The sequence below is a fragment of the Pelodiscus sinensis genome, chromosome 17, assembly GCF_052426305.1.
Source record: "Pelodiscus sinensis isolate ZL-2025 chromosome 17, ASM5242630v1, whole genome shotgun sequence".
NCBI classification, from domain to species: Eukaryota; Metazoa; Chordata; order Testudines; family Trionychidae; genus Pelodiscus; species Pelodiscus sinensis.
Genome location: NC_143068.1, coordinates 13,480,045 through 13,601,940, shown reverse-complemented (window position 1 = coordinate 13,601,940; position 121,896 = coordinate 13,480,045). Strand labels below are relative to the sequence as shown.

The window sequence follows — 121,896 nt, the reverse complement described above, 5'->3', positions numbered from 1 at the left end:
GAAAACCTCAGTATGCAAAGGTGACGCCAAACCTGTTGAACCAGACACCCCCCCATGGAGAGGGACAAAGGAAGGGGGAAGGCTGCCCTGGTTGGGGGGCAGGGCTGGAAGAGTGTGAGTTAGTTGCTATCTGGGAGCATGGAGGAGACAGCCTAGGGAAAGGGGCTGGAGTTTAGGGGCCCAGTCTCCCCCGCATCTCAAGGGGGCCTGAGGCATCCTAGCCCAGCTCTGTGACCAGATTACATCTGTGCTGTGCTGTGCTGTATCCTGGAGAGGCAGTAAACTTCCTTTATTCCACCAGCTGGTGCAGTCTATTTGTGCCATTTTGGGGTGCAGGAGACAGGGGACCCCCAATGCGCTGTCATACCATGTTAGTCTGTTTGAACAAAAAGAACAAGGGGTCCTCTAGCCACCTTAAAGACTAACCAATTTATTTGGGAATAAACTTTTGTGGGCTGGAATCCACTTTGTCAATTGTATTTGATGAAGTGGGTTCCAGCCCATTAAATCTTATGACCAAAAATTTTTGTTATTTATTAACTAGGAGAAACAAGGTGGGTAATGAAATATTTTTTATTGGACCAGCCTGGGTTGGTGGAAGAGACAAGCTTCTGAGCAACTGAGAACTTTTCTTCAGGTCACAGAACTCTGTGTAGCTCCAAACCTTGTTTCTTCCACCAACCGGTTGGGCCAATACAAGCCATTACTTCACCTGCCTTGTCTCTCTAATACCCTAGCACCACTACAGCTACAACAGTACTGCAAAAAAATGATTAACTATGACAGTTTTATTATTAAGGAAAGAAAAAAATACTAAGAATGGTTACTTCAGCATGCTTCTTGTGAGTTTTTAATAATATACATATCACACCACTGAGAGTGGGCACACCTCTGCTGAGGTTGCTTTTCTATAGCTAAAACAAAAGTGTATTTCCAAAATTAGTAGAGTCCTGTATTAGTGGATTGCAGATACAACAGCATTCATAGATGGGTAAAGGGATTTTGTTTAAGGGCAAGTGAGTCCTTTTTGGTTTATAGTGGATATCCTAAACAGTTTATGAATGAGGAAAGGTGAGTGATTTTAATTAAGTCCTATGGAACTAAAGAAAGTATTTAAATTCAGTTACTTGAAGCCATTCCATGAACTGTCTTGAGAAAGGCAGATTAATTAATATTAAGAATCATAATATTAAAATTAAATCCACTTTACTCTCTGTTTCTCTTATGTCTCCTTGTTAGCGATACAACCTAAATCTTGTTGGTGTTAAAGAGAAGCTATTGCTGTCTTAAATTACCATACTATTTCAATAGCCTATTAAAATCATTACAACAAGAAAAACCTAACCCTAGCTCCTGGACAAGTCCTTTGGCAAACTTTTTCAGCCCTCATGTTTGATGACATCATTATGCTACAGAAGTACAGGCAGTCCCCGGGTTACGTACAAGATAGGGACTGTAGGTTTGTTCTTATGTTGAATTTGTATGCAAGTCGGAACAGGTACATATTGTAGGGGAAACTCTAGCCAAACATTTCTCCAGAGCTCAGTTTTATTCTCCCACACCTCACTTCCCTCAGTCCTTTATTCTCAAGATGAGGTGTCTGCTGAGAAAAGCCGCTTCGCGTCTCCCTGGTCTGCTGGGGGGAAGCAGCTAGTGCGGGGTTGCCTCACCCCGTTTGTAAGTAGGGATCCGATGCAAGTCGGATCCATGTAACCCGGGGACTGCCTGTAGTGCTATATTGAAGGCTGCTTCTTTTTGAGGCAATAAAGGGGCTACTTTGCTTTATTGCTGCTGTTTGCTTAATTGAAGGAGGCTGAAGTGGGTGTGTAGCGACATTCCTGATATTGAAGTGGAGATGAAAGAAGTGTGCTACTTTTTTAATTCAAAGAGATTTATATTCTTCTTTCATAATTCCATTGGACAATCAAGATAACTTTTTTAAGTCTTGGCTGGATTTAAATATTAGTTGCTTTCACCCTTTCATTGGATGAAGATGTTCATAGATAGTCCAGGTACAATCATGAATATTCACTTTGTTAATGTAAATGCAACAAGAATTGTAACTGTGTTGTGGAGGGAAATCTCAGAACATCTTTTAAGTTTAGAGTTTTAATTCTTATATTCATTACATTTTCTGAAATACTCTTTGGTTTAATTAGGCTTTCACTAGAGTTGAAGTCCTGACCCCTTATGTCATCTACAAAAATAATTTATTAGCTTTCACAATAGTCTCTTCAAACGTGCATAATTTTCAAAGAGAGTCTTTTACACCTATATGCAGACAATGCCTTAGACACTATGGGTACATCTAGACTACAAGCCTCTTTCGACAGAGGCTTTTTAGAAAGTATTTTTTGAAAAAGCTTCTTTCAAAAAAGAGCGTTTAGACTGCACTAAGCAGATTGAAAAATCGATCCGCTTTTTCGAGAGAGAGCGTCCAGACTGCCTGTACGCTCTGTCGAAAAAAGGGCACCTGGAAGCATTTCTGCCAGGACATGAGGGTAGCCTTTATTTCCGGGTCCTGCAGCATGCTCTTTGCAGAGACGCGTGCTTTAAGGGATCCTCCTGAACAGCCATTCCTCTGCTCCTGCAGCTGGATTGACTACCTCCTAGAGGGACAGCAAAGCTTCTGCAGTGCTTGCTTGGAGTGCCCTGCTTTGTGGGACACCATAGCATTTGGTTTCCTGGTTGGTTTTTGTGCTTTCAATCATTTTTTTGCCATGGAGCTGGAGCTGCCCCTGGGCAGGCGATGGCCCCACACTGTGATGCTGGAAGTTCTGCTGCATCTTCATGAGACCATCATCATGTTCATGGCACAGCTGGATTCAGAGCCCAGCTTTGAGCCCTTCACTCAAACTGCAGCCCCACTGTCCTTACCACCTAACTTATTCCTGGAGAGGGGAGTTTGAAGGCTGGACACCAGTTCAGACTGGTGGGACCATCTTGTTAGGGAGCAGGGGGACGACAAGGCTTGGCTCTGAAACTGCCATATGCGGAAGTGCATGTTCCAGGAGCTGTGTGCCTGGCTCACCCCTGCCCTACAATGTCAGGACACCCACTTGCGACCTGCCATCCCCCTGGAGAAGTGTGTCGCTATTGCTCTATGGAAGCTGGCCACCCCCGACAGCTACCGCTCGGAACACCAGTTTGGTGTGGGGAGGTCTACTGTTGGGGCCGTCTTGATGGAGGTAAGTCACTCTCTAGGGACAGTCCATAGTGGGGGAGGTGGATAAGGGGGACAGTCAGGACCGGGCAGAGGGGAATGGGGTGGGAGTGGTAGAAGCCCTCCTGGCCTCTCACTGCTGTGGTGGGGGGGTGGGGAAGGAGGGTTGCCTGAGGGGGTGCTCTTGGGATCGGGGAGGGGTGAGGGAGCACCTCTCATCAGCTCAGGCAACTCCTCTAATTTCCTGTTATATGTGTTTCTATTTGTCCCTTTCTGCAGGTGGTGACGGCCATCAATTCGGAGCTGCGTCAAGGACTGTCCGCTTTGGAGACCTGGATACCATTGTGGCTGGATTTGCAGGGCTAGGATTTCTGATCTGCGGTGGAGCACTCAATGGGACTCACATCCTGATCCGCGCACTTCCCCATTGTGCAGCGCAGTATATTAACAGAAACGGCTACTTTTCCATGGTGCTGCAGGCCCTGGTTGGTCACCGGGGACAATTCACAGACGTTTGTGTCAGGTGGTCAGGCCAGGCACACAATGCCTGCATCTTCCAGAACTCATACCTGTACCGCAGGCTGGGACATTCTTTCCAGAGCAAAACTTTGCAGTCGGGAATGTGCAGATGCCTATGTCCATCGTGGCCGATGTGGAGTACCCCCTTATGCCCTGGCTCACGAAGCTGTTCACTGGGCACCTGGATTCGAGCAGGGAACTTTTTAACTCCCACCTGAATCAGACTCGCTTCCAGGTAAAGTGCGCCTTTGGCCATCTGAAGGGCAGGTTTAGATGCCTGCTCACTCGGCTGGACATGGGTGAACGCAACATCCCCAAAGTGATTGCTGCCTGTTGTGTGCTGCACAACCTGGGGGAGAGGAAAGGGGAGGCCTTCCTCCCTGTGTGGGGGACATGGGCTGATGTGGAGGGGAGGCTGTTTGAGCAGCCCTGGACAGCTGCCATCCTCCAAGCCCACCAATTGGGATTGTGTATTTGGGAAGCCTTGACGGAGAGATTCTCCCAAGGAGCCCGATGAGTTTCCGAAGGGCCTTCCAAATGTGGGTGTGCCCCATGCCCCCAGTGTCTTCCCCCCAAAACCTATCTCTGCCCCCCGTTGTACACATTCACACAGAGAACAGAGATAGGTGTGCTTGACAAAATGCTTACAGTTTATTGCACTGTTGTATGTTACAAAACCTATATCACTGTTTTCTAAAGAAAAATAAACTTTTTGTTAACAATGTAAAGTGCTTCCCTTAGGGTATGTCTACACTGCTACCCTAGTTCGAACTAGGGTGGCTAATGTAGGCATTCGAACTTGCAAATGAAGCCCGGAATTTAAATATCCTGGGCTTTATTTGCATGTTCCCTGGTGCCACCATTTTTAAATGCCCCCTAGTTCAAAGTACCTACCCGCAGCTACATGCAGCACAGACTAGGTAGTTTGAATTAAAACTCCTAATTCAAACTACCGTTACTCCTCCTGCAATGATTCTAGCTTCTACTAGACTAGCAAAAAGACTCCTCACTTACTTACACCCACCAGCCCAACTCAGTTCACTCAACTATGGCAGGGGGGAGGCTTGTTCCTCTGAGACCTCTTACAATGAGGGTGTCTCTCCTGCAAACACTGGTGTCATATTTTACAGTTTCCACATTTAGGGCTGGCATGATTTGTGACCCCCACAACATCCCCAAATTAGTTACAATACACCACATTCCATTCCAACACTGATCATCCATCAGCCCTGGCTGAATTGGATTTACATAGCCACACCTTGTATTCCCTCCCCCTCCTGGCATGAGCTGTATTTACATATCAAGTCAACAGTTAACAGTTAATTATCTTGCAGAGCTAAACAATTGGAGTGAGCACACTCACCCACAGGGCAGCTGTCTCCTTTTAGCTGGCTGATAGCAAGCAGTAGTTTAGCCCCTGCTTATAAATGCTCCACTGCTTCCCGTCCATCCCTACAGTGGTACCCCAGAAATACTGGTGCCCTAGGCAACTGCTTACTCTGCCTATGGCTAAGGACTGCCCTGCTCCTCCAACCAGAACTCCAAGAGGGCTTTGATCTCAGGCGCAGACTAGGAGGGTGCCTGGCATTTGGTGCCCTTGGCTTGGTGCGGGGATGTGTCCCTGGAAGGGCCAGGAGGGCTTTGGGGAACTTGTCCTTGGGACATGGCTCTGAGTGTGCCTTCCAGCAAGAGCCGAGAAGTCAGGATCCTGGTTGGAGCTGGCTTGCTGCCACAATGCTACTCCTGGGCGCCTGTGCCTTTAAAAGATGGCTACAGGCAGGAACAATGGCGGTGAAAGGTCTGGCAGGGGTGTCCACCAGGGCTTCTTCCTGGAAGCATTTAAAAAAAAAAAAAAAAAAAAAAAAAAAAAAACCTTTTCCACACCCACACATACCTTTTTTTGACAGATCTCTGTTGAAAATAGCATTATTCCTCATAAAATGAGGTTTACTGCCATCAACAAAACTGCTGAGTTTTTTCGATTTACTGTCGACAGAACGCGGCAGCAGTCTAGACACAGGTAAATATTTTTTGAAAAAAGGCTACTTTTTTCGAAAAATCCCTGTAGTCTAGACACACCCTATGGGCAACCTCTCTTTCCTGCAAGGCACTGAGTGCCCTTGAAACTAGCCAGTAGCAGCCTGGCACTGCACTCCACTTTTCTGTAGATATTGTGTTGTTCTCCAGCTTCTCAGATTTTGTACTTCTGAAAAGAAATCTCCAGTTGTCATGGTTGTGAAGAAAACCGCAGAAATGTGACCTTAACTGAAAATGTGGAGACCAGCTAGTTGAGTTTGTAGGAGCCTGGAACCACGGGGTGGGGCAAACTGTCCCATTCTTCCAGGGAAGTTGTTACTCAGAGGCCTAGTGATGATTTCAGTGTCAACATTGTTAATTATTTTATTGCAGCAGTAAGAAAGATGATATCAGAGACCTGCACAACGCTGAAACAATTTGTGTAGCGGGGTGCTGAGAACCATTGAACCAAACTCTAAGTCCTGTATCTGATGGGAACCACTTCAAACCAGATGAAGTAGCACCTCTAATTCCCTCACCCAGGGGGTCTCATTTTACTACAACAGGTGGGTAGTGCTGAAGAGATACCACTATTTATCCATCCCCTCCCGCCCAGCCCAGGAAGTCAGCTTGTGGTTCTCCTCAAGCATAACCCAGGTGGAGCCCAGCAGAGCAGACAGCGGCATGGTCCTATATTGAACGGTACCACCTCCCTTGAGCCGAGCCTCGGGTTGCCACGGGCATGGCCACAGTTTGCTTTGGGGGCAGAGCTCTCCCCACCCTCCTCAGTCTGAGCCCCCCCCCCCCCCCCAAGCCACACGCTTTGGTGAGAAGTGAGGGGACAGGCTCACGCCGCGGGGCGCCCTACAACGCAGCCCTGCAGCCTCCAGGGAAAGGGGGTGAGGGAGGAGGGTGCCCCCAAATCGCGCGCCCGCCACCCACACGCTCCTACACCGTCTGCGCGGACCGGACTCGCAAGGTGCCCCCCACCCCTAGGGGGGCGGGTCTGCCTGCAGCTCCAGTAGCGACTTGCAAGGCGGCGGACAGCTCCCCCCAGCCGGCCTGGGGAGCCTCTGCATCGCCCGCCCGGGCCCTGCAGTGGAAGGGAGGGGGCGGCATGTGGCCGCCCCGGCCGCTCCCCCAGCCGGCTTTATAAGCTGGGAGGCAGCGCCGCCGCGGATCACATCAGCGGGAGTTCCCGGGACCGCCTGCCCCGCTGGCCATGGGGTGCCTCGCTGCGCTGCTGCTCCTGGCGGTAGGTGTGGGGGTCGCCGCGCTTGCGAGGGGGACAGGGCGCCTCGTGGAGGTTGGGCAGGGGGAGGTCGGGAACCGCGCACTGGAGGAGGCTGGAGCTTTGCACAGGCAAGGGATGCGGGAGCGGGGGAGATGATGAGCCGGTGTTAGGGGAAAACCCTTTGGAAATACCCATCTTTGCTCTTGAAACTGTTCTCCGGTCAACCCACCGGCTTCGCTGAGGCACCGATCTCAAAGAGGGGGGCTTGGCAACATTTGTGTTTTTACAACCATTTCATATTTTTAAGCGTTTGGGTTTTTAATCAGTTTCAGTTTTCTTTGTTGTGAGAAGTTAGGGAGCGGCCAGACACTAGTTATTTAATGACAACAGTTAAGAGTCAAAAAGTTATGGTTTTATAACCATTACAACGCGGGTGGTCAACAGAATATATCAACACATGCCAAGTAAAAACTATATCTTTCAATTCAATCCTAGAATGTTCTCCAACCAAATTTTTCTTACTTTGCTTATCTGTAAATATCAACCATCATGGAAGGAAATGTGTCAGTTTGTGTATGTTCTGTGACATCAACATTTGCCAAAAAAATCTAATCCTTCCAAGCCCACAAATAGGTTCTTGCATGCAAAATGTAACCAAACAAGATGGGGATACTCCCACAAGGTAAAACTATGGAAATGACACTTAAAAAGACCAGATACCATTCTCAGTCCCCAGTTCTAGAAAGACTTACACACCTGCTTTTCTTAGCTTTTTTAAGCATAATACTAGTCCCATTAAGTGCAGTGGAACTAGTGACACACATGAAGTTAAACATGTGTGAAAGGTTCTGCAGAACCTTATTTAAACACAAGAGCATACCAGAGAACCCACAGAATTGCAAAGTCAATTGATTATTTAATAAAAACATGTATATTTCACACCTGTTCATTTATGAACTACTAGAATTAATACAAAACCAGTATAAAGTGAAAAGACCTTGTTTACATAGATGTGCTCTTTTATGGCTACAGGCAGTCCCCGGGTTACGTACAAGATAGGGACTGTAGGTTTGTTCTTAAGTTGAATCTGTATGTAAGTTGGAACTGGCGTCCAGATTCAGCCGCTGCTGAAACTGACCGCCAGTTCTGACTTACATACAGATTCAACTTAAGAACCCCAAGCTTCCCCAAGTCAGCTGCTGCTGAAACTGATCAGCGCTGATTCCAGGAAGCCTGGGGCAGAGCAACTCTGCCTCCAGCTTCCTGTAGTCAGCGCTGGTCAGTTTCAGCAGCGGCTGACTTGGGGACGCCTGGGGCAGAGCAGCTGGGGTGCTGCCGGGTTCATTCAGTAGCGCCAAGGAGCGGTGCTGCGGGACCAACCCGCAGCACCCCAGCTGCTCTGCTCCAGGGTCCAAAACAAAAGCCTGGTCTGCTGGGGGGGCACACTAGCCGCGCCCCCCCCAGCAGACCAGGGACATGGGGAGCAGAGCCGCAGCGGCAGCGGGGTGCCGCGCCTCTGAGACTTTGCTCTGGCAAAGTCTCAGAGGCCCGGGACCCCCCCGCGGCTGCGGCTTGAGTCCCGGTGCCTGTGGTCTGCTGGGGACAGTCCCCAGCAGACCACAGGCACCGGGACTCAAGCGGCAGCAGCGGCGGTTCCCTGCGCTTCTGAGGCTTTGCTCTGGCAAAGCCTCAGAAGCGCGGGAACCCGCCCGGTGCCTCTGGTCTGCTGGAGACGGTCTCCAGCAGACCAGGGGCACCGGAGCAGCTTACGAACGGGGCTTTCTCGCCCCGGAGCTCGCAGGTAGCAATCCGCTACCTCGACCTCCAGGGCGAGAAAGCCCCGTTCGTAAGTGCGGATCCGACGTAAGTGCGGATCCGACGTAAGTCGGGGACTGCCTGTATAAAGTTTCCTCTTCTCTTAACTACAATTTCCTCTTCTCCTAACTTAAAAGCAAGGTCAGGGTTTGGTTGTTCCAGGACAACTGGAAGTCCTGGCAGAAGGACAGTTTTCCATAAAATGCAAAGGGAGGGGCTGCTGTTTGGAGGGATATCAGTTTCCATTGGGGGCAGAGAGACTGCAGGGAAGAGCTATGCTGCAGTGCAGAGTGTTCACTGGCAGCAACTATACCACCAGGAAAGTGACCAGCAGGATTGGGGCTCTCCTATCTTGCCTGCTAGCACACAAAGTAGCTCCCCTGACCCCAAACCTTTCCCCCCTTTAGCACAGTGCCAGAGGTGGAGAAAAAAGGCCCCTGGCAGTGGGGGGACAGCTGGGGGAGAAAAAAGCCCCCCTCTCCTGAGCCCCTCCTCACCCTCCAGACCTCACTCTCATACCCGCCTGACCCAGGCTCCTCCATCCGCTCTATATCCTGAAAGCCCTTCCCTCAGTCCTGCACTCCCTCCCCCACACCACCACCCTTCTGCTTTGAAGGATCCGGGCAATGCAGAGTAAGTCTGCTATGCTCGTACTCCTAAAAAACCACGCACAATTACCATGATTATATGTGCATATTTCATAGACTAAGGCCAGAAGGCACTACTGTGATGATCACATAGCCTGTAGAATTTACCCCAGAAACTGGATTAGAGCATGTCTTTAAGAAAGAAAATTGCATTTTAAAGATTTTAAGAGTTTGGATTCACTATTTCTCCTGGTAAGCCATTCGTTCCAACCCTTAATTAGCTTCACTGTTACAAATTGTCATATTTCAAGATTAAATTCGTCTGATATCAATTTCCAGACATTGGTTCTTGTTACCTCTTTATCGGCAATGCTGAAAAAGTCCTTAGCCCCCTGGGGTTATGTATATTACGGAGAAGATTGACCCTCCAAAGGTCGATCTTCTAGCATTTGAATTAGCGGGTCTAGTGAAGACCCGCTAATTCTAATTGAGAGTGTGTCCCCGTTGGCACCGGTAGACATGTTCATCATGAGGAGTAAGGGAAGTTGACGAGAGCATTTGCTCCTGTCAACCTCCTGTTGTGTAGATGGCCCGAAAACACAATTTAAGATACATTGACTCCTTAAGTCAACTTTCTCCTTCAGTGTATACCAAATCCCTGAGATCTCTTGTGCCTGTGTCAATGCCTCTGTCACTTTTCAACCTTCTCTTCAGTAAGCTGAATAAATTAAGCTCCTTAAACCTCATAGTGTAACACTCCTTTGTTTTTGAGCCCCTAGTCATTTTTCTAGCCTTCTTTGTTGCTCTCTCCAGTATTTCCATATCTTTCTTGAAATAGGAACATCACAACTGGACACAATATTTTTGTTTGCCAGAAGTAGATTTAAAAAAAAATAATTTAAATGGATAATATCAGTGTTTATTTTCAGACTCTTTTGTTTTTATCTGTAAATTTGCAGAGCTGCAGGAATTTATGAAAGTGTTAGACATGGTGTGAAGGTCACAGAGTTATTTACCTGTAGATGTTGAGATTCAGAAAGTTAAAGCTTTAGGGATGGTAATATTAACACAATCTGTGTCAGTATCACATATCAAAATATACAATATAAATAACCTTAAAGGAAATTCTAAGATCACAAACACCATTTTTTGTACGTTGCCTAATAGTAGTTTTCAGTCATTGATTGATCAAAATATCTTGGTAAGTTTGGGTATGTCTACACTACAGAGTTAGTTCGAACTAACTTAGTTCGAATTAGTTAATTCGAACTAACCTAATTCGAACTAACGCGTCTAGAACTAAAAACTAGTTCGAATTAGTGTTTTGCTAATTCGAACTAGCATGTCCACATTAAGTGGACCCTGAACAGGGCTTAAGGATGGCTGGAAGCAGTGCCGGCAGGGCATCAGAGGAGGACTTAGAGCGTGGAGATGCTGTCTCAGGCTAGCCGAGGGCTGTGCTTAAAGGGACCCGACCCCCACCCTGGACAGACAGTTCTCAGGGGTGCCCCGCTTGAAAACCAGTCCTGGCTTGGAGTGCCCGGAGTGCCCACACTGGGCACATCACAGCACTCGGCCATCATCCCGGCTGCACTTGCTGCAGGCTGCCATCTGGGGAGAGGGGGCAATTGGGGGGCTGCAGGAGAGCTTCCACCCCCAGAAGCCCGCAGAGCCAGCCCAGTCCTCCCCATCGGGGGCTCGTGCCCCATTCCTCCCTCACCTCCTTCCACTTACTCTTCCCTAGCCCCTCTTCTTGATGTACAAAATAAAGATAACGTGTCTTCCAAAATGGAATCTGTCTTTATTGAACAAAACTGGGGGAGACTGGGAAAAGAGAGGCTAGGAGAGGGGAGGGCAACTAAAATGATCAGGGGTTGGGAACAGGTCCCATATGAAGAGAGGCTAAAGAGACTGGGACTTTTCAGCTTAGAAAAGAGGAGATGGAGGGTGGACAGGATAGAGGTCTCTAAAAGCAGGAGTTGGGTGGAGAGGGTGCATACAGAAAAGTTCTTCATTAGTTCCCATAAAGAAGGACTAGAGGACACCAAAGGAAAGGAATGGGTAGCAGGCTTCAAACTAGTAACAGAAAGTTGTTCTTCACAAAGCAAAGAGTCAACCTGTGGAACTCCTTGCTGCAGGAGGCTGTGAAGGCTAGAACTAGAACAGAGTTGAAAGGGAAGTGAGATCAAGTCATGGAGGTTGGGTCCATGGAGTGGTATTAGCCAGGGGGTAGGAGTGGTGTCCCTATGCAAGGTTTGTGGAAGGCTGGAGAGGGATGGCACAAGACAAATGGCTTGGTTACTGTCTTCGGTCCATCCCCTCCAGGGTTCTTAGGGTTGGCCGCTGTCGGCAGACAGGCAACTGGGCTAGATGGACCTTTTGGTCTGACCCAGGACGGCCATTGTAAGCTCAGGGTCGTGGGGTCTCAGTGGACCCCCTTGCATTTTCATGCATACCTGCTCCTGGGTGGCCAGGCTGGAAGCTCTCCTGCCCTAGCTGGCCACTTTCCTGTGCCTAGTGGCCAGCTAGGGCCAGCTAGGGCCACCCAAAATATAGTTGGGTTTATCAATCATCTTATCAAAAAAGAAAACAAGTTGGTTTGACAGCACCCATTTTCTGTAGCATTAAATATATATTTAGCTTCTAATTCTTTGATAGTCCCTATATCCGTGGTCCCCAACACGGTGCCTGCGGGGGCATTTCAATGCGCCCGCCAGGTGCTCGGGGCTGGCCTGGCCCCGGGCACATGGCGCACGGGCGCTTGCGGGGGGAGTGCCCTTGGCGGGTGGAGCGCCGGGCGTGTGGCACTCGGCGGGAGGGGGCGGAGGGGAGCGCCGGCCCCGGGCACGCGGCGGGGGGGAGCACCGGCCCCGGGCACGCGGCGGGGGGGAGCGCTGGCCCCGGGCACGCGGCGGGGGGGAGCGCCGGGCGTGTGGCACTCGGCGGGAGGGGGCGGAGGGGAGCGCCGGCCCCGGGCCCCGGGGGGGGCACCGGCCCCGGGCCGGCGGGGGGGAGCGCTGGCCCCGGGCCCCGGGGGGGAACGCCGCGGGGGGGAGCGCTGGCCCCGGGTGCACGGCGGGGGGGAGCGCTGGCCCCGGGCACGCGGCGGGGGGGAGCGCTGGCCCCGGGCGCGCAACACTCGGCGGGGGGGGGAGGAGCGCCGGCACCGGGCGCGCGGCTCTCGGCGGGAGGGCTGGCCCCGGGCGCGCAGCCCTTGGAGGGGGCCCTGCCCCCGGGCGCGTAGCTATGGGGGGGTCCGGCCCACGGGTGCGTGGCTGGGGGGGGGCCGCCCCTGGGCGTGTGGCTAGGGGGGGGCCGCCCCCGGGCGCGCAAGTGTCCCCGCCCTCTGGTGCCCGGCGGGCAAAAGGCCACGCCCCCTGGCGCCCGACAACCTCAAAAGGTTGGGGACCACTGCCCTATATTAACCAATTCATTATTTTGCCACGCTATGTCGTCAGGCTAGTCGGTCTACAGTTCTCTGGGTTATCCTTTCTACCCTTCCTAAAAATTGGAATTATGTTTGCAGTTGTCCAATGTGCTAGAATTTCCCCAGCTTTCGAAGTTTTGTTAAAAATTATTAGGAGTGCTTTAGAGAGCTCTACATTACATTTAAAACTTTTGGCTGATGACACATCAACATAAGAACATAAGAACGGCCATAGTGGGTCCGACCAAAGGTCCAACTAGCCCAGTATCCTGTCTGCTGACAGTGGGCAATACCAGATTCCCCAGATGGAGCAATCACAACAGATAATCCTCAAGTGATCTGCCCCCTGTCACCCAGCTCCAAAGAAACAGAGGCTAGGGACACCATTCCTCCCCATCCTGGCTAATAGCCATTGATGGACCTAACCTCTGTGAATCTATCTAGCTCTTTTTTGAACCCTGTTAAAGTTCTAGCCTTGTTAGCCGACGGTTAGGGCAATGTGTGTGTGTGTGTGTGTGTGTGTGTGTGTGTTTGAGAAAAGGTTTAACGTTCGTGTTTTTACTGCTAGGACCGGGGTTCCATCGCAGAGGGTAGCCAGCAGGCCAACAGACGCCCCGTTATATAGGAAGAGCTTATTACACTTTAGATTTTAGCTGCTAGAACACAAAGTTTTTTCACAGCGGTCAGCCTGGGGAAGGCTGAAAAGTGCCCCAATGGATCTGTCACCTGGGAGTGACACAGATCCAAATGCCCAAGCTTTTTTTATGTTTGTTCCTTTATGACTGGCTGAAGTTTTTTTAAATTGTGCTTGGTTTTATTACAGCAACTGAAGGAGTCAGGTTAAAGCTTAAACAGTTACAGGTTTATTAAAAGACTTATAAAAGCATATGGTTACAATGGCTATTGCTCTATTTTTTAAATGCTAGCAAATATATATATATATAGGTTTTAAAAATGATTACAGGAAAAAGGTAAAGATAGAAAATAGAAATAATGGTACCAAGTGACAGCTTAATCTTTAAAGAGCTCTAACACTATGTGTATATATATACTTAAACAAAGGACCACATCCGGGTACAATTTTTACCCCCTTCTGTGCCTCTCGACTCCAGCGTGTCAGGCCAGGGCCGGTCTCAATTCCTAGGAAAGATGAATACGAGGTGGGCGTTCCCTTGGAACCTTGGGAGATTAAACACCTAACCTGACCAGCAGATAGATGGTAGATTGACACTTAAAGCAAGTGTGCTGCTGGACTTATCTTTATACCCCTGGGGGCCCATATTTTTTTTTTTATTTTAAGAGGCCAAATTTTACTGGTTCATTTTGTGGTGCCAGTTTTTACAAGCAGGTTACAAGTTAATTTACACTTGTAAGAGAGGAAGATAGCTAAATTAGGACTGCCGGATGTTCTTGTTGGGCAGGAGATTCCTTTCCCCACAGACAGTTGTGTGTTCGTATCAATATGGGTTAAGTCAAGGGCACGATATACAGCCTTTTAGTTTGACCACCCTTTTATCTCTGCTTACTGTTGGTTATGGTTACTGAGCCAGCATATCTAAACCTTTTGCTCCAAGGTTTTTAAAGAATATGCTGTTTTCCTGCTCTTATGTGCCCTGCATGGTTTTAAGCAGACAAAGATGAATGTAAAATGGGGGTTTACGTCTGGCTACATTCCACCCCCTGATACGACACACCACGTTCCAGGATACAAGATGGTGGTGATACCAGCACCTCTTGCCCACCTTGGGGGAATAATCTAGAAGTGCCCGATGGCCGGAATAGAAGGTTTAGGATTTAGGAATTGGCTAGGGATTTTTTTTTAGTGCTGTATATCGAATGTGCACAGAAAAGATAGCTGCATTAACTAGACATTGCACAATACATAGGGTTATGCAGAAAATGATTATAAAAATTACAGTGGTTAGAGCAGTGGTTATAACAGAGTGTAGAAAAGGAGTTAGGGAAAATTTCAGCTGTTGGGCTAACCAATTTAGGCATGAGATATTTACATTTTTAGTTACAGCATGTTTTACCCCATACAGTTTGTTGCCACTTCCCTTGCCTCCCCCCAAAGTTATTTTGAGGATTGCGGTGGTTGCTGTTATAGAACCACACCGGTTTTTATTTGAAGATGTTGCTTTTGTTTTACTAGTTGTTTTGGGCTGAGAGGGACAAACTTGATTTTTAGTTTAGTAGAGGAGTTAAGTAAGTTGTTTTGGTACAGCAGTAGCAGTTGGGATGAGGAAGAAGACCATGGCGAGTTAGAGTACCATGTTTTGCTTTAGCTTAGGTTTTTTTTTATAGTTTAGTTTATAACCAGCAACAGCGATTGCAAGCGCTATAACAGCAAGCGGTATATATACAAAAAGTTTATGGTGGTTTTTTAGATTTACACCAGCGTTGGGAGGTATTTATTTTACTGGAGCACTGTTTAGGGCCATTGCCTTAGTTTTCAAAACATAAGGTTTGCCGGTCTTGGGTACAATCCAAGCCTTAGTAATGGTTATTGGTGTTAGCCCAACGTCTGCAGTGGTTTAGACTCCTTTTCCCTTGTAGGAGTGCAGTACGTGGGTTTGCGTTTTTAGACTGGGGTGTTTGATTACCAAAGTGTTTTTAGGTGCATATTTAAAATTTTTGAGTGGTACAGTGGGGCTAGGAAAGGTTCTCCCTGTAGGGAAGAAATCTTTTACTGATCGGACTGCCCGTAGGGGTTTGCCGATTGTTTAATTTTTGCACCACAGTATTTAATCTGTTTTTTTTATTTGCCATTTGTGGGCCTTTGGGTTCTTATGGATTTTTTTACTTCCCCACTTTCATGGGTAGGCACGGGGGAGATGGGAACTTACCACCATAAGGGCTGGGTGGTTAAAGCTATCTTATTTTTTAATACTGGCCTTTTAATTCTTTAATTTAGTTTTATTAATTAACAATTTAATTAGTCTTTGGTTCAAAAATCTGGTTAGATCTAGTGAAGTGGACACAGAGCTGGACAGATTTTTCAAACTATCCAGGATTAATCGGTTAGCTTGGCTGGTGTCTAGGCCTTTACAGGCACTGGATATTACTGCATCTACCAGCCTGGATTCTATACAATTTTTGGGCTATGGCATAAGTGTTGCTGACAGAGTTTCCAGGTTTAAACTAATCTGTGATTGTATCTGCTAAGCCCCATCGTTGCCTAATTAGGCACTTGCCAATTTGATTAGCCAGTCTAGCACACAGCTGGTCTATGCCAGTGTGGAACATCACCAAGGTAAGGACCAGTGACAATTGTCCTGGTTCTGGGACAGGGGTCTGTTCAGGGCATGATGCACAATTGGGAGGCTTTATTTTGTCCTTAAGGACCCGGTTGATGATATTTAAATGAGGGCAAGTTAGCAATGGCCATTGTTTAACAGATGACAGCCATGCCTCAGGGGTTACCTTTGTCTGGGCTTTAAGTGGTAAGCCCCAGTGGGAGTTAGTAGGTTCAACTTCAGTGGCTTAATGTTAGTGTTTAGCTTCTTTCCCACAATATTCCATACAAACTTTAACTTAGAGGACTGTGTATTCTTTGTCCTCGTAGTGTTCATGTTGTTACAATAAACAAAATAATTTTGTGTGAATGAGGGGCGGCCCAAGGCCGTGTATTTCCCATTGCTATTAGCGTGTATTTTTTCTATGTATGTAACTTGAAGGAGCTTACGTTTACTAGAGTTACTGTTTTTTTTATAGGATCAAGCATGGTTCACAGATATTGAATTGTTAACCCATGCAATTCTATAATTTTTGAGGCCTTTTAAGGCATCAGGCACCAATGAGTAGCAGGTTAAGTAGCTGTTATTGATGTTTTACTTGCCCGTGTTGTTTCTTATAGATTTTTTTATGATCTCTGGCGCTTTAGAGCTATTAAAGCAAAACTAATCCGGTGGGAGAGAGGGCTGGTTCCTCACTTCTAGTTTTTTTGTTTACGTGATGCACTCCTTGCTTCTTTCCAGTTTCTTTTTTATTTACCTGTGGAGACATTGTTAACATTCTCCTAGCCTAGACAATTACTAAACTATCATCCCTTCACTAAAGTTTAAAGTTGCCAATTGATTGGGCCCAATTATTAATTTTGTTGGCTTAAATTCATGCTTCTGCTTTCCTTAAAGTATTCTTTCATTAAAACAATATCTTACACACAACAATATTTGCAATTCATATTACAATTAAGACACACAAGACAAACTTGGACAGAACACAAACTTATTGTGTTATGACACAAAACCATGGTGTTTGTTGTTGTTGTTTGCTGTTTCTTCAGCTGGCACCAGCACTGTCTAATGATCTGAAAGACAAGAAAACATCTCTACCCCCATTGGGGTGGTCTATTATAACTTAAAATACTGCCTAAGGTTTGTTAGGGGAACTGGTTACAGCTAGTTCCTTAACACTTTTATGGGCGAGTGAGCTACAACTTTCCTAGAACAAGGGCGCTTTATTGGTACGTGTGACCTTCCACTTCCTTGCATTACCTTAGAGTTGCTAGCCCTCCCTAACAGTGGTATGCCTTAGTTTCCCTCTTGTACCACAGATCAGGCTTAATGTGTGAGGCTATAATGCTTTTTTTTAGCACAAGGTGTTGGTTGGCCAGTTACTGTTCCAGCAAGCAAAAAGCTTTTATTTTCCTGAAAAGAATTCTATGTACAATGTTACAGGCTTACTTATGAGGGACAGTTGGTTTCACACTTCTTCAGAACAGAAAGGCAGTCTGCACTCATTTACAACCTTGGATCTGAGAGCAAGCTAAAAGTGTTATTAACTTAGCCTTGAACATAGACATAGTGAAGTTTTAGAGTTTGGATTTTTAAAACAATAACTTGGTTTCTTAGAGAGCAAATTTAACCTTAAAAGTTGAATGCCCAACACAAGCACTAACCAATTTGTGCTTTGTCTGTTTGCAATTTTAAGCAAGAGGACATAATCCAAAACAAAATAAAACTAGTTTATTTGAAACCTACAAAATAAAGTTACAATATATAGAGCTTATTCTTTTATGCAGTTATACAATTAAGTTTTAGTAGAATCCTTAATTTTTCTTTGGGCTATTCCCGGTGGCAACTCCTTTCCCTCCGATATGGGCTTAATAATTGGGAGAGGAGTGTGAAGTGTTATGGCTTGAGCTTGGGTTAGCTCCTCTGTTTTTTTTAGTGCTGTGTAGGCTGCCAGAAGCACTTTTTATAAAGCGTGTAATTTAACTGTGACCTCTGCCATAACTTCGAGCCAAACTGTATGGGGCGGCGGGGTACAGTTTCTCCTTCTTGCCATAAGGCATAGGACATCCCTGTGTTTCCCACAGTAAGGTACAAATGAAATGGGACCCATTAGGGTAAATCGAACCTATAGACTGATAAGTGCGTATCTTGTTATCAGCTGTTTTAGAGCTTCCTTGTGGATGGGGGCTCATTCCCATCGAGCATGCTTTCTGAGCAAATTATACGGGGAGTAGGTACAAATTAAAATTTCCCGTTTTTCCAAATCTTTAATTAGTTCACAGACCGGAGCCATAGCTTCGGCTGGAATGCTGTACTGTTTTATCTTGGTTACAGTGGAAGGCGGGAGAGTGGGGGTTTGAGCCAGCAAAGTTTTAAAGCCAGCTCCAAAAGCTCATTTTTTTTCCCATTAATTTCTTTCTTGTTTCCTTCTCTAGCCTCAGGAGGAGCCGTTCCTGTAGGTGCTCCATGTCCTTATTTAAGGTTCGCACCCGGGTATCCAGGTTCTGGCATTGCTCCCAGAGTTTGTATTTCTTTCTCTGAACTCTGATAAGCTCTGTTTCTAACTTCCAGTAGCTAGTACAGGCTACTTGCCACACACCCTTTAACAGCCAGATGCAAGCGCCTTTTCCTAACATCTCTTTATCCCATTTAGGATTGCCCCATCCCTCTTGGGCAAACTCCTTCTCTATACAGCTAAAATTCATGTCAAGCATGACAGGCTTCATGCTGCTGTATGTGAACCAATAGCACAATCCTGCTGACTACGCCAATTCTGTCAGCCGACGGTCAGGGCAGTGTGTGTGTGTGTGTGTTTTTGAGAAAAGGTTTAACGTCCGTGTCTTTACTGCTAGGACCGGGGTCCCATCGCAGAGGGTAGCCAGCAGGCCAACAGACGCTATATAGGAAGAGCTTATTACACTTTAGATTTTAGCTGCTAGAACACAAAGTTTCTTCGCAGCGGGCAGCCTGGGGAAGGCTGAAAAGTGCCCCAACGGATCTGTCACCTGGGAGTGACACAGATCCAAACGCCCAAGCTTTTTTTATGTTTGTTCCTTTATGACCGGCTGAAGTTTTTTTAAATTGTGCTTGGTTCTATTACAGCAACTGAAGGAGTCAGGTTAAAGCTTAAACAGTTACAGGTTTATTAAAAGACTTATAAAAGCATATGGTTACAATGGCTATTGCTCTGTTTTTTAAATGCTAGCAAATATATATATATAGGTTTTAGAAATGATTACAGGAAAAAGGTAAAGATAGAAAATAGAAATAATGGTACCAAGTGACAGCTTAATCTTTAAAGAGCTCTAACACTATGTATATATATACTTACACAAAGGACCACATTCAGGTACAATTTTTACCCCCTTCTGTGCCTCTCGACTCCAGCGTGTCAGGCCAGGGCCGGTCTCTCAATTCCTAGGAAAGACGAATACGAGGTGGGCGTTCCCTTGGAACCTTGGGAGATTAAACACCTAACCCGACCAGCAGATAGATGGTAGATTGACACTTAAAGCAAGTGTGCTGCTGGACTTATCTTTATACCCCTGGGGGCCCGTATTCTCTTTTTTATTTTAAGAGGCCAAATTTTACTGGTTCGTTTTGTGGTGCCAGTTTTTACAAGCAGGTTACAAGTTAATTTACACTTGTAAGAGAGGAAGATAGCTAAATTAGGACTGCTGGATGTTCTTGTTGGGCAGGAGATTCCTTTCCCCGCGGACAGTTGTGTGTTCGTATCAATATGGGTTAAGTCAAGGGCACGATGTACAGCCTTTTAGTTTGACCACCCTTTTATCTCTGCTTACTGTTGGTTATGGTTACTGAGCCAGCATATCTAAACCTTTTGCTCCAAGGTTTTTAAAGAATATGCTGTTTTCCTGCTCTTATGTGCCCTGCATGGTTTTAAGCAGACAAAGATGAATGTAAAATGGGGGTTTACGTCTGGCTACAGGCCTTCACCAAGTCCTCTGGCAAGGAGTTCCACATGTTGACTGTGCGCTGAGTGAAGAAAAACTTCCTTTTGTTTGTTTTAAACCTTCTGCCTATTAATTTCATTTGGTGACCCCTAGTTCTTATATTGTGGAAATAAAAAAATAAATAACTTTTCCTTGTTCACTTTTTCCATACCAGTCATGATTTTATAAATCTCTATCATATTTCCCCTTAGTCTCCTCCTCTTTAAGCTGAAAAGTCCAAGTCTTTTTAATCTCTCTTCATATAGGACCCGTTCCAAACTCCTAATAATTTTTGTTGCCCTTTTCGGTAACCGGGTTTGGTTCTTTAAAGGATTTGAAACCACAGACAGAGGAATACCTCTTTTTAGGGTCAAACAAAGATTTTTTTATTTTTTCTATTTACTTTATAATTAATTTTCCATTTAAATCAATTCACTATTTTTTATTCTATTAAGACAATATAATATACAAAGAAAAAGTAGAAAAACAGTACTGTTAAAAAACAAACAAGAAATAACTTCTCCTACGGATATACCCTCCTAATTTACCTTTAAACAATTTATGGAGTTAACAAATATATAATACTCACGTTAAGAAAGATAGAAGCATTGCTTAGATTCAGGAGATATTCTTTTCTTTATGTTTTTCCTTTCTTTGGATTTTTCGTTGCAACTTACGACCTGTTTTGTTCCCCTTTCAGAGCTTATTTGTTCCCCTTTCGGAGCTTATGTGCGGCAGCGAGATTCAGCGACGGGGAGGGAGCCCTGGTTGATCAGACCTAGCTTTTTGGATTCACAACCCGTCCACTCTTGTTCTGTTTCAGCCAACCTTATATACTCTGTTTCGGTATTTTGGTAGTCCTCCACTCGCCTGACAATTGCTGACGTTAGATTTTTGTTGTCTCATTCTGCCCTTACAAAAACTTTCGTCTGCTCCATTTGGGGTAATCAGCACTTTGTTGCACACTGCTGTCTGAGTTACTTACTTCCCTAAAAACAGGGTTATTGTTGGTCATCCAATCAAATTTTGTTTTTATTTTTATCTCCTGTATCTCACAATGCTGCCTTTCCTTTACACTTACAATTAAACTGGTGCTCATTTGACATATTCTGGATAGGCCTCAATACCTTCCTTTCACAGCCCTTTTCTGAACCTTTTCCAATGCCAATGTATCTTTTTTGAGACGAGGCAACCACATTTGTACGCAGTATGCAAGATGTGGGCATACCATGGTTTTACATAGAGGCAATAAGATATTTTTCGTTTTATTCTCTATTCCATTTTTAATGATTCCTAACATTCTATTTGCTTTTTTGACTGCCGCCGCACACTAAGTGGATTTTTTCAGAGAACTATCCACAATGACTGCAAGATCTCTCTCTTGAGTAGTTGGAGCCAAATTAGTCCCCATCATATTGAAATGTATATCTAATTAATTATTTGGATGTCAAGTGTAGGTGTAGCTGTGTAGGTCACAGGATATGAGAGACAAGATGTGTGAGGTAATATCTTTTAATGGACTGATTTCTTTTGTTGAGTTGGTCCAATAAAAATATTCTGTCACCCAATTTGTGTATCTAATGTGTGTGTCAAATTATTTATTATGACAATTGCATGTTAATCATGCGGCACTGTTATACTGTCTTGTCAATTTTGATGCTAGTTATGGGCCTGTTCCTGCTGCTCTTTCAACCAGTGGTGAAATTCCTATTCATTTCAGTGCCTAACATACACATTTGTTCAATCACTTTCTGGTAAATGCGGGCCCATAATACATAGCAACATTTACTGTTTTCTTCTGGGTTCAATAATTATGCTTCTGTGTAAGGCTGGTGAAACTTACTTAAATGACTGCAAGAGAGGGGAAGGGGGGGAATTCCTGAAGAATGAGAGCATTTGGAAAACTATCTTAGACTTGTCCCTGATAACACAGAACAACAGGTTTACCTTATGTCGAATTTGTCATGCCCCAGTTAATATCAATAACATTGCATTGCTCTATCACTCTACTGATGGGATAAATAATCTCTTGGTTAAATAACTGTGCATTATCCCAAAGGAAAACAAGAAATGGTTATTTCCACTCTAGAGCCCAGAAGTGACAAATACAGTTTCTAGCTTTTCAAGTACTTTCCTTCAACAAACAGAAATTCTACCTAATTGTCTTGATAGGAGTTTAATTTCCTCAACCCAAGTTCTCCCTGTGAGCTAGAGCATTAGTTAAAAACAGTCTTACAAGTATGAGATAATCCATTCTCGCTCATGCAAATTCCTGTTATTTTAAATTTTGCATTTAATAATACATTACCAATTTTGCATATATGCTGTCTCTTCAGATACATGCATCAGCACTGCAAAGAAGGGAGAGACCCCAGCGGGTGTTAGTTTTGTTTATAATAGCTCTTAATGTGTCTGTCTCTGCATTAAGTCTTCAAATATATAAAAGGATTAGAGCTGCCAATTAACTGCATTTAACTCATGCGATTAACTAAAAAAAATAACTACCACAATTTTTTAAAAAAATGTGGTTAATCACACTGTTCAACAATAGAATGCAAATTCAAATTTATTAAATATTTTTTATTTATTTTTACATTTTCAAATCTATTGATTTGTTACAATACAGAATACAAGGCATAGAGTGCTCACTTTGTATTATTTTCTGTTACAAATATTTGCACTATAAAATGAGAAAATAAATAGTATTTTTCAGTTAATCTAACACAAGTATTGTAGTGCAATCTCTTAATCATGGAACTGGAATTTACAAATGTAGAATTATGTCCAAAAAATCTTGCATTCAAAATAAAACAATGTAAAACTTTAGAGTCTACAGTCCACTTAGTCCTCCTTGTTCAGACAATTGCTCAAACAGGTTTGGGTACATGCCACTTATGCTAAACATTTGTATGCCTCTTCAGGCTTTGGTCATCATTCCAGAGGACATGCTTCCATGCTAATGATACGCTTTAAAAAAATAATACATTAATTAAATTTGTGACTTATTTCCTTTGTGGAGAGCTGTATGTCTCCTGTTCTGTTTTACCTGTATTCTGTCATATGTTACATGACATAGCAGTCTTGGATGATGACCAAGATACATTCTTTGTATTTAAAAAAACAACAACAAAACCCATTTTCACAGCAGAGTTAATAAATGAAAAGAAGGTACCAATGTGGGATTTCTAAAAATAGCTACAGCACTCAACCCAAGGCTTAAGAATCTGAAGTGCTTTCTAAAATCTGAGAGGGATGAGGTGTGGAGCATGCTGTTCGAAGTCTTAAAAGAGCAACACCCCAGCATGGAAACTACAGAGCCCAAACACCAAAAAAGAAAATCACTCCGATGATGAAAATGGACATGAGTCAGTCTGCTCAGCTTTAGATCATTATCAATTAGAACGTGTTATCAGCATGGACACATGCCTTGGAATGATAGTTGAAGCCCCATCCTATGGGCTGTATTTTTCAACCAGTTAATAAACAGCACTTGCAAGTAATAATGCATGTCACAATATAGCCTTGGCAGACACCTAAAATTAATACATGCAGCTCTAGAATGTATACATACAGAATCAATCCTATTCTCCCTAGGGGAAGACCAGATAACTTGATAACATGCCATAAAAGGGATAATAATATTGTTCTTTAAACCCAGATACAGCTGACACGCAGTTCACACTTTTGTTTGTTATTTAAGGAAATGGGTAAAGTCCTTGGAATGACCTGATTAATATCAGTCACAATAAAGTTGTTTTTTGTACTGACTGTGCCCTTTACAATAAATGACATTGATTTGATCTTCCATGGAAAAGCTTGTTTTGTGTTTGCAGCTAAGTAGTTCTGCATAATATCCTTTCATAATTTTACATAATATAGAGACAGAAAACGCTCAAAAGGCTGGACTTTCTTTTCTGGTCATAAAGTGCGCTAGTGATCTTAAAGACTAGTTGACTATCCGATAAGCAACTGCTTATCAGATAATCAGTCGACTAGTCAATTTCCTGCTCTCTCCCCTTGCTGCCTCTATCAGATAGAGGCAGCAAAGGAGGGGAAAGGGGGTACTTGAAAGCAGGAGTGCAGCACAGCTGAGCCCAGGATCAGCTGTGCAGCACAGTGTGTGTGGAGTCTGGGGTCAGCTGGGTAGTCCCCAGCTGCCTTGGAGTTTCAAAGGGGTCGCGCCGCATAGCTGATCCCAGGACCAGCTGTGCGGTGCTCCATGTGTAGAGCCTGGGGTCATCTGGGGATTCCCCAGCTGATCCTGGGTTCCACAGAAATGCGTCACTGGAGCCTAGGATCAGCTGGGAAGTCCCCAGCTGACCCCGGCTCCAGTGTGGCATTTCAAAGCGGCAACTCACCATGGAGCCCAGGGTCAGCAGGGGACTCTGAGTGCATTTCAAAGCTAGCACCCGCATGCAGCCCGGCATCAATGGGACTTCCTGCTGGCACTGGGCTGCATGCAGAGTTCCGCATTCCTCCTTTGAAATGTACAAGAGCCCCAATAGTTAACATCCTTAAACTGCACTCACAACATTTGATCCACAATTACACTGCAGTTGCAAATCAAGTAGTTTAGCAGATTTGACTCCCTCTGCAAATAGTTTTGCAGACAGAAAGTTAAAAATTTCAGTTTTGTAGGTATAGATTACATCTGGTAAATGGAGCCTAAGTCTCAGCTTTGAAAATGTAAGCCCACTTGTAAGTTCAAAAAGCTCAAAATAGAAAATCTTTTTATCCTGCTACAGCTGTGAAACATGTTTTGTAGAACTTCTTTCCTTTAATTTGAAAAGGAGCCCAATGGAGTTAGATAACAAATTCCATGGATGTTGGGCTCTTGATTCCATTGAAAATCTCGACTGGCCTGTTTTTTCTCCCAATGCTACTGACATTAATAGAAAGAGAGCAAAAAGTCATAAAAGTCAATGAGCTTACTCTTAAAGCAGAAAATAATTGACCACTTACTTGCAAAAGAGTATCCTGTTGTGTGGTAATTATCCTTCTATGTTAAGTACCAATAATATGGTGGGTCTGTATACCAGGACATTAGTATAGCCTAGTATTTATGATACTAGAAACTTTGAGTAAGTTCTGGAGCGATAAAGACACCTATTCCATTGTAAATCCATCTCGGTTTTAAATTTTACAATTTGGGAAGTGCCTGAGCAGAACTCTTCTGAGAGTCAGGTATCTTTTGGTTCCTTTTTTTGGGGGGGGGAGGGAAGAAGGGTTCTGAAAAGACAATGTACTTTCTGTTGGGTAAGTACAATATTAAATAAGTCACTCTGAGATCTTATAGTAAGTCACCCCCCCAATTAATGTTATTTTGTTTTATAAGATTACTGTTGCCAGCAACTCCTCTCATGAACAGAACAGTGTCAGTCTAAAAAAGACAACCCATCAGACAAGCGGCAAGGTTTGTTAATCTACTAATTTCCTTAATAAAAAATAAATTTAAAATTGGAGTGATACGTATTTTTTTAGAATTTTCATTGGCTAGTCTTGGCTTGCAAGAAATCACCATAATGTGAAAATACAGACAAAAATTAGTTACTTTATTTAAAGATCAGGGCGCACACTTCAATGAATCGTTTATGCGTGAGAAGTCAAAGGGAAGAGTGGCCTATTTGCAAAAGAATTTCCATCATGTACCTTCACCCTTTGTATCTAAGGTTATGTCTAGACTACAGGCTTCTTTCGGAAGAGGCTTTTTTCGGAAGAAATCTTCTGAAAAAACGTCTTCCGAAAGAGAGCATCCACGCTGCAAAAGTACATCGAAAAAGCGATCTGTTTTTTTGAAAGAGAGCATCCAGACTGAATGGACGGTCTCTCACATATAAGCAGTGATTGCTGTGGACGGCACGACCACCACGGCACCTGTGTTTTTTCCTCTTTCCTCTTCTTCCGAAAGAACTCCCTCTTCCCCGTCCACACACGCCTTTCGCAAAAAGGTTTCTTTCTCATAGAATGAATATTGCCAGTGCCAGAAAAACCCCTCTGTTCTTTCGATTTTCTTGTGGAAGAATGCAATTGCAGTGTGGATGTTCCTCAAGTTTTGTTGGCAAAACAGATGTTTTGCCGACAAAACTCTGTAGTGTAGACATACCCTTAGAGTCAGATTTATTCTTATGTCTGCACCTGCTACTATATGTGTTTGTGGTAAAAGTCTCCCTATTGGAAGAAGTATTAGACAATAGATAGGTATAACATTTGATCAGTCATTTTCTTCCCTTTTGTCTATTGAACCCCACTTAGGACTGGGAATCAGGAAATTCCAAGTTCTAATCCCAATTATGTTGAACTTTCATGATATTAGGGTTATACTTAGACCTCTTACATTATAAAGAAGTTTAATCATGGAAGCAAAATCTGAAGTTCACAATTTATTGGGAGAGTTACCTCCCACTTTTGTGACCTGAATATGTTGTTATACCAACAGGGGCTGGATCTTTATCAGTCAGACAGTCTTCGTCCTCTAAGGCGCACAAAAAGGAGATGGGTTATAACCACCATTGAACTTGAAGAGGAGGACAAAGGACCATTCCCCAAACTTGCTGGAGAGGTAAAACAAAAGCTTTTAGCAAGGACATTCCTCCTTTCCCATATAGAATACTTTATTAAATGTGGAGACATCACAGAGTGGAGCCACCAATATAATGGGGTAGAGAGGCTGCCACTCTTCCACTGTGGAACAAGATGGATCCTCATTTGAGTGACTGGTACCTTCCTGACATACCACATCAGACAGAAATATAAGAATTGCCATAGCAGGTTGGACTAGTGGTCCATCTAGGCCAGTATTCCTTCCCTGACAGTGATCAGCCCCAGTAGCTCCAGAGGAAGGGAAGAAACCCTGTAGTGGGCAACTCAGGAAAAAACATCCATAGGAATTGTTTCTTCCTATGAACTAGTGTTCAGTACATTAGAGTTTATATGGAGGAGAAAGTCCAATAGAAAACAAAAGTTTTTTTTCTTTGTACCTTATTTAATTAACCTTTTTGTCTTTTTTAAAAAAATATTTCTAATTGATGCCAGTACTTTGTTTCTCACTCCATAGCTACTTAGTCTGCTTAACCTCTTAAAGAGATTTCGTCAAAGGCTTTTTGAAAATTGCTGATTTTGAGCAGACACTAGATTTTTGGTAACATCTCACACCCTTTGTTCTTAAGTTCCTTCAGAACTCTTAGGTCCAGATTATCTGCACTTGGGAAGTTGTTGCTCTTTATTTTAGCAGTTTGTCCATGCGCTTAATACATTAGGATCTAATCCAACTGGCTTTCAATTAATTTCAATAGAATGTGGCTCAAACTCTTAATTATAGTGGCTCTATCACTATTATGAAGCTCTCACGCTTCAGGTAAAAATGGCTTTATATAAAAAATTGGTTCACAATTTGAATTAACTGCAGATTGAACCTCTCTAGTCTGGAACTCTCTGATCTGGCAACATCTGTGGTCCGACATGATTTTAGTTAGCTAGGTGCCCATTTATCATAAGTGTGGCCATATTTTCTGTGGTCCCATAAAGTTTGTTTAAGCCATTAGTCCTGGCTCTCTGTGTTCTGTGCTGTTATTTAGCTCTAATTTACCCCTAAATGTCTTTGAAGAGCCCAGTAAACAGTGAAAGTATTGGTAATGCTGCTAAACAATACTGATCTCTCATGGTCCGGCAAACTCTGGTTCAAGTGCCAGACTAGAGAGGTTCAACCTATAGTTGCTAAAAACATCCTATGGCATTTAATCTCTGTGTATGTGTCTACCCAGCAAAGTTATTTCAGAATAACAGCCGTTATTCTGAAATAACTATGTGAGCGTTTACACAGCAATTCCGTTATTTTGAAATAATTTCGAAAGAACAGATGGTTTATTCTGACTTCTGTAAATTTCATTCTATGAAGAATAATGCCTATTCTGAAATAGCTATTTCGAAATAAGGCATGTGTAGACGCTCCACTTCTGCTATTTCAAAATAGCCCCTCACCAGGACAATTCTAAGTTTATTCTTCCTGGGGCTCTAAATCAAGATAGCACGTCTACACTAGAGAAGCCTGCCTCAGACTGATTTAGAGGCTTCTCTGCAGTGTAGACATGCTATTTTGAAATAAACTGTTTCAGAATAACTATTCTGGAATAGCTTATTCCAAAATAACTGTGCAGCATAGACATAGCCCAAGAGTGTAGAGTAATATAACCATGACTACAGCAATGTACCAAATCAATATGTTCTGATTTTTTGACAATGTCTCTTTAAAAGCTTCTAATCCTGGTGTCGAAACTTAATCCTATGATAATTAGCTTTTCTCTAATGTTCCATTTCTTTTGTAGCTGTTCAACAATATGGCATTTAATATATCCTTAATATATTCAATCAGTGGAGCTGGTGTGGATGAGGCTCCAGAGTTTGGGTTGTTTTCTATAAAAGATGATGCCGATGGACATGTGTACGTACATCGTACCATTGACAGAGAGAAAACCCCTTCTTTTAAGGTAATTAGAGTTTAGAGGTACATTTAAACATATGGGAACATTAAGTTACACTCTTATCATTAAATGTTTCATGTGAAGATGAAAATGTAATAGTAAATTCAAGTTTGTATTTGCTTTTTCCTTTCTTGCTTTACTCTTATAAGTCAAGAAATGCCAATGGTCTCCATAAAATTGCTTAGATTAGACACTGATCAATGTCATTGTCAAGCATAGCACAAAGGCTAGATGTCCTGCAAACCCAAATTTTACACTTTGCATAGTTAAAGTGACAGTGCTATGAAGCAGCACAAGTCCTTCTTAGGAAGTGTGGCTGAACCATACCCTGAAGTCAAAGGTTCATGTTGTACACCTCTTGATAAATTGCAACTTTGGCAGCAAAGCATGAGTTTTAAAACAAAAAATTATTAGGCTATAATGCAGTGCTACTGTGTGATTACTGTTTCTGGGAGCAAATTTTTGCTGATATATAAAGGGGGTATTGATATTGGTCATCAGAAAACTCTTTTTCCTCTGATAGGCAAATGTCAGAGTTCAGTAGTTAGGTTCCAAAACCAAAGGGTGGCCTCTGTACCCAGGGTGGCTAGGCATTGTGAACCACCCTCCAGATTTAGAGTTGGGCCCTCTTCCACCACATGCATTAGTGGCTGGAATGCTGCCCCACAAGCACAGTGTGGAGAGGAAACCAGGCCAAGCTGGGGCCAGAAAAAAGCCTGCTGAACCTGGTTCACAATCTGCATCAAGTGGCCAAGAAGGCAGGTGCAACAATGGTCTCCTGAAATTACATGTTATGTTAGATTCTCCCACTGATGCTTTCTCTCTGTAAGAATGTAGTGTTAAGTTCCCTGGCAGTGCTGATTGTTTGTGCATGGTGAAAGACCAGTAATACTCTTGTCCTGGAGTGGGTGAGCTGCCTACAATAGCAAAGTACATTGAGAGAGAAGCTATAGCTTCAGGCCCCCAGCAAGTCTACTGTTTTCTCTTGATGCCCTGCATCAGTAACAAAAGGTAAAAGCTAAAGTAGATGAAATATAAAATCAGAGCTCAAGTTATTGTTAACTTGGCTTTCCAATTCTTTTATTATAGCCTTATATCACAGTAACCAGCACAGTCTAGCCTTTAAAAGGGAGCATTAGAAATTATTGATATTATTATTAGGGCAAATAAATTATTAATTTTTAATTTCTCTGTAGAAATCTGCAGTAGACTGTTTCCTTAAATTTATTCCATGATTAGTAAAAAAAAAAAAAAGTGTTCTCTGTGGATTAATTGCAAATACTGCATACTCATAATTCTTTGCAGAATTCTGCCCTTTTGCATTGACCAAATGAATCTGAGTGTATAGTTTTTGGTCCCTGCCTGGATGAATATGCAAATACTTCCAGAAAGGAAAACTTCAGTACATGAATTTAAAACCTGAATATCTATAAATGGGATTTTGAAGTTCACTCTATGCCAGCCTTTCTGATTGTAAAGCTCATTTATTCCAGGGAAGGGAGTATAACTAAAGCAAATATTTTTGGTCTAGTGATATTTGCATAGTGTCTCCTTTTATTGTGAGTGTCCATTGTATAGTCAGGGACAACATGGAATCTCATTAAACTAAAGTTATGGGCAATATTTTCACAAACACGGAAGTGATTTAGAAGACTGTCCCTTTTAAAAGCAGTTGTTAAGTCACAGTCTCATTGAAATTCATTGGAACATAGGTGCTTTTAAAAAATACTACCTTTGTCCCTGCTGTTCAAGCTGATATTTGCACACATCTAGAAGTTGTCCATCTGTGGTGTTTGCATGCACATGATTATGTACAAATGCAACAGTTGCATGCCCAGAAGTATGATCCATACAGCTAAAGCCCAGGGCTGAAAACGTGACCCATAAAATAATGTTGTACCCAATTTTGTCTTTGATTGTTTTAAACTGCTGGATTATTTTGTGCAGCTGAATTTCCATTTTATTTATGTACAATGAAGGGTTAACTAGCAATGCTCCTAGCCACAATACTGGTGTGCACCTTACTCCCCCTTGTGCAGCCAGCTGCTGAGGGGCTTCTGACAGATGGTACTGCCAGCTATCTCATCAGCAGGTGCTACTTTCCCCTTCAGCTTTACTCTAGCTGCTGAGAGCCAGATCTACCAGTAGGGGGCAGAGGCAGAGCTATAAGCTTAGTTATCCAGTACATTCAGTTAATTGGCAACCCCCATTTAGTGCCAGATAACAAAGCTTTCACTATATTTATTTTTACAAAAAAGTCTAGAACTTTTACCATATACTAACTTTGCCAAGTGAAGCAACTCATTGTTAATGATGCAAACGAAAAAAAAAGGTTGCTAAGTATGTTTGTAACTGAAATTAGCTTTGTCATCAAGAAATTTCCTGTGCAGTTCTGATGACTAACTTTGTTTTTGTATTGATATCCATTTCTCAGATATGTTTTGATGTTGTGCATAGAGCGACTGGGGAGATAGTGGACAGATCTTTAATTTTCATCATTAAGATTAAAGACATTAATGATAACTCACCCAAGTTTCCCAAGGACGAATTTAACATTACAATAAAGGAAAGCCACAATCAGAGTAAGTGCCTCTAAAGAAGCAATTTTTACTGGCTTGTGGGTTTTTTCTCCCCTGTAGTTTTAAACATAGGTTTAGAGAGTGAAGGAACAATTTTCCAGTCCCGCTGGAATCCTAAGTAATATACAGACAAGTCCCAATTCTATAAGCACCTAATAACAGGTGCTTACAGATTATCCTAAGTAGCCCCAGTGTCCATGAAACGTGCTTTTGTTTTTAGGTCTGGGCCCTATAGCAATTCCTTTGCTACTATCATTTCTGACTGCGGTGTTGCAATTGGATTTAAGTCTTAGCTAAAGGAAGAATTGGACTGAAACCAATTTCTTATAAAGAATACAGCAAAAGGGAAGGCAGTCTGGAGAGTCATTATTATTGCACAGTTTAAATGATGTTGCAAAGCTTGAGGCTTAAAGTGAATTATTTTCCTAGATCAAAAAGTGTCTTCCTGTTTATGTGAGAAGATAGAATGCCAAAGTTTTTGTCTACATCACATTTAAATACACTGTGGCAGCATGTTATACATAAACACCAAATATCTTTAACAAAAGCTCCTGAGTCCTTTGGTCTGGTACTTTTTTTATCAGTCAAGACTTCTACAAAATTGTAGCAAAATAAAGGGGTTGGAAGTAGACAGGGCCAGCTCCAAACTGGAAATAAAAAAAACCAGCTTAATATTCTACTCCTGATGATGTAAATGGCAACACTGCTATTGATTTTAGTGGGAACTGTTTCCCAGAGGTGCTGAGAATGTCGCAGAATTGGACCCTTTCATCACAGATAGGCACATAGAAGCTTCCATAATGGGTCAGACCAGGGTCCTTTTTACCAAGTATCCTGTCACTGACAGCAGCCTGTACCAGAGCTTTAGGGGAAACGAAGAGAGCAGGATAATTATGGAGTGATCCATCCTGTCTTTCATTCTTGGCAGTGGATATTCAGAAATTTAAGGTCACCCTGAGCCTGGGCTTGCATCCTTGACCATCTTGCCAAATAGCCATTGACGGACTTATCCCCCTTGAACTCACATTGTTCTTTTTGAACCATGTTGTACTGTTGGCTAATGCAATATCCAATTGCAATGAGTTCCACTGATTAGTTGTGCATTATGTGAAGAGGCATTTCCTTTTGTTTGTATTAAATCTGCTGCCTATAACTTCATCACATGATCTCTGTTTTTTGTGTTGTCTGAAAGGATAAACAACACTTCTCTGTTCACTCCTTCCGCACCATTTCTGATTTTGTAGATCTCTTTCAGCATGCCTTAGTCATGCCTTTCCAAAGCTAAACAGTCCTAATATTTGTAGTCTTTCCTCGAATGGAAGCCATATTTGAACTGTTTCCAGTTCCACTAATGAATCAGATGATCAGCAATAAATTGGGTGTGCTTGGAAAGAACAGTGATGTGAACACACAGTGTGAGGCTGGCTGGCAGCACTGCTGGGTTAGAAACCAGTGAATTACTTAGTAGAGAAATACAGAAATGCAATCAATTATCTTTGTAGATTAAGTCTTTCCTACAAATTTGTGTCCATAAATGAGCTAATTATAGCAACAGGAGAGGAGGCCGGAGCTGCTAAGCAATAGTCACGTAAGTGGCAAACCTCAGTGCAAATGTGGAGGAAAATATGTGTAGGCACAGAGAGGAGTCTAGTGGCCATGCAGAAAGGCGGGGGGTTGTGGGTAATTAGGGTGGAGGGGTAATAAAGAGGGATAAAGGTAATCAGGCCCAAGTACATCCATATCAGATGTGAGCTTTTGTAATAAATACTTCAATTCTTCATCCTAGATGAGCCAGTTTTCCAAGTGACAGCCCTCGACAAAGATGAAGAAAACACGGCTAATTCTCGGGTGACCTATTCCCTTCTTACACAGACACCCAATCTCAAAGAGCCCAGATTCAACATTGATCCTACCAGTGGTCTGATAATGGTTTCAGGATGCTTGGAATATAAGGTGAAGTACAAAATATGTTGTGATCTATACTTGCCATGCGTCCATTGATGTTCATATAGGAATCTGTGGGACAGGTGGAGGCTCACAAGTATAGTTTAAAGGATGAACAGTCTAGCAATGACCAGACCCTTTTCCCTAACCTACATTTTAGAAGTTAATTAACTTGTTTTTCAGACTGCCAGATCTTTTAAACTTCTGATCAAAGCCAGAGACCATGGGACCCCACAAATGTCATCCACTGCAACAGTTAACATTGCCATTGAGGATACAAACAACCACCTGCCTGCATTTACCAAGGAAAATGTAAGGAGAAAGTGCAGCTACTTTACTGAACCATCCTAAGCCAAAGAAATTTCAATCCTGCCAGGTGCTGAGTCCAAATTAAGAGCATTTGGCACCTTGCAAAATCAAACTCACGTGTGTATGGATGTGAATTATTAACACATTAGCATTAAGTGATGGATACTCAGCTGAACATGCGCTCACAGTGTGACACTGTGGCCAAAAAACGAATGCCATCCTGGGAGGCTTGAATGGGAATAGTTAGAGTAGAGAGATTATTTTACCTCTGTTTGGCAGTGTGTAACTGCAGGTGGAATACCGTGTCTAGTTCTAGTGCCCACAAATCAAGAAGGATATTGATAGATTGGAGAGGGTTCAGGGAAGAGCTATGGGAATGATTAAAATCTTGGAAAACCTGCCATTAGTGATAGACTCAAGGAACTCAAGCTATTTAGCTTATCAAAGAGATGGTTAAGGGGTGACCCGATTACATTCTAGAAGTACCTGTCTGCGGAACACTTATATAATAATGGGCTCTTCAGTAGAGCAAAGAAAGGGATAATAACAAGGCTGGAAGTTAAAGCTAGACATGTGCCAAGTGGAAATAGAGTGCAAATGTTTATTGGTGAGAGTAACTAAACTGTTGGAACAATTCATTCCATTACTGACAATTTTTAAATCAAGACAGGATGTTTTTCTAAAATATCAGTTCAAGGGATTATTTTGGGCTTGTTTGATAGGAAGGTAGGGGTAGGGTCCAGAGAAACCTAGACAAATTGGAGGGTTGGGCCAAAAGAAATCTCATGAGGTTCAACAGGGGCAAATGCAGCGTCCTATACTTGGGACAAAAGAATCCCAAACACTGTTACAGGCTGGGGACCTACTGGCAAAGCAGCAGTTTGGCAGTAAAGGACCTAAGGATTACAGTGGATGAGAAGCTGGATATGTGTCAATAGTGTGCCCTTGTAGCCAAGAAGGCTAATGGCATATTAGGCTGCATTAGGAGGAGCATTTTCAGCAGACCTAGAGAAGTGATTATTCCCCTTTATTTGGCACTGGTGAGGCCATATCTGGAGTATTACATCCATTTCTGGGGGCCCCCACTACAGAAAGGATGTGAATGCATTGGAGAGGGTCCAGTGGAGGGCAACCAAAATGATTAGGGGGTTGGAGCACATGGCCTATGAGAAAAAGCTGAGGGACTTGGGTTTATTTAGTCTGCAGAAGAGAAGAGTGAGGGAGGATTTGATAACAGCTTTTAACTACCTGAAGGGAGGTTCCAAAGAGGATGGAGAGAGGGTGTTCTCAGTAGTGCCAGATAGCAAGATGAGGAGCAATAGTTTCAGGTTGCAGTGGGGTAGGTGTAGGTTGGATATTAGGAAAAACTTTTTCACTAGCAGGATGGTGAAGCACTGGAGTGGGTTACCTAGGGAGGTGGTAGAATCTCCACCCCTAGAGGTTTTTAAGTCCTGGCTTGACAAAACCGTAGCTGGTGTGATTTAGTTAGGGTTGGTTCTGCTTTTGGGCAGGTGGTTGGACTTGATGACTTCCTGAGGTGTCTTCTAGCCATAGGATTCTGTGACCCTAGGGGCCACATGTTCCAGAAATTCACCATATTGTCCGAGTTCACTTATGAGAGCTTCACTCAGCTATCTCAGCTCTTGAGGAAAGAATAGAAAGGATGTGTGTGAGTGCCTCAGGAGAAATTAAGATAGTACAAAATACAGTTGACCTCAGAGCTGGCTTTTTTAGCTGCTCATCTTTGGATCAAAAGATTTCTTTTTTTTTCCTGTTCATCTTATCACCTACTTCAGAAGCCTAATTCTGCAGTTATTCCACACAAAGAGTTTCCATTATTCTCAGGGAGGATTCTATGTAGCTGGCTGCAGAAAAAAGATTACAAATAATTTCACATTTACCTTGCAGGGTACCTTAATCATTTGCCCAAATTATTACTAGATTTTGATATAAATTGTCCCAGGATTAGTCTCCAAAAGCCTGGACATTTATCAGAAGAGGAAAAAGAGACATCCGTGAAGATATTTTCCTCAAGTATTAAACAAATTGTAATGTAGGAGACAATGTTTCTGGCTTTGGAATTGTTGAATGTTAGTAGAAATCTCTTAAATGCAGACTGGAAGACATTTGACAGTGAATTCCCATGTATTGATATTGGTTCCCCTAAAAGTTTTAGTGCCATTTCTGTAAGCTGGTGCTATGAAAACAGCAATTGCACATTGCAGAAAAGTTAACTCACTGCCGTGACACTCTCTTTTGACTGGATTGCAGACTCAGATCCACAACAATGCTGTATGTATTGTTATACTTGAGTCCTTACCTTTTCATTAAATGCTTTCGCTGCTGTATCTGAGGCTGGGAGAGAGAGAAATCCTACCCCATCCAAAAACTAAGGAGGTCCAGAACTCTCCTGCTGATTCAGGCTTCCTGACCTTTAAGGGACCAGAATTTCTGCTTGAGGAAGGAGCCATGACTTTAGTCTGAGCTGAAAGTAATTACAGCCACCCAATTTCTAAACAGCATGCTATTTCCATTTCCTCTCTGCTGCCACCTTCTTTGTCTGGTTTTGGGGAAAGAGCTCTGAAGAGCGTATGAGTCGGCTGAGGATTTTAGGGGTATAGTCCATTTGTGTAAGAAAAAGTAAAACAAGTTTTGTAACTTGCCTATTCTAATGAATGAAGATGGGGTGCTTAACTGTTTAAAACCCACACATATGCTGTCAAGGTGCACACCAGCAGAAAAGGGCCTTACAGTGGAGCATTGGCCACAAAGTGCACAAAACAACGTTTGACTAAGACATAGCCATGGAAGATCTCCGCCCATGGAATTCACTCATTCATTTGCTAGAGTTGGAAAGCTACAGGATACAGAGCAAAATGCACCTGTTCCAGTAGGCTACTGGGTGAAGTTTGGACTTTATGGGTATAAACATGCTAGTTAAATTCTATGGCTCTCTGTAGCTATTGTGATTTCTTCTCTCCATATGTGTATCAGTGTTTGTATTTCTTTGTAGTTTCAAATGGTATGAAAAGCACTGTGAGATACATGGGTGTGGAAAAGCTTCCCCAGGCTCTGGCAATGGATGGTGCTTTACCTAAGTTCTAGGATAGAAGTGCTAGAATCCATCACCCTTAGTTACATTGCATAGGACATTGTTTCTTGCGTAGTTTCATTAATGTCAATGAGTCAGTTTGCAGAGTAAAGTGCTACTTTGTATGAGCACATAGCATAAGAATTAAGGGTCAGCAAATGAAATTAACAAACAGAAGGTTTCAAACAAACACAAGGAAGTATTTCTTCACTCAGCGCACAGTCAACCTGTGGAACTTCTTTCCAGAGGCTGTTGTGAAGACAGGACTTTAACAGGAGTTCAAAGAAGCATTAGATACATTCATGGAGGATAGGTCCATAAGTACTTATGAGCCAGAATGAGTGTCCCTAGCCTTTGTTTGTCAGAGGCTGGAAATGGGTTACAGGAGAGGGATCACTTGATGATTTCCTGTTCTGTTCACTCCCTCTGGGGCATATGGCATTGTCCACTGTTGGAAGACAGGATACTAGATTAGATAGACCTTTGGTCTGACCCAGTATGGCCATTCTTATGTTCTTATGAGTAAGGGAGGCATCATTGAGCCCTAAACAAAAATTAAAAGTTACCAGCAGACGATACAGCAGATGAATCTAATAGACATAACTATTGTGGTGATATTTTCACTGGACAGAATTATATCCCCATCCAGATTTTCAGAGATTATTCAACCTCAGGCCACATCCACAGAGCCTCTGCAATCCTGAGGACGGGGGTCCTGGAGGAAGCTGTAGGAGAGGCCCTTGTGTGTCTACACTGGAGCTACCCTGCCAAAGCGGAGGACCCTAAAGCTAGGCCAGAGGAAGTGGGCCATGTGAAGTGGATCTTCAGGTTTTGGAAGGGTGATGGGAACCTGGATTGATGGACACTGATGAGGCCATCTTTTTTTTTTTTTTTTTTTCAGTATCAGCTACAAATTTCAGAAGGCAAAGTAGGGCCAGGTGTGTTAAGGCTCCCGGTGGAAGATGAAGATTCTCCAAACACACCTGGTTGGAGAGCAAAGTACAAAATCGAGGAAGGCAATGAAAAGAAACAGTTCATCATTGAGACCGACCCTGAGACAAATGAGGGCATTTTAAGCATCATTAAGGTAGTGTTTCTGAAGCTGTAGATTTGATACAGTATGGCATTTCATAGCATGGACAGATTGATTGCAATGTTAGTAGTTGGCATGGCTGTAATTTGGGGTCAGTTACAGCTCTGAGTTACAAAGAGATGATCTTTCCATAGGAAAAGTCATAATTGCTAATGGAAACTTTTTTTTTTTTTTGGCATTTGTAGCCTCTGGACTTTGAAGAAGTCTCAGAGAAGAGACTTGTTATTTCTGTTGAAAATGAAGAGCCTTTCTCTTTATGCCATAATGGGAAGCCGACGAATTCTCTGTTAGCCCCCATCACTGCATCAGTGGGTATGGAAGTCCTAGATATAAATGATGCTCCGGAATTTCACCTTCCACTGCTTTTTCTTGCAAATGAAGAAGGCGTGAAACCTGGAACGAAGCTTGGAGAATATATGGCTGTAGATCTAGATGCGGTGCCAAATAAGATAAAGTGAGTGGAGATACTGTAAACTCTGAGCTGGGGAAATTGTTAAGAAACACAAAGGAAAGAGCTTTTAACTTTAATAAAAAACCCTCTTAGCACAACTATTGTAAACTATTCTAATATTGGAGTACTAGAGTGGCTGGATGCAGCAACCCTCCAGACATAGATAGGAAATATTTAGTTCTGCTTCTGAAATAGTAAAAGCAATTATGCCAATCATACAGTACTTGCTTGGTCCAAATTCCTCACAGGTGAACTGGAATAGAGATTGTTATCTTTTGACCCTTAACAGTGTTTTTGTACTGTGGGCAAGGGATATTAGTTAGCACTAGTATGGGGAAGCTTGCATTGCCACTAGCTACATTGTAAATGTTTTGGCAGATGAAGAGAATTCAGTCCCTAGTGATGCTGTCTTATCACTTCTCATCAATGAGAAACAGTAAACAAACAAACAAGTGAATTCCCAGAGTGGAAATATCCGGGGCTTAAAACGGAACCAGGAGATGTAATAGAACTGGAATTGGAGTGCCTGAGATATTTAAATCATTGTTTAACCATGGATTTTTATGTCTTGTTTTATTAAGATACAAAATAGTTTATGATCCGGCAGGTTGGATGAATATTGATGAGAACACTGGTATTCTTACTGCCAGGAAAGAACTTGATCGGGAGTCCCCCTATGTGAACAACAGTATTTATCCTGTTATTGTTCATGCTATAGATAATGGTAAGTTTCTGGTCAGAGATAGCAAATGAGACTGCGTCTGAGTATGTGCTTTGAGTGTTAAGCCAGGTCTACACAAGACCCGGCAGCTTGGCTTAACGTACGCAACTCCCGTGACATAGAATACGTAGCTGTAGTTGGCTTTCCTTAAACCGATCTTGGTGGTGTCCCCATATGGGAGACCAAAGGGAGCAAACACTCCCATCGGCTTCCCTTACTCCTGGAAAGAGCAGGAGTACTGGACGCTGGCAGAGGTGCCCTCTGAGTTCAATTTAGCGAGTCTTTCCCAACACTGTCTTGCCCTAAAATGATCTCCACCCTGTCCCCTAATCAATGCCTCAAATGAGTGCGTGGGAAAACAGGCAGGCCAGCCTTGCAGTCACCTAAAGTCCACCAATTCTGATCTGTAGAGGACGCACGGTGTGTGTGTGTGTGTGTGTGTGTGTGTGTGTGTGACATGCCTCCTCCGTGAAAGAGGCCTACTTCCAGCCTTACTTAGCAGACAAGGGCGCTGTCTGATCTCAGATGATCGCAGCTGTGCTGGTAGCTTGCAGAGGGAGAGGTGGGGCATTACAGGTCCCAACCGGCATCTCTGACTTCACCCACACACTAATTAGCAGTGGTACAGACAATGGAGGGCAGGGTAAGGCCGTGCTACAATCCCTCATTGACAGATGGGAACATAAGGACCGAGACTGACTTGTCCAAGGTGTCACAGGAGCATTATGGCAGAGCAGGGACTTGAACCCTGGTGTAGCACTGTGTCGTCCACCTTTCTTCTGTAGGTTCTGTGTGCGCATACCTGAGATAGAAACCTGGGGGGCTGAGAGAGAGAGGATTATGTTCTCGTCCCAATTCACCTTGCTGTGCACCCTGTGGAAATACACCTAAATCCTTGGTATCTCAGCTAAGCCATCGGCATCATGGGATGATAGTATCTGTCTAGCTGACAATAGTATCAAGAGTTACATAACATAAGAACGGCCGTACTGGGTCAGACCAAAGGTCCATCTAGCCCAGTATCCTGTCTACCGACCGTGGCCAGCACCAGGTGCCCCAGAGAGGGTGGACCGAAGACAATGATCAAGCAATTTGTCTCCTGCCATCCCTCTCCAGCCTCTGACAAACAGAGGCCAAGGACACCATTTTATCCCCTGGCTAATAGCCTTTTATGGATCTAACCTCCATGAATTTATCCAGCTTCTCTTTAAACTCTATTATAGTCCTAGCCTTCACAGCCTCCTCCAGCAAGGAGTTCCACAGATTGACAACACACTGTGTGAAGAAGAACTTCCTTTTATTAGTTTTAAACCTGCTACCCATTAATTTCATTTAGTGTCCTCTAGTTCTTCTATTATGGGAACTAATAAATAACTTTTCTTTATTAGCCCTCTCCACACCACTCATGATTTTATAGACCTCTATCATATCCCCCCTCAGTCTCCTCTTTTCTAAACTGAAAAGTCCCAGTCTCTTTAGCCTCTTCTCATATGGGACCCGTTCCAAACCCCTAATCATTTTAGTTGCCCTTTTCTGAACCCTTTCCAAGGCCAAAATATCTTTTTTGAGGTGAGGAGACCACATCTGTACACAGTATTCAAGATGTGGGCGTACCATAGTTTTATACAGGGGCAGTAAGATATTCTGGGTCTTATTTTCTATCCCTTTCCTAATCATTCCTAGCATCCTATTTGCCTTTTTGACTGCCGCTGCACTCTGTGTGGAAGTTTTCAGAGAACTGTCCACGATAACTCCAAGATCTCTTTCCTGATTTGTCGTAGCCAAATTAGCCCCCATCATACTGTATGTATAGTTAGGGTTATTTTTCCCAATGTGCATTACTTTACACTTATCCACATTAAATTTCATTTGCCATTTTGTTGCCCAATCACTCAGTTTGGTGAGATCTTCTTGGAGTCCCTCACAGTCTGCTTCTGTTTTGACTATCCTAAACAGTTTGGTATCATCTGCAAACTTTACTACCTCACTGCTTACCCCTTTCTCCAGATCATTTATGAATAAGTTGAAAAGGATTGGTCCCATGACTGACCCTTGGGGTACACCACTAGTTACCCCTCTCCAATCTGAAAATTTACCATTTATTCCTACCCTTTGTTTCCTGTCTTTTAACCAGTTCTCAATCCAAGAAAGGACCTTCCCTCTTATCCCGTGGCCATGTAATTTACACAAGAGCCTTTGGTGAGGGACCTTGTCAAAGGCTTTCTGAAAATCCAAGTATACTATATCTACTGGATCCCCCTTGTCCGCATGTTTGTTAACCCCTTCAAAGAACTCTAATAGATTAGTAAAACAGGATTTCCCTTTACAGAAGCCATGTTGACTTTTGTCCAACAAATTATGTTCTTCTACATGCTTCACAATTTTATTCTACATGCTTCACAAGTTAATTATTACCGGCTAATTGTTTATTCCCTGTAAAGCACTTAAATATTCTCAGGTAAAAAACACACTATGAAATGATTTGACTATCAATCTGATTGGAGACTCAGTCTGGATAATCCTAATGTCCTTACATCTTGCTAATGTATTTAATTATTTAGGAGCTAATAAGAAACACACTGGGCATGACAGTCATGTCAGACTGTTTCCTCTTGTGAATATCTTGGCCAGGCTCTGTTGTTTCCACCTAGGTGTTCCGCCACAGACCGGCACTGGCACCATTCAGCTTTACTTGTCTGACATCAATGACCATGTGCCAACATTAGTTACACCTTCCTTGGAAGTTTGTGACAAAGAGAAATGGAATCCCCTCATCATAAAGGCGGAAGATGATGACTCCCATCCGTATGCTGGTCCTTTTACATTTAAACTCGCTGATGACTCAAAAAGTATAAAGCAAAACTGGAGATTAGGAAAGAGTTTTGGTAAGTTCTCCCTCCCACACACCCTGTGAAACTCCTGCTCACTTTGGCATCCCATCACTGTTTGACACAAGCACAGTCATGTTTACCGTCTGTTATATAATTATCACTTCAATGGCTTAAGTTCTGCATTCTCACTTTGGAATAGATTCAAAATCAATCCACGCTCATGACAATGGAGTAGCGTTATACTGGAGTAAACGTGAATCAGACTCTACTTAGATGTCTTTTAATACAATTGTCCATGATTACAGACTCAGTAGGATTTTGTATCATTCTGCTTTGAGGCCTCTAAAGTAATCTGACATGGGGCAAGAAACTGTTTTCTTTTCTGATCATTGGCACAATTACTGTGGAACTGAAGGCACTATCCATATTGTAAAGTGATAGATCTCTTATTTTATTGGAAACATGTATCAGCTATAACAGGGCTGGCCTGAGGGAAAATGGCTCCCTGGGGGAACTTGTGTTTTGGCACCCCTTGAGTTTAAGTATGCAGTAGTGAAAATTTCAGAAATAAAGCTGTAATCTTTAAGTTTTTATAATTGACTGAAAAAAATTGATATAACAATTGATTCAGTTTGTTAAACTATAAGTCATAAAACATCATAGCTAAGTGTCAAACTAAACCAAAACTAATGAATAACAACAGATACCAAATGTTCATCAAAATGCTAAGATTCAGAAGGCAGCACTGTGAGCCTTTGCTGCTGCAAACTGTGACATTGCTTGTGATGGGGTGAGATTGTGAGCCAGAGTATTCTCCATAGCTGGGGGGTGGAATTGGAGTCTCAGGAGATTAAGGGACAAGGCATGTCCTGGGGGCTCATGAAAGAAGCTGCTAAGTCCTTTGCTCCCCTTGTCTCTGCCCCTTGCAAAGGGAATTGTCATGATCAATTCTTCTTGGCCAATCACTTCCTTTAAGAGCTATGTGGGGAATGGATTATTTTAGATTAAATATTTACCGTAAAATATGAGGCTCAGAAGGAAGGCTGCTGGTTTTGAATGGCATCAGATTGTGAAATGAAACGGTGGGTAAAAATATCTGAATGGGTCACTGCCTTCAGCGGGGCAATTCCTCCACAGTTGGAACTGCTCTGCAGGAGCCCTAGCAGCTCCCTTGCTGCAGTTGCACTTCCCCTTTTGTGCCTGGTGCTTGGCTTGCAGCTCAAGGTGAGCTCCATGCTGTCACATGGGAGCCGCATCTTGCCTGAGTAGTCCTCTGGCCACTTTTGACTCACCAAGGTTGCCATTTCAGATTGTGGGGGCGATGAGGAGGCAATTCTAACTGATGCCAGAGGATACTTAAGCACCTGAAATCTTTTTTTTTTTTTTTTTTTTTTTTGCAACTAACTTAGAAATTAGCTATTGATGGCACAGTGTGCGCGCACACACACTCATCCCGAAATATTTCCATCAGTAATAATTCAATTATTTACTGCGAAGGAAAGCAAAAAAAATGCTGCTCGAGAGCTTGTTAGAGTCAAAATTCAGTGATATAAACTTCTGAACTGGGCTTGTTACAAAAGGATGAGTAAATGAATAGTTAAATCAACAGACCATGTCTGTCTGGTTTTAGGATATTTATTTGGTATCTCTTGACCTGTAATAACACTTAGTGGTTTTTTGCTGTAGTCATGGACAGATTGATTGCAATGTTAGTAGTTGGAACTGCTGTAATTTGGGATCAGTTACTGCTCTGAGTTACAAAGAGATGACTCACAAGGGGAGTGAGGTAATATCTTTTATTGGACCAAATATTGTTGGTGAAAGAGAAAAACCTTTTGGAACTCCACAGAGATCTTTTCCAGGTCTGTGGAGTGAAAAAGGGCCGATCTCTTCTATCAACCAAAGTTGGTCCAAAGCCAAAAAAGATTTTTCCTCACCCACCTTGTCTGTCTGTTCTTCTGTAAATATGATTCAGCAAGCCAGGCAGATACCACCTGCTGTGACCCCCATTTCCCACTCTGTTGGGGGAGCACCCGGGGAGCTGATCTCAGTAACACTCATTTTTCTCATGTCCCCCCCCGACTTACCTCATATTGGGGCTCAGCAGTATTCCCCCTCAGACCAAGTGAGTGCAGCTTCTGAGCCAGAGGAACAGGGAGAACAAGGCCTTGAACTGCTGATGGGGGAGCACAATATAAAGGTTCCCCTCCAACAACTCAAGTGTCATATACCCTCCCTCCCAGCTGGTAGCTCAGCTCTTCCCCTTGTCCTCAGTTCCCTTTGGGAAAGCAGCTGTTCCTTCCTTCCGTACCTAGCCTCTCCCTGCAGAGCAGCAGCAGCAGCAGCAGCAGCAGCAGCAGCAGATCACCCCTCCTCCTCAGTATTGCAAGCTATTTGGTGCACATGCAGTTGTTTACCTCTCCTGTCTTGGCCCCAGGCTGCCTCCAGCAAGCAGGAGAGGAAGGGGGAGAGAGCTGGGCAGGCAGAGGTTGGCAGAAAACTAGGGATGGGTTAATGTAACCCAGTGCAGTGCATGTCTCCCTCCCCCCATGTGTCACTTCTCTGCAGGGGAGGGATGGGATAGAAACAGGGGTTAGCCTGGTGCTGTGATTTTCGCAGAGCTAAATGTGTGCACAGTGCACCAGTCCTGCCAGCAGAGCCAGGGGAAAGCCCTTTCCTGGACAAGTGGGGGCGTTTAGGGTGGGGAGAAGAAGAAAAGGGAGAGGTGGACATAGACCTGCACTACACTAACACATACCCACATAGCAGGGCTGCTCTAAACCCGTCAGCCAGAACAGAGAGGGAAGTTGCACACACACACAGTCCTTCAATCTCCACCACAATCCTCTTCCAGCATAGCCTGCTCCAGCCATTCCCCACATGGCTTCTGCAGAACGCCCTCTGTCTCAAGGAGAATGGGGAACCTCCCCCGCACCCTTTCCTGCTGCTGCTCCCACCAGACCAGAGGAGTTACTCGAGACAAGTGAGTGAGTGTCTCTGCCCTTCCAGACCCTGGCTGAGCTGCTGTGTTTCCTCCCTGCTTAGGTAGCTGGCCCCAGAGCAGGTCAGGTGAGACTTCATATGCTTCCCCATCAGCACATCGCCCTAAGCGGCAGTCCTCATCGCCCGTATCAAGGGCTGGCTATAGGCAGGCACTACACCACTGGCCCAAGTTATCTGGGTAGCAGCATGTGCAAATGAAACCCCAAATTGTGAACCCCATCGCGCTGACATTCTGTCCCTTTGTGCTTCCAATCAATTTTCCCACTCTGTGTGTAGACTTCAGAAAGGCTCACAATGTGAAAAAGCCACTTCCCCCATGACCCTGTGCTTTCAGGCAGCTTGTGGCTTTATCCATGAGGCTCAAGAATTCTTACCTTTCTTCTTTTAGGTGACTCAGTTGAACTTTTAATGTTGAGAAGCCTCCCACATGGCAAGTACAAGGTGCCTCTCCTAATTCTGGACAGGCAGGGATTGTCAAGAAAGCAGAATTTGTTTGTGAGGCTCTGCCGTTGCCATGATGGAAACGTATGTGAAGAACCGAATTTCACGTCATTGAATCTTGGAGGTGGCGCCATTGCTGTGATGTTGGCAGCTTTCTTGTTACTTCTTGGTAAGATACCTGCTAAAATTTACCCCTCGCCCATCACTTGACTATAAGATCTCATGGGAGCTGCTGCCTATTAATATGTGTCCTATTGTACTTGCCTTTAACAAGTTGCAGTAAAATGGCCATTTGAGTCTCCTAGTATGTCTGAGTGCAGCAGAGGTGGAACTAAATAACTGCCCTTTTGTGTCACCACCATTCAGTGGTCTTAAGCAGATGATGTATAGCCTTAGTACATTGTGGAGCCACCTTCGTCTTGCAGTGGGAACCACAACTGTGCTCATGCAACGACCAGTGCAATCTTCATCTCCATCAACCAAGGGAACAGTCTGTTTGGTTGTTTGGCAAAATGCCATCATGTGCCGTTCAATGGCAGATGTCATCCAGTGTTGACAAACGAAGAGTAATGAGCACTGGAAGGGAATCATTTAAGCAACAGGTACACATGGATGCCCCCCCTGTAAATTAGCTGTAGTGACTCAGAGAAAAGTCTGAGTTTTATTGGTGGACAGCTCAATTGAAACCTGTGCTCAGCGTATAGTCGTGATCAAGAAAGCTAACAGATGATTGGGCTGTCTGAAGAGCGGGTTAGAAAGTCACACTGTCCATGCTCATATGGCATCATACCTTGAGCTAGGATGCTCTCTTGTGGAATTGTGTGTTTGTCTCAGAAGTACAATGAAAATAGAAAGGGTCCAGAGATGAGCAGTAGAAATGAACGGTCCCAGAAATTCTTCCAACTAAAGAGAGTGAAAAGCTCAGGGTGGCATATTTTAGAGAGGAGAAGAGATAAAGGCGGCATGTGAAATGTGGATTCTTTCTCAGATTAGAAAGAGGGAGCATCTAATGAAGTTGAAAGGCAGGACACTTGAAATAGATAAAAGGGAATTCTCTCTTTTATAGCATATTGTTAACCTGTGGAATTCACTGCCACAGACATCTTAGAGGCCAAGAGATCTGTAGGAAAATAGAATGTTAGATAAAATATAGACATCTGAACAGACAATGATAAAATTCATCTTTGTTGGATGAAGTTAAAATGTTTAAGGATAAAACTGTTTGGGAATAGATATGCAGAGTTGTGGTAGCCCTGTTGTAATAGAGCCCAAGATATTAGAGAGACATGGTGGAGGGGTAATATCTCTTTTTCAACCAACTTCTGTTAGTGAGGGAGCTGAACTGTTGTGCTTATACCACAGAGCTTGAGGTCTGGGAAGCCTATTGAGTGTCACAGCTAAATGCAAGGTGGAATATATTGCTTAGCTTAAGAAGTTAACACTGATTTCAAGGGATCATTCAAGGGGCAGTGGCTTGTTAACACCCCTCCAATACTGAGGTAGGGATGGGAAGGGAAGGAAGAGGTAAGAAGCTGGGGGGAGGAAGGTTTTGATTGTTTTAATAAACCATAAATCCAGTGTCTCTGTTCAATCCATGAACTTTAAAGTCTAGAAAAGTTATGTTTGTGTTTTTATGGTGCTGTGTAGGTTTCCTATGAGGATGGGGACTGATAGGTTCTATATATAGCATGATCACTTTGTGACAAGTGTTCACCCACAGGTTACAGAGTGTTTGTCTTATTTTCCTGTGCAAATTCATTTGGGTATGTCTACACTTGCAGCCTATTTCGGAATAGGGCTGCAAAAGTAGGCATTTGGAATTGCAAATCAAGCCCGGGATTTAAATACCCCGTGCTTAATTTGCATCTTCCCGGCCGGGTGCCATTTTTTGAAATTTACAAGCCCGGAATAACGGCCCACGTCTTCACGCAGCAGTGAAACAGGCGTTCGAAATAAAGCCCTATTTCGAACTACCCATTAAACCTCATTGCAGAAAGAATAACAGGAAGTTCGAAATAGGGCTTTATTTCAAACGCCCGTTTCATTGCCACGTGTAGACGCGGGCCGTTATTCCGGGCTTGTTAAGTGTGGGGCTTTAGTGTCCCAGTACATGAGAGGCATGGGGGAAGGGGACAGAGACAGGTTGCATGGGCGACAGGTGGAACTCTAGTGGGCTACAGGCTATGGGTTGCCCACTAGTGGTCATGCGGTCCACTGAGATAAAGGAAGGCTAATCACCTGGCCTGCTCATTAGTCCTGGTTGCTCATCACTGATGGAGTAGGCTAGACAGAAATTTCCCATAGGGCCAGGTTAACCTCACTGTTGCCTCTTGTGGGGTTTCTTGCACCTTCCTTTGAAACCAGTTTCTGGAGCTGGCTATTGTCCGTGACAGGAAATTGAGCTAGCTGGACCCCATGTCTAACCCAGCCTGATGTTTGAAAGTTACAGAATAAAAGGTGACACAGGGAGGAAGGAATGATCTGAATTCTGGATCTCTACATTCACGGAGCTCAGAGAGGTGCCGAAGGGGTTGTTTTAAAAGGCTATGAAGTGGCAGTTCTGGTCATTCTTTTCACTTTTCAGTGTCTGTCTGTCTTCTGCTGCGGTGTTCATGCGGGTCTCAAACCAGGAAAAAACAGTCCTATCTCCCTTCTGAAGAAGGCAACCAGACTTTAATCAAGTACAATGAAGAGAGTGGAAACGTTTTGTCTCAGGTGAGCAATAGCGAACGTATCCACCTACCTATTGTGAGCATCTTGCCAGCTTGATACCTGTCTGTCTAGATTATCAACCATCTGGTCTTTTCACATATTTGGGGTTGAGCAGAATACTCCTCCTTTTCTCAGCTAACTGTGGCAGAAGAATGACCTATTGTATGGTATTGGGTTATTCAGGTTATGGGGACTAACTCTGCCAATTTCTGGGTAATCTTCTTCCTGGACACCTCATCCTGTCGGAGTGTATTAACAAGGTGAGCATGGTGCTTTGCTGAGGAAAGAGCTGAGTGGCTTCTCTGTCTCTGCTTGCCATGTGATACCAGCCTGTTTGTGAGAACTGGGAAATCACAGCCAACATGACGAAGGGTCGGGGTTGCAAAATACTGGTTGGTATCCAACAATGATTAATAGTTCTTTGTTCTGTACATTTAGTGAATGCATGTCTTCATCTCTGCCCTCCATAGGTTACAGCAGATGATTTGGATTATGCTACCCAGATCTTTGTGTATCCAGAAGTTAAAAAAGAAAAACAAATGTCTGAGGTAACCACCTGTTTGTTTATATAATCTTGTAAATGGAGGAGTCCCTTTTTAATGCCCAGCTGTCTGGAACGGCTTGTAACTGAGACCCCCATCTCAGGACTGAATGTTGGAAAACTGGGCTGACAACCCAGGATGGTGGTTTGTTCTATATTTAGATTTCACCAAACTGGTAACCAAGGTGAGCTCCTGGGTCACTATATCCATCTTACCATGGAGTCACAGAGCATTCCCTTAGACTCTCCAGCCTATCTTATCATCTGGACAGACTAGAGTTTGCAATGAAAGGTCACAAATAAAAAATCAGACCCCATCAGGTTGCTCCGAGTCCCAAGCAATCAGTTACTTGCCCCAGAGCCATTGGTATGCCAGATCTCACACCAAACATAACACTGGAAGCCTATTCTATAGTAAACTAACTACACTGCCAATTTCCCAAAAGTCTTCTCAGGATTCCCAGATTATCTCTGGCGATCTCTGCTTTGCATGTGGTACACTTCTCTCAGAATCAAAACAGCCCTGTGATAAAGAATCTTTCCTTGTATCCATCTTTTATAGCTTCATCTAACAAAAAATAGACAATGTCTCTACCCATGTGGACTTTTCTTTTGACAGTGAGTGAGGAATGAATTTTGAGTCCTTGACCGCCAGTCATCACATTTGATGGCCACTTGCTTTGAAATTAGCACTTTTCTAGTAAAGTCCATCATTAGGGGTATGTCTAGACTACAGGGTTTTGTCAACAAAAGTGGACTTTTGTCGACAAAACTATACCTGCGTCTACACTACCGCCGAGTTCTGTCGACATAACGACAACAGAACTCGGCAGTTTTGTCGACGGCAGTAAACCTCATTCTACAAGGAATAACACCTTTTGTTGACAGAGTTCTGTCAACAGAAGGCGTTATTGCATCTACACTGTTCTTTGCGTCTACACTCTCATGTCGACAAAGCAAGCCACTTTGTCGACAGAACTGGATGTAGTCTAGACGCTCTTTGTCGACAGAAGCTTTGTCAACAGTATCTGTCGGCAAAGCCTCTGTCGACAAAAGCCTGTAGTCTAGACGTACCCTAGGATTCCAGAAGGTTTATTTGATGGGTTATTTAGTTACTGGGGTGTTTGCAGTGTAAATGTTTGCTATTACATTATAACAGGACACAGACAAGTAAAAAAAATGGCTAAGTAAAAAAATCCCATTTCCATGATGCTTAAACACCAGATACAGTTTTATACATTTCACAATTGCTTTGGTCAATTGACCTGGGGCTTTGGTATGACCTGGCACCTGGTCTGCTAATGTTACTGAAGTGTCTAACATGCAGCCTATGACATCAACCACAGCGAAAAGAATAACTTAATACAGCCCTATTTGGAAATAAAAACCTTATAACTGAAATGAGATTGTGCTGCCATTCAAAACACTGTGTTTAGTCACTTATTTCCAGAGGCTGACATTTCTCAGGATTAGTCTCCATCCAGAACAAAATTCCCCTACCCCTTCACCCTCCAAGATTATTAACTCTTGTGTTTGTCATTGCAGGATGTAAAGGGAATGGTATCATCTCCTTTCCTTACATCCAGTCAAGGCTATAACCAAGTTCTGTGGGTAAGTAAACTCTACAAACTGTCATATTTACTATGTGTGTTTGGGATAGGATGGGGTGGGAAAGGGAGGGCAGATTAACCAGAGTGGGTTTGATTAAACCCTAATAACTTTCCTGGAATCATGCAACAGTTCCCTGTTTTTATTTTGTAAAGGATGTTGGTAGAGAGGTCCAGTCCATATCAGTAAGGGACGACCATAATTCCCAGGTAAGTAGAATGCTCACTAATAAGCTCCACAAACTATCTGGGTCTGGGTTACAGGTTAGAGAAATGCAAAGCATAATCCCTTAATTTTCATAGCATAACCCTGAGTCTGTAAACCTCATTTCATACACAAGGGTCTCTGAGACTAAGGAGTAAATATTGGCAGGGTCAGGTCTTGCATTTGGTGTCTTTAAAAGGAATCCAGTGAATTATTATGATTCACCATGTTCACGATGGTCATCCCTAGGGGCCAAGCAACACGGGGCCCCCATTGTGCTAGGTGCTGTACAAACGTGGAAAGCAGAAGGTCCCTGCCCAGGGAGCTTGCAGTCTAAATAGACAAGACACGTAGAGGAGAAATGGCTGTAACAGAGTGAGTGCTGAGGAATTTATTCAGACCAGAATGACACTTGTAAAATCTTGGTGGAGGGGCTTCGGTCTGACTGGGGTCCAATGCTGTGTGTCTCTTTCAGAAGGCCCAGTATTACAGACACATGAAGACCCTGCAAAGAAGACCCCTTGCTGTGTTTGTAGAAACAGTGGGTGAAATGTTGAATCAGGTAAGGAATGGCAGGTTTGGAACTCCCTGGTATTGTCAGTGGCTCCCTGCTGGGCTTCCATGGGAACTTTCCAGTTTGGCTGCTGCCCATAGGAGACACTGCCGGACTATCATTGTTGCCAGCTCTGAATGGTGTGGCTTCATCTTCGGTCTGAAGGGGCTAGGGCAGCCCACAAATTGGAATGTCCGTGGAAGCCAGGCCACCAACTGTTTGAGCCCTGTATCATTCTTGAGTTCTGTAGAATGGGAAAAGGGGCTAGGATGGGTGGAAAGGGCATTTAATGTGCAGCAAATTTCGAACCCCTCATAAGAGCAAGGTACAGAAGCTGGGGGAGCCTGAGGAGAGGCCACTTACAGCAATCTCTGGGCCTTTGCTGAAGCGGTCGTGTCTCCAGCACTTGGGGTACGTCTAAACTACATGGCTCTGTTGACGGAGCCATGTAGATTTGTTTGTTCGGCAAAGGGAAATGAAGCCGCGATTTAAATAATCACAGCTTCATTTAAATTTAAATGGCTGCCCCGCTCTGCCGATCAGCTGTTTGTCAGCAGATCAGGGCAGTCTGGACGCTCCCCTGCCGACATGAAAGCCCTTTATCGACCTCCCCGGTAAACCTCATCCAACGAGGCATAACAGGGAGGTCGATAAAGGGCTTTCAGGTCGGCGCGAGAGCGTCCAGACTAGCGCGCTGAGGCGACAAACAGCTGATCAGCTGTTTGACAGCTCAGCATGGCAGCCATTTAAATTTAAATGAAGCCGCGATTATTTAAATCGCGGCTTCATTTCCCTTTGCCAATCAGCCTAATCTATGTGGCTCCATCGATGGAGCCATATAGTTTAGACACACCTTTGGTGTGTCACCCACAAGTTACTGGGACACTTGCGTGTGTGTCACACCCACACCTTTTCCTTTCTAGACAGGCGCTGGGCTCTGTGGTGCTTCCCATTGCAGGTGCATGGGTGAAGTCCAGTATGTTACTCTTTCTGTTCTGTGCTGGCTGGGAACTTGTACTTTTTCATGGCTTCTTCTGACAGCTTCTCTGTGCTATTCTACTGCAGTACAGCTCCCAATTCCAGCGCCCTCTTTGGCATAGCTGATGGGCTGGGCTGCCTCCTGTGCATTAAGGAGGTTGTGTGCTGGGTGGGAATGACTAGCAGTGCTTACAGTATCATCCTGGGATGTCTTGCTAACCTGCTACTTATTACAAATCCCACTGAGTCATAAACAGATGTTATAATTGGAGTCTCCATACAGATTTTGCTTTCTCATTTGTTCTCTCTCCCTTCCTCAGGGGCTCTATCGCCTCCGTGACCAGGAGGAGAACATAACCACTTACCAGCCTCACATATACACGGAGGAGGGAAAGCTAGAGAGAAGCAGCTCTGTTGGATCCCTGCTGACAGCTGACCATGAACTGCCTGAGGATTTCTTGGACACTCTGGGACCAAAGTTTGCTGCTTTGGATGAAATCTGCCGGAAATCATTTCAGTCCAAGCCACTGTCATAGGAACAATGGAACTGTGGGGACATTCCCACCGGCTTGGAAGGGACTCGACCCAAGCACACACATCTGCTGACTTTTGGTGGCTGTCTCCTACAGGAAATGTCCCCCAAGTTGTGTGTATGGCTGAATGATACACTGTCAACAGCCAGGCAGTGGTTTGGATCGGTGTTTAAACTTCTTTCTGGGTCTTCCCCTTTGGGTTCTCTGCTTGGATTCACAGGCCCTTAGATGTCGGCACAGGGCTCTTTCTTTTATAACAATTACTCCCAGCTGTCTCTGAGCTAAAGAGACTGAAGTGCAGACCCAGTCTGGTCAGGTCCCAGGCATCAGGAAAAGCATCTCTGGCCTCCTGCCGTCAGCTGTTTTTCCCCGTGCTGATTAAAAGCTCAGCACTTTCCTTTATAGTTTCCCTTTGGCCAATTTTCTTTCCCCACTCGCTCTGAAACTTACCCAACAAAGATTGTCATTTCCATTAGCCAGCTGTAGTGGCCCCCTTTCTGCCTGCCCCCATGTGATGCAGAAAGACACTGTTATTGTTGCTGGTACTGAACATCATGGCTTCCTCTTCTGTGTGAAAGGGTGAGCACAGCCCATGAACTGGAATGTCAGAAGAAACAGGTCACCAGTTGTTTGAGCCCTGCATCTTTCCTGAGTTTTATAAGTATCTGTTCTCATCCCTCACACATCTAGAGGTTGGAATCATCTGGAAGTAGGAAGCTGTTTTAAAATCCAACAGATGGTGCTTAAAGCCCATGTAGGATTGTAGAAGAGGATGAAAAGCCACCATCCCGATGATATTCACAGTAGAGCTGCTGGGAGTTTAGATCACGGAGCAAGCACAGATTGTGGTAAATGCTAAGGTTTTTTTTTAATTAATTAGCCATTGAAGGCTGTTTCCTGCTACTCCTGAATCTGTGTGGCTGATCTTCTGTATGCAGCTTGTTTTCCACCCGTGGATGCTGGCTCACACCCATTTTATGTGGGCAAAGCCTGTGTTTGTACATTCAAAATAGGTATGTGCTCACTTCAGTGAGTGCAGACATGTTGCAAAAGCAAGTGTCTAGAATCCGGAGGTGGGCCCAAAGTTTCTCCTTGTTTGGCTAGGAAAGAGCAGAAGTTTTGCGGTGGGCTCAGGATGTGGTGTGGGTTGCTTTGGCAGAGCAAAGGAAATAGATGAAAAGTGCCCATAAGGTTTCCATCTAGAGCAACTTCCTGGCTGCACTGTTCCAGGGACATTCTAAGTTCTTTGCTGGGGCAGACACATGCTGCTGAAATGGGCATCTTGGTGCATGCAATAAATAATTTTAAAAACAACACTAGTGGCCTATTTTAGTTTAAAAACAGCAAAGATATCTGTGTCCCTTTCCATTTCTCATAAGGAGTCCTGAAATTTAAATCTGCTCGTGATGGATGCACTTGCTTTGAGCTGCATCTTGAAAGTCTGGAACCACTGGAGAAAGATGATGTCTCAAGTCTGGTTCGGCATTGACTCTGCTTCTGTATTTGGTTTTCAAATGTGCATATGAGGAAAATACTCTCTCATATAAATACGATGTTGAAAACAGTAACAAAACTGTAGAACATTTTCTGCCAATAGGGGATATTAGTTTCTTAAGCTCAGCCAAAAGATGATCAATGACAGACTTCTAACCCTCCTTTCCAGTTTATAATTTCAGGTGTTCTCAACCAATTTCACTGTTTTCCTTAGTATTCAATATCGATGTTCAGAGAGTGGTATTATCTAAGAGGTTATGATATAGCTGGAGAGTGTTTTCTGACCTTGTGAAAAGTCCATTTAGGTGTGCAATTATATTGATTTTAGTGCACTGGTCCAACATAGTTTGTTATTCCAGGAAGTCATGAAAAGTACACAACCACCCCGTTAGATGGTTTTCCAAACATCTTTCCCAGAACTACAACTTCCTTATCATGGATTCAACTTGGATGTGCACATTGAAAACTCTTATGTTGAGGCCCTGACAAGATCAATATAGGTCATTGTCCCATGAGAAAAATATGTGCTAAGTAAAGTAGGAGCCAGTCGTAATTTTCCATACATGAAGCTAGTGGAAAAGATGGGGGCTGAAAAAAAACAAAATTCTGTTTTAAGCTCAAACAAGTACACAAGGATATTACCCCACGAGAGCCATCTAACTTCAATAGGGGTCAACAGATAAGTGTGTACACTCCCCATTTTCTCACAAAGTCTGGGAAATATTCTGGAATTTGATGGCTGTGATTTTATGAAACTCACGTCCTTCAGCTCCTGGGTTTTACCTCAAGGACTTGTCTATGGACACGGCAATGAATCCAAGAGACATTTGATGCAACCTTTTTTGTTTGAGCTACAAATCTGGAATACTTCCTTATCATTGATGTGGCCCTGTCAGTGCAAATGCCTAGGCAATGAGACCTATTTATTTCTCTTTTCTTGGAAATATACATTAGTCAGATTGAAGCAGTCTTCCCCAGTTGTGCATTTTTTAAATGACTGGCAAAACAAGAAGTCTTTTTCAGCCATTCACATAACGTACAAACACTAGAGAAATTGATTAGCAATATTTGTTGATTCATCCAGTAGTATTGGATAAAATGGACTATTTTTCATTCTGTGTACAATTGTGGGCTCTACGTTACTTGACATGTCATTAATTCTTTGCAACAACATATTATTGGATAGAGGCTCTATGTAAGAATGTTTAAATATCAGTTAATTTACTAGTCGAATAGTTGATTAGAGTCCCCCGCTAACCCCGGGTTCTGGGGAAATGCCACACGGAACCCACAGTCAGTTGGGGAGTCCCCTGCTGACCCCGGGATCCATGTTACACTGCCAATTTGAAATGCCACACAGAGCCTGGGGTCAGCGGAGGACTCCCCATCTGATCCTGGGCTCCACGCAGGATTTCAGAGGAACCCGGGATCAGCTGACCACAGGTTCTGCGCAGCATTTCCTCAGAACCCGGAGTCAGCTGGGGACTCCCCAGCTGATCTCAGGTTCTGTGGAAATGCTGCATGAAGCCTGGGATCAGTTGCTGACTCAGAGCTCCATGTGGCGCAGCCCCTTTGAACGCCATCCCAGTGTTTCAAAGTGGCAGCACCACACAGCTGTGCAGCGCTGCCTTTTTGAAGTACCCCCTTTTCCCCCCCTTTGCTGCCTCTATCTGATAGAGGCAGTGGGGGGTGGGGAATCAACTAGTCTACTTTACATCCTTAGAACTGTGTCAATCCTTTTTGCAGGCTTGTCTCTGAACATGCAATGAACTACATCTTTTATACATGGACCAATCAAGCTTTCTTCTATGGTATGGAGTTTTGATGCTTTTGCTATGCAGTAGCTCACTCAGTACGACATTTCAAGTGCATTTTCATTATCAGTACTTGCTTTGTATATAAAACTGGTAATGTCACTTTTCCACTTGGCAAATATTCACTTGAAAAAATCAACAAGCATGTTGAGTTGTGCAGAGTGCATTCTTTCTCAAGTAGGGAAGGTTTGAAGCTGCTGTTTACTAGAACAGCTCCACAAATTATGCACTGTGGTTTTGGACATTCTTGATCACCATTGCACATACGCCCATATTTTATATAATTGGCAACATATTTTCTTTTCTTCACAAGTGACCTTCCAAGACCATCATGATTATTACATTTAGATTTTCCACACTTTGGACTTGACAAAACACTAGCTTATGTGGAACATTCATTTTCTTATGTCTTTACCCTCTCCGTTTTCAGCCACTGTTGTCCATGATCAGGACAACAGTTCAAATAAAAATAACACACCAAGAAAATTAACAAACAAATTAGTAAATGAGAAGATTCACTCTCATCCCACAGGAACAAAAGAGCATGTCACAGAGAATGGCTTAGTATTGACTAAGGGACATTACTGCCTGCTACAGTGGTTACAATGACCTTGGTTCCTGTTTGGCATGCAAACACTTTCTTCCATCAGTAGAGATTCGTTTCTGAGAACCCCCCACAACATTTTGTGAACCTGCAAGGGTTCATGAGCCCAAGTCTGGGAACCACTGGTTTAGAAGATCACAAAGGTCCTTTCTGGCCTTGAAATATTTGACTGTCTATGAGGCAGTATACTACTACAATTACAAATAATTTTACAGAAGCCTTTGCAGCATCTTCAAAAAATAATTTGAAAAATGTGAAGCATGCCTGCCACGTGGTATCAAATTTACCATATTAATGTGTAGAACCCTGCAAATCTATATATCTACTTTATATTAATGGACCATGTTTGTAGATCATGGATAGATGCAGATCCAAATTTTATATCTAGATTGCTGCAAAGATGTGGGTATCTGCTTTATATCCATGGATGGCTGCAGATACATATTTTGTGTCCACACAGACTCTAGTAATGTGCTTTTACTGTACTGTGCTGTCACAGGTGTGCCGCCACTGTTTGGCGGTCCATGCCGTTACACATTTGCAAATGTCCTGTTGTTAGTATTAGGTGCCTCACTAAAGCTGCAGCTTGCTTCATGCTAAGGACCATGGACAGCAACAGTGGGCATGAAAGCTCACTTTCTCCAAAACACCTGTTTCCAGAAAGAGAAATGACATGGTAATTGTGATGGAGAAGTAACACAATAGGCTTCCTCGTGCATCACTGACAAAACTCTTGATACCAATGGTGATGGTAAAGCTAGAAAGGATCCTGGAAATTGCCTCAGGGTACACTGAAAGTAACTGTGCAGTGTACACACACACACACACACACACACACACACACACACACACACACACACACACACATGCATGCACACTGTAGCAGGACAATGGACTTATGATATTGATGTTTATGAATGAGGAGACGGAGGATGTCTGAAGAAGCTACTCTACAACCACTAGCAAATCATCATGTGTAGCAGGAGATGGGACCAGCCATAATCTCATTTCTCTGTTGTGTTCTTTCTTCATGAGAAAAGCAAAATGCTCCCCAGAAGTAGAATGGTAGGTCTCTATTATTGAGGGCTGTATAACAGAGACCCACTATTCCAGGCATTCACTATTGTATCTCCTATGCCAACTTACCTATGCCATAAAATAATACCATCCACTCCAACCCATCCAAGGAGCACAAAGCCCTTTGAGGATGCTAAATTAATGCAACCTTCCAACATGACTGTGAACTATGGAAGTAACATCCTTCTTGCAGAGAATGGAAACTAAGGCCAAAAAACACTGACACCCAGTATTTCTGATCCTGCATTCTCATTTCAAAGTTTACTCAACCTATCGATCCCTGTGCTCAGCTGCCATTAAACCAATGAGTCAAAGCTGGAAACCTTCACTCCAGTTTGTCTAAAGCACTTTTGCTGAAGGGTGAGGAGCTGTTTTTCTACATGCCTAGGCTATTTCTATTTGCTAACAATAAATCATTACTCTGATAAATTGCCTTTAACTGATCATTGCAGCTGGGAGCTTAGATAAAGCCCCCCTTTTTTTAGCAAGCCCACAGCAAAGTAGCAACACCTACAAGGACTGTTGTATTACAAACTGTCCCCATGGGAGTGAGATGTGAATTGGGTTGCCCTTCTCCATTTAGGGTCCTGAAAAGTAAAACAAAATTTAAAAAACCGCAAACACCCTCTCCACACGCACAATAAAAGCTTGTCACTCTTCACAGGTACTTTTGTCATATATCACACACATACTGACTTGATGGACATGCATGGAGGAGGGAGGTGTGTCAAATCCAGAGTCTACAACACCAAAAGCAGAAGGCAAAGCCCTTGAGCTGAAAGAAGGGGCCCACCATTACAGGCATTCACCATTGTATCTACTATGCCAACCTTTGCCTACTCTATAAAATAATAGCACCCACTCCAACCCATCCAAAGCTTAAAGCCCTTCATACACACTAAATTAACCTTCCAACAGGACTGTGAACTATGGAAGTAACATCCTTATTACAGAGAATGGAAACTAAGGCAAAAAACAGATACTTTCTCGGTCACGGTCACCGAAAATCCCTTGCTCAAAGCCAGAAAACTTGGCTGCCCTGGCCCTCAGTCCTGGATTTTAAACACAAGCCCTTGCTTTCCCATTTCAGTGCCTAGAGTAGGGGCCTCTGATGCTGCCTTCTAGGATCACGCTTTTTATCTGTACTTATATGGGCTGCAGCACTATGCAACCATTATTGAACTTACCGTGCAACACGCCCATGAGCTAGAGCAGTGCTGATATCCCCATGCTACAGGCAGGATGCTAAGGCACAAGAGTGAATGGTTTGCCCCCAGACATGGGTGGAGTCTGTGGCAGAATGGAGAATAGAGAGTTGAGCTCAGAGCTCTCAGCTGGTACCTGCACCACAAGGCCGTCCTTCCTCTCACACCCATCAGTCGTGCAGTTACGTGTGCAAAATGCCTGGTTACAGTTCTCATCCATGTTCACCTTTTCACACCTAAATGCATGCGGCTGGCCACACTGTTTCCTGCCTTGCGCACATAATTGTAGTAATTATACATCCAATTTAATTGCATAATTGGTTACTTAGTTATTGGAACATCTGTCTGTGTGTTTCAAAGCCTCTTGCTAGTGGCTTCAAAGTGTGCATCCAAGGACCTTAAATCCTATTATAAATATTTCCGGGAAAGCAAATGAGCACCAGCACCCCGGATCTGGAAGCACAGACCAGTGAAGTGCCTTGACCAGATTCACAAGTGAGACACTGGTAAAGCTAAGAAGAGAACCCAAGCAGTGGGATTCCCAGTTCACTGCTCTAACCCCTAGACAACACTCCCTCCCTTGTCAATCAGTGTGTGGATTTTGACTGAACTGGCATTTGCTCTCAAAAGGGTGTTTAAATTATTCCATTAATCTCCTACTAGTCTAAAAACTCAAAACATCTGCTCAAGGCATGAGTAGCTTTTTAGCATCGTTTGGCAGCAGGGGAGCCCAAGCTGATGAGGTCTGTCCTCTCTACTAGATTACTACAATCAAAAAGGATTATTTGGATGCTTTAAAGCGACATTATGATTAATAGCTAGTGAGAAAGAAGCATAAATCAGGAATATCTCACCCAGATTACACATTTGCATCCATCATACTTTTACAGGCATAACTGCAGGAAGCCAGTCAATAAATGGCTCTTAATCATGGGAGACCAAGTAAGACTCTAGAGACATGCAGGCTTGTGGGTGGCTGGAAGCAGCAAGTTTTCTTGTGTCACTTGCCCATGTCCTACTGGAAAGATGTCCCCCTTCAGTCCCTGTGACACTTGGCTAGTACCATCAGTTGCTGTTATAATACCTATAACAATAATACAGGATCATTGTTCAGCCTTCCAAACTCTGGGTGTAATCTGTTTTTTGCGGTTTTTTTTTAGTGTCAAGCTTCCAATCAAGACCACCCATAGGTCTAAATTTCAAGCGCTGGTCTTCTCATTCCCCATTAAAAGTTAGGGCTCCAAAGGAAAGCTGCTCTCCTTTAACTGTGTCTGAAATATTTTTTGGACAAGCTACTGTAGAAGCTGTAGAAACCATTTTCATATTTAGCTAGAAGCCATCTTGTATATCAGAAACCATTTCAGCTTCTCTCTCAAGCACGTAGACCAGAGTGAACTTTCTGTCATCCCGTGAGAAGAGGCCTACAGGAAGGGCTATTGGTATGTGTTAATTGGGCTGGTTGGGACAGAAGATGTACTCCCTCGTACCTGTCCACCATCTTGTTGATAAGGCTTTGTTTTTCCAAATTTAATTGAAGAGTCCTGTAATTGGATGCCCTGACGTCAGACTGTTTGGCTAAGGGTATAAAGATACCAGGATTGATTGTATTAAGCAGCTTTACTGGGCCCAACTTTGCTGGGACCACGTTTGGCTCACTATGCTTTACTAATAATCAATAAAGCAATCAGTTGTTAGCCGCCTAAACAGAGAGGAGCATGTTTTTGCTTCGACACTACTTACACACAAAAACCTCCCTTTTGTAAAAAGCCCAAAGACATTTTTTTTGCACATTTAAACCAAAACTATTCGGCTGGACTCTTTTTTCAGACTTCTTTGAATGTGTTGCAACAAGTGGGCTAGTGTGTATGTGCTGTATGGCCTTGTTCAATAGAACCAGAACTGCTCCATTATGTGTTAGGCACATAAAATTCGCACACACTGGGTGCATATTTTGCCTGTTTAACTCCCAGTCTGGTGCCCAGAGCAATGGATTAATCCCCAACAGGTTCCTAGCAGACGATTTAGACTGTGAGAAACACTAACAAGAACAGGTTTCAGGGATAGCTGTGCTTGTTAGCCTGTTTCAGCAAAAACAAGAAGTCTGGTGAGACCATAAAGACTAACAATTTTATTATGGCTTAAGCTTTCATGAGTTGCAATTCACTTGATCAGATGCATGCATCTAATGCCATAATGAAGCTTATGACATAATACAATTGTTAGTTGATAAGATGCCACCGTAATCCTTACCGTTTTTACTCACAAGAACAGTTGCTTCAGAGAGCTAAGCAGATGATAACATACTAGAGGGTTGTGGTGGCATATGCACTCCCCATCACCAGGGTGATTATATTCTGGAGTGAGGATGCCACGTCCTCGGCCACGAGGCAACTGACCGTCTCTACAGTCCATGAAACTTTCCTTGTCTCATGGTAACCCCAAGTCTATAAGTGGCCTTGCTTGCAGGGCAGTGTGGCCCAATGGCCAGAGTCAGTATACACCTCCTTGATCCAGGACAGTGTGGCCTACTAGCCAGGGTCAGTAAATAGCCCTCAGTTCAGGGCAGCTGGGCCTACTAGCCAGAGACAGTATGGTTGGGGCTAATGCCCTGGTATGGTAACCTGGACCCATGCTGCTCTACTGGGTCCCAACCCAGGGCCCTGTGAGTAGCAGACTGGTCTGCCACTCCCTCAGCAGAGAATCCAGCTGAAACATGCTGAGTATATCTGGGTAGAAGAGGCTGCACCTGCACCCTTCCTGGGTTACTTCCTACTGCTTTGGTTGGACCAACGTCCCACATGGTAGCTGGGTCTTCCATTTCTCTGGCAACAACTTCTCCCTGGAACTCCGCGGTGGTTGCGTTGCGGCCTTCTCCTGGTCTTCGGTTCCCACCGTCGGGGTTACTGGCTGCAGCAACTCAGGAGCTCCAGCTGGAAGTCCTTCTTCTTCACTGGACAGCCCAGACTGAGCTGCTCTGCTGTCTTTTATACTGCCCCATCATTTGGAACATGCCTGGGAGAGGGGGCGGGACTTCCTCCGCCCACGGGGTCTTAGCCCCACCTGCTTCAGTGTGGGGTATGCTCTCCCCGTCACAAGGGTTCAGAAGGGAATACCTGCAATATGGCAGCAATGAGAACTAGTCCCCAGAACTTGTGTGTTCCGGAAACTCCAATCCATATACAGGAATGTGGAGCTGTGTTATGCAACTGACCCCAGAAATAAGTAGCTGCCAGGACTGCAAAGGGACCCTAGCAGAGCAGAGTTGAGCTCAGCTGTCTCAGGCAGGCATCCTAACCATGAGGCCATTGCCTAATGGGAAGCAGTGTGACAGGTACAAATACACGAAGAGCAAGTGGCATGTGCTGCTCAGTGAGAGGAAATGGTAGAGATGAGGCCTGATGCTGTAGAATCATAGAACACTAGAACGGAAAGGCATTGACTGCTTAGCCTGCAATTGTATTCTGATTGTGATGCTGGCAAATAAGGGTGTGCAGCCCATATACAAGTCACTGATGAAACATCACTTTGTGGTGTATTTTTTGCCTGATCTTTTTCTTCCCCTTTACTTTATGCATTTCGACAACGATTAGTGTCTGACCAAAGCTGGAAATGCCTGGGTGAGGCTGTACAAGCTGACAGTCTCAGTCCAATCTCTAGTGCTCCCAGTTCAAAATGACCCTCCAATGTGCTCTGGATGGTCATGGACCAGCTCGGAGAGAAAGCACAGCTGGGAACTCATCCATATGTAAACAGACCATTTGTAAATGACCTGCTTGGTCGCTTTGCCTGGGTCTTATTACCAGCTGCAGAGATATTTCATCCCTCCCTGTAGTAGGGATCTCTCCTCCTGCAGAAGAGGGCAGTGGAGCTGAATTAAGTCATGAGGATGCAGTTTGGATGGGATGGGAGAGGACTTCTTGCCCCCAAACTGCTGTGGAACTTCTCACTTCTCTAGACTGAACCTGCTCATTGAAACTTAACCTGCTGACCTTGATCTCAGTAATACAGGGGGTTCTTTCTCCTTGTACCAAAGCAGGCTGCTCCAAAATGCCTGTTGTCATTGTTTAAACCACCGGCCCCTCCCTGCACTGCACTCAGGGGCTGGGGCATTTCTCAGGCAACTGGAAGCACTTGACAAAAATACCCCAGTGACGTATCACCCACTTTGTTAGAGTTTATGGCTTAACTCTTGGTGGTCTCCGCAGGACTCTGTGCTACCCTCTCATGTTCACGTGGCACCGTTCATCATGAAGCTCTGTTTATGTGTTTGACATAACATATCAGGATCAGCTCAGCCTTACAGAAATGCAGCCACTGCTGGCTTGCAACATACTGTTATGAGCTGAAACCGGGGTATGAGTTGAGCTAAATTCCAAGTTAGATTGGTAGGTGAGAACTCACCCTTCAATTAACAACATGAGCCCTACCTAAGACAAAAGATGATGGCAGGTTTTTTTTGGCAACCTATTCCTTTGGAGTGTGTGTGGGGGTGTGTCTGTAAGAGAGAGGGAGGGAGGGAGGAGCTGAGAGAGAGACAGACAGCCTGAAGGAGCAGCTGAAAGCCTGGTAGCTGACGCTGGAAGAAACATGGAAAGAGGTTTTTGGGTAAGAGATGGAGGCTGCTTTTGGTGCCGTAAAAAGTAGCTGTTTCCTGCCTGCCATTTGAGTCCCTCTGTGCTCAGGACTTGGTAACTTCTTTGTATATAAAATACCAGACTCCATCAATTTCTGCTTTTAACTGGAACCATCTACTGGACTCTGAATTTTTTGCTAGCCACTCAGATTAAAATATGGTAATAATATCTACACTTCATTTCAGTGACACTACATGTATATTTAGACGGGGGTTGGGGGGGAGATTTTGACAGGAGGATAGGCAGGATATATTGGCTTGTTGAAGGATTTGGCTAGGACACTAATAACCACAAGTAGTCAGGGGTTCAGTTTCATGGATCATCTGAGGCAGCATCCCCAGCTGGGCAGAGTCTCTCAACTCTGTGACACGTCAAAAATTCCCAGCAGCACCTAAAGAATGATTCTGGTCTGTATTGTCTCTTATGCCAACCACATCCTGCTGCATCTGAGGCTTCAGCTACACTGCCATTTTTTTCGGAAGATATGCAAATCGTGCTTCCATTTGCATATCTTCTTCCGATTCTTTTTGTGGAAGAGGTTTTTCTGATATTTGGCCCTGTGCAGATGGGGCCAAATGTCTGAAAAAAACCCTCTTTCAAAAGACTCTGTGAACCTGGATTTATGAGGAATAAGGGGTCTTTCGAAAGAGTGTTTTTTTCTGACATTGGTCCCCGTCTACATGGGGCCAAATATTGGAAAAACCTCTTCCAGAAAAAGAATCAGAAGAAGATATGCAAATGCAAACATGATTTGCATATCTTCTTCCGAAAAAAAATGGCAATGTAGCTGTAGCCTGAGTGTTTTTCAGTAGTGCAACCTGACATCTATTACACGTTTGTTCTTGCTCTCCTTCTCTCCAGGGCTGTGTCCAGACTCCATGCCTCCGTCGACGGAGGCATGTAGATTAGCCAGCTCGGAAGAGGGAAATGAAGCCGCGATTAAAATAATCGCGGCTTCATTTAAATTTAAATGGCTGCCCCGATCTGCCGATCAGCTGTTTGTCGGCAGATCGGGAGAGTCTGGACGCGATGCCCCGACAAAGAAGCCTTTCTTCATCGACACAGGTAAGCCTCGTGAAACCAGGTTTACCTGTGTCGATGAAGAAAGGCTTCTTTGTCGGGGCATCGCGTCCAGACTCTCCCGATCTGCCGACAAACAGCTGATCGGCAGATCGGGGCAGCCATTTAAATTTAAATGAAGCCGCGATTATTTTAATCGCGGCTTCATTTCCCTCTTCCGAGCTGGCTAATCTACATGCCTCCGTCGACGGAGGCATGGAGTCTGGACACAGCCCAGGAGTAGACTGTCCAGTGATATGGGATAATGGGATATGGGATGATCTGGTGCCAACCAGATATTTTGAAAATATTATAAAACTGGCACCTGTAGGAGAAAGAAAGAGCCTGAAGCATGGGCCTGGTGCTTGAACCAAAGTAAGTAAGAGTTATACTGTGAGTAATAGACAGGCCTTGTCAAAAGTAGATGTTTTCCTGCAAGTCAGTGTCTCTCAGCACTAGAACTGCTAACATGGAGGGAAGCACATGAAGTATGTAAATACACGCCACCAGGACAGTACAGGGACATCCTGCTAAGTCCGTGATAAAATAGAAAACAATAGAAAATAATAGAAAACACCAAGAAACAAATAGAAAACAAAAAGAGTGAAAGCATAGCAATGGGCAGTGACTGCTTTGGAGGAAAGTACAAAGGGAGGTACCAAACGTGTCATTAAAGACGTAAGCTGGGTATCACAGATTGTTCATTTCTGTCTATAAATATTGGAGTACCTCGACTTAATTCTTTGGCCGGCCTAGCAGGTGATAATAAAATCCATACTATCGATTGAGCCACGTTCATTGTCCTGGGTACAACTACAAAGGGGCTCGGAGGCCATCTGGCTACCGACAACTATTAATGTACTTCGACTTGACAATAAACCTGACTCAGGTGCCTTTGTATCTTATCTAAGTCTGTGGTCTTTCGGGGTGAGAAGTCTATTATGCTAGCTACCTGCACAGAGCTGGCATGATATACTGAGGGAGCATATGAAAACCTACGCAGCCAAGCGTTTATCATCACTGATGGAGCAGGAGACCTGTCAGGATGCCACACCAATGAATCCTGAATTTACTGTATCACTGTCCTGTACTACTACAGCACCATTTCTTTATGGACAATCAGGGGAAATACAGCAAAAATGTTGGAATCAGAAATTCATAACCACAGGGGTAAAATACATTGGTTGTTCATAAATGTTGAACATGATAACAGATTATTAATAATTTACTAAGATTTCCTTTGTTCAACATTCTCAAAAGTAAGGAAAGAAAATTATTTTGGGGATGTGATTAGAAAAATCTTGAACAGCACTGAGAAATATGAAATATTATGGATTCTGACTGAGGCTTTTGCAATATAAAGCAATCAAGTAACTAACCAGAAGATGGCATCAGTAAACCAGATATGGAAGAATATTCCCTGTTGCTCAATTCAAAACAAACCTCTTAAGGAATTCTTTTGGGCAAGAGAGGTTGCCTGGCAGGGAATGAGGGGTTGTTTCTTCTCTCACCTGCATCATTTGAGAAAAGGGCTCATTCATAGATTTTCAGGCCAGAAGGGATCATTGTGCTCATCTAGTTTGACCTCCTGGATATTACAAGCCGAAATTACTTCCCTAAAATAATTTCTATTTGAACTATAGCAAGTCTTTTAGGAAAAAACATCCAACACTGATATAAAACTTTCCAGTGATAGAGAATCCGTCACAATCTCTTGGTCAATTGTTCCAGTGATTAACGAACCTCACTGAGAAAAACATATAACAAATGGGTGATGTGGAGAAGAAGGAAGGTGAGAAGCCCATTGTGTTTTTTTGAATATTTAGGTTACAGTTTGTCCGTTACACAAAAATGTTGTTGATGATCCAGCCTGTTCACATATTTCTTTTAAGTGGTAAGTTATAAGGACCGATAAAAATGTCTCTATTTTCCTTTGAGGCAGATGTGCTCTGATTGGTGGATTAAATTATCTTTGGGTACATCTAGACTGCACTCTAAAATCAAAATAATGTTATTTCAAAATGTGCTATTTCAAAATTTGGCGCATCTACACGGCATCAAATTTCAAAATGAAGCACTGTTTTGAGACTTCCCTTATTCCTCATGGAATGAGGTTTACAGGAATGCCGAAATAGCATGTCTGTTATTTCAAAAATTATTTTGAAATAGCGGACACGTTCCCTGGATGCGGGGTAGCTATTTCGGGATACCTCTGGTATCCCGAAATAGCCTTGCATCTAGACATACCCTTTGGTACTTCAAGAAATTTATGTTTCAAAAGGGCAGTGCTTATGGGAGAACAAGCAAATTGCTATTTGTGGGTAGAAAACTTTGCTTGCAATTGCACTGGAGTATGCAAATGTCCACATGTGGTGTTCATATGCAGTTTAAATTCCAGAGACTGGTACTCTATAAATACCACAGAGCAACAGGAAAGATAAATGATGCTCAGTACAATACCATAACTGCTGGTACAAAGGTGCAACCTATAAATATTCAAGTAGAGGATGACTTTTTCCCTTCACCTTGTGTGTTTAAATTTGCAGTTGACAGCAGTAAGTAGCCACATGATGGAGCAACACTGTAGTGTGTGCTCTAAATTAGTCTGGACTTTGCCAAATCAGAATCTTATGCATGCACAAACTAAGGCTCCACACATGAGCGAACAAATGGGGAAATGGAATTAAACAAACATCCCTCCAGGATCAGGGTTCAAATCCCAGTTAGGTGGTGAGTGAAAATGAACTTGGTGGTTTCCTCTGCGCCTCAGTTTTCCCACTCGTTTGCAATTTGCCACACTTCAGCATCATTGACAGACTGCTTCCGAAAGGCTAAGAGCTGGATTAGCCGGTTTGCTGTGGGTCAGGATTGAGATGCCGGGCCTGCGCTGCAGGGGGAGTTTTGCACACGCCTGGCTTAGCATCCCTCACATTTCTAAGCACTGGATTCAGTCCAAGGCGGTAAGAAAGGGAACAAAGCTGGGGATTGGAAAGGATCTACATGCTAAACTGTAGGAGCAGGGAGGAATTAAACAAATATCTGATTCTCCAAACTCGGCATGAATTAAATATTGGGGAGAAATCCTGCTGTCTTCTCTGCAGCGGGGAAAGGCACTGGATGCAGCAAGACTGGTGCTCGGGAAGGAGGATTCAAGGAGCCAGCTCAGGGGTCCACCCCTGCTTCACAGCACAGCACAGGTCTCCATGGGAACTCCTTCCACAGGGATTGGAAGAGAAACTGCAGAGCCCAGTGGAGTGTGTTTGTATGGGTGGGAGGTGGGGAGCAGCCCTCAGGCTACTTTGCCGCTGCTCTATGGTATGAGGGAAGAGGCCTGATACTCATGGAACCCCCACCTGGATTTTGTCAACTAAGGTGGCCACCTTTCAGGTTCAAAGCCCCAGGAGCTCTGAAATGATCCCAAGCCCCCTACACCCAGACAGCTGGCAGTGTGGACTGAGCCCCCTCAGATTCCCTGGGACAGCTACCTCCTAAAAGGGACAACCCTGGTAAAACCTGGACAGGGGGCAACTCAACTGCAGTTATAACTGTCATGGCTGCCAGAGCCCTCTGACATCATCTCCCAGCAAGCTTGGCATCAGTGCTGGGGACCGAATGGACTAGAAATTTCTGCTGAGGCCAACAGGGAGGCTGCTGCATGGGGTGCTCTGGACAAGCAGTTTGCTGTGACTCGCAATGAGCCAGGTTGGCTCAGCCCCTGGGGGCAAGGGAACAGCCTGGCTCAGAGACAAGGGCTATGTCTAGACGGGCAAGTTTTTCCGCACAAGCAGATGCTTTTGTGAAAAAACTTGCCAGCTGTCTACACTGGCCGCTTGAATTTCCGCAAGAACATTGACTTCCTACTGTCTGAAATCAGTGCTTCTTGCGGAAATACTATGCTGCTCCCATTCGGTCAAAAGTCCTTTTGCACAAAAGCTTTTGCACAAAAGGGCCAGTGTAGACAGCTCAGATTTGTTTTGCGCAAAAAAGCCCTGGTCGCAAAAATGGCGATCGGGGCTTTCTTGCGCAAAACCGCGTCTAGATTGGCACAGACGCTTTTCTGCAAAAAGTGCTTTTGCGGAAAAGCGTCCGTGCCAATCTAGATGCTCTTTTCTGCAAATGCTTTTAACGGAAAACGTTTCCGTTAAAAGCATTTGTGGAAAATCATGCCAGTCTAAACGCAGCCAAGGAGACTGTATAGCTCTGAGCTGTGAGGAGCTGAGCAGCTCAAGGCATCTCTGGTTGACTCCCCCGGCCCTTTGTGCAAAGGGGGAGTCTTTGCATTGCTGTGGGGTCCAGTTACATGGGTCAGGCAGCTGCAGCTCCAGCCCAGCAGAGACCCATGTCAAATTGGCAGGGAACTGACCCTGTGCCAGCTATTGAGAGCCAGAGCAGGAAGCCAGGAGAGGACACTGCCCCACCCAGGGGTGGAGACCCAGTAAATGGACCTTTTGTGTTTAGGCAGCTCACAGCACTGTGGCTCTTGTCTCCACTGTTCCGTCTGCCTGGGTAGGTGCCAGGGAGAGCTGGCAGGAGTTGGAAAGGTTGGAGGTAGGAAATGTATTCACACGCAGTGCCTGTTAATCTTAACCCCTGTCTCCCCCAGAGGCAATATTCCTGCACTCGGCAAAGGCCCCTTTGTTCCTCTCCGATTCAGGGTATGTCCTTCCTTTTCTGGGGTTTTCTGTGTTCTGAGATTTACATTCCTTGTCTGCTAGCGGCATTGTTCGTATCGCAGCACCCCTTGTGTCCCAGACTCAAGATGGAGGAGCTGGGAGTCAGAAACACGAAGGACCCAGGCTCCAGCCCATCTGAGGAGAAAGGAGAAGCTGCTGCGCGTAGCAGACACCGGCGAGAAGCAGGCATGTTGATGTTGGGGGGGAAGGGCGACGGGGGTAACTGCTCCCTGGCAATTCAAAAGAGCCTTGGGCTCCTGGAGGCCCCTGTTGCTATGGCAGCAGCAGCCAGAGCCTTGACCCTTTAAATCACCACTGGAGCCCTGGGCAGTGTGGTTTAGGCCACACTGAAGGACTGGTGGGGGAAGGCTAGCTCAGCCCTGCCCCTTCGGCCCAAGGCTCTGCCCCCTCTGGGAACACAGAGCTGGGCCCCTCCACCTTGCCCAAGGACCTGACAGCTCTGGGGAGAAGACTTGAGCCAGGTCTTGGGGAAGGGGCTACAAACACTGAGTCCTGATCTACACTGGAGAGGAAGGTTGACCTAAGATACACAACTTCAGCTATGGTAATTGTGGAGCTGGAATCAACATATCTTAAATCCCCATCAACACAGCAAGAGGCTGATGGGAACAAACGCTCCCGTAGGTTTCCCTGACTCCTCGCAAGGAGCAAGAATACCGGTGCGTCTTCACTGGACCTGCTAAATTGAACCCTTGAAGATCGACTGCAGCAGCGTCAATCTTCCCTGTAGAGCAGACATGACTAGACAAACCTCACTTCTGCACAGCCCTAGTGAATGGGATGTGCTGGGGAGAGGAATTGGGTGGCATTCAGACATCTGTCTAGGTCACTTATGGCCCTTGTAGCCACAGTCTCAGTGTTCCTCACACTTATTAATGGATTTCAGTCTCACATCACCCCAGTGAGGGAGGGCAGTGCAATTTTCCCTCATTTTTGTAAAGCCCGGTGACTTTGCCCAACGTCACAGGAAATGCCTGGCAGAGTGGAGAACAGAATCCAGTCCAAAAGCCCAACTTCAGGACAGGTCCCTTTGGGATAGATCAAAAGGTCCCTGTCAGACCAAGATTAGTGGGATGGCTCTTTAACCTATTTTTCTTTAAGGTCTGTATTGCAAAGAATGAAAATGGCAGAATGGAGCTTGATCCTGCTGAACACTAACTGCAAATTAGAAATATCAAACACCCGCATTGGCAGTCGGATTCATCGACCACTGCTGCACCGCTGCTGACTTGACTACTATTACTGCAAGTGTGAATACGACGCATTGGGACATCACTCCCCTGGATACAATAAGGGCCAGGACAATTTTGTTTACTTTTTAAAGAAAAAGTTTAATTAACTGCATTGCTTTGGCACTGTATAAAGGAACCCAGACAAAATACCTGTGTTGTTTGCAAGATCATTTACCCTGTAGCACAATTCCAGGGTGGGGATTCTTGGTGCAAATAGAATAAGAGAGAGTTTCAAAGGCATATATGTGGTCAGGTGCCAAACTCCCAGGTCAAGTCAATGAATTATAAATGTACTTAGTGAGTTCTCAGTGTCAGGGACAATCTGTTTGTACAGCGCCAAGCACAAAAAGGTCGTGGTCCGTAACTACGGTTCCTAAATTCTATCACTATATATATATATATATATAAAAAATGGGAGTTCTTTGAAAATCTCCCCCAATGTGCAGACAGTAAGAGGAAGCATACTGTATCCTGTATTGTGTACTGCCTGCCCTGGACAGTTTCTCTTTATTACATGAGATGAGAATTTAAAAAAAAAAAAAAAACTTTTTTGCTACATTTAGCTCAAGAAAGTCCTACTGCGATCACAGCTCTCATAAAAACAACTCTTTCCAGTTCAGCCTGTCATCTCGCCAAGAATGCTGTTCAGATTAATACAAACAGTCTATTTAATTGACTTGCATTTAGAAGAGACGTGGGAGGGAACGAAAAGTGATTTATGGATGCTGTACCAACAAACATTCCAACGAAGCCAGGACACATTTTTACATAACAAAGGAGTGGCGAGTGCAGCAGGGGGCATCAACACGGACATGGCACCCGGGACAAAAACAACATGGAGACATGGCTTTTAGTGTACAAACTCGAGGGCATTCAAGCTCCTGCAAAGTTGTTGACGCAGGCAGTTGCTGATGGAAATCTAAGAGAACCTGTCATCTCCATGTTATGATATTGACAGTATAAAGGGTATTTCCATTTCAAAATGCGTTTTAAAGTGACTCTTTATTCCTGAAATCCATTAGCTCTAGAGAGAATTCCCTGCTTCTGGCCCTGACACTGCTTTCCCTTATGCTAGGATAAATCTGGAGTGACTCCACTGAAGCCAATGGATTTGGCTGGTAGAGATGAGAGGATGAGCAGGACCTTCAGAGCAACTTTGAAGAAGTGAACATGCCCGTGTTCTGAGGGCGGCCAGCGTTACACAGATGGAATCAAATTGTCTCTGTACATGCATGGTGATGGGGGACAAGAGGAGCTCTTGGATCTGGGCTGAATGAGGCAGGGTCTCTTGGCAATTTCTTACCTACAGGGCCCTTGCAGTCTTGCTACCAAAATGCAACTCTTCAAAGCTGTATATTCTAAGGGACTAAGCAAGGAATTCTGGAATTACTTAGACTGGAAAGTCCAAGCCCGTAATGAATCATATAGAGCTTAATTGTACCATGTGTTAGGGATGGGGGGAGCCCAAACACACTGTCTGGGAAGCAGACTGTCTCCTGGAGCTTTGCAGTACATAGAGTCAGGTGAGCACATCCCTGGCCCCTCTGTGCGGGGCTGGCCCGGGTACTAGAAGGAAGAGCCATGGATCTACTTCCTCTTCCTCACCCCATTTGGGGCTCTGGGCATAATTAGGGATAATTTCTGCCTGGCCCTCACAAGGGCCACAGAAATGGGAAGTCTCTTTGTCCCCTCCCCTGCACCTGAATGCTCCTGGAAGAGCTCTGCCAAAAACTTGCCTTAAGAGAGCAAGGCATAAATGACCTCCTCTGAACTTACTGGTATAAGACACGGCCTGCTGGCAAAGCAGGATTGCAGAATCATGCACTGTACCATCAAGTAAACGTGTATGTTCAGCTCCTATTGCACAAATGCCTAAAGCCTTTGCATTATTGCAGAAATGTCTAAAATATTTGTAAAAAAAAAAATCAGGCTGAACATCTAGTGAACACACAGGATTTGATATTGCTCCCCTTACTGGTCACAAGGAGTCTCACCCATCACAAGGACACTACCCTGAGTGTCAGGTACTACTGGCGGGGGGGGGGGGGGGGGGAGGCAGTAGAAAATGGGGCAGAATTAGGTCTGTAATAAAGAAATCAGCAGTTCTGTTGTTAAACTGAGACTTTAGAGACTCATATTCATTTTTCTGCTGTGCCATCAAACTTCCTGTGTGATCCTGGGCAAGTCACTTAGTCTCACTGGACCTCAGATCCCCAGCTGAGAAATGAGGGCAGCAGCACTGTCCTATCTCATGGGATTTGGTGAGGTTAAGAGGCTAAATGGTGCAAGATGCTCTGATAATACGGTAACAGAAGCCTGGTAAGTACTGCCAATAGAAATATAAAGTAGCTCTGAACCAACACTGTGTTAATGTACCACATAAATATTGTTCTTAGGTGTTGCAACAGTCAGGTTTGTGAGCCAAGTGAGAGACGAGCCCAGGAAGATATTGTTCAGCATGCTGAATAAATATTAAGCAAGATACATGTTCCAAACACCCAAAAGTACATCTTCTACTTTCTTCATGCAGAAAAAGCTAGTTTCTCTGGGGGAAGAGGAGGGGGACTAACTCTCTGCCACCAAGTAACAGGAAAGCGCACAGCAAAAACATGACTAGGGCCAAATTCTCCTCATCTTCTCCATGGCTGTGTCTAGACTGGCAAGTTTTTCCGCAAAATCATATGATTTTGCGGAAAAACTTGCCAGCTGTCCACACTGGCTGCTTGAATTTCCGGAAAAGCACTGACAATCTCATGTAAGATCGTCAGTGATTTTCCGGAAATACTATGCTGCTCCCGTTTGGGCAAAAGTCTTTTTGGCGCAAAAGGGCCAGTGTAAACAGCACAGTACTGTTTTCCGCAAAAAAGCCCAGATCACGAAAATGGCGATCAGGGCTTTTTTGCAGAAAACCGCGTCTAGATTGGCCACGGACGCTTTTCCGCATAAAGTGCTTTTGCGGAAAAGCATCCTGCCAATCTAGATGTGCTTTTCCGAAAATGCTTTTAACGGAAAACTTTTCAGTTAAAAGCATTTTCGGAAAATCATGCCATTGTAGACGTAGCCCATGTGAATAGTCCCATCGACCCTAATGGAATGCATGGGTGGGTGCTTAGTGCCTCTGAAAATTCCAGGACATTTATTTGGGCAGCCAAGTGGATTTAGGAGGCTGACTTTAGGCACCCACATAGGAAAATCTAGGGCCAGGCCTTGCTTAGTGTCACATTGTGGGAGTGTGGCAAAGATGGGAACAGAACCCGAGTCTTTGGACTCAACATAATCGGATAGCTGTGCCTCGGAATACCTCTCCCCCCATAGATCAGTGGCGAGCACTCAGACATTTGTAGAACTGTTTTTCTGTTTGATCTCATGGGATCAAAAGTTCATCCTGATCCAAACCCCACTGAAATGAATGGGAGTCTTTCCACTGATCTCCATGGAGTAAAGCCCGTCAGGATTATTCCACAGTAGAATTTAAGAGGCTCCAAAGGAGTTTGCATGTTTTGTACTGGCACCTAAATGTGTGTGGTTAAAATTACAATTATTTCCAGGAGATAAGGATTTGGAATTTCACATTATGCCAGGCAGCTCTTACTTCTACATGGGTTCTAGCACCTTTGGCGGGCACTACTCAGAACTAGCAGCCTCTCTGCCCACACCTTCCCCGGTCAAGTTTATTTTAACCTAGGGGAGAATATTGCTGTTTGGGATATTCAGTGCATTCCACGTACTTTCTGGTTTACTAATCTCCCAGCTGCATAGAGGACAGAAAATGAGCTTGATCCTATTCGTAACAGGAGAGAATGCAAAGCCACGGCTGTCAGAATCAAACCGGGCTGCTGAAGGTGGAAAGATACAAAGGAACACGAAGGGAAAGAAAGACACAATAGTCTGGCTGGTTACTTGACATCTGAATTACAGCAATTACCCACCTACTCCTTTATCACTTTACAGCTCCATCCTGCCCTCCTTACACAGACTCAACTCCAAAATTAAATCAGTGGGAGTTTTGCCAGAATAAAGAAATGGAAGATTAACCCCCTCAGGTGTCAAGGGCTCATGTGTGCTACCAGAAGGCAAATGCAGGACAGGAACACCATTCGCTTGGCTGGAATCGCCACGGGCCCCACAAGAACGAGAGGGAAGAAATATTTTCATTGCAATTTATTTATTTATTTCTCAGTGCATGGCTCCCTAAGGCTAGTCTGAAGCACCAGTTGGTTCCAGTCCTAACCCTAGCCCAAATTCACAATCTGGCCATAAGCATTTCTTTAAAAAAGAAAAAAAGTATTGAATTTACCAGAAAAAGGTGGCCAATCTACAAGCCTTTGAATCATTCTGTGATCTGACCTAGAATTATATCCCAGCTATAGAATTCCATAGGATTGTCGAAACTGATAGCAGGAATCTCATTCTCTCCTAAATTCTCCAGGTGCTTAGAGTAGTTTCTATGGAACCACACTGGGTTTTATTGGAAAAAGCTACGCAAATTGCAGAGCGCAATTTGCGTAGCTTTTTCCAGTTGTTTTTCCAGAAGAGTCTTTTCCAATATTTGGCCCAATCTGGTATCCTGGAAAAACCCTGCAGTGTAGACATAGCCCTAGTAATAGCTGCTCCAGGAGGTACCCATAGCCCTGGATAAGTGGGGCTAACTCATGCACCCACCTGTCCTGCCATAGCAGCACTGCTATTGTTACTGATCTAGCTAATGCAAAGCTAGCTTGGGGGTGTCCACATGTTCTGCAGTAATGTGTCCCAGTAGTGCTGTAGTCATAGAACTCACGCCTGCTTTCTGGGATTGTGGCGTTGAAAGTAACTTGAGTCATGGTAGGCAAATAGAGTCTTGGAGAAAGTGGGGCTATATTAGCCCTGGTTTACACTAGGGAGTTATTTCAAAATAACCCCCCTTATTTTGAAATAGTAAGTGGAGCAGCCACACTACCCAGCCTATTATTTCAAAATAAGGGGCTGGTTATTTCACAATCTGTACTCCTGCTTTCCTCGGGGAATAGCACTTATTTCAAAATAGTTATTTTGAAGTAGCATTAGTGTGGATGCTCCACTGCTGCTATTTCAAAATACTACATCCAGAGGCTGTGTCTAGACTGCACCCCTTTTGTGGAAAAGGGATGCAGATTAGACACTCGCAATTGCAAATGAAACGGGAATTTAAATCTCCCCCGCTTCATTTGCATGAACATGGCTGTCGCTTTTTTCCGGCTCGGGGCTTTGCCGGCAAAAAGCTCCAGTCTAGACGGGGATCTTTTGGAAAATAAAGCCTTTTCCGAAAGATCCCTTCTTCTTGATTTTAAGAGGAATAAGGGATCTTTCAGAGAAGGCTTTATTTTCCGAAAGATCCCCGTCTAGACTGGCACATTTTGCCGGCAAAGCCCCGAGCTGGAAAAAAGCGACAGCCATGTTCATGCAAATGAAGCGGGGGAGATTTAAATCCCCGTTTCATTTGCAATTGCGTGTGTCTAATCTGCATCCCTTTTCCGCAAAAGGGGTGCAGTCTAGACACAGCCAGAGTGATTCAAAGTAATTACTCCTCAGTGCTTCCTACCTAAGTCAAGGTAGTGCATCCACATTAATGGAGCCTGCCTTGGACTAATTTTGAGGTTTCCCAATTATAGGGACATTCTATTTCAATTTTGTTATTTCAGGAGTTATTTCATATTTGGTTAATTTGAAATAATTTTCTAGTGTGGACAGGCCCTTAGATTCTGGTTATGAACCCTGCCTGTCCCCTTCTGTGGCTAACCCAGATTTGAACTAACATTCAAAATGGTAACTTCTTTATAAAATAGAGCGACAATGAGGGGTTAGCTGTGGGCATGTGTGTACAGGATTCTTTGAGCCACATGGCTCATAGTGGCACGTATCAGCCAAGATCCACGGGCTGATTAGGGTCAGAAGGAACCATCATTATCATCATCTTGTTTGACATCTTGCATGTTACAGACCACAGAACCGGCACAGCCACAGGTGTACAGCAACCTCCCTCTGATCAGACTAGGCTCTGATCTTGCTCACACCAATTTAAATCTAAAATAATTCCACTGAAGAAAATGGAATTACTACAGATTCATTTGGTGGAATTACCCTGGATTGACACTAGTATAAGCAAAATTAGAATCTGCTCCATGGTGAAACCTTGAACACAATCAAGGCACACGAGTCCTACAAATGATAAATGTGCTTGCTATAGAAAGCAACAAATATTAACACACAGGATTGCATCTTTCTGTCCTGAGGCTCTACAGAGACAAACTTCCCATGAGAGGGAGTTTTGCTTGTGTAAGTGTAACCCACACACCTTCTGTCCCATCTAGTGACACTGAAACAACTTACAGAGAGACTAATGAGTCTGCTCTGTGGCCTTAGCTGACAGGCATCTGGCTTTTAGCTCATGTGGTAGAGGCTAATGTACTAAGGTCCGAGGTTCAATTCTGCCCGCAGACAGCCAGGGTCTGTTGGCTTTAAATAAGGACCAAGGAAAGGAATCAGGATTTGATCCATAAGCAAATCTAGAATACATACTTGAACTGGATTTGTGTTCCAGATTGGGACTTCTGAGTAAGCCCTATTGTGCAGAGCACTGAGGAAACACAACATAAAAGGCAACTTCTGCAATAACCCTTATACTCCTTCCAAGGCTGTGTCCAGACTCCATGCCTCCGTCGATGGAGGCATGTAGATTAGCCAGATCGGAAAAGGGAAATGAAGACGCGATTAAAATAATCGCGGCTTCATTTAAATTTAAATGGCTGCCCCGATCTGCCGATCAGCTGTTTGTCGGCAGATCGGGAGAGTCTGGACGCGATGCCCCGACAAAGAAGCCTTTCTTCATCGACACAGGTAAGCCTCGTGAAACCAGGTTTACCTGTGTCGATGAAGAAAGGCTTCTTTGTCGGGGCATCGCGTCCAGACTCTCCCGATCTGCCGACAAACAGCTGATCGGCAGATCGGGGCAGCTATTTAAATTTAAATGAAGCCGCGATTATTTTAATCGCGGCTTCATTTCCCTCTTCCGATCTGGCTAATCTACATGCCTCCGTCGACGGAGGCATGGAGTCTGGACACAGCCTTAGTGAGGACTGGTACGATAGCACATCCATCCTGATGCAACATGGCACCAAATAACAGCAAGTTACCATGGCACCTTCCCCTCTATGGCTATGTGTACACTCGCGGCTTCTTGTGCAAGAAATATGTGAATGAGGCTAAGCGTGGAATGTCGCCGAGCCTCATTTGCATACCTAATGAGCTGCCATTTTTGCAGAAGAGGCTCTTGCGCCTGAAGCAGATGTCTACACTGCCCCTTCTTGAGCAAGAAAAACTCTCTTGCGCAATGCCATTATTCTTGAAAATAATCAGTGTAACGGCATTGCACAAGAGGGTTTTTCTTGTGCAAGAAGGGGCCGTGTAGACAGCTGCTTCAGGTGCAAGAGCCTCTTCAGCAAAAGTGGCAGCTCTTTAGTTATGGAAATGAGGCTCGGCGATATTCCAGGCTTAGCCTCATTTGCATGTTTCTTGTGCAAGAAGCCGTGAGTGTAGACATAGCCTATAAGTGGAGTTTAGTGCGTTCTCACACCAGAACTCCAACTAAGCATATCCACAAACTCCCATGCAGGATGTTTGCCATAAAGCCAACTTCTTTGCATACACAGCTATGAGGAGTTGTGACAAGTTGCCATCAGCAGTGGAAGAAGCAGAACAGAGTGACAAAATGGATTCCTTTTTAAAGAGATGTGGCCTGATGGATCTCAAACTTTTCAAAAGAGCCACAATTCAGGTATCTGGACTAGAGGCTTGCAAAGGTACTGAGTGCTTTGTGCAGCTGCCCCCAGTGTCATGTTTCCAAGGTGGGAAAAGATTTTGTGTTCATGGCAAAATTTCCCCCACAGAATTTTTTAAAACTTTGCTGGGAGCTGAATGTAGCTTAGCACTCAAGAAAACCAGACCCTACAAGATGCTTGCATGTGGATTTGAGAGCTTATTTTTTACCAACATTTTGGCCTGCATGCTACAAACCAAGCGGAAAAAAGTTACATAAAAAATTAACACAAGAGCCAAAGGCAGTAGAAAGGAATGACAAAGCCAGATGTGAAAAGAGCTCTGTGTCGCTCAGTAGCTTCTCTCTTTCACCAGCGGAAGTCAGTCCAATAACAGATATTACCTCCCTCACCTTGTCTCTCTATATCCTGGAACCAACATGACTACAAAAGCACTGTGAAAAATAATTAGGCACATACTTTGTAGTCTTAGAACCCTTTTCAGAAGCATGTTAGAGCTCATTAGATAAAATCTAGAGAAGAAATACAATACTGGGAGAAAAAAAGTCTTCTGTTTGATTTGAAAATGAGGGTTGAGCCTGACACCTGGATTTTTTGACTTGACCAGGGATCAGCAACCTTTCAGAAGTGGCGTGCTAAGATTTAATTTATTCACTTCTATTTATGATCTACGCACCATGGATACTCTCTAAAGTCAATAATAGTCCTACTTACATTTTAGCAGCTTCATTTATCTCTCTTGGTGGCCTCAAGTGTGCGCCGCTTCCTCCTTCACCCCTCCTGTCCTCACATCCCTGTGCCCTCAGTGCACACACCAGCACGGCAGCAGCACTGGGAGCAGCGCTGGGGTGAAGAGGCTGGAGGGGAGAGGGCCAAGCTTGGCTGCACCTTGCTTTGGCCAGGCCCACCCCCTCCGGAGGCCAGGAGGAGAGGGCTGAGCCTGGCCACGTGTGGCTTCTAGAGCAGGAGGTGTCCACGTACCACTCAAAATCATCTTGCATGCCACTTATGGCATGCCTGCTGTATGTTGCTGACCCCTGGAGCACAGAATTTGATGAGAGGCTGAATCAACAAAAACTCTATAACACAAACATAGACATTAATTCTGAGCCTGTTTACAGCTCAATCACTTAGAATAACATAATCTTCCTTCTAATACACAACATGATGAGAAGGATCGGAAAGCCAAAGATCGCTTTGACTACCCAATGAATAAAATCAGCACTAGTGTAAAATACGAAACACTTATCCTTCCCCCATTACTCATATCGATACTTCCTGTTGGAATTACTCAAGTAAGGCTCTGCTCAGTGTAGGAGTGGCAGGACTAGGTCTTAAATAAATAGGAAGTCATAAGTCAGGGTAGTTTCATGCTTACATAATGTTTTTCCCAATCTCTGTTTCTAAATATACATCCAGGGTCTGATGGAAACACTACTGCTATAGTCTAACTAGACAAATAGCCCATCATAAGACGGGATTTTCAGGTCTCTCCTCCATGTCAGTCTTCTCTCCTGAGCCTCCGGTCTCTTGCTCCGTCTCTCTCTCTCTCTCTTCTCTTCCTATTCCTTCCCCCCCCCCCCAGCTCTCCTCGGCCTCCTGCCTCTCTCTCTGTCTCTCTCTTTCTCTTCTCCTCCCCCTCCTGCCTCTCACTCGGGGGACTGCGCAGCCCAAATGGCCGTTTGGGCTCCGCACTCCACGTGCTGCATGGGGAGCGTGGAGCCCAAACAGTCGCTTGAGCCACTTGCTCCCACGCGGCGGCCTGGCTGAGCGTTGCAGAAGTCAGCCGAGCGCCACGGTGGGAGGCGAAGGGGGCGGGGTGGTGACATTCATGGCTGGGGGGAGGGCCTGGAGCCACTGTCAAGCCGCACGTCACCGCCTCCTGCCGTGGTGCTCGGCTGACTTCTACGCCGCTCAGCTGGGCCGCCGCAGGGGAGCAAGTGGAGCAAGTGGCCGCTTGGGCCCCACACTCCCTATGCAGCACGGTCCGCCCAGATGGAACAGTCAGCATTTCAGGCAACAGCGCCCCCCAGAGGGAATAGCCAGCATTTTGGCGTTACAGACTCTCAGACACTGGGCTACTATATATATGGTGGGTATCAGGAGGTATTTCCAAACACCCCCCAAACTTCCAATATTGTCAACAGGAGCAATCCACACGAGGACATAGTTTCTGCTGGTGTAAACTGATGCAGCTCCATTGACAATGACAGAGAATTTGACCCTTCAAGCGTAGAATGTGGCAGCTGTAAAAAAAAGAACAAGCCTTTCCCTCTTTTGAAGTCCATATCAAAGTCTGAAAGGCCTATTGTCAAGAAACTGGCTAGAACTCACAAAGATGCCTAAGAGAATAAAGTACCCCAAAGAGATTGAACTTCACTGGTAGCTGGGTTCTCAAATGCAGTACATCCCTCTTGAAAAGCCTTGCCTTAAACAGAGACTGTAGCCTACCCACGGGAACATCTATTGGACAGTCTCCCATGAAAGTATGTATCAATCCAAAATCCTTATGCTTACAGGGTATTGATTGCACAGTCAAGTAAACGGATCCTATGATGTTAGCGCCTCACTTGCCATCTCTTTTGACCCTGGACTGTACCCATTCACTAACTTCTTTGTTAGGCCTCTCAGGGCCCGGATCAAAGCTCACTGAAGTAAATGGGAATCTTGATATTGACTTCATTGGTTCAGACCAATGAAGGAACATAATCCTGCAGGGAATCCGTGTTCTACTGTTTGGCTTTGCTAACGACTCCTTGTGTAGTTTCCAAGTGTTCTTTACCACCTTGGAAAACTCACTGACCTTCCTTTCTTAAATATTCTCTTTAGATCAAACTTCAGCACTTCTACACTGTGATTAGGTTTCACATCATTTCTACCCTTAACCCCTCCATTACCAGAGTGCGGCAGGCTTATCCCCCTTTCCCTGGACAGCAGAATGAATTGCATGTACAACCACTTCCGCTCCCTATAACACACTCCAGTCACTCCAGAGCCATCTCTTGGGGAAGAGTTTGTCAAGGGAGTCTCTCAGTCCTGTCACTCGATACAGCAGTGCCCTTTCCAAGGACTCAGGACACTAGCCCTGCCTGTGTATGTTAGAGTGTCTTAAATGCCATATTTCATCCAGTCACCTTCACTGAGTGATGACAAAGTGACTTTCCTCTTACATTATCTATTCACCTCCCATTTAACTGTCCACTTCAGAGCTTTCCCCCACATCTGTGCTCTGACTCCTACTTGTGATTGGGGCCCTTAACTCCTCTCTCTCCTGCCTCTGTTCATTGGCATTGTTACCATCTGGCCATTTCTGATTTCTCCATGAGCAACATGCTTTCTCCACTCCTATTCTTTTGTTTCTTGTACTATTCAGGCCCCATAGCCACAGAGCCTGCGGCAAAGAGCAGGGCCGTGGTATGCAGCTCCAAAGAAAATACTGAAAGGCATGTGGCACACAACCCTTAGGCTCTTCTGAGCCCTTGGACAGTAATTACACCCAGCCCTGATGTGACCATGCAGAAGAGGCGATGTTAGACTCATCGCTCCCTCCTGTACCCCTGCATGGGCATGTTCTGGCCACTCAGTTTAGCTCTCTATCTTTTTCCCTGCAGTTCACAAGGACTGTGGCAATTTACACTTCAATGGTGAGCACAAAGACTTTAGCTGGAAGGAAACAGACTTCCATACTGTATTATTGCCACACAGTCTCGGGCTGAGGGATATTAAGGCGGAGAGGATGAAATTAAAACAGCTTTATAATTCCAAGACCGCAAGAGCACAGTAGGTGGCACTCAATCTCTTGAGGATATAGGAAATGTCAGGGCTTTTTTTTTTTTAATTAGAAGAAGGCAGCCTTGTCTTTTTCTCTTGCAAAATTAACAGCTCAGAATAGGTAAATCACCAGCTGCGGATCAGTTTCATTAATGTCCTGTCAACGTGAGCAGTCACCTCTATTGATCAATATCCATATGTGCATCCCTGAGATATCTGCCTTCCCACGAGTTGTGAAGGGGGCAATGTGAAAAGAGGAATCAGATTGTCTGGCTGAGGGTCTGTGCAGGGATCCATTACAACTGCACAAATCCTGGCTAATCAATCAATTGTTACAAGCTTATTAAGTGAACATATTGTCAATGCTATATCACTGCTCAGACCTTAGAGCTATCCACTACCGTTGTGTTCTCTTTATCAAAGGTTACTTCAGTAACTTAGTGCAGTGCTGGAGTACAGAAGGAGGAAAGCCCTCTTTTCGATATCCAATGCTTGCCATCAGCATGTAACAACATATCTTCTGTGGCAATTTACACTGCTAGCATATATCCGATCCCAATATGAGATGCTGAATTCTCTCCCAGCCAAAGTCAAAGGAAATCTGATGGCATCTCAGATATCACAGTGCGATATCTATCTGAACTTTCAGAATTGTTAAGAAAGTTTGCCGGTCCAGGAACAAATTCTAGTCACTTACACTTTGCATGACCTTAGAGGAAAGCCTAAAGAGATTTCACCTACAGGATAAATGTTTATCTCCTTTAATATTTCCATATCCCTGTGGTCAAGTGGGATGTGAATTATTTTGTTACAAAGCTGTGGCAGAGGTAGGCTTTTAAAGTTATTTACAGTAATAGTGGAAAAGAAAAGTACTATTTTGCTAGTCAGCAGACAGTGTTTCTGACCAAATGGGAGTAAAACTGGCAGGAGTAAGCCCATTTAAGAACGCTGTGGCTGAAAGTAAAGGGAGGTTTTCCCCCCAGAATGCTTAGATGTAAAGGGTGGGATTTTAACAAGTACTCAGCTTGTTGGGCGCTGCACTCATTGATATCAATGGGCCCTGAATGAGACCAGTGATAAATCCCACCTTAGCGGCAGGATATGATTGCCTAAGTGCTAACTGTGCCAAAAGTGAACAAGCAAAATGTTGTGGGTTGCCACTCCCGAGAGATGTGGCTTGAGCCTCTTCTCTGGTGCTTGCTGCTTGGAGTAGTGTCTACAAGACATGTTGCTTCTGCAGGTATCACGACGGACTTGTTCCCATACATCAATATCCTCCACAGGGCGTATGCACAGCATATAAAGACTTTCTTTTCAGTTTAGAAAAGAGGAGACTGAGGGGGGATATGATAGAGGTATATAAAATCATGAGTGGTGTGGAGAGGGCAGATAAAGAAAAGTTATTTATTAGTTCCCTAAATAGAAGAACTAGAGGACACCAAATGAAGTTAATGAGTAGCAGGTTTAAAACTAATAAAATAAAGTTCTTCTTCACACAGCGTGTAGTCAACCTGTGGAACTCCTTGTCAGAGGAGGCTGTGAAGGCTAGGACTATAATAGAGTTTAAAGAGAAGCTAGATAATTTCATGGGGGTTAGGTCCATAAAAGGCTATTAGCCAGGGGATAAAATGGTGTCCTTGGCTTCTGTTTGTCAGAGGCTGGAGAGGTATGGCAGGAGACAAATCGCTTGATCATTGTCTTCGGTCCACCCTCTCTGGGGCACCTGGTGCTGGCCACTGTCGGCAGACAGGATACTGGGCTAGATGGACCTTTGGTCTGACCCAGTATGGCTGTTCTTATGTCTTATGTTCTCTTGGCACAGCATGGCCCATTGTCCAAGCATAGTGGCATTAGTACCAATGAGAACAATCCCCTTGGTGGATCCATGAAGACCACGGCTAATGCATCCGCTTTATGCCTGACTCCACTCACACCAGGCAGAAATTTCCGTTGAACAGTGATGTACTTGGAGTACACTCACTTCCCATACTGTGAGTCCTTGGCGAGTGGATGGACAGGTGTCCCAGTAATTTGCCATGCAGGGATCTGAAACTGAGAGTTGCTTGGGAGCCACTATCTAAAATAGCTTTAAAAGTGAGTCCTCCAACGTAGGTCCTACCAGACGTGTAGGCAGGTACTTTCCTGGAGTAGTCACAGTGCTTCAGTTGGGACCCTCAGGTGTTTCATAAGAACTGTCACTCTGAGTCAGACCAAAGAGTGGGATGAGGCAAGAAATCCTCTTGGAGGATACGCAGGTTCTGCTATGTTATGCACTGCCAGTTATACTGCTTGATGTTATTGGTGTTGGCAGCCATTGTAAAATGAATTTGGTGAGATTAAGTGCAGAGGGATTGTCTGTAATTTTTAATAATCCTCCTCTTTTACCTTCTTAAAAAGAGGAACTTGATTGTTGTGGATGTATTAATGGAACCTGCCTGTCAAAATAATGAAATTGAGAGTGCTTTTACTAGGTATGTACATGATAGTAAAGTTAGCATTATATATCTCCCCTGTGCCCAATGTGTTTTATCAAAGCAATAAGAGCAGAAGCATCAGTTGTAATACACCCTATAATGTTGTTCAAAAATCCGCATATACACCAGCACTAAAATACTGACCAGCAAACCCCCCCCCCCCCCATTATAAATACTCCTAGAAGACGTTATCAATGTTGCTACCAGTTTTTCAATATCCGTTGATTTAAATGCTGCCCTTGGAATAAATATTCCCCTGAGGGACAGTAAGCTTTCTACCTAACTGATCCAGAAGGTAGATTCTAACATGAGGGATATAGTTTGACATTTACTCTCTCTGGGCCTTGACTTTAAAAATTCATTGCTATTGCATTCAGAATTATCACAATGGTGCATTCAAATTCTATGTCTTCCAGGTGTAAATGACCAGTCAGAGACACAGTTGGCCACTTTTGTCTATCAACACCCACGTTGTGCATGCAATTGAAGGATTTTCTGAAGCACACAAGGGTCATGTTTAAAAAAATGCCATCCATTTTGTTGTCTGTTTCAGATGTTATCTGTTTCATTGGTTATCCTATACTTCGAAGTCCACGGAGTGTATCAGGGTATGTCTACACTACATGGCTCCGTCGATGGAGTCATGTAGATTGCCTTTGTAGACATAGGAAAATGAAGCGGCGATTTAAATAATTGCTGCTTCATTTAAATTAAAATGGCTTCCGCACTGTGCTGATCAGCTGTTTGTCTGCACACAGCTGTAGTCTGGACACTCCGCAGTCAACATCAAAGGCATTTGTCGACCTCCCTGGTATGCCTTGTGGGATGAGGTATACCGGAGAGGTTGACAAACGCCTTTGATGTCGACCACGGAGCGTCCAGACTACAGCGCTATGCCGACAAACAGCTGATTGGCACAGCAGGGCAGCCATTTTAATTTAAATGAAGCGACAATTATTTAAATCGCCACTTCATTTTCCTATGTCTACATTTTCCTATGTCTACGTCGATGGAGCCATGTAGTGTAGACATACCCTCACACTGGTAGAGTCATTCCAAGCAGCAAAACTAGCAAAGTGGCTCTGCTGTCCCTCCCAGGACTCCACAGAAAGAACAATAAGGGTATGTCTACACTGCACACTTATTTCAAAATAAGCTATTACAGAAGAAATACTCTGAAATAGCTTATTTTGAAATAGCACGTCTAAACTAGAGGGAAGCCTCGAAATTAGTCTGAAGCAGGATTCCCTAATGTGGACATGCTACCTTGATTTAGAGCCACAGGAGGCACTGGGGAGTAATTACTTTGAACGGCTCTGGGGAGGAGCTATTTCAAAATAGCAGCAGTGGAGCATCCACACTATTGCTATTCTGAACCATGGAATGAGCTTTACAGATTTTGAAATAAGCTGTCCGTTATTTTGAAATTATTTTTGGAATTGCTGTGTAGACGCTCGCAGTGTTATTTCGAAATTATGACTATTATTCTGAAATAACGGTGCTGTGTAGACGCACCCTAATTGACCATATTCTACATTAGCTTACACTTAAGGCTCTGTCTCTGCTTGAGTACGGAACACAGTTGCCCTGACTGGTATGTGGTGCACATTTCTCTAATAAAATAACACTGCACTTTCATGAGAATACATCAAAGAACACCGAACATGTAGTTATAATGCCCTCTTTTACGGCTTTAAATCTGAGGTCCTAATGGCTTGATTTTCAGAATGCTGAGACTCGAAGGCTGCATACAGATACAAGGGCTCATGTTGCATGTTTTTGTTAATGGGGACATAAATATATTTGCACGCACAATTGTGGCACCCACAGATGCAACGTTGGTGTCCCAATTCATAGATTTCAGGACTCAACATTCTGAAAGTGAGTCCCAAAATTCTTCTTTGTTCTGACTTTCCTTCTTTTATATCCCCCCCCCCCCCCCCGCCTGTTAAAAGGACCGATCTAGGGAACACTATTTGTAACCAAAAGAACATCATGGAATCTCCTAAAAGGCGGGGACATGTATGATTGAGATTTATAAACAGTGCAGCATATTTAACCAAGCATCCTCCATGAGTGCCTGGCACGCTCTGAACTGTGTTTTTACAACATAATGGTGGAAAGTAGTCTGATAACATTAGATTATGGATTAGGCTTCCTAATAGCCTAATTCGAACTACCTAGTCCGTGCCGCGTGTAGCCGCGGGGCATGGAGTCCGCACTAGCGGACATTTAAAAATGGCGGCGCCCGGCAATATTTAAATGAAGCCTGGGAAATTCAAATCCCGGGCTTCATTTGCAACTCAGGTTGCCTACATTACCACCCTAGTTCGAACTAGCGTGATAGTGTAGACATACCCTCACATAGTTATTTCAGAGTAACAGCCATTATTCCGAAATAACTGTGCTGTGTAGACACACACTTAATGACCTGCCACCCATGGGACCATACCTGGAACCCAGGGGCTAACCTCATGGGTCACTTTGGCATTTTCTTCACTCTCTAACAATTTGCTTTTGTGCATGTGTGTGAAATGTCTGAAATCCTTGGGGCTGGGAGGCTGTCCTACCTGTGCCCTCCTGCAGTTACCAGAGACCATTAGTGTCTCTTCTTTGTCAACCCGGCCTTACTGTGAGCAACTCCAAGAGCTGCTGACCATATTTTCTTTCCCTCTCCATCCTCAGGGCACCTACATTTTACACAGCATGGATCAAAGCTTCACAGAGTTTGTCTCACAACACACCTGCTCTTCTGTTCATCTGTGTATGGACCATCTTCTCACCCACCCCACATTCAAGTCACATTTCTCCAGCAACTACAACAGTGGATTATGAGCAGCTAAGATAGCTCCTCTTGCACCTGAGTCTACCAGCAACGGGGCTCTTCTCTGCAAGGAAGAGTCCAAACACCTAGAAATAAGGAGCAGCTAGCTCCTGTTAGCCTCACTTGGGGAACCCATCTGATTTTTAAAATAGTTGAAAATATCTGGCTGTATACATTTCTTAACACCCCTTTCTCTCAGTTACTGCAATGGGAACAGGGCGGCTATATGTGGTACAGAAAGAAAGGAATTTCTGGTGGGGGACAACAGGTGCATCGGGACCCATCTCCCTTAAGTAGTCTCAAATTGGAGTCACCTTCCAAAATGGGCACGTTTCTCCTCACTATCCCAGTCCTCCCACACCCAAATGACCCAGTTGTGTTCCACTTTAGACTGTGTGCCTCTCAGGGCAGACACTTCTTTATATTTGCCAATAAAGTGCCATAGCATCTATGGCAGGAGATAAACTTGGGACCAGACTTTGACATCAATGGGGCTACTCTAACCAGTTGAGGGTCTGCCACATCCTCTGTAACAATGAACTGGGTGGTCAATAGAAGGGACCTAGAGAGGTCATTGAGTCCAGTCCCCTGCCCTCATGGCTGAACCCAGTACCATCTAGACCAGGGCTACTCAACACGGCTCGTGGGTGGGTGCTAAAACAAAAAATAGTCAGTATAATGATCTTCTTTTGATATGTGTTTTAGTAGTTAAATTCCTGGATTGTCATTGCTTATTAAAAGTGGTGACATATGGGTAGAAGTCGGATAAATATTGCATTTTATTATTAGCAGCAGAACTGACTTAAATGGGGTCTGTGTGTTGTGCACTCTTGCCTTAATTTTTATATTCATGCCTGTCAGTGTGAAAGAAGCTATTTGCATATACATTTGCATGTATATGCAACCACACTTACGCTGTGGCCCTCGGCATATGCTGTGAGTATCATTGTGGACCCCAGGGCTTCCAAAGTTCAGTAGACCTGGTCTAGACCATCCCAGATAAATGTCTATCTAACTTGCTATTAAATATCTCCAGAGATTCCACAACCTCCCTAAGCAATTTATTCCAGTGTTTAACAAACCTGAGAGTTAGGAAGTTTTTCCTAATGTCCAACATAAACTCCTCTTGCTGCAGGTTAAGCCCATTGCTTCTTTTCCTATCCTCAGAGGTCAAGGAGAACAATTTTTTTCCCTCCTCCTTGTGACAGCCCTTTAGATACCCGAAAACTGTTATCACGTCCCCTCTCAGTTTTCTCTTTTCCAAACTAAACAAGCCCAGTTCTTTCAGTCTTCATTCATAGGCTATATTATCTAGACATTTAATCATTCTTGTTGCTCTTCTCTGGACCTTCTCCAATTATTCCACATCTTTCTTGAAATGTGGTGCTCAGAACTGGACACAATACTCCAATTGAGGCCTAATCAGTGTAGAGCAGAGTGGAAGAATAACTTCTTGTGTCTTGCTCACAGCACTTCTGTTAATGCATCCTAGAATCATGTTTGAGGGTTTTTTTTGCAATAGTGTCACACTGTTGACTCATATTTAGACCAAAACAAAGAAGTAATTAAGCATCTCTGCCATTTCCAAATTTCCTGTTATTGTTTTTCCATCCTCACTGAGCAATGGGCCTACCCTGTCCGTGGTCTTCCTCGTGCTTCTAATTTATTTATAGAAAATCTTCTTGTTTCCCTGTATGTCTCTAGCTAGTTTGAGCTCATTTTGTGCCTTTGTCCTTCTAATTTTGCCCCTGTATACTTATATTGTTTGCTTATATTCATCCTTTGTAATTTTTCCTAGTTTCCACTTTTTGTATGACTCCTTTTTGATTGTTAGATTATGCAAGATCTCCTTGTTAAGCCAAAGCGGTCTTTTGAATACAGCCGCTCCCCGAGTTGCGAACAGTCGAGTTACGACCATTCGCACTTACGACCAAAGCTCCCATGGAGCGGTCGTAAAGGCGGTCCCCGAGTTATGAACATGACCCGTGCTTACAAACAGCGCGGTCACGTGTAACTCAATGGGGTCTGAGTTACGAACGGATTGAGTGACAGCCAAGTGTTTGGTTCGTAACTCGTTCGTAATTCGGAGAGAGGCTGTACACAAGGGCTAGCCAGTTTCACAAGTAAGCAGTTATCCCCTTCAGCCACATATAAAGTCCTTGTGAGCTGAGTAGTGTGTTAGTGTTGTGCACCCTGCTCTCTGAATGGCCTGAAGACTTAAAGTGCCCTTTAAATGACTGGTGGTTAGACAACAAAATAGGACATGTGGTCTGGCTGTTTTGATTTCAAAGGCCTAGCCAGAGCTGACAAGCATGAAGGGCAGAAATTCTGCAAAATGCATTGTGGCAGAGGATGAGATGGCAAGAAAGGGAACAGAACCAAACAAAAACACAACAGGCTTTTTGGTTAGGGAAGAGATCAAAGGTAAAAGCAGTGCTGTTAGCCTTTCAAAATCTTTTCAGGAGTGGTGTTTCATGTGAACGCCTGCTGTGGTGCCGTCTGCTGTTCTTTGTGTATGTCTAATCTGTGCCAAGGAGACTTTGGGAAAAGTTCAGTGGAAATGTGTGAGTTGCTGATATAGCGGGCAACAAAGTAAAAAGTTTATTTTATTATGGAGACGAAGCTTTTCTAATCTGGGACCATGTCTTCCTGTGTGTACGTGCAGGACCTAATGTTACAATTCCTGATCACTCCTAGAGTCTCTGTTCGCTGCTGCATTATGAATGACTGATAACTGTTACAATCCCTCTCCAATTCAGATCAAACCATTTTCAAAATGGTCTTCAGTGTGTTCTTTGGGTCACTGATGGGATTCCAGATGGGACACATTACAAATACTCACTGAATTCACGAGCTTTGCAGGGGGTATGAGCATCGACTCATTTTAACTTTCCATCTTCCTTCCAGGCAATAGGAACCTATCACATGTCCTACTGCTGAGTAAATTCACATAACAAATATGAGCCATTTGTCCTGGATGGCTTGCAAACAAAGTGGCAAAACTAATTGGGTAATTTTGCTATGAATTATTCACCCTGCTCTATTAAATCCCTTGTTCAAAGCTACCAAAATGACTAATAAGGAATAGCCTTTTAATTGCTTTTTATTTATGTCCGCTTTGTGATTATTCATCAGGATTTTAAAGAGATGTGAGATTTGAGAGCAAAGCATCCTTGGAGCTCCTGGGTGAGGTTTCCTCTCTGAGACAGAAACGCAGCTCATGAATACAAAGGCATTTTTACATTTTATAACAAACACAGCTGAGCAACTAAGTCTCCCGTTCACCTTCTTGACTGTCCAGCCCTAGATGTAAAACCTTTGCAAGGTGACAGTGCTGGGCCGTTACTCATTCATGAAAGCCACAGAGGCTGCGGTCCTGACTAGCTGCAAGAGGCAGCCCTGCCTTCTTTAAGGGAAAGATGCAAAGGTTCACTAAGCTGTACTGAAAGTAGCTTAGGGTATGTCTACACTACAGCGCTAATTCGAACTAACTTAGTTCGAATTAGTTAATTTGAACTAAGCTAATTCGAATTAGCGCAGCTAGACCTAAAAACTAGTTTGAATTAGTGTTTTGCTAATTCAAACTAGCGCGTCCACACTGATTGGACGCTGGGGCACACTTAAGGGCAGCTGAAACCGGTTCCAGCAGGGCATCAGGTCAGTAGTTGCTTTGTGTGGCTGCTGTCTGAGGCTATCTGAGGCTCGTGCTTAAAGGGACCCCCCTGGACAGACGGTTCTCAGCTTTTCCGCTTGCTTGCCTACCTCGCCAAGGGACAGCAAAGCGTTTTTCTCTGCGCCTGTCTGTGTCAGTGCTTCCCTTTGGGGCTGCCGCCGCAGTTGGCAACATGGAGCCAGAGCTCGCCCTGGTGCAGTTTTTGGACTTGCTGCTGCAAGCCTGCCAGCAATGGCTGGAGGCTGCATAGCACCACCTGGTGAACGTCAGCCCCCTGCCTCTCCGTCTGGCCTCCCTAGGGGCTGTGGAGGAGCCACAGCAGCACCCAGACACCAGCGTGCCCCACCGCATCTGGCATCTGGACACCAGCAGCGACTGGTGGGACTGCATCGTCCTGAAGCGCTGGGGAGACCAATAGTGGACCCAGAACTTCAGAATGAAGGACACCTTGCTGGAGCTCTGCAAGTGGCTCGCCCCCATTCTGAGGTGATGGGACACTCGCATGAGGCCTGCCATTCCCCTCCAGAAGCGTGTGGCCATCGCCCTGTGGAAGCTTTCCATACTGGACAGCTACTGATCCGTCGGGAACCAGGTTGGTGTGGGGAAATCCACTGTCACAGCAGTGCTCATGCAGGTACGGTGCTCACCAGCCAGTGGGCTGGGAGGACGAGGGGGGCTTCAAGGAGGGGATGGGCCGCCCCAGAGAAAACGGGGGAGGGGGAGGAGGTGAAAGTGCCCCGCACGGGAGGGTTCGGTCTGTCCCGACTGTATTACATGCCGCCCATGGGGGTTGCTTCTGGGAGTGGGGCACAGGGCAGTGCCAGGTAACGAACACTCCCAGCCACCCAGGCACCCAAATGATATGCGGTTTGGTGTGTCTCTTTGCAGGTGGTCAAGGACATCAACTAGGTGCTGCTCCGCAGGGTGGTCTGCGTCGCCGACCCGGACGCGGTCATCCAAGGGTTCGGCGCCCTCGGCTTCCCTAACTGCGGGGGGGGGGGGGGATCAACGGGATGCATATCCCCATCTGTGCCCCGGAACACCAGGCCTCCCAGTACATCAACCGCAAGGGGTACTTCTCTGTGCTCCTGCAGGCCATGTCTGACTACTGGGGCCAGTTCATGGACATTAATGTGGGCTAGTCCAGTAAGGCACACGATGCCAGGGTGTTCCAGAACTCCTCTATGTGCCGGAGGATGCACGCCAGGACCTTTTCCCCCAACCACCGCATCAGGTTTGGGGATGCGGACATGTTCGTGTGCCTGGTGGGGGATGCGGCCTACCCTCTACAGCCCTGGCTAATGAAGCCTTACATGGGACACCTCAACCCCTCCCAGCAGGCCTTAAATGCCAGGCTCACCAGGGCCCGCATCATGGTTGAGGGGGCCTTCGGACAACTGAAAGCACGGTTTAGGTGCCTCCTCACCCGCCTCGACCTTGCTGAGCACAATATCCCTCCCGTGGTGGCAGCATGTTGTGTGCTGCACAATTTATGTGAAAGGAAGGGGGAGGCTTTTCTGCCAGCCTGGATGGCTGAGGCTGACTGCATGGCTGGCCAGTACGTGCAGCCCTGCACCGTTGCCATCTGGGAGGTCCAGCTCCGGGAAGCCCTGCGGGAAAGCGTCCATGTGGAGGAGGATTGAACTCTCCCTGCATGCCCCACTGGGGCCTTCTTCCACCCTCCCCCTTCCCCTTTCCCCTCCATAACTCCCCTTCCTAATGTAAAATAAAAACACGTTTGCCAAAACCTCCCTCTCTTTATTGTACATAACTGGGGTGGGGGGAGGAAGGGATGAGGGTGTGAAAGGGGAGGGGAAAACCTGGGAGGAGGGAGCTGAAAGGGGGAGGAAGGGGAGGAAGGGAAGGGAAAGCTCAGGGTTGGAGGTCCTGCTGGCTCTCCCGTCTCGCAGCACTGCGGGTGTGGGGGCGTCAGAGGGGAGCGGGTGTGGAGGGTGGGGCAGGAGGAACAGGGGGTGTGGAGGAAGCGGGAGGGGGAGCAGAGGTGGGAGGAGGAGTGAGAGCTGGGGCAGCCGCAGGGGCTAGAGCAGGAGGAGGCAGGAACCTGTCCACCAAGGTCTGGAGGTGGCCACAGAGGGCACGGCCATGCTCCTCTAGCGCCTCCAAGCTCTGCTGCCGCAGCCGCAGATCCTCTCGGACCCAGTGGTCCTCAGTGTGGAGCTGGTGCTCCAGGAGCCGCAGGTGCTGCTGCTGATAGTCCTCCAGGTTGTGGGTGTGCCTGCTGGTCTGGGTGTGGGTGGCTGTTGCAGGCAGGGTGGTGCGCCTTGCAGTCCCAGGTGCTGCGGCTGTGGTGAAACAAGAGCAGTGGTCAGTTCTCCCTGGGGACATGGTGGGTGAAACCCAGCCCCCCTCTGCAAGGCGAGGTCGGCATGTGGGGAATGGCCCAGGGCCCCTGCATGACACCCAGCTGCTGCTCCATGATGGGCAAGGCCAAGGTGCACGGTCCCTGGGCTCCCTCTTCCCCCAACCTCCCGTACACATAAAGGGAGCATGAAGGTACTCACATGTGGAGCCCTCCCTGGCCTCGGACGACACAGCCGATGTGCTCTGTGGGATGCCTCAGGGGTCCTGGGTCCTGGGCAGGCTCCCTACAGGCTCTCGGCATCCTCCTCCTCCTCTTTCTCCGTGTCAGGGATGGGGCCCTCTGCCCTGGGGTCAATCACCACCCGGGGGGCATGGACTGTGTGAGCCCCCAGGATGCGGTCCAGGGCTTTGTAATGAGGGCAGGCCTCCGGGTTGGCCCCTGGCAGGGAGGCACTGGAGTAGAACTTCTGCAGGTCCTTGATTTTGCAGCGGACCTGCTCCTGGGTCCGTATGTGGCCTCTGGTGGCCAGGCTGGCAGCCATGTGGCTGTAGATGGCTGTGTTCCTGTGGCTGTGTTCTAGTGTGGAGATCGTGGATGTTGGAAGCCTCCCCCCAAACCTCAATGAGGTCTACGATCTCCGCACTACACCAGGTAGGCGCCGGGCATGCTTCTGTGAGCTGCCAGCCTGGTCCTAGGAAGAGATGGAGGGCTGGTTGGCAGCTGGTGGCTGGCTCATCTTGTGCCAGGTGCAGGGTCTGCTGGCTGGGTGCTGGCAATCTTGCAACTGGCACAAGCACTGTAGCCAGACCGTGGCCCTTTAAGGGCTCCGGGGCCAGGAGAGGGGCAGAAGAGTTTCCCTGGTTTGGCCCAGAATGGACCCCAGGGCAACCTGGGAAGGGCTAGCCTCCAGCTAGTTCGAATGAAGTGGCTACACAGCCCTTACTTCGAACTACTTAATTCGAAGTAGGCATTACTCCTCGTAGAATGAGGTTTTCCTAGTTTGAATTAAGCGCTCCACTATTTTGAATTAAATTCGAAATAGCGGTTTGCATGTATAGTTGCTATGAAAGTTAATTCGAACTAACATATTCGAAGCGTGCATCTACACTGCACCATAACACAAAATAAGATACGCAATTTGAGCTAAGCAAATTGCGTATCTTATTTCGTCATTTGGCATTGTCTGTACAGTACTAAATTTTGAAATAAGCGCTATTCCGAAATGTCCTTTACTCCTTCTAGAATGAGGTGTACGGGATTTCAGGATAGTGAGCCTGAAATAATGAGCTTGCTGTGAAAACACGGGATAGCTATTTTGGGATACTCCGGCATCCCGAAACAGCATTGCCATGTAGACGTACCCTGAGATACCTAAAGAACTTGTCATTAGCAAGTTGCAATTAAAAAAACTAGTTAATCAAAGACTGAACTATTTCCTGAGCATATGCTTGCTCAGTGTCCACAGAATTTCCTTTACTACTGTTGAAAGCTTCCTCAAGACCATCTCTCGTGGACAGAATGAACTTTTACAAGTGGCACTGGATTTTTCTATCTGAAGCATGTTTATTTGAGCTCTTCAGGAATGGGAATGTGTATTCTTGCATTGTACAGCACCCTTCAGTCCCACAGCGTCTCTTAAATCATACATCATGTCAGATCTGGAATGACTGACTTTTCACCCAGGCTACCTCCAGACTGCATCCCTCTGTCGGCAGAGGGATGCAAATAAAGCACTTAGAAAGTGCAAATGAGCCTGGGATTTAAATAACCCGGGCTTCATTTGCATACTCACGTTCTGGCGCTGTGCCAATCACGCGCCATTTCAAAAGTGAAAGTGCTGTGTAGCCGCAGTTCTGTCAACAGTGGAGAGCTTTTTCAACAGATCCTATACTCCAACCTACTCCTTGGTACTTAGGGGTAGCTGGTCCTCCCGCTTTAGAAAGCAGTATTAGATGGAGGGAAGGCTCTGAAAAGGATCCTCACATGCCAGATATTCCAGCAACTATGGAAATCTTCCCTCTTCCTTAAATAAATAGTTTGAGAGAAGTTTGGAGGAAAGACTCCAGCTATTCATCCAAACGCCACTTGATAGAAAGTGCTATCCTATGGGAGATCACACACTTGCTTTCTGACTGTTAAAAAAATGGCTTTGTTGCTGACACAGAGTAAAGAGAAAAAATTGGGGACTTCATTAAGGTAACTATCCAAGGTCAGTGGGTTTGTGATCTCCTAATGCCAGCTGGTTTGATATTAGCTTAATTTCCAATTATGCCATTTCCTTCAAACCTGGCCAATGTATGTAGCTCCTTCTCTTTCTCTTTATACCTTTCTCCCACCACCCACGACTGGGAATTATCTTAACAAACCAACCACTTGCAGAACAGTGAGGCTCTAATAACACCCTTGATCCTATATACATGAATCTACTTTAGATCAACCCCCTTTCAGTCCATGTCCCAAGGGTCTTTATGTGTTCCATACACCAAATGCTATAAATAAGATTTGCACCTCCGGCGCCAGTGAAGGCTGTCATTATGTTCCCTTGTGCCGAACCTGTGCTCCCATTCATCTTGCACATTTTTTGACTTCTTCCCAGAGTAGAATAAGCAGAACAGCTGCCTCTATAGGAATCAGATTGATGCACATGATTACATGGACTGTTAACTTGGGCTATAAATAAATAAAAAAATATTTACCTGTCAACACTCACAGACACCTTCACAAACCAGTTGCTGATGACTCTTCTGTTCACCTTGAAAAGGACAGGAAATGAAGAGTGCAGTATGATATACTTAATAGATTGCCCAGAATTTACTGTAGATCTTGTATTATATGACTTTAGCCATGCCCAGTAGATACAAGCTTTTCTTAGAGTCAGGGATGATTTACTCAGAAAACAAAGCTTATATGGCCATATCATGAGGGTGTTTACATCAACTGAATGCTACAGCGCTTCCAGGCATCTCCGATACAAAATGTAGAGCAGTAATTTTAAAGCTGAGGGCACACAGTATTAATGTTGCAATGCAAAACTGGCTGGAAGTCAGTTTTTAGTTGGGGTTTTTTTTTTGTGGTAAAAAATATAGAAGGGGCAAATTCAGCATTTTTGCTTGAAGATAATGTATGTGGGAGGATGGTCTCCCAGTGCACTTGGGCTGGAATCACACATTTATATCCCATATCACGGTGCAAAAGCAAAATCCTGCACTGAAAAGGGCTTTGCTAAGGACCAAAAAAAAAAAAAAAATGCAAATGGATAGAGAAAGTCTCGAAAAGGCTGTTATTTTATTGAATTGCCTTTGCAGGCAAAATAACAGCTAATGGCAATTAGACCCAGCTCAGTGGGCTGCACTAGATGAAAACAGGTCTGGCTAATCCCCATGCCCAGAAAAGCCCGCTTCTCTGTGCAAGCTGCTCCACCAATCAACCCCCAAATCTCTTGCTTAATTAATCTTACCAACCCCGAGCATTAAAAAATCACGAGCGAAGTTGTTTAAAAATGTGATGCCTGCTATTGTTCCAACGAACATCTAAGTTGACTACAGCTGAAAGAGGAAGAAAACGTTTCCTGTTTGTTTGCTTTGTGCCTTTGCCTGCACTTTTTATCAATCTTGTTTCACTGTTTTCACTGTTTGTGTAGGTCTGTTGCATAGCAACAGGCATAGAATCTCATTTTTAAAAAAGGGATTGTAGTACCATAAAAACTTGGCCTGATAAAGCCAAGAGAAAATATAGTAAATACCCAAACATTTCTTCTAGGAAATTAACTAGAATTTGAATTGATAGGTTGCATCCCCTCCCACAAGCCACTACGTTTCCCCCTTTAATGTTGCAAGTGCATTGTACAACTTCTCCAGAAATACTCATCTTTGCCCTGTCAACAGAGAGCACATGAGCTATGAGAACAGTACAGACTCCTTTACAACTACAGAACACTGATTGGTGGAAACTGTGCATCTTCTCTTGGACTCCATTATGTTTTGGATCAGGCCCTATATTAGTTTTCAAAGTCAGTCTTAACTGATGTGATTTCAGGTGATAGACACTTAAAGCTGGAAACTCAATGGGCCTCCATGTGCAAAACAGGATATGAAAGTCTCTTTTTCTGGCAAAACAGATGCAGATGGATCTTAATATAAAAGAAAAGGCATTCACAGAGCACCCATGTCTGCTAGCAAGAGAGCTGTGGTGCATGCTATGCACATGTTATGGAAAAGAAGCAAATTTCAGTCTTGATCCTGTAGATATTCATGAGTAGCCAGACTGAAATCAATAACAGAGCTTGTACACTTAAACAATAAGCATGGGACCTACTGTTGGCAGCATCTGGGAATTAAATTGCTCTAAATGGTGGGTTGCAAATCCAAAGCAAACCCAGCAAGAGTGAGCAACCTTTTTTCCCTTTGTTCAGGTGCCCAATCAGGAAATTCAGAGTCTTGTGCTGGCACTGCTCACCCAGCATTACTTTGACAAAAATCCCGTTATAAAATATTCTATCCACTGATGCGTCTTCCCAGCATCTCTCACAGCAGATGCGGAAACACTGGTCAGCAGAAAGTGTATTTCCCTCCTTCCCCACATATAAACCACAACACATTTGATTATTGTTTCTAAACGATTGTAATCTCCTGTGGCCTAGCTGGTCTGAAGATGTAAAGTGCTACTTAATTGCTAAATATTAATACAGTAGATTGAGGCTTCCAAGCGCCCACAGCACAATATGCTAATTCAGACACCACCCATTAACCAAAGCTAATCATACACATCCCTTAGCTCTTCTTCAGCACCTGGGTGGAGAACTGACAGATCTGTCAGGGTAGCAATTTATTACTATCTCTACTCGGCTTATTAATTCACTATCATAGCAAACTTATTATGACTGACTGAGCAGAATCAAAATATCAGCTAGGGTACCTGTTAGTATTCATAGCAAACCAAGGACCTCCCAAATAACTCTCCATTGGTGTTTGGTGCCTGATTTTTGGGTTAATTGTCAGAATGCAATGGGGTGGAGGCAGAACAAGAATTATCTCGCTAACAGCACCACCTCTATAAGGGGGAGGAGGAAAAATGGTAGCCAAAGGCAGACGGGAATGAATAAGCATTTACAGAGCTCCCCAGCTGCATTACAAAAGAGGGCAAGTATCATTGTCTCCATGTTAAAGGGAAAGGGAAATCTAAGGTGTAATTCCACTGTAGGTATATGGGTTGCCAAAGGTCACACGGCAAGTCATTGCTAAAGCATCCAAGCTCAGATCTCGTATAACTCCCCCGGTAACATGCTACCTTCTTGCAGAGGGAAGCAATGAAGACAGAATATTTTTTGCTAATTATCATGGGCACTTTGCCTAAAACGGGTGATCCCATCCCACTAATATTAAAAGGATGGACAGAATCGTTGGATATGTCTACACTACAAAGTTAATTCGAACTAATGGACATTAGTTCGAATTAACTTTGATAGGCGCTACACTAGCGCTCCGCTAGTTCAAACTTAATACGAACTAGCGGAGCGCTTAGTTCGAACTAGGTAAACCTCATTCTATGAGGACTAAGCCTAGTTCGAACTTACTAGTTCGAATTAAGGGGTGTGTAGCCCCTTAATTCGAACTAGTGGGAGGCTAGCCCTCCCCAGCTTTCCCTGGTGGCCACTCTGGCCAACACCAGGGAAACTCTATTGCCCCCCTCCCGGCCCCGGAGCCCTTAAAGGGGCACGGGCTGGCTACGGTGCCCGTGCCAGGTGCAAGCCTGCCAGCACTCAGCTAGCAGACCCTGCACCTGGCATGGCTCGAGCCAGCCACCTGATGCCCCCCAGCCCTCCCCCTCTTCCCGGGACCAGGCTGGCGGCTCCCGGGAGCTTGCCCGGGACCGCAAGAGGCAGGCACCCGCCTGGTCTAGTGCGGACATTGTGGACCTCGTCCATGACCTCCGCAGTAGGCACAGGAAAGTGGCCGTCTAGGGCAGGAGAGCTGCCAGCCTGGCCACACAGGAACAGGTGTGCATGAAAATCAAGGTGGTCCACTGAGACCCCCGACCCTGAGCCCTGAGCTTACAATGGCCGTCCTGGGTCAGACCAAAGGTCCATCTAGCCCAGTAGCTTGTCTGCCGACAGTGGCCATCCCTAGGAACCCTGGAGGGGATGGACCGAAGACAGTGACCAAGCCATTTGTCTCGTGCCATCCCTCTCCAGCCTTCCACAAACTTTGGGCAGGGACACCACTCCTACCCCCTGGCTAATACCACTCCATGGACCCAACCTCCATCACTTTATCTCACTTCTCTTTAAACTCTGTTCTAGTTCTAGCCTTCACAGCCTCCTGCAGCAAGGAGTTCCACAGGTTGACTCCTTGCTTTGTGAAGAACAACTTTCTGTTACTAGTTTGAAGCCTGCTACCCATTCCTTTCCTTTGGTGTCTTTTAGTCCTTCTATTATGGGAACTAATGAAGAACTTTTCTTGATGCACCCTCTCCACCCCACTCATGCTTTTATAGACCTCTATCCTATCCCCCCTCAGTCTCCTCTTTTCTAAGCTGAAAAGTCCCAGTCTCTTTAGCCTGGGGACCTGTTCCAAACCTCTGATCATTGTAGTTGCCCTCTCCCAGCCTTTCTCTTCCCCTCTCCCACCTCCTTTTCCCAGTCTCCCCGAGTTTTGTTCAATAAAGAGAGATTCTATTTTTGACCACATGTTTTCTTTATTTAGTACATCAGGAAGGGGGGCTAGGGAGGGGCAAGTGGAAGGAGGTGAGGGAGGAATGGGGTACGAGCCCCCAATGGGGAGGACTGGGCTGGCTCTGCGGGCTTCTGGGGGTGGAAGCTCTCCTGCAGCCCCCCAATTGCCCCCTCTCCCCAGATGGCAGCCTGCAGCAAGTGCAGCGTCTGATGGCCGAGTGCTGCGATGTGCCCAGTGTGGGTACTCCGGGCAATCCAAGCCAGGACTGCTTTGCAAGCGGAGCACCCCTGAGAACTGTCTGTCCGGGGTGGGGGTCGGGTCCCTTTAAGCACAGCCCTCAGCTAGCCTGAGGCAGCAGCTCCACGCTCTAAGTCCTCATCTGATGCCCTGCCAGCACTGCTTCTGGCCATCCTTAAGCCCGGTTCAGGGTCCACTTAATGTGGACATGCTAGTTCGAATTAGCAAAAGGCTAATTCGAACTAGTTTTTTAGTCTGGATCCATTAGTTTGAATTAGCTTAGTTCGAATTAACTAATTCGAACTAAGTTAGTTCGAATTAGTGCTGTAGTGTAGACATACCCATAGAGATTAAGGCCAGATGTGGCCACCAGGTCATCTAGTCAGACCTCCTGGACCTCACAGGCCACCAACACCATCCACACACTAAATCCAACAACCAAAATGAGACCAAAGGATTACAGCCCACAAAAAACTAAACTCTGATGTCCTACAGGCAGAGAATAGGAGAGATGAACGTGCCCGGTGCACAGTCTTCACAATAGCAAGGAAACAATAATCCGGAGAATCGATCTGACCCACATGCTGCAGAGGATGGTGAACCTCCCTCCTCTAAATTCACTGTCAATCTGACCTGGGGGAATTTTTTTCCCACCCCCATATGTGGCAATCAGCTAACCACCAGAGGACTGATGTTCTGTAACAGCCATCCAAGGGAAGCAACAGGGGAAAAGGAGAGATGGGGAGGAAGTAAAAAGTGAATGTGGGATTTTTTTTCTTACCAGTTTGAAAATTTCTAACATTGTATCAAAAATTAAAATTGGAGAATCAAAGCTTTCTACCTAATAGCTTTCGCTGAGGACACTTGGACCATGTCTAAAGCTGACTCTCCTCATGCGCACAGGCACTTCGCCATATGCTGCCTTCATTGATGTTGATCCTGCAGAAGTAATTTGGAAGCTGCGTCTCACCAATGCTGGATCCAGTCCTGTGCATTCTGTCTTATTCATCACTTTGTGCTCGTGCACATCTCTCCAGATCTGAACTGTGAAAGATCAACCCCTCTGCCTATCCAGACCAAGCCTGCAAGGTCTGCCTGCCACCGCTACTATGCAAATCAGGCTTTGTTGTATGTCACCATATGGTGGGGCTCTTGAAAACAGAGTTGTTTTATAACATGATCACAGATAATGAATCTCTTTAAGTTAAAATAATGAGAGATGGGAGCTGATGAGCAGGTGTTTTATTTAGCTCTTACCAACCACCTGTAGCCTGGAAAGTTATCAGGAGGAAATCATTAGATGGTTGGGGATTGCTTTCTGAAGTCGTGCTAAATTAATACATAAGAGCTTGGATATTTTCTGAAAAAACATTTTGCAATTGTCTTTCTGCATGAAGTCTGTAACTTGGATGTTCATTTACACAAATCATGGACAAATTACAGTACTATACTTCTTGAGAGTGTCTCTTAAAGAACTACAGGAACCTTCTAAACAGTACACGTTATAGGACAACTGAAAATGCTGAGCATTTCTGGGACCTGACTTCTATTAAGTGAAATCAATGAACTTTTTTTACATGTGTTACAAACACAAATATGGATACTAAATCTTTGGCATTGGTGTGAAAAGCAATACAAGCTAAAGGAGAAAGTCTGTTAGGGTATGTCTACACTGCCACCTTAGTTCGAACTAGGGTGGCTAATGTAGGCATTCAAAGTTGCAAATGAAGCCCGGGATTTAAATATCCCAGGCTTCATTTGCATCTTGCTGGGCGCCGCCATTTTTAAATCCCCGTTAGTGCGGACTCCGTGCCCGCAGCTACACGTGGCATGGAGTAGGTAGTTCGAATTAGGCTCTCTAATTCAAACTACTGGTACACCTTGTTCCATATTTAAATCCCAGGCTTCATTTGCAACTTCGAATGCCTACATTAGCCACCCTAGTTTGAACTAGGTGGCAGTGTAGACATACCCTTAGCTATCAGCAGTAGCAGGCAGGGCTGACTTATCCATTAGGCACAGCAGGCACAGTGCCTAGGGCCCACGATACTTTTAGGGGCCAGGAAAATGTTTTAATTTCTTTTAAAATCAGAAGAAAAAAAATGAACTTTTAGGGTCGAAGAATATGTTTTAATTTTTTTCTCACATCAGAAAAAAATGAAACTTTTAGGGCCCATGAAAATCTATTACATTTTGCCTAAAACAGAAAAAAAAAATGTTGAAGTATTTAAAGTTATATCAAAAATAATTTTAAATATTTTTTTTATGGAAGAAGGGGCCCACGAAGGCAAAAGTGCCTACGGCCCATGAAAGTCATAATGCGGCCCTGGTGGCAGGCTTTGTATCCTCTATATGAATTAGCTGTCTGAAGGAGACAGAACTCTGTGATGTATTTCACATACAAATAATGCAGCAGAGGATGAAGATTCTTACGTTGTGGGCATAATAACTTGATATTTGCAAACACCAGTACATGCATTGAAATGGCAGGATTTTCATTGAACAAAACCCGGGCCTTTAATATTTGCTGAGGTTTATCACCTTTCAGGATATTCAGACCCAATCTTCTAAGGATGCTAAAACTGACATGCTTTTAATAACTCATTTGTACAATAACACTCTTATTAAATCCACATGGAAAATCTTATTGGAGACAGTTAAGTCTGTAACTGGAATAGCAAAATGCTCAGGGTAAATCGGTAAATTTACAGCAGGTTGATCTATTGACTCCCTCAGTTAACACACTCTCTGAATGTTCCTTAATGAAGTCATTAAGTCAATAAATATCATATGCACCAAGTGGTAAAACACAGCGATGATCTAATCTATTTCAAGTTGCTTGGTAAATAAACCTGCTAAATGAATTAAATCCCCTCATTTATGCTGATGATATTCATATGATGAAACTTCATACATGCTCACAGAGAAACCTATTAAGAAGATCAATGTATTGTTCCCCCTCCCCCAAGGCTAAGAATTACAGAGATTATTGCTGTGCGAACCACCAACATTTTACATTTCTTGCTTTTGCCTAATGGAAAGAACACATCATCACATAACATGTTTCAGAGCACTCCTTTGGTATGTCGATCGATAACAGGCTTCTTTAGACTTTCTTCCTTACCAGTGCCCCATCCATTGAGTATGTCCCATGCTTCTGTGATTACTACAGCCCCAGGGCCTTTAAATTCCAGCAGTGTCACAGGAAATTTCCACTCAAGACTCCTAGGGTGTGTCTAGACTACACCTCTCTGTCGACAGAGAGCTGTAGATTAGGCACATCGAAATTGCTAATGAAGCAGGGATTTAAATATCCAGTGCTTCATTAGCATAAACATGGCATCCGCTTTTTTTCGAAACAGAGTTTTTTTTTTTTTTTTTTTTTTAAACAACAGTCTAGACGCGGATCTGTTGAAAATAAACCCTTTTTTTCAACAGATCCTGTAAACCTCATTTTTTGAGGAATACAGGATCTGTCGACAAAGGGTTTATTTTCGACAGATCCACGTCTAGACTGCCATTTTTTTTCGAAAAAATTCCGTTTTGAAAAAAGTGGCAGCCATGTTTATACTAATGAAGCACAGGATATTCATTAGCAATTTCGATGTGCTTTATTTGCATCCCTCTGTTGATAGAGGGATGCAGTCAAGATATAGCCCTAAAGACTCACTGGGGTGCATTGCATTGCAATGGTAGAGGTAGCTAAAGAAATGTGCTTCCATAATGGACAGGGATAAGCACACTCACTAATGGACTTTGCATCATCTTTACAGGCCTCCAGCACCCCTGTAAAGTGGATGGGCAAATAAAAGTCCCACATAGTGAATCTCAGAGACAAGAATACTGTTGGTTCAATCAAATCAATGGCAGAGCCAAACTCAGAACTCACAACCTTCTGATTCACCTGCAGCTGGGTCCTCCAGGATATCATGCCTTCCCCAGGTAGAGAAAGCATGCTTCTTTTAAATTGTGCACAGTAGCTCTGGCAGAAAAACGAATTCCCTGCACCTATTCCCTAAACATCACCTGTTGTGGCACAGACATAATTTGATTGTGTCTTCATAGATTTTCAATGTCTTTATAGACAGTCTAGGTTTTCAGCAATGAATGAGAAAGCTGAACCCACTTAACCATCGACTGCAGCACTTGGAGCTGGCTTTAGTTCTACCTCTTTACTCAATCAATATCTTAGCTGAGGTGAACGCAAAATAGAATCATCTATACTTTGTTAGAATTGCCAGCGTAGGACATATCTGTGCGCAATGGTCTCTAGCAGCATGTGATTAACTTGAAATAGCTTTAACGTTAACCTGTCACCATGGTACATTGAAACTGTTTGTCATGGCAAAGTGGGATACTGCTGAAGTTTCAGTCATCCTTCAGGATGAAGACTTGCTGGAATAAAGTTTGCACTGCAGTTAAGTCAGTTCATTTAACTGAGCCTCTCACCCCCTTTAGAACCTGTTGCTGCAATATCTTGAACCAGAGACAATAATAACACAAGTAATTATACTGCACCTTAGAGCTTGTCTTCACTTACTGGGCGATCGACACTGTGGAGATCAATTGCCCAGGGTTCAATATCGCAGGTCTAGTAAGAACCCACTAAATCAACTGCTTATGGCACCCTTGTTTACTGTGGTACTCCATAAGGTCGCAAGGAGAAAGGGACACCGATGGGAGAGTTTCTCCCGTCAACCTACCATAGTGGGGTCACCACAGAAATTCGACCTAAGGTACGTCAACTCCAGCTATACTATTCATGTAGCTGGGGTTGGGTATCTTAGGTGGACTTTCTCTCCTAGTGTAGGTCTAGCCTCAGGGAACGCTTCGCAAGTCTCAAACCTGGGTTCAAACATGAAGAATATGTATTGTTATGCCTTTACAGAGGAGTTAGCCTTACAGAAGCTAAGCAGGTTGGCCAAGGTAACATACAACGTAGTGGCAAAGATAGAAATGGAAACCAGGAGTGATGATGACCAGTCCCCTCCTCTCAACAACTGACCTCACTTAAGCTTGACCAGATAAGAAAGGGGCACTGTGATGGAGCATCTGCCCTGCACTGGCACTTTAAGGGTTAAAACCCAGTCCTGGGAGAGGACTGAGAGAGTGGAGCCCACAGCTGAGGCAAATACAGCCAATTAGGGCCCAGCTGGGGCTGTCTAAATAACGGCTCCTGGTGGTGAGGAGAAGACACACTCTTGCTCTAGCTGGGGAGCAGCAAGAACTTGGATGCCAGGGAAGCTTGGGGCTTCCTGAGACAAAGCAGCACTGGGAAAAGACAGGCAGAGCCGAGGAGCTCTGGCCTGACCTCACTCACAGGCTGCAGGGCCTGAGACAAGGCCTGAGTGAACTAAGGCTGCAGGGAAACGGCCAGCATAGGCAAAGGCAGCAGGTCAACACTCCTTTGCCAATGCTGAGTGGCCATTTCAGACTGCAATTTGCCCCTGAGGTAAGGGGCTGGATGAAGACTGGCAGTGGGTCACTGAGGCAAGGTGGGTATAGTGGAATTGGGGGTTCCCTGGGAGGGGAGGACCCCAGAATGCAGGGGCACTGACCTACGACAGTCTGAGGAGGAAAGGGCACTGGGACAGGAAGGGGCATGAGGTATGTCTAGACTACATGCCTCTGTCACCAGAGGCATGTAAATTAGACTATCCGTCATAGTCAACGAAGCCAGGATTTAAATATCCCCAGCTTCATTAAAACAAAAATGGCCACCGCACTGTGCCAGCTCAGCTGATCATCGGCACAGTGTGGCAGTCAAGATGCAGATCGGTCGACAGGGAACACCTTTGTCAACCGCTCTCTTATGCCTCCCTCATGCCTCTGTGACCCAGCCGAAGCTTTTCATATTTGGTTTGTGTTCAAGCTGAATGGTGCGAGGGATTTCCAGCTACTGGAAGTGTACCAGTGTTGTGCATCAGCAGTAATGAGGCCTGTTTGACTTGCATGGCAAGAGTTGTAATTTCTGCTTGTTCTTTTGCACTGCAATTCGGCTCAGCAGCTGACGGATTCTTTTTTTAAGTAAACCTTGGGGGCTCTTCTGAAGAAGATTTGTCAATGGATCCATCTCTGAGACCATTTTTCCAGGACACTAAAAATAAACAGGAATCTTGTTGGCCGAGTCTCCTTTCTAGAGACAGAAGCTGCTCTTACACCATAATACAACTTACCTGTTGTTTACCCAGAGTACACGGCATTGCATAGAGTAGCCCACATACAGTAGAACCAGCAGTGCACTTGTTAGTAAAGTGGAAGCACGCTAGCTATCCCTTTCAGCATATGGGCAGGAACATCCTCTCATTGCAAATAAAAGGGACTGTTTGTAGAGGCTGAGGCATGAAACCTTCATCTACCAGGTTGCTGAACCACAGAAGTTGGGGAGCTTGGCTACTTCTCTTGGCTGGAGAATCCACATAGTTACAGATCCACCAACCCAACCATTCTTTTCGTTTGTTCTCACTCCGCTTCAAAACATCTGCACCTTGGAATAGACAGAGCCCTCATAGAGCATGCAGCAAATTCCATGTGCCCCTTGCTTCCTTCTCCCATTGCAGCAGATCCACACCAGTCCACTAGACTCCGAGACCTGTAGGCCCAGAGATGATGGGGTGGCAAATTTACCCAATAAAGCATAAAGAGGAAGAGCAAATTGTTTTTACTTGACTTTTAAACATTTCCAATATTTATTGGACCTTGGCAGGAAATGGTTTTCATGGTTCAAGTATCTCCAGGAGTTAAAAGACTTTTTGTATTTATTAATTGTTTTTGTTTTAGGGAAGGGGAAGTGTTAATCATCCTGCATCAGGCCAAAAAGTCAAAGTCTCAAAAGTTTGCAAACCAAAAAGTATGTTTTCCTATTTGGGTCAATCAAAACATTTAGTTTCAATGTTGACCCATTTTCTTGACCCTTTTGAGTCTGATGAGCTTAAATGTTGAAACATAAAATCATTTTGGACCAGAAAATGGAAAATTTCATGTAAAACCAAAATATTTTGACAATTTTGAAACTCAGCATTTGAGTCTGGAAATTTATCAAAATTGACCCAGTTTCAGTGAAGAGCCATTCCTTGGTAGAAAAAAAATCACCAAAAAATGTCCAACTGACTCTACTTTCGTATGCACCTGAGTTACTGGATCACTTGTGAACCAATACTTCTCTGTGGTACATGGATGCACATTCATTGTTGTCTTTAAACCTGTTAGAGAGCCTTTGATGCTGTACAAATTCTCGCTAGGCATTTAATATTACTTGTCTAAACTACCCCTTTTCATCTGTATTAAATGCATATTTAGTGATATCTCTATTTGCTGCCCCTCTGTGAATAGCTCCCATATGCTGGATTTAATAGAAGCATTGCATCATCTTTTATGAGTACATCAACTTATTATTTGCAATTAACCTTCGATTGTCTAATAAAATCCGGAGATTTTTTTTTAGCCAGTTTATGCTCGAGGAAAAGGCTCTGAATGTTTCTCTATGAGAATTCATGTAATAACTAAAGATAATCCTTTTTATTTCAGGCTGAACAGCCGAATGCACCATTAGAAAAAAACAGGTAAAGGATGAGGTAAAGCCTGAGTAAGGTAAAGCAATTGTCAGAGAGGGGATTCTTCTGTTCTCACTTGGCTTTAATATCACAAAACAGAGAACTCCAGCATGGGCTGGCAATCAAGGGCAGAAATACATGGAGTTAACGGTCCTGATTTGGGCCCTCCCAATGATAAACCTACAATGTGCTTGCTGGATATATGAGGGTATGTCTACACTAACCACCCTACTTCGAACTAGGGTGGCTAATGTAGTCATTCGAACTTGCAAATGAAGCCTGGGATTAAAATATCCTGGGCTTTATTTGCATGTTCCCGGGAGCTGCCATTTTTAAAAGGTCTTTGCCCACGAAAGCTTATGCTCCAACACTTCAGTTAGTCTATAAGGTGCCACAGGACTCCTCGCCGCTCTTACAGGGAAGGTGGTTTAAACGTATGGTCTGGAGCTGCCCAGATCATTAGTGCAAGAAAGGATGGGCTGGAATCACTAAAACTGGATCGAGATCCAAATGCCCAATGTTCAGTGTTTTGGCTCAGGCTTATCTCTAGTTACAAACCCTGAAGCTGTGTGGACCCAGGCTCATGGTAAGCTCTATAACAACCCCTAAACCGGTCCAGGTTTGCCAGGAGGGCTGCTGAAAGACACAGACCTTTGAAATTAATCCAGGTCCCTCATTTCCTGGGTATGGATTATGAGGAGAGTCTTTCTGACCATGTGAAACTTGGCAGTACTGCACAGCCTCTGCAAACTAGAAAAAGCACCGCTGTGTTTATTGAGTGTGGCTTTGGAGGATTTTTAAACCTGGAAATTCAGGGTTGAGATATTAAAAAACAAAACAAACCCAAACACACACTGAACATTTTGTCAAACCTCCATGAACCAAAACCGCAAAGGTCTGCAATGCTTTTGTATGATATTTCCTTTCATTTAGAAGCTGACCACCTATTTATGCCAGAATAGGACTAAAGGGCTGCCCTAGGAAATATGTGCGCTTTACTCATGTTAGCTAACATGGAAACCAACATGAGGTAAAATCCTAGTGAGGATCCCAGTGTGTGTAGTTTTAACACGAGTAAGCAGGTTCAGGTAAATCTAGGCTCTCCCTTAGTCTTTTCTTCACCCTCCTAACTCAATATACCTACACACTCTGGCAGATTTTACCCTTGTGTTGGTTTCTACGTTAGCTACCACGAGTAAAGTACACACCATGTTTCAGCGTGAAGATCCACCAAGCTGCTGTGTATCATAGCCAGAAACATGTGACACCAGCTTCTCTGCTGTGAAGTGATATGAAGTGGATGGCTTTACCCAAACAAGGGAACAATCTGCTGCAAATCATTTCCTCTCCCCTTTTTCTATTTAACAAAAGGAGCAGGAGGTCGGGGGAGGGACACTTTCTTTGTTAGCTTTCAATGAATTTAGTGCTGGTGCAATGCACCATAATCAGCGCTCTCTATTTATCAGAGAGAGAGATTCAGCATAACTATGGCATCCCTACTGCCTCAGCTCTGAGCTGGGTGGAGTCAGGGCTGATGAGAGAATGTGTGTGTGGTGGGGGAAGGGGACAATTGTACCAGGATCCCAAGCTCAGGAGGGGGACCCCAAAATATCTGTAAAAGCGACAAGGAGTCCTTATAGACTAACAGAGGGTATGTCTACACTACCACCCTAGTTCGAACTAGGGTGGTAATGTAGGCATACCGCACTTGCAAATGAAGCCCGGGATTTGAATTTCCCGGGCTTCATTTGCAAGTGCGGTATGCCTATATTACCCTGCTAGTTCGAACTAGCGGGGTAGTGTAGACATACCCAGATGTATTGGAGCATAAGCTTTCCTGGGCAAAGACCCACTTCGTCAGATGCATATATCTGTAACTTTAATGAAAATAAAATGAAGTGGGTGAGGGTGGGTCCCTAGCAAACATGATGTACGTGGGCCCCAAATTTCGCTGGATGGACCTGGATGAAGCACGTGCTAGGAGGGAGAGAGTAATTCAATCTTCATACCCGGTCAATCCCTGCCTTTGCTACAGATGTTGCTAGTATTGCCAGTTAGCGCCAATACGGATTGAGTGGTGTTTCTAGATGTGGGATATCTATCTGCCCACTGGAAACGGGGGGAAACCACTAGTGTTGTATCTCCATTGATCAGAGAGCTGTTAAGTCATCTCATGGACTGCATGACTGAAGCCAGGTCATTTGAGACAAGAGGGTAGTCCCTTTCCACCACTACTACTGCCCTAAGGATTTGTTATCATCAGATATTTCTTCTCCTCACAGAAAACTCTCTCACTTTGGTGTGAAAAATTAGGCGAGACTAAGCTACATTTTAAAAAGCATTTTCTTGTCTTCAAAAGGAAAGAAACAGGAGGAAGACGCTGGAGTACCAGAAAGGTTGATAGACAACGAGGGACTGCAGCCAAAGCCTGAGTGGTAAAAAAAAATCCATCCATTCTTCATTTAAAACTAAAAGCAGCTTTCCAGCAGAGGATTTGTCTTCATACAAGGCCCTACTTCTTTTTAGAAGAAGAGAGCAAAACACACTTTAAAGAACCATCCTGAGAGACTTCCAACCACTCTGAATCTGTCACACCAACCTAGATTAGCAAATGTTATGGATGAACCTCTAGTTATAATACAGAGCATGTGTGAAATCTTTCATGACTCAGGGATTTAAAAGCCACAGTTGATACTGTATATGAAACGAGTTCATGCATAAATTATCCAACTCCCCAACCAGGGGCATTTTTATTCTTTACTTTGCGTAGCAACCAATGTAATAGAAGAGAAGGTTACTCACACTGTGCAGTAATGGAGGTTCTTCAAGATGGTTATCTCTGTGGGTGCTCCCACTTAGGTGTCTGGGCCACTGTTGTGGCTCACACATTTATCCAGATCTCCACATGACCACCTGAAAGACAAAGTTTCAAACAGATGCCTGAGCTCTGAATATAAAAGTAACAGGAATATTCACACGTGAAATCACAAATTAGTTCACCACAAATACAAATGGGTAGGTGGGCTTCTAAAAAGTGCAACTAGCAATTAGCGTCCATAAGCACTTTGTTTGCAAATGTAGCTATGATAACTGCATACACAATTTTATGGCCTCCCAGTTTGAACATTTGCCCCAGATGCTTGGAAAAGACATGAAGTCCTTCACCTAATTCATACCTGTGTACTAAATTTAACTTGTGCATTGAAAAACTGGTTCTTTGCATCAGCGTTATGGTTTCCCAAACAATTATAGAAGAGAAAGAATCTTACCTGGCTTGTACATGATGCAGAAAATCTATACATGCAATAAGCATAAGCACATTTGAAGATACATAGTGTATATCCATATTTATATAGACATTTTATATGGAACTTTATTAACATTTATATTACTCCAGTATCTAGAGGCTCTCATGCTAGGCACCGTACAAACATGTAGTAAATGACAATTTGCTGCCTCAGTGAATTTACAATCGAAAAGCAAGACGTAACAGGCCAGGAAAGGTGTATGGGTGTGCGTGAAATAATACGATGTCCATAATGCAGTCAAAAGCAGGCTGCAACATTTGATAAATAATCTCATTGTTCTAGCAATGATGTTTCATGAAAGCTATTTAAACATTGAAAAACACAGGCCTACCTCTGAAGAGAGGCTAATGCTTTTGGGTACCTCTATTTCTGGGTGTTCAATTTTAGACACCTTAAAGAGACCTGGTTTCCAAAAAGTGATTCTCAACACTTAATTTACAAACCACAACAATGGATTCTTCAGCTTACACATCCACATTCTTTGTTCAAGTATGTAACTTCATAGATTTGTGTTAAAAAGCTATAATTAGTTTTGACAAATTTCAACTTTTTTATAATTTGGCAGATAATTGTGTTTATTTTGTTTATGTTTTAAGCACGTATATCTGTTTCTTTAATGTTTCATAATTGCAGAAAACTATGGGGGTCAGAGAATTAGGGTATGTCTACACAACAAAGTTATTTTGAAATAACAGCCCTTATTTCGAAATAACTTTCCTAGTGTCTACACAGCCAAACCGCTATTTCAAAATAAATTTGAAATAGTGGAGCGCTTATTTCGAATTTGGTAAACCTCATTCTTGGAGGAATAACACAAAATTCGAAATAGCTATTTCAAAAAAAGTGCTGTGTAGACACTTATTTTGAAATAGGGGGCCTCCAGCCTTCCCAGGGTTCCTTGGTGGCCACTCCAGCCTCAACCAAGAACACTCCACTCTCTCCCTTCCCTCCCAGGAGCCCTTAAAGGGGTTGACTCTGGTCACAGTGCCTGTGTCCGCTCCAAGCCTGCCAGCCCAGAGCCAGCAGTCACTGCCCCTGACCCAGTGGCCCCAAAACATGAGCTAGCAAGCCACTGGCAGCCAGCCCTCCACCACTCCCCTGGAGCAGTCTTGCCAGCTCCCAGGAGCTTGCCAGGGCCCGGAGAAGGTGGGCGCCTTCCTGGTCCAGGGTGATCATGGAACTTATTCAGGCTTGGGGGGGATGCCCACAATGTCCATGATCTCTGCACTAAATGGAGGAACACGGCCATCTATGGTAGGATAGCTGCCAGCCTGGCCACCGAAGGCCATATGCGAACCCAGGAGCAGGTTTGCATGAAAATCAAGTTGGTCCGGCGAAACCCCCAACTGTGAGCCCTGAGCTTCTCCTCCCCCTTCTTCCCCTTGCTTCCCCCTTCCAGCTCCCTCCTCCCAGGTTTCCCCCTCCCCTCTTTCACTCTCTCTTCTCCCCCTCCTACCTTCTTTCTCCAGTCTCACCAATTTCATTCCCTCCCCCCCGCAGTTTTGTTAAATAAAGAGAGCTTGTGTTCATGAAAATACGTGTATTTTATTTGACACCAGGAAGGGGAGTTAGGAAGGGGTAAGTGGAAGGACATGAGGGAGGAATGAGGCACAAGCCCCCAGTGGGGCAGACCAGGGAGGCTCTTAGTGCTCCTCAGGGTGGAAGATCTCCTGCAGGGCCTCCTGGATACTGACAGCCCCTGATGGACCTCCCAGATGGCAGCCTACAGAAAGTGCAGCCAGATAAGTCTGCAACGCATCCAAGAGACGCACCAGAGTGCCCAGGGGCAGCTCTGGCGCCATGTTGCAGAGTGCTGTGGTGTCCCAAGTGAGGGCAACCAGAGCATGCAGAGACAAAATGCTTTGCTGTCCCTCATTGAGGTAGACAAGCAAGCAGGGAAACCTGAGAACTGGCTGTCCAGGGGGGTCCCTTTAAGCACAGACCTCAGATAGCCTCAGGCAGCAGCCCCACATAGTAAATCCTGACCTGGTGCCCTGCCGGAACTGGTTCCGGCTGGCCTTAAATGCGATTCAGAGTCCACTCAGTGTGGGCACACTATTTTGAAATAGCAAAATGCTATTTCAAAATGCATTTTCTGTGTAGATGCGTTATTTCAAAATGAGCTATTTCAAAATAACTATTTCAAAAGAAAAAACAGGACTATGTAGCACTTTAAAGACTAACAAGATGATTTATTAGGTGATGAGCTACATAGTCTTGTTTTTTATTTCAGCTACACCAGACTAACACGGCTACATTTCTATCACTATTTCAAAAGAAGATATTTCAAAATAACACTATAGTGTAGACATACCCTTATTTAATAACAGCAGACAAAACAATTCAGAAGGTAATTTTATAAACTCTTAAAACACAAATTGTCACCATCACATGTTAAAATATATTAAATAAATATCCCTAAATCGACAAATCAGACCCAGTTTTACTAGTCATTCACTACCGTATTTGTAACAAGCCAAATTTTAAAATATAAATCACGGGATTATGGCTCTAGTAAATTCTCAAACAGTATTTTTCTTACTTTGCCTATGTGTAAATTTCAATTATTGTTGATGGAAATACATCTCTGATGGTTTATGTATGCATGCTTAAATTTGTATTTATTAAAATTTATCAGTAAAAATCTAATCTTGCCAAGCCTAGCTATAATAGATGTCTTAATGAGAAATACACTTTAATAACATTGATTAACAAAAATGTTTAAATGACAAAGCCTTGTAAATGGAAGATGTATTATCAATAAAATTAATAGACAAACCCATCCCTTTGCTTTATTCTACACATGATGATAAAGAGGAACTTGTGTTCAATTCTTTATTTGAAACATCCTGTTATGTGAGCGGGAATAATGCGTCTAGGAGATTTTATACAACAATGAGCTGCATATGTGTTTCAATAATATTTAAAAGTGATGGATGTAAATGACCCTTCTGTATTTCATCCTCATGCAATATTTATTCAGCAGAAGAGAGATGGAGGGGTGGGAAATGAACTTTACAAAGTAATTACTTTTGATCTTCACAAAAATCTATTTAAAGGCCTTCAAATAAACATCAATTTTGATGAGTGCAGTGTAAATTGCAACAGTTATATGCCACATTCAATGGAATTGGGATGTACATTAAAGCTAACAGATGATCGAGGGACTTATAATAGAAAATGCAATAGTTAGCAAAATGTTTTGTACCGCTTGTAATCTCCCCACTGGATAATTAGCAACAGTTACTTTGTATAATGATTTTATTTTTGAGAAAGTGAAAAGCATCACTTTGAACAATGAAAACAATACATATTCATTTTGCTTCTAAATGCTTCTGTAAAAAGAGTAGTGGAAAAAAATTCTGTAGGAAATAAGGTTCCGATCTATCAAAGCACTTGCACTCATGCTTACTTTTGAACAAACATAGAATCACTGAATACTAGAACTGGAAGGGACCTCAAGAGATCATCAAGTCCGGTCCCCTGCCCTCATAGCAGAACCAAGCACAGTCTGGATCATCTGTGATAGGTGTCTACCCCATGTGCTCTTAAATATCTCTGGTGATGGAGATTCCACAATCACCCTAAGCAATTTATTCCAGTGTTTAACCAACCTGACAGTTAGGAAGTTTTTCCTAATGTCCAACCTAAACCTCCCTTGCTGCAATTTAAGTCCATTGCTTCTTGTCCTATCATCAGAGGCCAAGGAGAACAATTTTTCTCCCTCCTCTTTAGGACACCCTTTTAGATCCTTGAAAACTGCTATCCTGTCCCCTCTCGGTCTTCTCTTTTCTAAACTAAACAAGTCCAATTCCTTCAGTCTTCCGTCATAGGTCATGTGTTCTAGATCTTTAATAATTTTTGTTCCTCTTCTCTGGACCTTCTCCAATTATTCCACATCTTTCTTGAAATGTGGTGCTCAGAACTGGACACAATATTCCAATTGAGGCCTAATTAGTGCTGAGTAGAGTGGAAGAATGACTTCTTGTGTCTTACTCACAACACTTCTCTTAATGCATCCCAGAATCCTGTTTGGGTTTGGTTTTTTTGCAATAGTGTCACACTGTTGACTCATATTTAGCTTGTGGTCCACTATGACCACTAGAACCTTTTCTGCCGTACTCCTTCCTAGATAGTCACTTCCCATTCTGCATGTATGAAACAGATTGTTCTTTCCTAAGTGCAGTACTTTGCATTTGTCTTTATTAAATTTCATCTTATTTACCTCAGGCTATTTCTTTAGTTTGGCCAGATGATTTTGTATTATGACCCTATCCTCCAAAGCAGTTACAACTCCTCCCAGCTTGTATCATCTGCAAAACTTAACAAGTGTTCTCTCTATTCTATCATCTAAATTGTTGATGAAGATAATTGAACAGAACTGGTCCCAAAACAGACCCCTGCAGAATCCCACTTGTTAAGCATGACTGTGAACCATTAATGACTACCCTCTGAGAATAGTTATCCAGCTAGTTACGTACCCACCTTATAGCAGCCTCATCTAGTTTGTATTTCCCTAGTTTATTGATAAGAAGGTCATGCAAGACCACATCACATGCTTTACTAACATAGAATCATAGAATCATAGAACTGGAAGAGACCTCAGAAGGTCATCAAGTCCAGCCCCCTGCTCTAGGCAGGACCAATTCCAACTAAATCAACCCGGCCAGGGCTTTGTCAAGCCGAGACTTAAACACCTCTAGTGATGGAGACTCCACTACTTCCCTAGGTAACCCATTCCAATGCTTCACTACCCTCCTAGTGAAATAGTTTTTCCTAATATCCAACCTGGACCTCTCCCACCACAACTTGAGACCATTGCTCCTTGTTCTGCCATCTGTCACTACTAAGAACAGCCTCTCTCCATCCTCTTTGGAACCTCCCTTCAGGAAGTTGAAGGCTGCTATCTAATCCCCCCTCACGCTTCGCTTCTGCAGACTAAACAGACCCAAGTCCCTCAGCCTCATAAGTCATATGCTCCAGCCCCCTAATCATTTTGGTTGCCCTCCGCTGGACCCTCTCCAATGCGTCCACATCCTTTTTGTAGTGGGGGGCCCAGAACTGGACACAATACTCCAGATGCAGCCTCACCAAAGCCGAATAAAGGGGAATGATGACATCTCTGGATCTACTGGCAATGCTCCTCTTAATGCAACCTAATATGCCATTAGCCTTCTTGGGTACAAGGGCACACTGTTGACTCATATCTAGCTTCTCATCCACTGTAACCCCCAGGTCCTTTTCTGCAGAACTGCTACTTAACCGGTTGGTCCCCAGCTTGTAACTACGCTTGGGATTCTTCCGTCCCAAGTGCAGGACTCTACACTTGTCCTTGTTGAACCTCATCAGATTTCTTGTGGCCCAATCCTCCAATTTGTCTAAGTCATTCTGTACCCTATCTCTGCCCTTAAGCGTATCTACCTCTCCCCCCAGCTTAGTGTCATCCGCAAACTTGCTGAGGGTGCAATCCATCCCCTCATCCAGATCATTAATAAAGATATTGAACAAAACCGGTCCTAGAACCGAACCTTGGGGCACTCCGCTAGAAACCGACCGCCATCCTGACATCGAGCCATTCATCACTACTCGTTGGGCCCAGCCTTCTAGCCATCTTTCTATCCATCTTACCGTCCATTTATCCAATCCACAATCCCTTAACTTGCTGGCAAGAATATTGTGGGAGACCGTATCAAAAGCCTTGCTAAAGTCAAGGTATATAACATCCACTGACTTCCCCATGTCCACCGAGCCAGTTACCTCATCATAGAAGCTAATCAGATTGGTCAGGCACGACTTGCCCTTTGTGAATCCATGCTGACTATTCCTAATCACTTTCCTCTCATTCAAGTGCCTCAATATGGATTCCTTAAGGATCCCTTCCATGATTTTTCCAGGAACCGAGGTAAGACTGACCGGCCTATAGTTCTCTGGATCATCCTTCTTCCCTTTTTTGAAGATGGGCACTACATTTGCCTTTTTCCAGTCATCCGGGATTTCTCCCGATCTCCACGACTTTTCAAAGATAATAGCCAAAGGCTCCACAATGACATTTGCCAACTCCCTCAGTACCCGCGGATGCACTAAGTCTGGACCCATGGATTTATGTACGTTTAGCTTTTCTAAATAGTTCCTAACCTGTTCTTTACCCACCATGGGCTGTCCATCTTCATCCCATCTTGCATCACTTGGCGCAGAAGTCCAGGAGCTGACCTTGTCCGTGAATACAGAGGCAAAGAAAGCATTGAGTACTTCAGCTTTCCCCACATCATCTGTCACTAGGTTACCTCCTTCATCCTTTAGGGGCCGCACACCCTCTCTGATCACCTTCTTGTTAACATGCCTGTAGAAACCTTTCTTGTTATCCTTCACATCCTTTGCCAGTCGCAATTCCATTTGTGCTTTCGCCTTCCTGATAACCCCCCGGCATTCTCGAGCTATACCTTTAAACTCCTCCCTGGTCATTTGTCCAAGTTTCCACTCTTTGTAAGCTTCCTTTTTGTGCTTAAGTTCACCAAGGATTTCCCCTGTAAGCCAGTCCAGTCTTCTACCATGTTTGCCTCTCTTGCTACGCGTCGGGATGGTTTCTTTCTGTGCCTTCAATAAGGCTTCTTTAAAATGCTGCCAGCTGTCCTGGACTCCTTTCCCCTTCATGTTAACATCCCAGGGGATTCTGCCCATCAGATCTCGGAGGGAGTCAAAATCTGCTTTTTTGAAGTCCAAGGTGTGTATTTTACTACTCTCTTTTCTTCCTTTGGTCAGGATCCTGAAATCTACCATCTCATGATCACTGCTTCCCAGGTTGTCACCCACCTCCACTTCCCCTATTAGTTCCTCCCTGTTTGTGAGCAGAAGGTCAATCTGCGCATGACCCCTGGTTGGATCCTTCAGCACCTGTGTCAAGAAGTTATCCCCAACATTCTCCAAAAACTTCCTTGATTGCCTGTGTACTGCCGTATAGGTTTCCCAGCAGATGTCAGGGTGATTAAAGTCCCCCACGAGAACCAGGGCCTGCGATCTGGAAGCTTCGCTCAGTTGTCCGAAGAAAGCCTCATCTACCTCATCCACCTGATTCGGTGGCCTGTAGCAAACACCAACCACAACATCAATGCTGTTGTTTGCTCCTTTAAACTTAACCCATAGACTCTCAACAGGTTTTTCTCCCTCTTTATACTGGAGTTCAGAGCAATCGTAGTGCTCTCTTACATATAGTGCAACTCCTCCTCCTTTTCTCCCCTGCCTGTTGTTCCTCAACAGTCTATACCCTTCCATGACAGCACTCCAGTCATGCGAGTCATCCCACCAAGTCTCTGTTATCCCAATTAAATCATATTTCTTGGTCTGGGCCAGGGCCTCCAGTTCTTCCTGTTTGTTGCCCAGGCTTCTCGCATCAGTGTACAAACACTCCAGGTAACCAGTTGATCGTCCTATCTTCTCCATTCAAAACATGGGTCCTCCTTTCTTGCCCCTTCCTCTCTGCATTTCTTCCCGGTATCCGACTTTCCCACTCCCCTCAGGGTTTTGGTCACCGTCCCCCGACGAACCTAGTTTAAAGCTCTCCTCACTAGGTTTGCAAGCCTGCCCGTGAAGATGCTCCTTCCTCTCTTCGTTAGGTGGATCCCATCTCTTCCTAACAATCCTTGCACCTGGAACAGAGTCCCATGGTCGAAGAAACCAAAGCCCTCTCTGCGACACCATCTGCGCAACCACGCATTTACGTCCTCAATTCGACGATCCCTGCCCAGTCCTTTCCCTTCAACAGGGAGGATGGAGGAGAATACCACTTGCGCTCCAAATTCTTGGATCCTTCTTCCTAGCGCTACATAATCCGCAGTAACATGCTCAAGATCATTCTTGGCTGTATCATTAGTTCCCACGTGGAGAAGCAGGAAGGGGTAGCGATCTGAAGGTTTGATCAGCTTGGTAAGCCTCTCAGTGACATCCTGAATGCGAGCTCCCGGTAAGCAGCACACCTCTCGAGATTCCAGATCCGGACGGCAGAGGGATGGCTCAGTCCCTCTTAGGAGGGAGTCCCCGACCACCACCACCCGTCGTTTCCTTTTGGGTGTGGTGGCCGTGGAACCCCCATTCGTAGGACTACGTATCCCATGCCTTCCCGTAGATGGTGTTCCCTTCTGGTTTCTTCCTTGTGAGGTCCCTTCCAGAGCTTTCAGCAATGCAGAGCCTGTGGAGAGAGCTTGAAAGCGATTGCTTACCTCTATAGCATCGGGGGATTCCCGTGCTGGCCTTTTTCCCCTTCTAGAAGTTACATGCTGCCAGTTCTCTTCTTGGTCACGTACTGCCCTCTCTGGCTCTTCTGCCTGCCGTGCTTGAAGGATTAAATGCTGCCTTCTATTGAGGAAGTCTTCATCCTCTCTGATCAAGCGTAGGGTCGACACTTGGGCCTCCAGTCCTCTAATTTTTTCTTCCAAAATGTCGACCAGCTTGCACTTGGTGCAAATGAAATCCGTTCTTTCTTCCGGGAGGAAGACAAACATGGCACACGCTGTGCAGGTAACAACAGCAGACCCATCACCAACCATCGCTACTGTCCTGGAAAAGGGATTTTAAAAGAAAGGCAAGAGAACCTCCCACCCTTCCCTCTCCCCTTCCAAACTCCCTCTCAAAACTCCCTGTTAGCACTCACCTGTTCACAGCTCCTTGGTCGTTTGCCCACTGCCTTATAAAGCCCCTCCCCCTACCAAGGCTCAGCCAATCAGCAGAGGCTTCTAGAATTCAAACTTTAATTAGAAGCCAACAGTTTCCATCTGCCAATCACAGCCAATCACAGCACAAACTCCATCAAGGGGAGGGGGAAGGCAGAGGCGAGGTGGGGGGGAAAAAAAGCCTCACTCCCAAACACAGGGGAAAATAAATAAATAAATAACAAAAAACAAAAAAGAACACCCACCAACCCTCACTCACAAACACAAGCTCAGCACACAGCAAGAAAGCCCCAAACACAACACCCACTTCCCTCAAGACTCCTGTATCTGCTTGTCCTTCACCTGGAGAACTCCCTCTCAAAACTCCCTGTTAGCACTCACCTGTTCACCACACCCATCTCTTCTCCCCTATCCACAAGCCTTGTTATCCTATCAAAGAAAGCTAGCAATCAGATTGGTTTAACATGATTTGTTCTTTACAAATCCATGCTGGTTTTACCTATCCCCATATTATCTCCCAGATGTTTATGGATGAATTCCTTAATTACTTGTTCCGTTATCTTTCCTGGCACAGACATTAAACTGAGTGGTCTATAGTTTCCTGGGTTGTTCTTATTTCCCTTTCTATAGATGGGCACTATATTTGCCCTTTTCCAGTCTCCTGGACTCTCTCCCGTCTTCCATGATTTTTCAAAGATGATAACTAAAGGCTCAGATACCTCCTCTATCAGCTCCTTGAGTATTCTAGATGCATTTCATCAGACCCTGGTGACTTGAGTACATCTGACTTTTCTAAGTGATTTTTAGCTTGCTCTTTCTTATTTTATCTTCTAACCCTAACCCATTCCTACTAGTATTCACTATGTTAGACATTCCTTCATCATCAGATTTCTTGGTGAAGACTGAAACAAAGAAATCATTAAGCACCTCTGCCATTTCCAAGTTTCCTGTTATTGTTTCTCCCTCTTCACTGAGCAGTGGACCTACCCTGTTTGGTTTTCCTCTTGCTTTTAATATATTTGTAGAATTTCTTCTTGTTACCCTTTATGTCTCTAATTAGATTGAGCTAGTCTTGTGCCTTTGCCTTTCTAATCTTGCCCCTGCATGCTTGCGTTGTTTGCTTAAATTAATTCTTTGTAATTTGACCTAGTTTCCACTTTTTATGCAACTCATTTTTGATATTTAGATCATGTAAGCTCTCCTGGATAAGCCTAGGTGGTCTCTTGCCATACTTTCTATCTTTCCTATGCAGTGGAATAATTTGCTTTTGGGCCCTTTTGAAAAACTGCCAACTATCTTCAGTTGTTTTTCCTCTTAGACTTGCTTCCCATGGGACCTTACCTACCAGCTCTCTGAGGGTATGTCTACACTACAAAGTTAATTCGAACTAACGGATGTTAGTTCGAATTAACTTTGATAGGTGCTACACTAGCGCTCCGCTAGTTCGAACTTAATTAGGCTAATTCGAACTACCTACTCCGTGCCGTGTGTAGCCGTGGGCACGGAGTCTGAACTACCGGGGATTTAAAAATGGCGGCGCCCGGCAAGATGCAAATGAAGCCCGGGATATTTAAATCCCAGGCTTCATTTGCAACTTCGATTGACTACATTAACCACCCTAGTTCGAACTAGGGTGGTAGTGTGGACATACCCATGTAGACGAGGCCTCACTGTGTAGCAATAGCAAATCTAAACATCCAGATAAGTTTGGTAAGTCATTACTTTTGTAGAACAACTCAAAGAAAATTGGCAACTAAGTTTTTGTTTGCATTCTTCCAGCAAACAGGGAGTTAGTCTTCATGTCATCATGTGCTGCATTCAGTGTATTTAAATTCTGCTGAAATTTCAGCACGATATGGTATCCTTCTTCACTGCCTGTTTTAAACAATTTGTATAATCATATGGTTAAAGTTACTGCAATCCAACACAAAGTTGTCTGCATTTCTATAATAGATGAAGTGTTCCCCCACCTGCAATATAATATATCTGAAAAACACTTTTTGATAATTTGGGAAGAAAGAAGGGATATCAATGTAAGCTGTTATAAATTAGCCTTGATTTGGGTTAAAGAGTATTTAAAGCAAATTCCATATCCTCCTCTTCCTCTCACACAAACAAACCTGGGAACAATATGGCATGCCAGTGTGAGTAAATAGTAGGCATCAAACGGGACCATAAGAAATTGAGAGGCAAACAGCACCATGAGCAACACTTGAAAAGTTAAAGAAAATATTTTATTAACCAGTATGTTCTTTATTGTATTTTGTGTGCACACACACACACAAATAGGATAAATCTAGTTGCAGCAGTAAACTTGATGTGGTGATTGCTTTACTACTCCAATGATTTTATCTTCTAATCTTCCCATTTCTTCACAGATAAGCAGCAATAAAGAAAAAAATTGGTCTATAAATATTCTTCCTTAATATTTTGCATATGTTGAATATGATCACACTCTCAATGGACTTAAATAAAATTCCTCTCATTTAATGATCTTTCTTATTGGTTGTTATCTGAGGCTGTGTCCAGACTCAGGGGTTCTTTCGAAAAAAGTAGCCTTTTTTCGAAAGAACTTCCCCTGCGTCCAGACTCAAGCCGCGTTCTTTCGAAATTAAATCGAAAGAACGCGGCTTTTCTTTCGACGGCTGTACACCTAATTTTACGAGGAAGAACGCCTTTTTCGAGGGAGATCCGTTGAAAGTAAGTGAGTGTGGACGGGGGGAGCCCTTTCTTTCAAAAGTATTGGCCTCCAGGAAGAAGCCCTGGTGGACAAT

The 121,896-nt window shown here is 44.4% G+C and overlaps 1 protein-coding gene across 1 annotated transcript; it reads left to right on the top strand.

Moving 5' to 3' along the window:
• Positions 1–6,812: 6,812 nt before the first annotated feature.
• CDH26 (cadherin 26) lies at positions 6,813–54,619 on the top strand. The gene is made up of 18 exons (XM_025186156.3): positions 6,813–6,953; positions 25,286–25,363; positions 26,387–26,509; positions 28,272–28,433; positions 30,862–31,009; positions 32,793–32,959; positions 33,134–33,262; positions 37,252–37,437; positions 37,629–37,897; positions 38,476–38,618; positions 41,267–41,500; positions 44,838–45,059; positions 47,475–47,605; positions 48,073–48,150; positions 49,689–49,754; positions 49,907–49,960; positions 50,431–50,517; positions 51,807–54,619. Exons 1-18 carry the CDS (start codon positions 6,921–6,923, stop codon positions 52,020–52,022), a joined length of 2,526 nt encoding a protein of 841 aa, XP_025041941.3. The 5' UTR covers positions 6,813–6,920; the 3' UTR covers positions 52,023–54,619.
• The last annotated feature ends 67,277 nt before the right edge of the window (positions 54,620–121,896 follow it).

What these genes read in the sequence shown, in the direction of transcription:
- CDH26 (XM_025186156.3), top strand. Translation starts at nt 6,921, where the DNA reads ATGGGGTGCCTCGCTGCGCTGCTGCTCCTGGCG. An exon ending in GTGGAAACGTTTTGTCTCAG is followed by an intron (nt 47,606 to 48,072) that starts GTGAGCAATAGC and finishes TGCCCTCCATAG; the next exon opens with GTTACAGCAGATGATTTGGA. An exon ending in AAGAAAAACAAATGTCTGAG is followed by an intron (nt 48,151 to 49,688) that starts GTAACCACCTGT and finishes TTGTCATTGCAG; the next exon opens with GATGTAAAGGGAATGGTATC.